General features: G+C 42.6%; 5 protein-coding genes and 1 long non-coding RNA gene across 6 annotated transcripts; 2 read left to right on the forward strand and 4 right to left on the reverse strand.

Annotated features, from left to right (window-relative positions):
- Window positions 1-9,653: 9,653 nt before the first annotated feature.
- ago3a (argonaute RISC catalytic component 3a) lies at window positions 9,654-30,676 on the reverse strand. Its single transcript, XM_076106737.1, has 19 exons — window positions 30,658-30,676; window positions 22,809-22,980; window positions 22,503-22,623; window positions 22,055-22,263; window positions 21,106-21,242; window positions 17,446-17,580; window positions 17,155-17,242; window positions 16,420-16,567; window positions 16,087-16,206; window positions 14,648-14,770; window positions 13,616-13,749; window positions 12,949-13,133; window positions 12,672-12,831; window positions 12,359-12,449; window positions 12,069-12,263; window positions 11,629-11,763; window positions 10,963-11,064; window positions 9,947-10,146; window positions 9,654-9,762 (listed from the first exon to the last, which is right to left on the reverse strand). The coding sequence occupies exons 1-19, from the start codon at window positions 30,674-30,676 to the stop codon at window positions 9,654-9,656; spliced, it is 2,583 nt and encodes an 860-aa protein (XP_075962852.1).
- Window positions 30,677-31,889: 1,213 nt separating this feature from the next.
- ago1 (argonaute RISC component 1) lies at window positions 31,890-47,809 on the reverse strand. Its single transcript, XM_076106831.1, has 19 exons — window positions 47,667-47,809; window positions 44,747-44,933; window positions 42,485-42,605; window positions 41,536-41,717; window positions 40,879-41,015; window positions 40,427-40,561; window positions 40,088-40,175; window positions 39,049-39,196; window positions 38,802-38,921; window positions 38,588-38,710; window positions 38,351-38,484; window positions 37,859-38,043; window positions 37,559-37,718; window positions 37,296-37,386; window positions 35,536-35,730; window positions 35,223-35,357; window positions 35,034-35,135; window positions 34,700-34,899; window positions 31,890-34,559 (listed from the first exon to the last, which is right to left on the reverse strand). Exons 1-19 carry the CDS (start codon window positions 47,689-47,691, stop codon window positions 34,451-34,453), a joined length of 2,577 nt encoding a protein of 858 aa, XP_075962946.1. The 5' UTR covers window positions 47,692-47,809; the 3' UTR covers window positions 31,890-34,450.
- A 2,086-nt stretch (window positions 47,810-49,895) lies between these two features.
- On the reverse strand, window positions 49,896-54,362 carry LOC142965609 (uncharacterized). The gene is made up of 2 exons (XR_012957713.1): window positions 50,338-54,362; window positions 49,896-50,014 (listed from the first exon to the last, which is right to left on the reverse strand). It is a non-coding gene; the product is annotated as an uncharacterized LOC142965609 (long non-coding RNA).
- dhdds (dehydrodolichyl diphosphate synthase) lies at window positions 51,068-61,237 on the forward strand. Its single transcript, XM_076106630.1, has 14 exons — window positions 51,068-51,144; window positions 51,505-51,583; window positions 52,401-52,517; window positions 52,605-52,747; window positions 53,529-53,645; window positions 53,783-53,884; window positions 53,975-54,089; window positions 55,265-55,372; window positions 55,838-57,836; window positions 59,066-59,080; window positions 59,365-59,397; window positions 59,730-59,774; window positions 60,024-60,080; window positions 60,574-61,237. Exons 2-9 carry the CDS (start codon window positions 51,521-51,523, stop codon window positions 56,078-56,080), a joined length of 1,008 nt encoding a protein of 335 aa, XP_075962745.1. The 5' UTR covers window positions 51,068-51,144; window positions 51,505-51,520; the 3' UTR covers window positions 56,081-57,836; window positions 59,066-59,080; window positions 59,365-59,397; window positions 59,730-59,774; window positions 60,024-60,080; window positions 60,574-61,237.
- A 22,371-nt stretch (window positions 61,238-83,608) lies between these two features.
- Window positions 83,609-86,818, forward strand: LOC142965684 (uncharacterized). The gene is made up of 4 exons (XM_076106736.1): window positions 83,609-83,689; window positions 85,224-85,301; window positions 85,517-85,623; window positions 86,461-86,818. Exons 1-4 carry the CDS (start codon window positions 83,609-83,611, stop codon window positions 86,816-86,818), a joined length of 624 nt encoding a protein of 207 aa, XP_075962851.1.
- Window positions 86,819-106,952: 20,134 nt separating this feature from the next.
- On the reverse strand, window positions 106,953-125,000 carry fam110d (family with sequence similarity 110 member D). Its single transcript, XM_076106845.1, has 2 exons — window positions 124,884-125,000; window positions 106,953-110,965 (listed from the first exon to the last, which is right to left on the reverse strand). The coding sequence occupies exon 2, from the start codon at window positions 110,253-110,255 to the stop codon at window positions 108,912-108,914; it is 1,344 nt and encodes a 447-aa protein (XP_075962960.1). The 5' UTR covers window positions 110,256-110,965; window positions 124,884-125,000; the 3' UTR covers window positions 106,953-108,911.
- Between the last annotated feature and the right edge of the window lie 19,179 nt (window positions 125,001-144,179).

The raw sequence follows: 144,179 nt of genomic DNA on the forward strand, positions 1-144,179 counted from the left end.
TACAAGAATTTTAAGCCTCTGGTATGATAGTTTAACATTTCCTACCTGGCAACAGTGCACTGTATACGCTACACGTCCATCACCAAATGGAAAACAGACAAAGTTAGCAACTTTTTGGTGAATATAGTGGAGGATTTACCTGCTAAAGAGCCCAATAAGTCCAGCTGGAGCAGTCCATGGACATATTGTATTTTATAATGCAGAATGCTGTGTAACCAAATCACAGAGTAGGCTAACGTATGAAGTCCTAACGCTAAAAGGAGTTTGAACATTGACTTAAATTCACCAGGTAGCCAGAAACACCAAATGAATGCTAGTGTTGCTCAGTGTCTGTAGGATGTGTAAATAGGCAACAGTTTGCAGTTTTAACAGTGACATTAAGTTTTCTGTTTACAGCTTTTTGTGGCCAAAAATCAGTTAATACTTTTCTGAAGTGTTATAATAGTGTTTCTAGGTCGTTGATTTAGATTCAGGGCTCGCGTGTTTGGTGCCAGAGCTGTACCATCGTCACTGATGTGTTTACAGCAAGAAACTGTGGCATTTAAGCCCACAGAGCGACGCCTGTTTGACTAAACAGTGGCTCTGCCTTGTTTAAATGATGTACGAATATTAACACCATCGTTTTCTGTCAGTTGGACGTCGCTGGGCACAGGGGGAGCGAGCCGTTTATGACAGTGAGGAAGTGAACATAATCAGTGTTGAGTCCCAGCCTGCAGAGCATCTGGTTTCTCACAGAGCATCTGGTTTCTCACAGAGCATCCATCTCTCCGTGTTTTTAATGATAGGAAGTATTGCTGCTCAGCAATGATCATTTGCTGTTGTTTATTATCCTCTCATTACGCTGTGCTGCACCTTAATGTGTCCCGAGCTCCTTGGAAATGCTCCTAAAGTGTTTCACAAAAGAAACAGCTTCAGTTAAGTCAATATGCAATTTTTGACAGAGCAATATTTTTGTATATTCCACAAAAATGTACACGGGACGATAGAAAACACGTGGCAACAGACACTGAACGAACTGGGATTGCTGGATTAAGCAAAATATTTTTGTTGTCATTTTCTTTTTTTGAGGAACACAGTTACTGCAAAGGAGCTGTGTAATAACTGAGGTCAGAGGTTGTACTCGGTATGTGTTGAAATATATAAATAGAGCATGTGCATAGGGGTTTTAAAAAATACCAAATACATGTTAAAGTTCGATAAAATACAGGTCTGATCCTCGAAGTATGAATTTAAGAATCAGTGTGGTAGTCGATCTATTGTTTCCATCTTGATGGGAAACCTACCGTGAAATAAGGAAAGGACCAATTTAATTTTTTTCTGATTTTTCTTGTTAACTGCACATCTAAAACAAATTTGAAGGATTTTCAATTATTTGAACAACACTATCATTCCATTTTCCTCTTAAGGCTACTTTACACATTCTGTGCTCTCTGCTCAGCTTAGTCAGGAATCTATATTCAATCTTCATGTACTAACAAGAATGCTATACGTTTAATATATTATAAAGAATCAGGTGCAACAAAGAGTCAGGAGGAAAGGGCTTTTTTTTAAAACACCAACACAGTCAAAGAGGTCTAATCAGGCATGATAAATGAAAACACCTGTGTATATTCACCATACAGAGGAAGTCCCTCTCGCTCACTACTCCTCGGGCGGGCTCCACTCCCTGCTACCCCACATATCACACCTGTAAACACTTGAGCTCGTTAGTGGAAACCACTTTGCAGAGCAGAGTGTGTCCCGTTCATGAGCAGCTGCTGACTCCTCTCCTCTGATGTGGCCTTCCACTCTTACCTCCTCTAAAATAAAGAGCTCTATATATGTGTTTTTTAAACAATATTCTTTTTGAAGTATTCCTATAACACATTTTACTCGCTTTGCAGCAATGCAACAAATATAATGAATGTCTTTATCCAAATTAAAGTCAGCAATCCAGTTGAAGTCTTTCAACCGCCAGCATCTACGCCGCAGTTTCTTCACAAATTACCTTTTCTAATTTATTTTTTTATATCCAAGCTAGTCAGTTGATTTGATGGTCGGTCCAGCCAAAAATATATTTAAGGAACTATTTGATGAATTGCCATTAAAGTTCATACAGACATTCATAGTCTGCAGATGATGAACCCTGATGATTTTGATCTCCTGACCCTTCTTCTAACACCACTATGAGGTCAATGTTACTCTAAATACCTGCTAAACTAATCCCATCAGATGTACATTGTGTTTAGTGCCAAGTAGCTAAATATGTTTATGCTAACACCATCAACTAAGCTGATGAACAAGGTAAGCATTATCGCTCTGTCACAAATCCGTACTTATCCTTAGCAGGTTTTTAGTATGCAATGAGTTCACACTAGAAAACTGACAAAGTAAAGTACACTTAAAAGCAAACAGCATGCATACAAAATACGGTTGTTTTGTAGTCATACTATTCTCCCACAATGTAATGCACATAATTAATAGAACATGTCTCGGCTGCTATCGATGGTGTTCCTAAATATATGGTCGTGTTCGGTCAGTAAGACAGCCACGGTAAAGCAAAGCATTTTATTGCAAGTATTAGTCAAAGATGCACTTCAAACTGAAGCAAAGCAACACTAAAAAGGACGACAACCTATAAGAGAGCGTTACAAAAGAAAGACATTTAAAACCGAGAGGAATAGAGCTGTTGGTACAACAGAGCCTTAGCAACATACAGAGGGACTGAGACATGGATCATCTGGTGGTGAAGGTTCACCGCTATACATCCGTTTGCTGGTGCATCACTCAGAGAGGTGTCAGAGTCCAAGACCTTTAGTTTGAAATAAGACCGACACTAGAGTGATACTGAATTAGAAAAGAAAACAAAAAAACAATCTGAACAATCAGCAGACACATAAAATGTTTTAAGTCCTTGGCCACTGTCTTCAAAACCATTAAGTGTATACAACGGCACCAGGAGCCTAATCTCTTGTGCAATATTTGGTTCAAAGTCATTATTGGAATGCTAATGGTGTGAAAACAGGTTAACCATCCGATAGCCGTGGGAGTAAACATTACAGTAAACATGGATCAAACCAAAATGATTTGGTTTAAAAAGGAGAGAGGGCTCATTTACTTTGAGACAGGATTGACAATACTCAAAAGCTCCATGTCTCCGATCCTCCAATGGGGTGAGGGGACAACCAACAAAACAAAATAAGAACAACTATCATCACAACGCAGTTCATCCTTGGTTCATTTTACAGGCACATTTCTCTGTAATCCAGCAGTCCGGCCCGGGTCAAACTGCATCTGAAAATATTGTTCTTTGGATTTGTGTATGAAAACCAAATTATCAAACGTTTTCATGTCACTCAGACTTCTTTTTTTTTATGATGTTATCCTGAGGCAGTAAGCGCTGCTCATCTGGTTCAAACAAACGCCAAGCATAGTTTCCAAATGCTGTTTGACCCCCCGGACCTGGTGTCTGTTCTGACATCAGTACAAAGAGGACAGAGCAATCGTGTTCGTACATCAGAGTTCAGTTAAGTTCTGGAGCAATGTTAGTGGTTTACATGAGAAATAAGAAGAGATGAGGATGCCGGTTGGGGGAATCGGGGCAGATCAAGTACGTAGGCTTTGTTTTCTTGGTAGGCCGCCCGACACAGGCATCGCAAAAGTCACATAGAAATCTGACGAGTATTTCAGAACACACTTAAGGCTGAGGCATGTCTTTTTTTCTCGTGGAATGAGACCTGTTGCTGCTGTGAAATGTTCTGGCACAAGAAAAAAGGCGCCAATTTAAGAGGAAAGAAGTGACGCCTGTGATAAAATTTTCTTTCCTTCCTTCCTTCCCCAGCGCATTTACATGGCTAACGTACCAATAAGCAGCTTAGGATGGGGGGGAAATAAAAATCAGCTATTGGACACTCAGGTCAGTGTGATTCAGAAATGGCTCCCTTCGTCAGAGATGTGCTGCAACATGTGGGGGTTGGCATTGGGCCGTCTCAGGTGGTACAAGCAGAGTGGAGGGTAAAGAATATCAAGGAAAGGACAAAGGAGAGTTGACCTGTAAATACCACCAGGTCGAATCCACCTCTTCCCTTTCCTCCACCTCGCACCCCCCTCCATATTGTTGTGCTTGCGTGTCTCGGAGAATAAGGCGTCAACATGGAGGGGGAGGGGCTAAAGGCCTCATCCTCCTGGCTCCGCCCCCACCATGCTGCAATATGATGCGGAGACTCCAGCCACTTGAATGCACTCTCAATAAATACACCATAAAATATTCCGCATATATATATATATTTCATATATAAAGTTAAAGACACATTTAAATAGGACAACAAAATAAAACTCGGCTCAAGAACAATTTTTCAAAATCGGATAAGTGTTAAGACAAAACAGAGAATATTTTTTTTTACAGTTATACTTATTTTGACTCTAAAATAGTTACCGTATAAGAATATCGCAATCAGGCATTACTCAAGCATTATATGTCATAATAAAAGCAATTTACAGTTTTTCTTTCATGTAGTATAACATATGCAGCATACAAGGTAAGTGAGGTGCAGTGTTTTTTGAGATCTCTTGTAATAGAAACATTTCACCCCCTGGACTGAAAAGGTACCCACAGAACTACAGACCACCCTTGTTTTTTTTTTTTTTTGTCGACGCCCTACCGGCTCAAGACGGGGACACTGCTGGGCACACATTCCCTCCATCAGGGACAAGACACATGGCAGGACATTGCACTAAGATGAAAGAACGCCGTGGGCCGCTACTAGGGCTGGGCATCGGGGCGACAACTTTAAATACTGACACTGGTTCTGTTAATTTTATCTCCATACCTGCAGTAAAATGACACCTGCATGAAAGCACACTTTACTATGCAACAGACTAAATTGTTCAAGTCATTCTTGACTTTTTCAAGAAGTTTTCTTTCTCACCTATGTCGCTTTTCTAAGTAAAATGCCCTTCAAGAAGAAAACCTTGAATTCTCAGTGCAAGAACATATTGTAAAAAAAACTCTGGACTGCTTGTCCAAGTTTGAGGTGCTTGATGTTGATGCCAAAATCTGGGAGGTGCCGATATCACGTTTTGACACCCAGCCCTAGCTGAACCAAAAGTGTCGAGTGGTAACCTCCGGAGGGACATCCAACCGACTCCACCGAGCCTCCAACAAAGTCACGAGAGCATGAGGCAGACGTTAAATGACCGACCGCTTTGTTTGGGAACACGTGTCCCCTTCGACTCGTCGTTGAGGTTCAAATCCTCTCCTCGTCCTCCTCGGGAGGAGGAAGGGGACCGGAGGGACCGCGATTGAAACCGCTTGGCTATGTGTCTGAGTGAGAGTGGCAGTCTCTAAAGTGCTGTGCTATGTTTGTCATTCGTGGGCTGAGCTGTGTCACACCACGCTAGTCAGTTATGACCCCCCACCCACCCCACCCCCCCACATTCTACTGTACCAACGACACCATTGGTCCAAGACACTAAATGCACTAGGAAGCGAAAGCTCAACCACAACCATATACTTGGCATATATAAAATTTCTATGTAGGCGTAATGTCTAAATACATGAAACACGAGTTTGCATTGCCATATCTTAAAAAAACAAACGTGTACAGTGTGTGTGTGTGTGTGTGTGTGTGTGTGTAAATGCAGCCGTTCCTGCACTGCAATGTGTTCTTGTAAAGGAGATTCTGTTTCTTTGATTTTACATTTCATCTTTCCATTTACAGCACCATCAAGAGGAAAGGCACTTTTCTCACTCCATTGCTACCTTCCACCGCAAAACGAGAGCAACCAAGATCCGGGTTATTGATCGCTTACTCGAAATGGAATACACCTTCACTTCCATTCAAAACCGGAGACATTGACCTTTTTTGGAGGCAATTTAGCTATTTTGCTCCATCAGACAGTTGTCACTTTGGATAAGACGTTTGATCTTCAGCTTCCATAAAACGACTTCCGTATTGTTTGCAATCCTAACCGAGAGCCAAAGGCCACAGCTAGCTGTAAGCTGTGTGCAGCCTTTCATTTCAATCAAGTCCAACAAGTCATTTTAATAGAGCCGAAATGACAAACGAGTCTATTACCCTGCTGTGTAACACAGATCGACCAAACAAATAATGTCTTCTTATCCCTCCGAGCGTTCACTTCCACAGGCCCCAAATGGTCTTGCTCATGTCACTTCTCCACTCGCTGATATTTGCAACGCAGAGCTGATGACATTTCACTTGTAAGCGAGGCAAACACATCTGCTATGTAAACATGTGTTTAACTGCCCTCTAGTTTATACACAGACTGAACACCCATTACCGACAGCAGCGATAGTCAGTTACAAATGGATTTGAATTCCCGCAATTAACTTCATAGACTTGTTCAACTTCCAACATAACAACAACGCAAGAAGTTATCGTTGATCCGCTTTGGTTCCGTCTAAAATCACACACACACTTGAATGAATGACAGAAGCCGCTACGTCTTACTGACCGGACACCACTGTTGTCCTTCAAGTCTAATCTTTCTCACACCTCCCAGGGGGATCGGATGGGATTGTTGGGCCGTGGAATGTAGTCCGCTAGCACAAGGGGAGTAAATGCTCGGGAGCAAAAAGGGGGAAAGAGAGCAACAATAAGATTACAGGCTTTGTCACACCACAGATTTACCGAGAGGGTAACTCGTTTGTATTTGTGAGCATGTGAAGTGGCTCGGGTACGGAGAGGAGTCTGAGGAAAGGAACCGAGGTCGCAATCCAACGCAAATCCTCCCAAGGCTTTAACGACAAAAGAATGGAGAACTACTACCCCGTGTTAGGATATGCTTTGATCACACCCTTTCCTTGAAATGGATCAACAACACTTTCAAAACCACTTCCCCATTCCGTTTCCCTCTCCCGATAAGGAGCAGACATCAGCACCAGCTGAAGAAAACCCGAGAACATTCGAGAGCAGAAAGTCTGCTCAATACATCAAAGGCTTCTTCTTCTATTCTACCGTTTGCCGTCACAATAGGGATGCAACGTCTTTACAGTACGTACTGTACTCCAAGAGGCTTTGTGTTTTCTCTCTTGAGATTCTCTCCTCTACAACAACCCTCGGACTGGACGGGCATCTACACTAAATAAAAAGGTTGACAAATAAGCATTCAACATCTTGCAGCTTTTTTTTTTGTTCCAAACATCACTAACGTCACTAGTTTCAATAACCCCACCACTGTTCACACATAAACTATACGTCATACAGTGACACAGGAACAAGTCAGTCTATTGCAATAATAAACTTTGTTATTATACCTTTTTAACCATTACTTATCATGATACATCGATTACTAAGATTAATAATTAGACTACTTTTTTTTCTGTTAGCAAAAATAAGTGGTGTGCATTACATCATTTTTAAATGTACAAATATACTTTCAATCTGGCTTTTAAAAAGGCTTTCAGACAATCATGAAGGCTCAAACCCACTGGCCCATGAAAGGCAGTCAGATGCAGCAGGAGCCTACATTATACCTCACTGTCCGAGGGAACGTCTGCCATCGTACCGTTTGCAGGTTCTCAATGCATAATCATAACTACCGAGGGGAATCCTAAATCTCCCTCAAACCACAGCAGTGGGACTTTCTCCTGTCCTTGTGTGAGTGAGGTTTACCATATTTCTTTCTACTTCCCTATCCATCTGCTCATCAAGAGTCTCTTAAAGAAGTTCAGATTCTAATTCAGATAACAATAGCACCGCACTCGTGTTCAGTCCCGAAACACAGCTTATTTTAGTGCAGATAACTTTTATACAGGATTCAGACCTAGTCCTGGACTCAGGATCTCTATTGACAGCAACAACTCATTGAAGTAAGCAGCTGATGACGAGGCTGAGTCCACGCCCATGAACCCGGCCTTTTAGGTACAAACGCACTGTAGCAGCTGGATCCATGTCTGGTGAGGAATAAGCAAAAAGACGACTCGGCCTGCTTTGCTTGAACGGCAACGGTGTAGGCAAACACGTAAATATAATGATTTTAGGATGATTTGAATGAGACGTTGAGAAGAGGCATCGGGTGAAAGTTTCTTGCTTCAAACCATCTTATGCCGTCCATTTATTGGAATATGCTTTTTGATTATTTTAACCCACTGAAATAGAATCCCAATAACGAGCTATGCAGCTTTTGACCATTTAACATTAAACTCCCACCAGGCACTTGAATACTACTTCTTTATGGCCTTTACACCCACTGTGTTACTCTGAGGAATTAAGAAAGTATGCCCGTTGATGATGAAGTATTCTCAAACCACTAAGCCGCATTAAAATCTTTCGCTTCAAGTAAAAACATGAAAATCACCAAAACCGCAGTTGCACCGTTTTTTGCCCAACATCAAGAGCAAACTCGTAAAACACGATCGATCGTCTCACGGAGGAGCAATGCATGGAAGTGCCCGAGGAGTAAACTGTTCTCCTGTCGAGGACACTCGCTGTCAAATGAAATGTCTGACTGTTCTTTTGAATCATTCAAGTCCCCTAAAATCCACTTCCCTTCGTTCAACTGATTATTGCACTAGAGGAAACCATCGACGTGATCTCTGTTTACCCACCATCTCAAACTGTGAGGGAAAGAGAGAAATGTGAGATAAAGCACTGAGGGAAATGAATGCGTGACGACGACTAAGATTAAAAAAACATAAGCTTACATGGTTCAAATGATTAATAAAAAAGTCTGAATCATAAAATGTTTCACATAATGTAGAAGAAAAATAACAAACAGAAACAAATAACAGTGTTATACTTTAAATAAAATCCATAGATGGCTGCAATTATATATATATATATATATATATATATATATATATATATATATATATATATGTCAGCCAATATAAACTGCCTGTTTATGTGTGACAGCTGACTGCTAAAGATGAATATTAACTGATCTGAAACCTTGTTAAACAATCCGTTGTTGTGACTTTAAAGGGGCATTCATACCTCGTCGCCAACAGGTGGCAGTGTGCTCAAAAGAACTTCATACAAGAGACTGGTGCTTTCTCACATAAGTGAAAAGTGACAGACAAGAGGAAAACGGAAAATATAAAAGTGGCAACTGGGAGGACCTCCGGTCCAATGAAACAACTACATAACAAAATAAATCAAACACCAACTCCAGAGTCCGACCCTTCCTTCTCTGATTCCCCGTTTGAAATACTGGGGAGAGTCAACAGAATGTAAAAGTGCTGCTGCTCAAACTGACTTGAGGTACTGTAGATGGCAAAAGGAGCAGAATACTACAAGACTGCGCCAAAGGAAGGGAAAAGTACAAACAAACAAGAAAAACAGCCACTAGGCCACAAGTAAAGGAGACAAACAGGGACGAACAGAGAGGAGGGGCAATGAAAAAGGGGCCTGATAAGGGCGAAAATAAACTAGTTGGCTGGTTAAATATTGCATAATAGTGCTGAGTTTCTCTCTCGTTTGTTTTTTAAAGCAGCGTTTTGCATCCTCAGTCCAGTGTGGGGGTGTCTCCTCCCCTCCCTCCTCTCCTCTGCACAGTGTCCGGTCCGGATTGACTAGGCATGTGGGGGGGACGGGGGGGGCGGGACTTGCACATATGAGGACTCCTTGACTGACAAGCCAGGTGTGCATGGTCGTGTCTGTGTGTTCATGTGTGTGTAAAGGGTGGCAATGGTTGGGAATGGTTGGTGTCGCTCAGGCGAAGTACATGGTCCTCAGGGTGTCGTGGTGAATCTGAACAGCTTTGGCCAGCGCCTGGGGGTCCCGACCGTTGCTCTGACCGGACACATGGCTGCCCTCGGCGCTGCAGAGCAGAGGACCAGTTATGCCAGGTGACAAATAATAATGGGACAAATTTGGCACATTATGCATAATGTAACTGCTTTTCCAAAGAATTACACTTCAGAGTTCAAGACCTTTACAACAAAAGGGTCAAAGAAAAGAGGAACCTCTTGTTCATTCTCCACCACTTGCTCTCCCTTTCTCACCTGTCATGTTCTTTGTCCACCAGATGGTAGCGGGCACGGAAGGCCACCAGGTGGGCGTAGTAGGCTGGCGCAGGGATGGAGACTGAGCGGGTGCAGCGCACGTAGGTGTGGCACAACTGGTAGGTGAGCAGCTGGAACTCGTCAGCCGTAAAACAATTGTCGTCCCACAGAACATGGTAGTGGGAGGGCCTGCTGGTGCCCTGGCAGAAGGGCATCGACACATTTGTATTATTAGATTCAGATTACAGCTTCGTCGAAGAGACTTCATAAAATCACACAACTACACTGGTTTACATGCACAAAATATTTAGTTTTTTGCAATTATTACAAAAAAGACAAGATTGCTACTTAACGGTTTACATGGCTAATGAAAATGAATATTCTATTAATATTGCTGTTTGCATGCAGCTGTGCATGCTCCGATTAACATGTTGTGTACAACGCACAGAGCTGGCCGTGTTGCAAACTGCGGTAAAAACCTTGTTTGAGACGTCTATTCCGAAAGCGCTCCATGTTGAAGACTGCTCCTAAAAGCTAATTAATATCAATATTCATATTTTTAAATCCTGAATAATTGTGGAATATTAGTGTGCATGTAAACGTAGTCACAAAGACAGAAAATGAGGGATAAAATATATCATAAACTAAACCTTTTAATTATTACTTTTTTTTTTTATTCAAACAAGCGTTCCTATAAGGATATTATTAGCACCAGGGGGGAAGTTAAAAACAAATAGGTTAGTGCCCTGTTTCCTGTGGCATAATGATGTGAATTTCAATAAGGGATGGTACTGCAGAAAATGGTTTTTGATTGTTGGCACCACTTTGTCAGCTCCTGGGGATCTATCTTCAAATGATTACAGGAAAGGGAAAAAACAAGGGGTATTTCTTCTTCTGAATCCTGTTTACCATCTCTTTGCAAGAATGCACAGCTCTGCAAAAGCAAACAGGTGAAGGACAGTGAGATGAAATCCTGCTGAAAGAGGCAGAGAAGCGTTTGTAGAGGTTGGACTGACCTGTATTCCAGCGTGACTGCAGAGGTAAAAGTCAAACTCGTAGGGATGCGTGATGTCCGTATCCACGGTGGTACCGGCAGGAATGTTTCCACTACGTCCAACCTGACATAAATAATGATCAGTTAGTCCATTAGTTCACCAGGAAAACAAAAACAACTTTAACAGAAAATGGAAGATTCAGGAAAAGAGCAGCAGAAAACAAAGCTTTTAAAGCACTAAATGACATCCGGAGGTAAAAAGTCTAATCACTGAAAAAAAGTTGATGGACCGAGTCAGGCGAAGGTTTACCAAATGCTTCCCAATCAACCAATTAAAAGCCTAATGCTCTAGAGAGCCTAATGCTCTGATCTGCTCTGAAAATAAGGTTGTTACTAGCCGAGTCTTACTCTTGGGACCTTGAGTGCCACTCCAGAGCTCTCAGGTTGCATTGGGCCCTAATGCTTTAATCGAATGTAATTACAGGGGTTAGCAGGGTGAACAGTGCAATTGACAACAAAAGGTAATTAAGGAGGCCCATTTCGAGCACTTAACGTGCTGGCACAGAGCATAAAAATAAAAGAAAGAATATGGACTAACACATAACACACTGTGCTGACTTTAATGGGCAACATTGCTGTGTCGTTCTCAAAGAGACTGAAAGTGTCTGTGCGAGCGGTGGGGACTCACTCTCTCGTTGCGGTCGGCACAGAAGAGTCGTGTGTGGTGGCGTTTTTGCACAACTATGTAGGTGATGCCTGGCTGGTACTCCTTCTCCAGGCTGATGCAGGCCTCACGGATGGCCAGCAGCTCATAATACAGCACCTAAGGAGGAATGAGGGGAAACGAATGTTAATAAAGAAAAATCTTCATACACTGTACAGTTACAGTATGTATTCCTATGTCCTTATCTATGTGTGTTACTTTAGTTTCATGGTGTCCTATCATATATGAAAGATACCTAACATTATAGATGTCATGATAATAAGAGCTACGGAGACAAAGACTACCCAAATTATGACCCTTAAAAACAAAGTAAATTCTGCCAATTGAACAGAATTTTAGGCGGTGACTGCTGTTCAATTCATGCCCCGACTCCACCCAATTGTTTTGTGAAATCAAGAGCTGACCTGTCTGAACTGGCCTTCTGAAACTCCATCCCTGTAGAAAATGATCCTGGTGGGCTTGTAGCGGGTTGACTTGTAGAACTGGATGAGCAGTTCCCGCACCATGGAGGCCAGGTCCTGGATGACCTCCTGCCTGGGCCTCTGGACTCGCACAGTGGCACAGTACCTGCTGGGGTGGGCGTCCATACTGCCTACCACCTGGAAGAGAGACGGTGTGTCAGATACAGGGGAAATCAAACACAAGTTAACAAATTCAACCAATAGGTCAGCTGTAAAATGAAGAAGGAACCTACTGCTGCGATTGAAGGCTTCTTCCCATCTCCAGCAGGTGGATGTGTAACATCCGCTCCCAAGAAAATAACTGGCTGCTGAAACACTGATGGTCTATTAATTGAGAGACATAACAAAGACAATAATTACATTGCGTTACATAACAATATACAGACAGTTTGCTTGCATGATATCCTGTTTGTGACTATAATAAGACAAACTTGAGCCCATCTGACGCAAAAATCGGAACAGTCCAAGCTACAAGCAGCCGTTTAAAAAAAGCATCACTATAGCAGAGCACTGCACCTATGTGAGGAGAAGAATAGCATGACTGACCGTTGGTGAGGCACCAGGATGTTGTTGATGCCTCCCAGCTTCACGTTGATCTTGAGGCAGAGGTTGGAGAGGGTCTGAGGGGACGTCTTCACCACGTTCTTCACCTGGACGCACTGCGTGGCCATGCCCAAGAGGGTGTCTCCCACACGCTTTACCTCAGCTATGGGTGGGTACAAAAAGTGAGCATCAAAAAAAGTGAACAGTCCCAGAGTAGTCCTTACCACCAAGCATTTCTCTGGGCTCGAATGTGATATTTATTTTAAAGCAGTTTTCTAACCATAGACAGGAGTCTTTCCCGGCAGGATGACGATGATGAGCTGCAGGCCGGCGTAGGTGTTCTTCAGGTGTCTGAACATGGGCTCCACGCTGTCCGCTCCCTGGGCGTATTTACAGAAACATGGCTGGCCCTGAATCGGCATCCCGGCATCCTTTGAGATCTTACGCAGCTGGTCTGTGAAACCCCTAAACGAGGAAGAAGCAGGAGGTGATGGTGAAGAGTCAATAGAATGGTGAAGTCAAATCAAAGCTCAGAGCTTGCCCCTCTCGCATGGAAGAAAAAACAAACACAGAAATTGAGAAACATCTGGTCAGGGACTACAGATGAAGACTATACTTTTATCTACCAGTTATTTTTCATGTGCACCAGCCTACTATGTAATGGTGAGGCTTTGCACACTGCTGAGATAAGAGATGCTACCCGTCTTTAAGTAATCCTTTGAAACAGACGTTCATAATTCATGCCAGATTACAAATTATGGAGACAAAATATATAAATAAATTGATCTCTATCATTACAGATCAATGAGACAAATTTAATAGTAATCTAACAAACTACTTTTAAACTTTCATGTAAGTGATCACTGCACACACAGTGACAAAAGAATCTCAGAAAATAACTTTTGAAGACTTTCCAGGAAAAAGAAAACATTTGCATACAACCCTACTTTAGTATTTCTTCCCGACACTGCCTCTGTGTGGCGAAGCAGGCGATGGCCCACATCTTGATCTCCACCCCGGTGTGGAACTGCTTCCCCCTCATGTCCCACACCCCGTGGCTGGGCGTGGCCACCGTGCGGTTCTGAAACAACATTGCAGTCTCACCACATGTACTCATCATTACGTGGGCAGACACTCGCATTCATACAGACCCACGTTTCAACAGGCACACACACAATTACCTTTTTTTAAATCCACAGAACACACACGCACTCTACATCCATACCAAAATGTATTAACACTCATTTTCATACATCGATTCGCACTTTGAAAAATAAAAGAAACAAGTCAGTCAAAGAAACATGCATTAGCACATTTTGCTCATTAGAGAAACATTTAACTTTCAAAAAAAATTAACAAATATAATTTCATTGCAAATGTACAGTGGTGCACTATTTGATGCAATATAGTATGTAAGATGCTATTTAGTGTGTTTAACATGCATAAAACAGTGTGCACAAAGGTGTCATAGTTCTGACTAATACACAATCCAAATGTATTATAGTACAGTAAAGGTGAACAGACAGATGTTAATCCACACTGGGGTTCAGTCTCAGTAAGTTGCTTCTTTATGCAATTTTCAGAAACCTCTTAAACCCACTTCTTTTTGAAAAAAAAAAAAAAACATTGGGAAAATTCTATACACTTAAATATCCAATCATAATGTGGGCATCTTTTTTATTATTAAAAAGAATCCTCGTCACAGAGACAAAAACCTTTCCTGTCCTGTTTGTCTCTCTCAAAAACCCATCAAATTCATAATAGAAAATGCCTTTTTTGTTTTAAAGATGGAATCAAAGTTTGCACTACTGAGACTCAACCACAAAAAAAAAGCCAAAAAGACTGACACCATGAAACACGAACAGAAGCCGGTGAGTTAGTTCCCCTTAGAGATGGGGGGGGGGGGGGGGGGGGAAGAGCGTGTCGGAGAGACTGGGCGTGATTTAAAGGAAGAGTACCATAAAGTGCTCTGTGCTCACCCTGCCGCCGTATTGCAGCATGGGGGCGGGTAGCACTCGCCCCGTCACGTGGGCCATCTCGTCGCGCACCTTGAACTGGAACTCCTGCACAAACGGGTCTGCCTCGTAGTTGGCGCTGCGCACCTGCAGAGACGTGGGGAAATTGAACACAGGGTCAGGCCACGGTAGTGAATGACAACACGAGTAAAGACCATTGCAGCACTGAAAGGTTATAATATACAGCCATGTGTCCTACTCAAGATCCCTGTACCTGCTCACTCATTGTGGCTTGTTCTGTTTAAAAGGAATAGTTTCGATTTCTTTAAGAGCAGAAGCTACATTTATAAGAGGCTGAATTTCCAATGTAGATTAAGATGACACAGTTGTGAATCCTCTGAAGACAAAGTCTATTATGCTAAGTGCTTGTGTTATTGTTTTAGATGAACCTTAAGCCCATGCTTGTAACCCTAATGACACTGGTCTATGTATGGGTATTAGTTTTCCTTCCCTCTCCTGCGGTGTTTTTGTTTTCATTTCTTTGTAGGATGTTTTATGGATGGGGAAAAATGGAATGGTAAATTGGTGACATGCCACAAAATGTCAGGTGCCAGTAATCCTAAAATGACTGCAAGCGTATCTGCTTGTTTCGTTCCTTTCCCCGTCTCTCCAGCTCTGCTATTCCGCCCACACTGCCCTGTCAGTTTCAAGCAACCGCGCATCTAAATGGAAAAACGCCACCACGGTGCCGTCTACAATGATTTCCTGTGAGCAAGTCCGCTCATTTTGCTCCCGAGTGAAGAGATAGGGGAACGTGGTTTAATAAGGTAACAGCAGATACGAAGTGTGCACTGCTAATCTGATGGTGGCCAGAGGCAGTGTACAGTCCGTCAATCTTTCCATAAACAATATGCTGCAGACACTGTAGCAGCCTCACGCGCACATTAAAGCCATTACGACTCTGGTATTTTGTTGACCGTAGGTAGGCCTGCCCTGTAATTGCCAAATGCGATGGACAAGCACACAGACATGCCTCTGTTAACGATATAAAATGAGAATCTGGGAGAGGCGATTACTAAACAGGCGATTTTATATCAAGATGAGCAGCATGGCAACCAAATGTTGACAAGCGTAGCAACGTGGCAGCGTTTTGTCTTTGGCTGCGTCCACAACCCCCTCCTTTAAAGTTACAGCCCCAACAGAGGCCTGACATTTCAATTCAAAACCTTACAGGGCACTGTAGCAATTAACAAGACGTTAAACGGCAGGTATATGATGCACAAACACGCTTTGTTTTTGTGTTCTGTGACTCATAAAATACAACACATTGGGCTGACAATTTGTACTACTTTTGCAAGTGTCTTAAATGGAATGTTTGACATCTACAGTCTAATCAACAGATGTCACTCAATATCATTTCAGTCTTCAAATGTAGCGCCAGAAGAGATGAGGATCCAGCTCACCAGCCGGCTGATCTCCTCTTGTCTGTCGGGTGCAGAGCGAGCTGTGGCTTTGATCATGGTGGAGGTCTGATTATCTGTCAGCTTCTTGATGCACCGCTGACCTGCTACAATGTTACACACCTGCGAGAGAATAAAAGAGGGAAAAGTTGAATCAATTGAGTTGCTATATTTGGCCAGCAAAGGATTGTCTGGGCCAAACTTTATTCAGCTGCCCTGCTGCTTCTTCTTCTTCATCATACAGCTGATACACACCCGGGAGCTGCCCAGTAGACCACACACACTGCAGATTCCATCATATTTGGAGTTATGTTACAGCAACTTGTTCTCTCTCACCTCCAGGGGCAGGTAGGTGTGCTTCTGCTCCTGGCCCACCTGTAGACAGGGCAAATGTGGGTACTTAAGCTGCAGGTTGTACTTCTCCCTGAAGTACTGGGCTACAGTGCGCTCTACAGTCTGACCATTTTCCAACTGTAGCGGGAACCTGCGGAGAAACACACACAAATGATTTGCCTTCGTGAAGGTTAAAATGTTACATTTTTTGGAGAGGTATTATTAAAGCTTTATGATCATAACTGAACATTATAATCTGCATGATGATAAGCTTTATTGCTACTGTTTTAACTAGGTGTGTAATGCAAGTCAACTACTATTTATAAAATCACAGCACGCATTAACAACAATCTATAAGTGTGTAGTCACTACTGTCAAACCTCACAATCACCATCTCAATATCATTCAGTGTCTTTACTCTTAGTATTCTAACATATGGACCATCCTGTGTGAGGGAAATATGGCGTATGAATCCATTTAAGGATATCACACTGCGAGGTATTGTTAAGAGTCAGGAAACACTGAAGATCAGCAGCCACACACAACGGCTACTTCATGACTAATGTTGACCGCATGGTTGTAAGATGAGTCAGCTTTCATCTGGTTTGTTTGGTGGTCAATTGGTAATCACATCATCTGTGGTGTGTGCTCCCCGCCCCCATCCCATCCCATCCCATCCCATCCACACACTCCGCCCAGAGTCTCCTGTTCCCTCGCCCGCCCCGGTGGCTGACTCACGTTTGATGGCTGGCAGGCCGACGGGTCACGTTGCAGACGCGGTACTTCCTCCGCATGGTTCCACAGTGCGTCACCTCCACCTTCAAACCTGGTGAATAACAGAAGGTGTTGGAGCGGCATTACGAATGTGTCTGTGTGTGTGTGTGTGTGTGTGTGTGTGTGAGAATGGCCGTGAGATGTGCTCTCCCTTTCTCTCTGCCCTCCTCACATAATGCATTTTGATTCATTTATTGATTTATTAACTCTTTCTCACACGCAGGCAGACTCTACAGATTACACTCCCATTGTCACCTTTGATTTCTTTGGTGAATTTGACCCGGTGCGAGTCTGTGAGAGGCCGAGGCTGCTCGTCTATGTTGTGGATGTCCAGCACTTCACACATGAACTGGATGACTGGCTGAGCCTTGTAGAAGGCGGTGGCAGACACTGCAAGACGAAGCAAGGACAAAAGTCATTATATACAGAAAATATATATATATCCAAACATTCCACTGAACAACAACAACTTGTTATCCCACTGGCTGCAGTAACATCATCGTTTTAATTGGATGGTTTGAGAATGTGCCTGAACAGAAATGTGTAACCTTCTTATTTTGTCTGTTAATGGTCACTTAGTCTGTTTAGCATTGTGCAAGACTCAGACGTAGGGGAAATTGAATGGCTGGCCTAACAACTGCTGTAACACTTTTCACCAGTTTATAACTCCTTCAGAAGCTCACATGTTCAAAACAATATCTACTTTGAAATGTTCACACAACAAACTGAAACACAGCTTCGATTAACAAAAGCAATGCATGAATACCAGCGAAGGTGTAACACAGGGATGGACTCTGTCTTTTTGAATGTGACATTATTATGAAGCTCTTATAGAGGAGCAGCCCACCATGCTAAAGAAATGTAGCAGGACCACAGGAAGTGCAGTTGATGCAGCACAAAGTCTGCGCGGAGATTCTCTGTGGTCAAACAGCCAGCAGGTTCCTTCTGTTCGGACTGTATTTTCTCTCAATAAATGGAACAACTGAAGCACTGAGGAATAAAAATATGTAACCGCACAGCAAGCCAAAAAAACATCAGAGAGAAATTAAAATCTCTGGGGGGAAAGGGGATATCAAAACACAAAGCAAGATCAAAAGAAATCCAAAAATGGACGGAGAGAGCTGAAGTGAGTGTGGTGTTGTGGTTGAGGAAGTTGCTGATGAATAATCTGGCTCAGCTGCTGTAGAAATGTAAGAAATCTGGCTCAGCTGTTCAGATGGAAGAAATCTCTCTGAGGGTGTGTTTGATGAAAGCCCTGCTAGCGCACATCCATGAGGCAGATGACTGCATTGTACACGCGCTCTGTTACACTCCAGGTTTGCATCCTTCAGCCTTTCACCAACGGCCGGAAGTGACGTCACTCCTAATCGTCCTCTCCGCGCAGTGCGATTGTTTGACAGCGTTTATGCGTCATTCTCGCAAATGTGAAATTGAAAAAGGTCTCGTTTCTCTAACGTTTGCTAAATGTGCTTTTGATCAGCCGTGATAGCGAACGTGGGAAGCGGTGTTTGTTCATGCACATGTATTCAAATGGCTTAATGGTTTGCTTTGTCAGTACACAATGCCATATATATATATATATATATATATATACACAAGAGTAAGAAAACAAATGCTTTGCAAACACTTGGGGTTGTAGTTCGTAGTTGGAGAGACCACACGAGACTTGAGCTGACCAATGGATATCGAAGGGTGAGAGGGCGGGAAAATGAGACAAAGAGAGAATGAGAGGGAAAAGATTCAAATAGAGACAGAGGCTTCAAAGACTTGAAGCAAAACAAAAGGCGTCTCAAGGAAATGCTCCACACAGCTACCCTCCTGACCCAGGCACCACCCACCAGTCTCCCTCACACACACACACACACACACACACACACAAGCCGCCCCCCCATCTCCACAGCAACCGACTAGTCATGTTCCCATCCGACCAAAAGCCCACCTCCCTCCAAGTTCCTCTCGCTCTCTTGTCAGCAGAGACTTGGTCTCCAACAACCTCCTGCAGTGTGCATATGGCAAAAACACATTCTCCATCCCTGACACTATATCTTCCACAAATAATAACAGATTAAAACTGTAGCTCACTATTCCAAGTCACCAAACAAAGTGTGTCTACTGACAATAGGCCAGTGATAAAGCCAATTGTCGAAAACTGCATCTTGAACTTCAATTCCATTTGTTTCCCAAAAAGTGGTTCTCAGCCAGAAGAAGTGGCTCAATTCTGATAAATCGGTCCACAACTAAATGAAGTGTGATGTCAGAGAAGGAGCAATGCCATCACCACGTAAAGCTTAAGTCCTTCAACAGCCTTTACAAGTAATGCAAGCAGCAAGTAGTCTTCAGTTTGATTTGAAAATAACCAAATTAGAAAGATAAATGTGGCAATTCCTCTCTCAAGCCTATCAGGGATGCAAACACGTGTACGGGGAAAAACAAGAGAGCAACCCAGAGAGAAGTCTTTGCTGTAAAAGCCCACATTCGGTGGCCTCTGGCACATTCTGATGCCATTACTTCATCATAATACTGATCTTAATTATTGCATATCTTAATACGTCTGGCTGGTATTCCTACCGGATTGTAAACATGTAGTGAATCATTGTAAAGGGTTTTAGCACACAATCTGTAAAAAGCTTTAAATATTTAAAAACACGCCTAATCCTACCTTTGTAATTAAGAATCATTAGACTTTATTTTTTATTTATTGACACTATCGCTGCAAGTTTTATCATGACAAGCCACAATAATGGATGATGTAATGTTTTACTAGAGACATAAATGCACTCTTAATCAACAGACATAAACAAGGATGTTTTAAGGAGTGTTTTATTCCCATGTCTTGCTTATGTACTAGTATGAAATTAAATTATCTAAGTGGCTGCCACAGGTGTTTTCCTGTAGTAGCCTATCTAATGAGGATGCCCCCTGTCTGTGCAATCAATGCAATTCATTATGTGTTTGTCATCAATTAATTTAATTTGCAAACATTTGTCAAACACTGACGACAACTCAGCAGGGACACAACCTCTCAGAGTGAGCTGGCGGGACAGATAGAGACGCAGCTCTCCATCGTCATGCTCGCATTGTTTTGAAGCGGAGGCTAGTGGTCCGGCCACTCGGCGCTCAGACTGAGCCGCGCAGTGCAGGAAGAGAGCGTTTTGTCACAGACAAACTTCCTAGCATTTGCTGCTGTTTCAGCCACGGTCCATCAAGAAGACTACAGTAAACAACCACGTAACCCATAATGCAGTTCACTCATATGAGCGTGACAGAAATACACTGTAGGCTTCATTGGGGAGATTAGTCTGTCTCCCTTCAGATCCAGACACACACAAGTCGCCCAAATGGCCGTGAAAAAGCCAAAAAGCAAGTTGTTTGCATCCTTAAAAAATGATTGGGTTCCGTGGCAAAGCCCTTCAGTCTGCCCAATGATGAAAAAGCCCCGAGAGTATCCTGCTCCAAATAGCTTTCTAATGAGCGTGATATTGTTAGATTTATGTTAAATACAGCTATTAAATGTCCTCAAACATAACATCACTGAAAGTAAATCAATCATGCACAAATCTCTAAATATAGCATGTATCATGGAGGCTCCATGTCCCTCTCATCCATCCGTTTAATTATTAAAATCTCATTTCCCCTGCGGTGAAAGGGGAGCAGAGAAAACAATTTCTGTGTGACTGAGAAGACATCTTCTTTACAAACAAAGATTGAATTACATAGAAAGTAGTGTGAATGTTGAACGTATTTCAATATTTTTGAAATATGAACAGCTGCATTAGCAAGTAGTCAATAAAAACAGCTTTCGTATCAACAGTGTGTGTGTGTGTGTGAGAGAGTGTGTGTGTGTGTGTGTGCCATATCGAAGCCCTGAAGTGTGGTCAAAACCAGATAAAAGGCAAAGTGGAATTTGGTTCTCACCATCAATGTTGAGCATCATCTTCCACATGGCAGGGCGCACAGATTGATGGAAACCGAACCAAACCTCCCTCCCACCTCCCAGGGGATGGTCATAGCCCTCTGGAGCCGAGAAGAAGGATCGACCCACCGGAGTGTACCTAGAAAAGTAGCAATTAGGAGAAAAAGAACAACGAGATTAAAGGAATGAAAGATGATGGAAAGGTCAAGACATTCAAGGGACAAGATGAAAATGAGGAGAACATGGGGCAAGTAGGATAGGGCGGATGAAAGGAGACAGGAAATGTAAGATTAGTTCAAACATCCTGAATTGTGAATATTATGTCAATATGCGTTTAAACAGTGTCACTGAAACTACATCAGTGGGGCCCATCCACCTCTTATTACTCGGCCCAGGAGACACGTTAATAATCTTATACTGGCTGCATTTTTCCCGGTGAATCGTGGACTGACAATGTCATTGCGATGCTATAACGGGCCCCCGGTGGCTGGGAACAGGGCTGAATGAAAGGTGTGGATATAACCGCTTTTTAATAATGCTTTGAAAAGGATTTTCATTAAGGCGCTGGTGATATCGTGTTCCACGGAGCTCTTGCTGGGGCTTAGCGATGTGATATGGAGCAGAAGATGGTATGATGCCAAGTATGGCGCTTCGTGAGAGCCCGTATAAGCCGTGTTTGATTTCCGTTGGGATCAGAGTGCTGATATTGGTGCCACTATGACAAAACACATATATAGCATTTACTATGAGTATCAGAGTGATCATGTTTTACAATGTGTTCTCTACCTTTTGACTTTACGTTTGCTGACTGTAAATGAAGGTAGGGAGATTGGGGAAGGATAGAAGGGATGTTTCCTTGACTTGATTTTACCTAATAATACAACAACATAGTCTATTTAGGCCACCAGCTGTCATTAAAAGAGTGAACCGAGGAAAACCCCAGCAGCTCACTTCATGGAGGGCAGGTGTCGCAGCACCACATCCACTGCGTGCACCGGGTTGGTGCTGATGGGCTTGTCCAGCTCCAGGGGCTCAGGTACGCTGCGGCCAGTCAGCACCTCGTGGAGCATGTGCCAGCTGACCAGGGACACGAACTTGATGGAAACTTTGAAGGGGCGATCTTTCCCTCCCTCGCCCGGTAGAGTGACATCCAGGTCCACCTGAAGGCGAGACGGGACAGAGGAGGTTAGATCGAGGCAGAGTGAAGTGTGGGTTCTTAAGATGACGTGCATTTATGTTTGCATGTGTGAGACACTGCGGGTATGTTTTGGTTCAGGTAAATGGCGAGCTGTTGAGAGTGTGTGTCTGTATGCACACTAGATATCACACACTGTTTACATTCAGGCTGTGCTGAAGAGGCATGTTTGTGTGTTTTTATGTCTTTTTTTCCCCCACTCACCCCTGCAGGTGCCACAGGTAGTGGGTTGGCTGTGTACAGGCTCCTCTTTCCATCATAGACTGGCCTGCGATCCCCAAAGATGGTCACCTTAAAGTGTTGTACCATTGAGTCGACCACCTCCCTGCACAACACACACACACAAAGTGAGTTTCAGTCATAAGATCACAGATTCAACACAAACTATCTAATGTATCCATCAACAGACTGTGAAACCCTGCGTATTCACTCACTGCTCTATATTAATATTACTGTGTCTGAGAGGTGTAGAAGAAGATTGACAGACGCTATTCAGAGGGTCCAGCCTACCTGTTGACTCGCCGGGGGCACTTGTCAGGCTTGATGTCCACCTCGTAGAGGTAGACGTCCATCTTGGGGATGTCCACCTGGAAGCAGTTGGCCAGCAGCTTGATGGGCTTCCCCATGGTGCCATAGCCGGGCCGCCGAGGCATGGAGAACAGGGACTGGGCCCCAACGGCTCCTGAGAGGAGGACCAATGAAAGGAAAAGTTAGTGTTGATCTGACTCGGGTCATTCAGATGTGCTAAATATATGCACAGTGAGAGGGTCAGGTTATATGTAAAGCTCACTAAAACGCGTGTATATTACACATAGATCAACGCATTTACCACACACACACACACACACACACACAGCATCTGACTCAGGAGGTACATTGTCAGATGAAGCAGTTTTGAAGGCAATAATATAAATGTATGATGCCATAATGTTTGCAATGAGGCAATATGTCAGTTATGCCTTTCAAATAATACAACAAACACAATCACTGTCACATTTTAAAAAACACCAGGGCTGAATGATGTGACTTCAGACGTCAGAAAGGAAGCAACATCAGCGGCCCTCTGAGGCGACAGATGTGGAAACGACTCGCATTTCCGATGATGTAACCTCTAATATTGTGTACGCTATTTTCCTGATATTTCTTTCATGATATTTTTACTATTTTAGGACCAGCAGGCACAAATCGATGCATAATGATGAACCTGGAAAATACATCACTACACATTTGCTCTGGTAATACAATAGAGCAAATGAATGAGTATTAACTGTGTAGAGCTGCTCACAACAGAACATGTGTTTGACAGTTTAAAAAATACACACACACACTCTCACAAAGTCCGTGAGATGTCTTAGACATGAGTCCCTTTGATCTGGAGACCGAGTTCTGTTCAACTGGATGTGTCTCACTCATGTCCGTGCTATTTCTGGGTCTGCTGAAGCTTGCCTTCCACATCACACATGACAAAACAAATGGCTTCGCTGAAGTGCCAATGATGATTTTATCGTATACGTTGCTTTTGTTATGCAATAGCCATCTTCACACACAAACTCAGATGAGACTTATCCATTAGCCTGACAAATGTTACTTTGTGTTTGACCCCCCTCCCACACAGCCTTTTTTTCCCTCCAGTTTTATACATCCGTCTCCACAGCCGTAAGCCTGGCATTCTCTAGTTTTTTTTCAAAACACTGCCCCGAATGTGTCATTGATAAATGAGAGTCATGGTTGAGTGTGATTCATCGCCGATTTGACTCACAGGCTCACATGTGTGGGTGATTTTGGGGTTGAGGGCCCTGCTGAGGGGGAAGTTCATAAAAACCCGCCCCACAACAGTACAGAAACCTTCTGTAAGGCAACAGCAGACAACATGAGCAACCGTTTGTTTACAGTCAGCCTCTGGAAGTGGGTACTCTCTGCACCGCCTCTCTTTTTTCTGTTCCTCCTCTGGGGTGGACAGAGGATGAAGGCCTGGTGTTTGAAATAGCCTGGTGGGATAAAATGATTAACAGAAGAGCGGAAAGTCTGGAATTCCTGCCGCGGCTGTCCCTCTCACACCAAACTAAGTGCACACAAACTTTTGTCATGGTAATTCCAATGGGGCCCTTGGTGAAACTTGTGAGGTAAGCCTAATTTCTCACACAAACTGACTAGCACAAAGAAGGAAGGCAAATATACTGGTAAATCTCCATTAAGGCTACAGAGATGAACGTGTCTACGACGGACTGTGATCCGTCTATTTTCAGCCACCAAAGAGCTCAAACTTCAAGAGGGTCCTCTGTTACTCAGAGCACTTTTTTTCCCTGGTGGTCCTGGTGGATTGCAGGGAGTGGCAGGAACAGTGAGTGGGCCGGGTTGGTGTTTTCCAGCTTTCATCTGCCTCTGAGAACTGGCTTCCGTTCAGCGTGAGTCACAGAGCCACCAGGGGCGGAGAACATCCTCGTGTGGAGCATCCTTGAGTCTACGCGTCTGGATTCAGTAGTGGAAGAACTACACACACATTTTTAAGTTTTGGTTTTTCATCCAGCTGCGCGCATACACACAAACAGACTCTGCCAGTTGGTTTAGTTTCAGTATAAATCAAACACACAGAGGCGTACAGAATTTAGTTTTTGCTCGATTACGCCCTAATAAAACAGATGCAAACTGCTATTATTTTTCACATTCATAGAGACAAATTATTCCTGACACAGCGCAATCTCCCAAGGCCGAACCTCCAAAAGAGTGCCCGATTGCACAGACTAACCTACCACACGGACTACCTTATCACACGGACTAACCAGTGAACACAAATGGGACCTTACCATGCTGCTGGTAGGTGACGTGTTCTAGTTGGGTATGATAAGTAGTGAAACCTCAACCACAAAGCTACACACACATCAAAGGCTTATTGGCTCTTTGTACAGTGAGTGTGAGGATTCAAGGAAACCTCCTCTTGTTGAGAGAGTGTGTGTGTGTGTGTGTGTGTGTGTGTGTGTGTGTGTGTGTGTGTGTGTGTGTGTGTGTGTGTGAGTGTGTGTGCGTGCATGAGCTTTCAGATAATTACAGGAAGGACATGCTTTAACAAACAGAAGAGGGTAGATTCAAGCGCTCTCTGTCCATCAGTATGTTCCTCATTTCCTGAGCCTGTAAACTCAGAGGGTGAGAGATGACAGAAGAAGGGCAAACTCTTCTTCACCGTGAATAAAATTAACTCCATTCGTGGATTTCAGTTAAATTGCAAAGATTGATGGTGTGGATGGAACTTGCGTCTCAAGCCTATTGCATCCTGCTGAAAGAGGAGCTTAAGGGTCCTTCCTAAACGTTGGTAGTTAACTTGAATTTATGTCCCATCCACTATACACGGTATCAAAACATCCATAAAAACTCTTCAAACTACTCCTGTGAGTCCTGCGACATAACCCACCTTCCCGCTGACCAACAGCATGTCCAATATGCTCCGGACACTCATATTTTTGCCTTTTTTTTTTTTTGCTGAACACACAATCACAGTCTGCTGCTTGTGCACTGTGCTGATTTTCTGGCAACCAGCACTTTTCGTTGGCGGATCAGTTTTACACAAGTCAACTGGTTAGGTGAAGAGTTGCTGGAGCCTTCCACGGTTTAAGCAAACCACAAACTTCTAACAAAAAGAAATATTTGTGTGCTTTTCTGACTCTTTGGCAGCTTATTAATGTTGAGTATTGGAATGTTCCTGAATTTGTCAAATTGACCCAAGTGCTGCTCTGGTACAATTGTGCATTTAACACCAACACTTACTATTAAGTTTGATTCTCTTCTCTAAGATTTACTCACTTTATTCGTCATATTAGGACCTAAATATCAAATTTCACATGCTAATCTATGGAACGCACTGCCAGTAACATTAACTAAAGTTGTGTTACTGGTTTCTTTGCATCAATGGAGAATGTGTGGCGAGCACAAGGCTTGACTTTAATTCATTGTAAACAAAGCCGAGTGACACTATTCAGTGAGTTGAGGCACCACAATTGTGCACATGGAGTAAATAAATATCATACAACACACCAATAAGTGTGCTGCCTTTCTTAGCATACGAGTTCTTTGCAGAAACATTGAAGAAACGTGAACTCGTTCCACTCTGCGGCTTTGCGAAACACAACACAGTCGCCCTGTACCCAGTGGGCCGGGAGCCAGAAACACTGGACAGTGAGCAGCGAGGCTGACATCCAGTGCCTGAGAAGCCTGCTCAGCCACAACCCCCAGGACACAAACGTCCACGCTGCTAACGAGTGCACATGTCCTCACATGTACCGGCCCCCACACACACATACAATACAGTTGTTGTGTTTCTAATCCAGAGAGGCCCTGAACTGTAGGAACAGGCACAATGGCGTCTAGTCACGGCAGGCAGGGCCGAGGAACACGTGCACAGACGCACACAGAAAGACCGACGGCTGGCGAGGAAGGATGGACGCGCGTCACACGCCGCCAGGCTCCTCCCTCCTGTTCCCCTCGTCCACCTCAGGAGTGTTTCACCTGGCACCCGTGGGAGTCGATGTCACTCTCTGCCGCATGTAAAACCAGCAGGCAGCCACAGGCTGACAGGCTGACGAGGGCCTGGTCAATCACAACAACGCGGGGAAATGTTGAAATCACCCTCAGGACGAACCTGAAGCTGAGTGATGGCGCGTGTGAGAGGGAGAGTGTGTGTGTGTGAGAGTGAGAGAGTGTGTGTGTGTGTGTGTGACTGTGAGTGAAAATGAAGAGGCGGAATGAGAGTACATGACAGAGAGACATGGGTGGGGGGATTTTGAGGGGGTTAAGAATCGACTGTAGTGAGACGCTGGTCTGACTCAATGATATTATAGAACGCCCAACAGTCTTACGGGTAGGACACACACACACACACACACACACACACACACACACACACACACACACACACACACACACACACACACACACACACACACACACACACACACACACACACACACACACACACACACACACACACACACACACACACACACACAGAGATTCTACTCAGGCAGGTTAAATGGAGCCTTCTGTCCACAGTCTTGCTATAGTCCTGCCTGAGTGGAAAAGCGGACGCGGGGCCAGGGCTTGTTGATTTGGGCGGGAGGACCGCTTCGTCACTCTGAGAGTTTACATGCAGTCTAATAAAATAATTACAACCAAAACAAAATAATACTGCTGCAATAAGAATTTATTTGTAGATGTTTTGAGGTCTCTGCTGCCGACACTGCAAGTCCCCACCCTGATAGATAATGGAGGTAACTTATGCTCATGACATTGAGAATGAGCATCGAAACATCTTTCCAGACGCAATGCTCAAGTCTCCGTGGACAGTCGTCACCCCGGGCTGCATACAGTTTTCATCGGGACTATTTTGCACATAAGAAATTGTCCCAAAATTTGTTCATTTGGATTGTTCAGCTGATCTTTCAAAGTTTTTACAGATTGTTTATTATATGCATGTATGAAAAGGCTCTACTATCTGATTGGAGGAGAGACAAACACAGAGCTGTGTGAAGCCACTTCTTCTTTGGCTTAAGTGTTTGGAATAATGACGAGGTATTTTAAATATCTCTCTCTCTGATTAACAGGCTAACTTATGTCTGCCCCTGACAATACACACAGACTTCCACGTCCAAGTCCCTCTCTTCCTGTCCAGAACCTCCCCCTAAAATGAGCCCCTTGCAGTTCCCCTAAAAAACAGATCTCAGGAGGAGGAGGAGGAAAAGGAGTGTGGTCTGGCTGCTCTGGCGTCTAATCTCTGTGACACATCACCACCTCCTCCTCCTCCTCCTCCACACACACTGCATCCCTTGACTTTCCCCTCTGTCTACTCAGACCACTATGTCAGCCAGAGTTAGTCTACCACACCAGCACATGATTAAGAGTTTTACAGGGAACCTGAGAAATTCCTCCGATGTATTCCACACAGGGCCACAGGATTCACAATACAGTAAAATACATCATTTAAAAAAAGGCTTTTAGAAAGCAAATTTGAAGCAGGTACTTGTTGGTATTTACTGTGTTCCAACTCCTCTAAAGATGCTGAGGGGAAATTAAACGTGTTCTTCCTATTTAAGGAGCAGAGGTTACCGGCAACCCGTTACTTTACCTTCCCAAAACAGGGATTCTCTTATAAATTAAGAAATATATACGATTAAATACTTGAAAGAACACTGCGTTTTGAATATCACTGACAGCATCAGTTACCTGTATTGAAGTAACCAACATTTACAATCGTAATACAATAAAGAAGCTGGATATTTATGATGATTAGTTGGAATGGCATTTCCTTTTCTTCAGCACAATAAATCTCTCTTTAATAGAACGAGCCTGAAGAGCAACGGCAGACTGAATTCTCCATAGAAACCTGCAACAATTATGACAATGGTTCGCCTGATGGCGGGCTGGGGTTGAGGATGGGGGTCGTCCATTGTCAGTGGGCTGCTTGAATGAACCGAGTGTTATGGGGAGAGACTGCAAATCAAGTGCCGAGCCCTCCCTCAGAGTGGACCCCACTGTCTGCACAAAACCCACAGAGAACAAGGCGACAAGGAGAATGACAGGGAGGACAGCGTCTCCCACTGAGGCCCAGAGGAGGAAATAAAAGGCAGTAACCAAAGGACGGGAGGCGGGGTGGCGGTAACCGTCTGTGAATCAAAAAAAAAAAAAAAAAGAGCGGGAAACCCGGGAGTGTGAGAAAGACGAAGGAGGGGGGGGAGGAAGGACATGAGCAAGACATCAGCGGGACAAACAAACAGAAAGGGAGCTAATTTGTGCACTGCTACACTATTCATCTCTCCATTTTAAAAAGGTTGTGTTTAACCACGAGGACTCCACTAACATCAATATCAAGTGACAAGCGGTTTGTAGGCATACCGAAGGGTTAGCACATCAGAACGGATTTGATTTGCTTCGGGCTCGAAAGCCTTGCACTCATTATGTCCCTCGTGCTAAGCTCTCCAGAGCTTCATGCGCTTTTGCTCCGACTACTACCGAGGAGAAGACGGACTGTCGTTTTCTACGCGGGCTGTGCAATCAATTTGCATTTTCTCACGCTACTCCCCAGGCCGCTGACTGACTGACTGACTGATGGAGGGCCCCCTTTTAAACCATTCACCCAGGCATTGGGCTCACTGGTTGGCCTGTGGTGGTTTCTGATATGTGATTGTAAACCAACACACACACACACACACACACACACACACACACACACACACACACACACACACACACACACACACACAGAATTATACAGCCAAACATGACTGACAACCTGACTCTATTAATGCACTAATGTCTTTCCCGAAGAGAAAGCATCGACCACTCTCTTTAATACATGTAATGTAAGACGACAAGAATTGTAATGGCATCAACGCTGATTGAGGATCTCAAGAGTTATGGTGGAAGAAGACACAACTCAAGTAAACATAGAACTATCATAAAACTAAAATACTGTAGCTATAGGAGTAAAATTAAAGTATTTGGTTTAACCTACATCATATTACTGAACAGTTGCAACCAACAGTGCGTTTTAGTCTGTTTTGCTTCACTGTAGACCTACAGTGAAGCACCTGTGCTTGGTTACTGGGGGGGGGGGGGAAAGCACCTTGTGTTCCCTATATGCTACAGATACTGGGATGTGAACAGTGAGGAGCAGAGACGTTAATGAGACAGCAGGCTGCAGAGAGGGATCTCCTCTGACTGCTGTATCATGCATCACCGGCTGATGAAGAATACCTGCCAGTCAGTCTACGGTCACATAAGAGGAAAGCTTCCGTTACAGCAGACAAAGCCGGGGCGGTTCGGACTGTTAAACTGCCACTGTGGCCCAAGACAGGAGCAGTATACCGGGCCGTGGAGTAGAGGTTTACAATGTTAAAATCACCTGGACTAGACAGGAATCTGCAAGGTTACATGAGGTTCTGCACTATTACGAATAACGCCATGAAATACCGTAATAGTGTGGGAGTCTTCCTGATAATGCAGGGGAATACCAGGCCTAATCACAGCACCTGTGTACTGCAGCCCACACACACCTGCAAATGACTTTACAGTGAGTGAGACAGAAAGCCAACTCATCAGTCCCCCTGGGGAATGACTTATAGATTCATTTAGATATTTGACTTTTGAGTTAACATAAGTTTAAGTCAGTCTTGCAGGACTGTAAAGAGTCACTAAGGTTACTTCAATTGTGACTCATGTTTAGGCAAAATAAAACAGCTTCAAGCTTCCCTCCAGGGCTGTCAAGCACCAGCTGGAAACGAACCTCCATCATGCCGGTGTTCTAATCTCACTATAGCGAAACCAATTTTTCTGTAACAACAACTTTGTGAGGAGACGTCACGGATCAATTTACCTGTAGTTCCGATTTCCATTCATGAGGTCTCTGTCCGGGATCGCTCCCCGGATCACTGCAGTCAAACGGTCGGGACTCTTTCCTCCGGTTCAATCCTCCGAGTGTCTCCTTCGGCAGTGCGCCGCTGAATGGCCCGAGTGTCTCCTGGTTCTCTCTGCTAGCTCCTCTCTCTCTCTCTCTCTCTCCCGCAGACTGTCACAAAAAAAAAAAAAGGGGGCCCCACACTAGCGTCCGCACACGGTCAACGTGTCCAATAGGGGTTTCACTGCCACGGAGAAAAGCTTACTGGTTTGCTCAAAACCTCCTGGTTAGCCAAGTTAGCTCGCTAGCCTATAGGCTCAGCGAAGTGGCTGTCAGAGTGAGCTGTCAGGACATCATCATAGCGGGGGTCACCGAGTCCAAACGAATCCCCAACCGAAGGATGAACCAGAGACTACACGGATCCGTGTCTACTGCACAGCGAGCATCGGGGCTTCAGTGATGAGCTAAATGGCTATCTCTGGCTGTTTGATAGTTGGATAATTCTGGCAGGCGATGGATACTTTGATCGCGTTTAAAAACAGCCGTTGACACGGCCCCGTTCACCCAAGCACCATATCTCATCGGCGGCGTCTTCTGTAGTTTGTATCCCCGGTACCCAGAAAAAAAATAAGACGCTGTCAACACCGGGCTAGTGTCCGCCGGTAAGTGTCCCGGTTTTCTGTCTGGTTTGACAGATCAACTCTGCGGAGCTAAATATGGTGAAGTTGGGTTTCTGACACCGACAGGAGGAGGTGGGCTCTGTGTCGCCAGACGTCAGAAGAACCAACTCCGCCTTCATCCAGATGTAACCCTGTGTTTACAATACTGTGGATACATTAGTGGAGACAATATGTATGTTTTTAATACATCACACTCTATGAATTATTGCATTACTGCTCCCAGTAGACAACGCAACACTAAACATCTGTGCAGTATAAATACACTGTTATTGTGGATTTTTTACTATGTCTCTTGTTTGCACTATGCTGCTGTAATCCTGTACATTTCCCCACTGCTGGACTAATAAAGGATGATCTTATTTTTTTTATTAAAACCAACAGTTTAGGGCTACATCTCTGTTGTAATGTAAAAATGTGCAAGTTCCATTTTCTGTTCTGACTTGATTACTACTTATTGAGATGTAGATTTAATTCAAATCCAAGCAAATATAGTATAAAGTTAGAGAAGTAAGAGAAAAAAAACAACAGGAGTAATAAAAAACAATTTTATTTTCTTTAAAAAATAACCCGCCCCAACAGAGTTCCCATACTATCACATACAGAGCCAAAATAATATGCTTCCATGTCCTTTCATTCAAATCTATGTGGGAAGTGCTATGACAAGGACTTGTTCTTGATCAGTGGCTTCAATATTGCTTAGTCAGACAGTGAGGCTGTGTGGAGGGGAGTGGACTCTCCGGTATCCACATGATGCATTTACCAGGGTGACTGCCATGTCGTCTCCCTCCTTTGCAAGGTGCTTTGTGGCTTCAGTGAGTGAAGAACTGCATCTGAGTTTCAGTGATATTGGGGAAATGCCCCAAGACTGATTTCTCTTCTCTTTTTCTTCTTTAAAGCACAGAACGAGGGGTAAAACACCGGCCCCAACTGTGAAAGGCCTGGCAACTGGTGAGCCAAAATACATAACGGGTTAATATTATATATATATACAAATCACCTTGGACACAATGACGAATCAGTAAAACGGTGTACAAAGGCATTTTGATTATGCACGTTAATAAACATGATTAAAAAAAAAAATCAAACTCCTCTGATCTCTTATCTTTTGATCCCTTTCAGCTCAAAGGGGCTCTGATCGTCAGACGAGATTTGAGGCGCTTAAAGGGCAACTGAGGTGGAATTCTGAGACCGTCTCCACAGTGCCCTCTTGTGGATACACTCCGACACTAGTCACAATATTCATAATTATAATAATGACAAAGGAAGAAGCAGTCTTTAGAACCATTACACAATTGAGGCAAAACGTCTGACAGGCAGTGGCGAGCGCAAGGCTCCTACCGCTAAGGAAACCATAATAAGGTGGCTCAGAATATCCAGTCATAAAAAATAATTACATGCATTTTTTTTTTTTCCTCCATAAATCCAGAAAGTGACTAGATGTAAAAGGCAGGGCATATTAGGTAGTAGTAATAGTGGCCCACCCTGTCCAAAGTAGCAATCCCCTATCTGTGCCGCCCATGCACACAGAGCACCAATGGGTATTGGCTAACACAAGCTAGGGGATTGGGGCAGGGGATGCTGCAGGTGTCTGATGTTCAAAGTGAGGATAGACGGTAAGGATAGAAGGTGACCATGGGAAGAGTGACGAGTGATCGGTTTGGCTTGGAGGGATGTAAAGGGGACAAGTGCATTTGAAGAGGTTGGTCTCTACATGCTACGAAAGAGACGGAGAGGGCAGCTATGCGTGTGCTTCTGCTATTCAGGCTATGAGTTGTAAATGCCTGCAGAGGGAAGAGCTTTGTGTTCAGTAAAAATGGGCATAGGTGTGTGTGTGTGTGTAGGTATGCAAGGAAGTACGCGTGTGACAATTTAGAGTGCACTGTGTGGTGTCACCTCCACTGATACGTGTTGGAATGTGCAGAATGATCGGAGCAAGGTCAATCGCTGAGTGAGAGTTCAGCTTTGCAGCACTTAAGTGATCACAGACGTTACATTTGCCTGCATTCAAATCTACAGAGGAGTGTTGACCTCACCTATTGCCTTAGTTACCTATTTGTTCAGAAAGCTATGCATCTTACTATTTTGAGGTAAAAAAAAAAATCAATAAGTAAATAAAAAAAATTGAAAAAGTGCCTCGTAAATACTAAAAGAACAACGCATACAGAAATGAAAGATTATCTTCCTGTTTAAGTGCCCCTTTTCCATTGGTTGGTTAATAATGCTGGTTTAGGTGCATGGGGTGCAAGTATATTTGATAAAACTCTATGCAAATGGTCCCTCTATTGTTCTGGTAAGCTTGCCTCTATAGGCTAAATCTCTAAAGGGACTGGCCAACCGGCACGGAGAGTGCGGCAGGACTTCTCTGCAGTATCTACGATATGCTACGCCTGCTCTTTCTGTCTCCGCTAACACAAAGACCAGAGGGCTAGCCTCACATGTTCTAACAAACGCTCACGTGCAGGACTGGTGGCACCTACATGCTAACGCTAAGTGCTAATGTACCATACCTCGGACTCCTCAAGGCAGTTTAAAAAAAATAATAATAACATTATTATTAAAAAACATTAAAAACATGAATGTACTTCATAACAACGATAAAATGATACATGTAGGTGTGCGTGTCTCTGGAGGATCCCCATGCTAAGGGAGTTGGAACACTGGTAAAGAGGCAGCATCCTGGTGGCAGTTCAAAAAGTTTTTTGTGATTCTTTTTTTTTCCGCCTGTTTTCCTCCCGTCCGTATTGCATACTCACATACACAGGAGTGTGAAGGTAGCGTACATTACAATTACATAATAATACCCACGTTTAAAAATTCAACATAAAAAAAGAGCAATAGTCCTAAAAAAAGACAATAATAATAATATTCATAACCATTTTGAGTGCATGAGGCTGTAGAGTCTGCCTGTGTTTTACAGGTGAGGGGCCTTATGTTGGTTGGATTTGGGTGAATGACTGGCAGGTCTGTGGAGTATGTCTGGTGGGCAGTCATTTGGAATAAGGGAATGGGGATGAGGTGGTGGTGGTGGGCTGTGTGCCCACTCAGGTAGAAATGAGGTGGGAGGGGTCGATGGTGGTGATGGTTGGTGTGGCTCAGGCGAAGTACATGGTACTCAGGGTGTCGTGGTGAATCTGAACAGCTTTAGCCAGCGCCTGAGGGTCCCGACCGTTGCTCTGACCAGACACATGGCTGCCCTCTCCACTGCAGAGAGATGACAGGGAGGGGAGATCAGCGACACTTCATATGTGATCATATATTTGTGATAGCGTAAGTAAATATGTTTTAAATATTTCAATGAAAATGCGGCGTCACAAGCAATTTTCTTTCACAACCACACTAACCTGTCATGTTCTTTGTCCACCAGATGGTAGCGGGCACGGAAGGCCACAAGACGGGCGTAGTAGGCTGGCGCAGGGATGGAGACTGAGCGGGTGCAGCGCACGTACGTGTGGCACAACTGGTAAGTCAGAATCTGCAACTCATCAGCCGTGAAACGATTGTCATCCCATAAGACGTAGTAGTGAGACGGCCGGCTGGTACCCTGGAGACAGAGGGACGGCAATAAAAATGAGATGAAACACAAAGATACGTCTGTGTAATAGTACCGGGGTTAGAGGCCTTCATCTATTCAGGGATTCTAAAAACACCGAAACATCTTTCCTCTGTCAATATTACCTGTATGCCTGCGTGGCTGCACAGGTAGAAGTCAAACTCAAAGGGATGAGTGATGCTGGTGTCCACTGTAGTCCCTGCAGGAATATTCCCACTCTTCCCAATCTATCACAAAAAAAACACACATGATCATTATTAAACATATCAAAACAAGTAACTGTGAAAAGAGAAGAATTATTAAAAATGTGTTACCCTTTCAGACTTGTCAGCACAGAAGAGGCGTGTGTGGTGGCGTTTCTGCACCACGATGTAGGTGATGCCCGGCTGATAGTCTTTCTCCAGCTTGATGCACGCATCTCTGATGGCCAGGAGCTCGTAGTGGAGAATCTGCACACCACAACATTCTTTATTAGCACCGACTATGATATAATCTATTTTATAGAAAAATGCACCTTGCAAAAAACTAATTAGGTTACAAGGAATACGCCACTTTCACATATTTAGGACAATGCAATAGATTCTAGTATATGAGTCATCAGTTTCAACTACCGTGGTGTCATATTACCTGTGGCAACTGTCCCTCGGGAACTCCATCTCTGTAGAAAATGATCCTGGTGGGCTTGAACCGGGTCGACTTGTAGAACTGAATTAACAGTTCCCGCACCATGTACGACAAATCTTCGATGATCTCCTGCCTGGGCCTCTGGACTCGCACTGTGGCACAGTATCTGCTGGGATGAGCATCCATACTGCCTACCACCTGGAAGAGACCGGAGGGAGGAAGTGACACAGTTGAACAGGGCACTTAGTGGGCTTAGTGATTTGGATTCCCGCTGGTGACACATACATTGCTTTCCATCAAATGTAGGACAGAGAAACAAAGACAATCATGTTAGTTAGACGACACCTCAATCTGCTTTCACCACTCACTTGTCCCAATGTGTGTATCTGTGCGTTGGCGTCCCCTAGAGGCCGCCACTGGGAAGTGTGGGAGGCTCTTCATCAGCCTTTTAGTGTTCTTCCCTCATATTCTTCCCACTGCACTACAATCATCATTTTTTTTTTACCAGTTTTCTCCACAGTCAGGAGGAACAAGATGAGACCCTCTCTCTCTCCTCTCCGTGTGTGACTCCAGCGTTTGTCATAATTGCTAGGCAACAACCACAGCCAACCACAGCCGAGCAGGGGGGGGGGGCTGACGTCATTTCCTTTTGGAATGTGAGTCAGAGATGAGCCAGTTTTTTCCCTTCATCCCTCCCTGACCCCTCGCTGACTGCCTTCTGTTTTTGTTTTTTTTGCGTTCAGCCTCATATATTGTGTATCCGAGCAATAACGAAACGTCAGACTCAGGACATGGACTTTCAAAGCACGGCTTTTCTTCAGGCTTAATTGCTTGTTAAGTGTTATGAGCTGCCTGAGGGTGCTTATACTTATTAAAGCTATAAAGTAGGGCTTTAATTAATGATGTTTTAATGAAAATGCCAAATGAATTACAAATGCCCATCCAAAGCTACCAGAGCTCAAGGTGATGATGATCCATCGATCAAACACTCAAAAATCATCATCGCATTTCCCCATTTATATTGTGCAATCATGCTACCGTAACAGTCAAGTTGATAATAAATACTCACGTATGAGCTGATTGTAATGACACTGGTCTCTAGTGTTTTGATTGACTTGTTGTCTGTGTTAAAGATCCAAAAGGTGTTAAAGCTCTTCTGCCTCAAACATACTATTTATGGCTGCAGGATTCTTCTTTTACAGCATCGCTGTCACACAGCGCCACTGTCACCAAGCAACCACGACCATGCGTTTGCTTTTCTATGACATCTTGAGGTAATTTGCATAATCTCGTTGTTTTTTTATTTGCCAATAAAAAGGAGTGCCCCTGCCAACTTAGCATCAGCACTGCCATCAGAGAAGCCACACTACACTGTGGCAATTCTTAAAAATGATTTAGATCTCTTTCCCTTTATATCACTATATACTTACAAATAGATTTGACAAAATTTTTTTTGGCTTTGATCAAATCCCTGTTGGCAATGATCCATCGTTCTTAAAAGGCAACTATTCACCAGATATAGTTCCACTGTTAGCCGTCTGAATGTTGGAGCGACACTAACACAATGGCTCATGCTGCTGTTCCTCTTATAATGGCCACTACTCTACCTAAATAACACCTGAATGTATTGAAGGCCACACATGACTTTTACATGCATGCCCCGATCATGTGTGACATGCAATGTTTGCACACTCCCTTTTTCCTGAGCTTGTGTTCAAGGACGACTGGTGTTGTTTAATAAAGGTGTCATTTGTGAGACTTACAGCAGTAATGGAGGGCTTCTTGCCATCTCCAGCAGGGGGGTGCGTGACGTCTGCTCCCAGGAAGATAACCGGCTGCTGAAACACTGCTGACCTGAGAATGTAAATGGGGGAGGAGGAGATGCAAATTACACTTGCTCATAAATGCATCTTAGGTGCAAACACCTGTTTATATATGTGACACAACTATTATTTAAATTCTCACCGTGGTCCTCCTGCCATAAATGTGTACAACTAATTCAAAAGCAGCCCGAACAAAAGCTCACCGTTGGTGAGGCACCAGGATGTTGTTGATGCCTCCCAGCTTCACGTTGATCTTGAGGCAGAGGTTGGAGAGGGTCTGAGGGGACGTCTTCACCACGTTCTTCACCTGGACGCACTGCGTGGCCATGCCCAAGAGGGTGTCTCCCACACGCTTTACCTCGGCTAAAGGGGACAGTTTGGAAACGGCACATGAAGAACACCATGACGCTAAAGGTAACATCGTGTCAAGTTTGACTCTTGAAGCTGTCTTGATGTCCCTTGATGATGTATATTCAAGAAAAAGAAAAAGTACCATAGCTTACCATAGACAGGAGTCTTTCCCGGCAGGATGACGATGATGAGCTGCAGGCCGGCGTAGGTGTTCTTCAGGTGTCTGAACATGGGCTCCACGCTGTCCGCTCCCTGGGCGTATTTACAGAAACATGGCTGGCCCTGAATCGGCATCCCGGCATCCTTTGAGATCTTACGCAGCTGGTCTGTGAAGTTCCTGAAGAGAAAACCAGAGTAGTTGAGACAAAGTTCAGCAAGCTAAGGCTTTTCATACTTTACTGTTGCCTTGCACTGCATCTCTGCCCTGGCATCAGGAAATAGTATCAATGATATTATTAAAAAAATGAATCGCTGTGTTTGAGATACCAAATGTAGGTCAAATATGGCGTTGTGGATGCAAATTTCTTTCTCTCGCTAGCAGCTAAATTAAAAGAATCTAATGACTTACCACTATTAAATGCTAAACAGCCAAAGAATCATGAGGGGATTTTTAATTCCCACTGTTACCACTCATTAGTACTTACTTGAGCACCTCTTCTCTGCACTGCTTCTGGGGGGCAAAGCAGGCAATGGCCCACACTTTGATCTCGATGCCGTTATAGAACTGCTTCCCCCTCATGTCCCACACTCCCTGGTTGGGGGTTGCTATGGCACGGTTCTGTGGAAGAGAGGACCGGAGGAGTTTGGAGTGTCCCTACTTCCGTACACTCCCATCATAACATCAAAAACTGATTTTATTTAAAATAATAAAAGTGTATTACCCGTCCTCCATACTGCAGGATAGGGGCTGGGAGCACCCTGCCCGTCACCTCAGCCATGTCATCTTTCACCTTGATCCCAAACTCCTGGATGTACGGGTCCAGGTTGAAGTTAGCGTTCTTCATCTGTGACGAGAGAAAAAACATCATACGTTCCCATACACTGTCGTTACATCCGCTGTGAGGCCTCCCCCCACCAGTTGTCTCTACTACTCACCAGCCTGGTGATCTCCTCTTGTCTGTCGGGTGCAGAGCGAGCTGTGGCTTTGATCATGGTGGAGGTCTGATTATCTGTCAGCTTCTTGATGCACCGCTGACCTGCTACAATGTTACACACCTGGAACAATTAAATCCAGAGTCATTGGGGTGTAAATATTGGTTGTTCACATGAATCGCATTAATCCTGGATGCATCTCAAACTAGTTTTTAAGTCGGTGTACATGGTGTCGTTAGTCCTTCCTCACCTCCAGAGGCAGGTAGGTGTGCTTCTGCTCCTGCCCCACCTGTAGACAGGGTAGGTGGGGGTATTTTAGCTGCAGGTTGTACTTCTGCTTGAAGTACTGGGCCACTGTACATTCTACTGTCTGCCCACTTTCGAGCTGGAGGGGAAACCTGGTTGACAAGACAAGAAACATACGTAACTATGGTGTGAGCTGGTAAAAAGGAGGAGGAAGTTGCCTTTGCTGTAACGATAAACAGAAGATTTCGAGTGGATCCACCCCTGTGTGGTCATGAGTGTGTGGCGCATCAATGACAAATGTCACGGTCATTGCAATGCGTCACTGGCTTGATGTTAAAATGTTAAGACTTTAAGTCGCTGTGTTGTTAAGACTTTAAGTCGCTCACTCAGTTGGCAGTAAACAATTATTTCTCTTTGTTTTCATTTTATAACCAAATTTATTGTATTGTAATATAATTACAGCACTAAAAATAAATAATTTTGGATAAAATACTGATAAATACTTTTTTTTATAAAGAGGAACCTTTCCAATGCAAAAACTTCCCGGGGGATTAAGAACCTTTTGAGGAAATCAGGAGCGTTGCCTGCGTCGGCAGGGACTAGAGATTAATATAGTTCCTCTAGGAGAGTTCCAGGTGGAAAGAAAGAGCCAACAAATGAGTCAGATGACGAGAGACAGAGGGAGAGGCTGTTGTGAGGACCAGTGAGGGACGGAGTGAACAAGAGAGACGCCACTTAAGCAAAAATAAATAACCATAAAACAGTGTGGGCGTCAACTGTGGAGACAGCCGTTCAGTATTCTTCTCCACCTCTGCATTTCTCCTTTTCATTCACTCATTCATGCAAACATCAGAATCAGGCAACTGTAACTACAGAGAACAGGAGGACTCTGTGCTGTCGTTTCCACAATCCGTCACGGTTCTAATTTGCCTTATCCTCATGGTTCCTCAGATGCAGGGGAAATCCTAATAACGTAGATGTACGCATAAAGATAAACAATGGGTGCATTTGACAATTAAATTCAATGACGTCTGCGTCCTCACGTTTGGTGGCTGGCAGGTCGTCGGGTGACATTGCATACACGATACTTCCTCTTCATTTGGCCACAGTGAGTCACCTCCACCTTCAGGCCTGGTCATCCCAACAATGAGGGGTGTAGACAGGCAAAACACAGACACAGAAGGACAGACATGATAATTAGAAGCAAAGTAATTAAAAGAGCTTAAAAGGAAAATGTTGCTTGTTACATGTGGCAGTAATTTATAAGGTCTAGTAACATTTTTGAAATGCAGGTAAAAATAATCTTCAGACAGAGACGCGAAGGTGTTGAGGGCTCATCATGCTGTGTTTAGGCGGCACTTTCACACTTTCCAGTAACCCACCTTTAATCTCCTTGGTGAAGCGGACCCTTTGCGAGTCCGTGAGAGTCTTGGGCTGCTCGTCGATATTGCGGATGTCCAAAACTTCACACATGAACTCGATTACAGGCTGGGCTTTGTAGAAGGCCGTGGCCGACACTAGGGGGAGACAGAGCGCAGCAATAAGTCCACACAGGTCAGAGAAGAGCAACTTCACAAAAGGTTGACGGATGCCCGCAACTTTTGTTACGCCCTCACGTCACCATTTTAGGTATTTATCAGAGCCAAAATAATGTTACAATCAGCCAATAGAAGCCTGTATTTATATCATAATTATAAATCAAATAATGATTGGTGATTCAAATCCTCCTTGGTACCAGATTACTTTTATTTTCACCATTTCTGACTGTCTGACGGTTTCTGCCCAGTCATGCAATGTCAGTAAAAAAAATGAGATCAGTCACTTGGTGACTCACCGTCAATGTTGAGCATCATCTTCCACATGGCGGGGCGCACAGACTGGTGGAAGCCAAACCAGACTTCCCTCCCCCCACCCAGTGGGTGGTAGTATCCTTCAGGTGGGGAGAAAAATGAGCGGCCCACTGGAGTGTACCTAATTGGAGGAGGTGGGGAGGGAGGAGAAAATGACGAATGTGCAAAAAAGACTTATTTCAAAGCATGACCTCAGCATGAGTTCATATCCAGTAATGTTTTCATCTCATGCAGGAGGTTTCACAATAAGTCAACAATAAACCTGAATGGAAAAACACTAAAATAGGAGTTACAAAGAAAAGTGTCGTGTTGATCTGAAACAGACAAAACACGGGGAAACATTACCACTTAACTTCTCACAAGCTTGAAGAGTTATCGTTATACCCCTGCTCCGCATTGTTCAGTGGATACATTCACACAGGTCTCGGCTAACAACCTTTGTTTAGTGACTCTGACCCCTGGAGCTATGACGGTCTGATGTTATGCGAGTGGAACAGTCCAGTTATTTTGCCAACAAGGTAAAAACATTACTTCCCAATCTGCTTTTAAGATGTACATGAATATAACTTTAATTTGACAGGAGTCGGGGTGTTGCCGTATGTATGTATGAGTGTTTGTGTCTGTGGGTAACAGTGGTGTACCTCATAGAGGCCAGGTGGCGCATGGCCACATCCAGGGCTTGGACCGAGTCGAGGGGGACCTGCAGCCGACCGCTGACCAGAGTCTCCTGCAGCAGGCGCCATGACACTTTGGCCAGCCAACGGATGGACACCTTGAAGATTCGATCTTTGCCCTCACCTGGGATGGTTACCTCAAAATCCACCTGGAGAAATAGAGGACAGGAAAGACAGAAACGGAGAGGGGAGGTAAAGAACAAGGCTGAAGGAGGAGAACAACAACCAGAAATTGAATGAAGATGAACTATAAGCAAGAAAGAGATCATTATCAAGCTGTGCAGTATGCTGGAAACTCTATTTCATGCAAGATTCCTTATTCAAGAAGGCATTTCACACTAAAGAGGGTGGTTCAAAAGCCACCAAGCCAAGAGTTGGATGAGAAAATCAATACAACGTTCAAGTGTGTAAATATGAAGCTACAGCCAGCCGCTTAGCAGTAAGACTGGAAACTGGGAGATGCAGCTAGTGCTGCTTTAAGGTCTATTTGACTCTAAATGGACCATCATTTACCAAATGAACATCATGCTGCATTGAAAAAGACTTGATACTAGCGATTGAGACCATAAACTCATGTTTGCCATGTTTACTGAGGTAATAAATCAAGTGAGAAGTCATTTTCTCATTGACTTGCATACAATCTGATTTGTTTTTGCAACCGGAGGAGTCCAAAACTAGACAGTTAGTGTTCCATAAAACAGATTGTTGTGAATACTGGGACAGACATTTGTGCTTTACAGGAGATAAATAGCCCCTTTCTATTCAGTGTTTTTCATACAACCCTTCCTCCCCTGGAGAAACAGTGTAACTCCTGTTCAAACGGGGCTTAAGATCGACTATTGATCCCCGAGGACAAATGAGGTGGTGACGATAGCAACGTGTAACGACGTAAAGCAAAGCAACTTCAAACATCTACCTTCTCACTCCCGATTGGAAGCGCTAGCACCGTGTAGATGTTCTTCTTGCCGTCATACACTGGCTTCCTGTCGCCAAAGAGCTGGGGCTTGAAGTGTTGCACCATGTATTCCACCACCTCCCTGTAGGACGCGAGACACACACACACACACACACACACACAGTATGGGGTTAACGTGCGGCAAAAAGCAAGAAAGAGACTCCGCTCTGCCAATTAAAACCATCGCCTGATCAGGTGTGGGGGGGGGGGACAGTTCTAAAGATGATAGAAAATTGACCAAGCAGGATGCAGCTGTTGGGTGCAATATCTCATGGTCACAGGGGGAGAGGCCAGGACAAAAAGAATGAGGGTGTGGGCAGGGGCCCACTTTTCAATGCACGGTGCCTTGGCCTTCATAGAAGTGTGTGTGTGTGTGTGTGTGTGTGTGTGTGTGGAGGGGGGGGGGGAAGAGTTGTTGAGGAGTTGTTCTCAATAGAAAAAGGTCAAAGGGCTTGACCTTTGCACGCCTTCTTAGAACCTTTGTCTCCAACCAGTGAAACCAGAAGAGACCCTCTCTGAGTGTTAGAGCAGGTGTATCAACACGTGCAACTTTCTTCCTTAGAATTCCAGGGATTCTGAGCAAACTACTGTTCAGTAACCGAGTATTTGTAATCGATTTGTTTCCATTTCTGTTCACATCCTTGATAATTGGGAGGACAGCAAAGCTCAAGGAGTCTCCAAGAGAGCTCTCATCTTTCTGCTTAACAACAAAATTACCTATTTAATCAAAGAGAAAATGCAATATGAGGCCGTATGAAGTCAGGGCTGTTTAAATACAGATAAACACATAATGTCAAGTTATTCTTTTCAGTTTTTGGGGGAAATAATTAATTGGTCTGGAGGAAATACGCAAAAACATATTTTTTTGTCATTAAAGTCTAAAACAAACTTGTTGACAATAACGGCTACCGTACATTTGTAAACTAGCATCTTGCTTCTAATAGCCAGATGCAATTTTTGATCAGTAATAAAACCCACAGACCATCTATCAGGGCTTCCTAGATTGATTCTAATCTCACAATTTTACAGCCCATCTTTCTAAATGATTATTGACGAGTCTCCAAAGGGCCGAGGCTGTTAGTCGGCAGCACTGGGACAGTAAACCTGAGAGTTCATAGATTGGATTGGGCTAGTGCCAAGACACATACATCATATTCCTGCTTCTAGCCTGTCCCTGATACCAGACACACAACTCCACACAAAAGACACACACACACACACACACGTCGTATCTTGTTGACAGCCACTTGTAGTGTGACACTACAATTATAGTCTAAAGCAGAGAGAGCTGAGGAAATGGGAAATTGGCATTCATGCCTTTATGAAGAGGTACATATTCTTGGATCAAACATGATGATAGATATGTATTGTGTGGCGTGCAGACGGACAGAATATTCGCCCCTGGATTTTATAATTGTACCTTTAAATACGAATGTTTGTTGCAACTGTGTCTTGTTTATATTCTGTTAAGGGGGCCATTAAAAACTGTCTAGGAATTAATGGTTTCATGAAAAAACATATACTGAGATTGCGAGCATGTAGCAAGTAGCATAGTTTGCCTGAATACTTCGAGAGTGAACCGACCAGAAGAATATCCTAAGAACCCGTCTCAAATCAGTGACTGTTTTTACACCAGCCAAGGTGAAAGAGTCCGTGAAGTGAGCCCCACCCTTGACTCCACCATCTGTCCAGTCCGGTGACTCGGACACAGCTACTGCAGGCCTACTGCTTAATATGAAGTGAAACCCATGCATACTTAGGTGTTTTATTTTAGCCTGATCCTGCACAGATGGATGGACTTTTTTTAGTTAGGAAAATACGTTTCATTGCCTGAAAATATTAAAAGAAGGTCACATGGTTCAGATTTTTTTGCCCCTGATTTGAGTCATTTATGACAAAATATTCTGGTTTATACCACATTTCAAACTAATTTCTTTACCTGCATAACAGAGATGCATGGTGCAAACATAATGCACATTAAAGCTAGTAAGACCAACCTATGTAAGGCAGGGGTGGCCAAATGTTTTTGATTGTGGGCCATATTCAAAAGAAATATAAGCCAAACGATAGTAAACGTTAGTAAACGCATAATTTTTAACCAGTTACACTGCAAGAATGCATACATTGTTGCCACAATTGAATAAATAACCACTTCTGATACATGACAACAGACAAGTACTGATCACACTGTGACCAGATGAAGGGGTAGCACCGTCCTGTTACCTGTTGACTCTCCGCGGGCACTTGTCGGGCTTAATGTCCACCTCGTAGTGATAGACGTCAATCTTTGGGATCTCCACCTCGAAGTAGTTGGCCAGCAGCTTGATGGGCTTGCCCACGGTACCCATGCCTGGCCGGCGGGGGGCATGGAACACCTGCTGCAGGGGTGGGGGGAAGTCCCCCATGGGCACTGGAGAGACAAGGAGACAGGGAGCCATCGATGAGGACGGGTGACAGAGGGGAGGCGGTTTAGAGGCAGGTAGGAATGAGGAGGCAAAGCAATGGCAAGAACAAGAAAGGGAACAAGTGAAAGCAGAGGAAGGCTCTGGGAGCGGATTTCGGCATTCTCCACTCTTATTTTCAACATTTTATAGACCAACCAGCATTTCATTGGCAGAGGAAGTAACAAGTAGCCCGCCGCATCCACTGATCAGTGACCATCATGTCAGGAGGTCTTAAAAGGGTCCAGGACTAGGTGCTAGATGTGAGGCTAGCTGTGTGACTCCTGCCTGAGAGGGGCCCAGTGCCTTAACCTCTGGGTCCCCAGAGAACAGCCCTCCTCCACCACAACAAAGACCCCAGCTGCCCTGCTCCTCTGTCTCACACACACACACACACACACACACACACACACACGGGTGTACGGAATAGAGGGAGCGCCCTTGCTACGGTGAACACACACACACACACACCCTCATACACACAAACACAGGGGGCCCCCTCTACATTCCCAGCCTCACCATGGAGACACCACGGCAACACAGCATTGTCATGGATATCAGGGGACCTCTGTCTGTGTGTGTGTGTGTGTGTGTGTGTGTGTGTGTGTGTGTGTATGGCTGTTGGAGGAGATGGGAGGAGGCAGGGTGCCGCTGTGGTCGTAGTGAAGAGACCTTGGCCTTTCTGGTCACTACATTGTGTATCCCAAACGGGAAAAGCCCTGCTTGAAATAGCTGCGATGGAAATCCTCGTACCACTCAATCATAAGCTCACTGAGCTTTTTGGAAAATGCCAAACTAACAGGAAGAGTAACATCAGCCATGAAACACAGAAAGATGGCTCTGCTTCATGTGTGTCTACGTGTAAAAATCACACAAATCGGACAAACACCACAAACCCAGACGCCAGACATGTGTTGACCTCCATGTGCAGGAGAGCATGTATGTGTGTGTGTGTGTGTGTGTGTGCGTGTGTGTCTCGGGTGAGTTGTGATCGCCGCGCACTCACACAATGACGCACACTTCGCCCTCGTGCCAGTGAAGGCAGATGGTGGGAAGCGGAGCCAGCGCTTTCACACATCCCAAGACAATAGCGGGCTTTTCCCGGGGCGGCAAGACTTAAAGCAGAGCTTCGGTGCTGCATCACGACATGAAGACACAACTCACAACTTTCTGTCTACGGTGACGTAACAAGCAAGTAAAACCAGGTCACATGGGGAAAGGACTACTATCAAGGGAAACATGTACATGTTTTACCCCCTTTAATTTGGTTAATTTAGTGATCCTTTTGGTGACATCTGGAGGACGACGTCTTCAAGCATTCAGGACTAGACATTAAAAAAATTGTAATGATTCACGTCGCAAAAGAAACGAGGCTGTACAATCTCAAAACAGGGAGCAGTGGTGACCCCTTCCCTCATCAGGAGATCACGACCAAGTGCATGAATGAGGAGGAACAGACAATTATGCTTCAATTGTTTTGGGCCAAACAGTTTTGGCTCCCTGAATAATTGGCTGTTGACCACGAGCTAAACATGGCAATCAGCTCTATCTTGGAAAATAGCACGTTGAATAATCACACTTCAAAACACAAAAGCAGACTTTGAGATGAGGGGCCCCTCCCCCAATCCTAAAAAATAAAAACAAGCCTATTCAACTGAATTCCATGCTCAGTGTCATGGATTGACAACGTAATTTCAATCTCTTGTAAAGACGCCATCCAAATGATGCAGTTAACAATGCATAACAATCTATGAGCTCACCATCTCCTTTAAAAAACAATAGACAGCATTCAAGTTATAAACCCTGCCTTTCAAAAGTACAAGACAGACTCAAGGCGGGATTGTAAGTGCTAGGGTTCAAGATTTTCCGTGATAGCTGGACTTTAGACCTGGGCATGAAGACAAACACTACCTTGTGTTTCAATTGGCTGCTTCCACACCTCAGCCATCCAAGACAACTGCCAAATAAAGACCAGCACTGCCCCTGATCAGCACATCTGAAGCACATAAAGCATGCAGACCGAAACCCCACAGATAACTGCAATGCACACTGCACATGCTTCTCAGTCTTTCCCAAGTCTAAAAAAAGAAAGAGCTTCTGTGAACTCTGACAGCAGATGCACGGATATCACAATTGAGGATTATTTTTGGTTCAACACATATAAATAATTCATGCGTCTCTGCAGATGTTTAAACCTGTGTCCCTGATGTGTGTGTAATGTACACAGATGTTTAACACTCTTCGGAAGAACCTGAACAGTGTGAGCATCCATAACCATGTCAGTGAAAAGGGAGGCTGTGTGGGGAGTTCTGGGTGCAGCCAGCTGCTGCTGCTGCTGCTGTGGTGGTGCTTGAAGGCGGGCTTCACCTCATCCCTCCTCACCCTAGATTCCCACGACCTCCCCTGGCCCCGCGCATGGCTGAGGACATTGTCAGCGCTCCCTCAAAAGGCTCGTGTACAGCTATAAATCTGGATAAATAATAACGTTGTCTACAAAGTGGTGTGCATGCAGACTACAAGGGAGCCCTCCATCCTCCATCTCCATCTCCATCTCCCTCTGTAACGATGCAACAGACGTTGTTCTCACCAAGCTCCCCTTTTTTTCCTCAGTTGCAGTCTATGTATTTGCAGCAGCCATAACTCAGGTATGCGGACTGATAACATTTTTTTTATTAAACACTAAGTACAAAAAATAGACCTACCAGCGCCAGACGGTCCCGGCTCCATCCCATTCACTTAGCTGCGCGGGTACAAGCTAGCTTGTCCGGGTACTATGGCCAAAACCCGCCGGCCCCTTCAGGCTGGAAGCGTCTCAGACTTCCAGCCCCCTCCTCTCGGCGTGTAGTCTTCTCTCGGTGCACCCCCCTATCACAGCCCCCCCCCCCCCCCCAGACCCGCAGAGGAGTTGATAGGCTAACAGCAGATAGCGGCCCGTTGCTTGTCTGCCCGTTGACCCTGGAGGCAGTTAACTGGAGAGCTCGAGGGCGATGCTGTCTTCTTCTTCTTCGGACCTCTCTTCCTCCGCGGGGCCGTGATTTGGCCCGAGTTGTTCCGCGGCGTTGTGATTCTCTTGTCAGTCTGTTGTGCTCCTGCTCACCGTTCAAGCAGGATTCTCCAGCAGAACAAAAAAAGGGCCAGCCCCTCACACACAGCCCCCCCCCCCCCGAAAAAAATCTGAAACTTCTTCTTTGCCATTTAGAAAGTGCAAAGGAACTGTTGATGAACTTGCTGTCACACCCCGGGGGTTGAAGGAGGAACTACACTGCAGATATGCAAATGTGGCCAGATGGACTTTCATAAATTTAACCAGAATAAATCTGAAATTATATTATTTGGACCACAGCACTGAACCTCCCTTCTAACATATTCTACTTTTTTATTTATCGATTGAGCAATTATTTCAGTATTCATTCATAATGTAATTGATTTCATTATTTCAAATGTTTGTATACAATCTTGAACACGTTGGGTCCCTATATAATGTTTGTTCGTTAATACGTACACTTTGAGTTTGTCTGCACACATTATTCATACATCCACCTAAACCTTATGGTGTGAAACCCATCTTAGTATTTAAAAAGAAGGCTAACTAAGTGGGGTATAATATAATACGGCAGTGGTGGAAAGTATACTCAGGTACTGTATAAGTACATTTGTGACAGAAGTATTTCCATTTTACTTTTCCATTTCTTTATACTTAAACTTCACATTTCAGAAGGAAATCTTGCACATTTTTGCTGTTTACTAATTAAGAAATGACAAAAACACATATAATCACTCCATATATCTAAATATGATTTGTTGTAGATTAAACCACCCAGCAATGATGTACTAGTACATATAGTAAGTAGTAAAAATTACTACAACCCTGACGAGCTCAGAGTAAAATTCCACTTGCACATGAATGCATTATAGTGACACTAATTTTGCAATAATAAAATACGTAATCATGACCCATAACACTCCAGAACCAGCTATCAGAGCTGTATAAAGAGAGAGAGAGTCCCGTCAACGGAAGTTCTAAATTCTTCATTGTCAAGTGATTCAAAAAGACTTCAGATAGTTCCAGGAAGTACTTGGCAGGCAATTTGCATGTGTACATTTTGGTAGAAATCGGTGCAGACAGAGAGACAAAATTGAGACTTTTGCTAATTAGTAGTCAATAAAATAATCGATTTATAATATTCATATAGATCAACATATATATTTTGTCAATTTTTTGTTTTGTTTTTAATAAAATGTGCTAGTATTTTAGGATTAGTAAGTGTAACAGCTAGAGTTACCTGTCTTGTTGAAATATTTTAGGCTAGAGATCCCTTGTTGAAAGGAACTGAGTGGGATTTAGTGGCATCTAGTGGTGAGGTTGCAGATTACAAGCAACAACATACCGCTCCTTTCCCTCCAATTCCAAGCTGTTGGCCCTCTGGTAGTGATATCGTTAGATTTTATTACTATAAGGAGCTACTCTTATCGATACTCTGTTATTTTTCATGACTAAATAATTGCTTTAACAAACCCAGATATAATTTTTAAAGCAAATAAATTCAGAATAGAATTAAAAGTTATTTATAATTTATATATAACTAAATATTGTTTCCAGAGCAGCAACAGTAATGTTTAAAAGAGCAAAGTCACTATCAATAATAACGAACACAGACATCAGATATATTTACAAGGACAAACTTGTAAACTTAGACTGCAGACAGACAGCCATTGTTTTAGCTTGTTAGTAAAAAAAATAAAAAGCTTTTGTGTCCAAACATGACATGGGTTGCTTTCATTTACATGATCGTGCTTATTCAACAGATGCATTGTTAAAGTAATGACTTTTTACTCATGAATGTTAAGTTAAGTTATGATTACAACAGCAAAAAATGATGCAAGGTAATCGTGCATTTGCAGTTTTTAACAAAAAAAGACCATACAATTGCGATGATTAAATATGTTTTATTTCTTTTGTTTTTAAAAGTAACAACGCAAGGCTTGGAAAAGTCATGGTGTTGAGACTCAGGGTGCAGGGTCAGGGTGCTGGTGTTGTCACCATTAAATACTGAAAGAGAGAGACAGGGAAATGAAGTGTGGTCTTTGTTCCCACACATTAAGTTATGGAACGTCATTGTGATCATCAATAGTGTTTCCATCACTAGTTTATCATCAGCACACATCAGTGCTCCTCCCACAGTAACATTTGTCCTTCTAACCCTACAGTACTTCTGACATGCAGCATCACCGCAGTATGATTAGCTATAATGATGATATATATAACATATTCATTATTACTTATTTAATTACTATAAATGATGTGATTCCTTATGTCATACGGCAATATAATACACATTTAGCATGTTTCCTTATTGCTATCTTAAAACATACCTTGTTATGTTTTCAATCTCATTAAGGTGAACTCAGCACTCCTGACCTGCAGCATTACTGATGCTATTCAAACACAGCATTTGCACGTTTCCACAAATAAAGGCCACACCATTGGGATGATTAATATTGGTTTCTTTTTTTATTTTTATATCAGTGAGTTGCAGGTGCTCTCCACCCACTGCAAGACCCAGGGTGTGATGGGAAACGCCTGGGTGTCCCTGATCTAAGAGCTGATTGGCTCTTAGTTTTGACAACAAACACCACGTTTTGTAGAAAATCCTAATTTTCTCTGTAATTGTAATCACTACATTGTTGGCTATTAGTTCTCATGTTGTGCAAAGAAGGTTTAATCTAAAACACCTCTTGTGTGGTTGATAATAATACAACTTATTTGTATAGCACTTATCAAAACGAGTAGCAACGATTTTTTACAAGGCAGACATAAACAGAATAAAGGATAGAATACAATGCTAGATACACCCACATTTCCACATCAATATATACTTACAAGCAAATATAAATAAATCCGAATGTGGTCTGCACACCACAACTGTTGGGTTACAGTTTGGTGTACATTTATTTGAAATTTAAGTCCAATTATTTTACTTGTAACGTATATACAAATACTTGATTATATACAAATACTTGAGTATCTTTATATTGTGGTATTTCTAAAAATGAACGTTTCTTATGGACGTTAGGTTCATCCATATATTTTGAAAATCTACTAACGTCAAACCGGAAGTAGTCGCTGCGCGGATACGTCACTTTACTCCAATGCGGAAGAGGTCGTCATCGTTAAAAGCTGTGAGTTGGAAGCTCTCTGAAATGTGATACAATTACAGTTATTTTGTAGAGTAGAACATCGTCTGGTTCCATAGTGTGAATGAACGAAGCGGTTTCCGTAAAGCGTGTGTGTTTACCGGACCACGCGGGACTCGGTTTTGGGCTTTTATGGCCTCACAGCAGTTCAGTTCACTGCATGTCTCGTGAGCCAGAATATATCAATGACTGGCTGCATGAAACATTTCAGAAATGACACATTAGTAAAACGTTATTTTGGCCATATAAACATCAACTGCGTCATTGTTTTTGACTAGTGAATGGTGGGTTATAATGTTGACATTCATAACCATTTAAAAAATAATTTAAATCACCTATTTTTAGACTTGAAAGCCCGAACATGTCGTGGATAAGAGAGGGGGAATTAAACCTGCTTGAGAAGATTTCAGCCAATATCCTGAAGGTAAGCCTAATGTTGTGTATTCTTGTGTACTTCTTTGTATGTACTTCTCGTTATCCCCCCGAAAAATAAATAAGCTTCCAAGCTGTTTGAAATAAAGACAGACTAAAGACTCACTGCACAGTATATATATATATATATATATATATATAAAAGCATGTGCCACTGTTTTCCAAATCTGAACAAACATAGCAGATACAATCTGAAACAAAATGAAAAAATGTGGCATTGTATTATTTTTTTCATTTTGATATTAATTCTTAAGGATGTGTAATTCCTGTATTTGTATCGTGCTGCAGACAGAATATTCTTCTCCATCCAGATGTTTAGAACAGTCTTTGAGGATTCTGTAAACACCTGGTTAACCTAAGTGTTGCTAACTGTCTGGGTTTTTCAAAGATCAACAGTTTTTTCTTAGTTTTGTGACTCGACTGTAATGTTTATACATAGGAGCACAAAGCCAGAGTTAACGTCTTCAAATAGCTTGTTTAGTTCGATAATACTGAAGCACCTTTCCACAGCTTTCCACTGCATCTCACAGTCACCAGCAGCTCATACGTCGTCCGCTGATAACGACTGTGAGATGCAGGTGCAAGTTTTTAAAAAGCATGCAAGTGGAGCTCACGTCATGAATGAAACTTAAACACTGTAGAAGCTTGAACCAGAGAATATTTGGCATGTTATCACAATTGTTTGCCTTTTTTCTTTCCTGTTGATTGGCAAATCATTTAAGCTCCATACGACCTTATTATTAACATTACTTTGTGTCTCTATAACCCTAATTGCTCTTGACTCCCCTGACCTGTATTGTGTCTCCCAGGCTGGACCCATGCCTAAACACGTGGCCTTCATCATGGATGGCAACCGCCGCTTTGCGCGTAAGAAAAACATGGAGCGCCAGGAAGGGCACATGCAGGGCTTCAACAAGCTGGCAGAGGTGAGCTCAAAGCCTCTCAAACACATGTCACCTAAGCATAAAACCGGTTGCTCATTTACGTGTGTCCCTTTGTCCCTTCTACACCAGACATTACGGTGGTGTAAGCACCTGAACATCCGAGAGGTTACAGTGTACGCCTTCAGCATCGAGAACTTCAAGCGCACTCAAAACGAGGTGGATGGGCTGATGGAGCTGGCCAGGCAGAAGTTTGAGAAGCTGTTGGATGAACGGTGAGTTTCATGTTCAGGAGTTTAAAAAAGCCGTTTTTTTTTTCTTCGCTGGTTGCTTTCGGGACCAGTCCCATTTTAAACATGTTATGATTCACAGCTTCCTTAAAGTTAAGTCGAGAGGAACCAAATGCAGTGACTGTTTAGTGTAGTTAAAGTAAGCTAACTGTCTTTGTAAGACTGAACCGTCGAGGTGTCAGTTTCAGTGTTTTGGCTTCAGATGGATAGTAAGTAGTCAAGTGTAACAAGAACTTTTTCAAACTCCCTGTTCAATGCTTTTATATCTGCATAGTTCAGTTATAACTGGATACGCTAACATGAGTAAGATGTACTGTGGACTGAAGGGGAAGAAAGGCTGACTTATAAATAGGAGTCTACAATATCAGTTATTTCCATGATATTGTAGCTGACACTGACTTCTCCCCTGCAACACACCAGAATATCTAGTTTACACCGTTTAGATTTGGCCTCTTATTGTTCTGTAAATGTAAAGAAAACGTATTAAAACCAATCAACAAGTAAAGGCTCGTTAATCTGCAGTTCCACAGATGACCACTAGAGGTTGACCCAAGAGTGATCGAGTCTGTTTTATTTAGTCTTGTATCGACTTGCCTTCTGTTGCTGCCTTGAATTATCTGGTTAAATAAAGGCAAATAATAATATTCAATAGTCTTGGATTGAATGTCATCTTGGATGTTTCAGCCTCGTCTAAATGGTCGTTTTGTTCTCCCTGTTTCTTTTTCTCTTGATTGTTCCACTCACCCCTCTTTACTCTCTCCTGAAGGGAGAATCTGGAGAAGCATGGCGTGTGCATCCGGGTGCTGGGCGACTTGAATATGCTGCCGCTGGACCTTCAGCAGCTTATTGCCAAAGCTGTGGTCAGCACCAAGGCGCACAATAAGTACGTGTTTTATTAATTTGTTCCTCTGCTGCTATGACACCTGTCATTAGTGGCTCACCCCGACCGCCACACTGGCCATGTGACATAAACAGATTTTGTGTATTATAAATGACCATAGATACACAAATGTTTTGCAGATGTTTCCTGAATGTGTGCTTTGCCTACACGTCGAGATATGAAATCACCAATGCGGTCAGAGAAATGGCTTGGGGAGTGGAGCAGGGCTTGATCAAAGCAAGGTGACGAACGGCAAAGACAGTTCTGCCAACACCCACAATGCAACATGGGGATCTTTTTCTAACAAGTTTGTGTTGTTCTGTGGCGCTCAGTGACGTTTCAGAGCCGCTGCTCAGTGAGTGTTTGTACAGCAATAAATCTCCCAATCCTGATTTGCTCATCCGCACTTCTGGAGAGGTGCGACTCAGCGACTTCCTTCTTTGGCAGGTGAGGAGGACAATGACTGCATGGGAAAAAACAATGATTTTTTTTATTATGATTATCATTAACTTTGAAAACACTGAAGTAAGATTGGAGATATGAATTCCAAGGCTTGGTTTAGTGTTAAGTGATCAATGCAAATGAGTAGCACTACTACTCTTCAGGCGTAGTAGCTGTAACCCCTGTTAGACAAAGCATGGTTTTAACGAAGGCTTTTAGTTTATGTAGACACAACCGTGAATATGTCTTTGATGCATACAAAAGATATCTGAAAGATATCTTTGTCAGATTAAGCCTTTACAGCAAAGCAGACAAGTCTACTTTTAGTTTTTCCATTAAGACTTTGTGGTGATCTTCAGAAAGCAGCTGGGATTTTCCATCAGAATTTGGATTATCGCAGACAAAAAAACTCTGTGGCATACACAAGTTTATGATAATTAAATGTTTTGTTCAGCAGGTTAATCTTCATGAGAACTCACTATTATGATTTGTGAAGCGTGAAGGTTAGGCTATAAACAAACTACACCACGGTCACATGAGCGCGAGTAAACACAACGAGGCTGTGAAGGGGGACTTGTCGGCGTGGTGACGTTTTAACACGTTTCAAGGCTTCAAAATTCACTAGAGGGGTATTTACTGACGCTTTATACATCGTAGAACAAAACATTAACATCTCTAAAGCCTGTGTTAACCACAGACCTCAGTCCAAACATCTAACCAAAAACCCCATTAAAAATAATAACATTGAATGTGAGACGAGGAACCAGAAGTGCAAAAATGAAAAGTAATTTTCAGGTTTTCGGACTCTTTCCTGCAGCACTCTATGTAGCAGCAGACAAAGTTGAGTTTCACCAATAAGAAATCGATTTTTAATAAAGGGTCATTTTTATTTAACAAAATCAACAATACCACGTTACGATCGTAAGAAGAGCACGCCATTTGTTTTCATGTACAATTTTGTTATGATTTATATATTCATATTTTTTTTATGCCAATTACAACAATGTGTTATCCACCATATTAGGGTTGCAATCTATGATGGACAGCATTAACCAAGTAGACTAAATGATTGGATCATAATGTCAAACACTTCACAGCTTCTCCTCTCAGACTCCTATTGATTCTCTTTATTTATATATATATTTATATATATATGTATATTTATGTCTCCCACTCTGCAGACGTCCCACTCCTGTCTAGTGTTTCAGTCGGTTCTGTGGCCCGAGTATTCGTTCTGGAACCTGTGCGAAGCCATTCTCCAATATCAATTAAATCACACATCCATTCAGGTAATGCCTGCATGAGGGACCGTCTCAGAATACAGAGGCCTTGCAGAAGACAAGGGTCATAATGTTTGTGTTTTGGGAACTTTGCCAAAAGTGTCGATTCCGCTGCGCTCCTCTTGTCACTTTTGAGACGGTAGCATCATAAAGCTGATACCCTGCTGGCTGTCTTTTAAATCAGCAGAGTTCCCAATCTCAAGAAACGCCAAATATTGCCAGCTTTATGTTTATTTACTGCAGGGTTATTGTTTTGTAAGATGTTTATATTATATCGTCCAACCACAGAATGTCACTCTCGTCACTTGTCAGTTATTCTGGCACAACACATAAATTAGAAAAATGTGATGTTGCAAAGCTGCAAAAGCTCTGATAACCGTAATACCTCGTCTCTATGACTTCAGCCTCCAGTCACATGATGTGTACTGTATCAGGATTCCTGTATACATCTACGTTGTTGTTGTTGTCTTTTAGAAAGCCAGAGACCTCCATCGAGAGCACCAGGCCTCACAGCAGCTCGAGGCGGACCGTGCCTGCGTCGCAGAGCACCTGCAGCATCGTGGGAACGGGAAGCCCGCCGACGCCCAGAGAAGACAGGAGGCCCTGCTGCACTACACCACCCGCCGGGAAGAACGGATTCAGGACTTCCTCGAAGCGCTGAAGCACAAGAGAGACTCTTTCATTCATGACTTGTGGAGCGACGCCGTCTCGGCCTAGGAAAGGCTCCGAGGAGGATGAAACCTCCCCGGTCCTCTTCCCGAAATGAAGAGTGAACAGTAACAGTAGCTGTGTTACTGGTTTGTACAAAACGAGAGGGCAGTTTTACCCCTATGGGGCTGTAAAATAATCAATATTTATGATTGAAGATCTAAAAAAGAAAGTCTAATAGGTGGAAACGTCTGGTCAAGATGTAGTTAAGTAATTGTGTAAATTGTCTGTCAACTGCATGCTATTGATTGGAAGATCTAATTACATGACTGAATGCCAGGGATCCCAAAGCAGCCGTCCAGATTAATGTAAGTCAGTGCAGTTTTGTTGAGTGTGAACTTTGATGACATAACTATATTTTGACCAGCCTCCTTTAACAGAATAAAGCGATTATTGTATGTCAGCTACGATTAAGTACAATTCCGACCTTTGTTCTTGCATACCACATGTTAATAGGCTGTCTTTGAACAGTTATTGCCTCCGTCTGGCTGTTAATACGTCGGTATGTCAAGTCTGAACTCAGTAGAGAAATATCACTTGAATCTCAGATTTCTGTTTGGTCCACGAGATTACTGAGGTCTTTCTACAGATCAACAGCCAGATCAACTGAACCTCTAGTTTCTACTTGTAGCTGCTGGAGTCAGTACTGGACCTCTCCACTGATTCACATGGTAGATGTACAGTTTTAATTGAGCAATCCATTGCGTATATTAAATCAGTCGGATTGTATATATTTGCCATTTGGTCCGAAGCAAATATTTACTTAGTAGTTGTAATGTTTTAGTACATATAAAGCTCGGTAAACTATGACTCCTTCAATTTGATCTCCTACTTATTTTAGTCCGTTTTCCCACGTCCAAACTGCAAAAACATCTTCTTAATCCACCGAGTAGAATTAGGAGTGTTAATGCCCTTCCATAGGAAATATTAATATTATCAAAACTAATATTTTCAGTGAGGCAATCCTAATGCAACTGATGTCACTTTAATCCAATGGGGTAAGAAATATTGAGGTATTTAACTTAAAAGTAGCAATACCACAGTATCAAAACATCAAAGGATGATTAGCAACAAAATGTACTTAAAAGTATCTACAGTCAAAAGTACTACAAAGCTAAATGGCCCCATTTTGGGTGTTTTATTGATGATTTATGAATAGTTAGAAAATAATTACTAATGCATAAACAAGTATGCAGCATTTTAATGTCATGGTGGAGCTAATTTAAACTACTTTATATTCTGTTGGATAGTTAACATTCACCTGTTTTGCATTGAAAAATGGGATTTGAAAGCTAATTAATATAGATTTTATTAATAGGAGAATTTTTTTACTCTGTGGCATTGCTACTTATTTGTCGGTAAAAGTACTTCTTCTACTTGGCCTACTTGTTTATGATGCAGTGCATTTTTTTTAGACTACAAACCTCAGAGCCCTTCAACACAGCGCCCCCTCGCGACACTGATCAGTATTTTCCCGGGTTGCTCCTGCCTCTTTAACAAATGGGCGGCGCTTGGACGCACGTGACGTATTTGCATCCAATGACAGACAGCGAAACACAAAACCGGTTCGAACCGGTTTCGTTCTTATATTTCAGCGTATAAACTACAAAAAACATTCGTTTGCATTATACATTCGCCATTTTACGCAGCGACTGGTCGGTTGTTGTGTGTTATCTCTGCGCGAGAGAAAAAAAAAAAAAAAAAAAACGATTCAATTTGTTGAGCTCTCTGTCCACTTCCTATCAACAACATGGGCAAATCGAAGGTAAGATGTTTTATTTTTATTGAAACTCCGTGCACTAGGTTCGTGTTAACTCGGGTCAACCGTTAGGCTGCGTTTGATATATCTGCATCAGAGGAACGTCATCATCCCCAACAAACAGTGCAGCCATGGCGGTCCGACGGGGAGAGAGACCTGGGCGGGCATCCTCCCGGTCGGCAAAAATTAAAGTTGCACTCTAGATAGTAACGTCAAATGCACCGTTATCGGTCAAACACGACTGGTACCGAACATAATGTTATTTTCACGCCCTGCGCCAAATGCTCCGACAAGTGCAGCCGTTGACATTGCGCTGTCTTGTTTTTTCCCTCTTTGGCAGCAGGTTTTTTTTGGGGGGGGGGTGATGTTGACGGTTTACAGATAACGTTCCGCGCTGAATCGTTAAATGTATAACTGTAGCTGTTGGGTCGATATGACCGCGTAAGCTCGCGACCTACTTAATCACCGATTGTTTTTTTTGTTACCAAGCAATCGAAATAGTAAGTTATAAGCACAACTTGCACATGTCAGGAAGGAGTTGGGGGAGGGGAGGTCACATTTATTTATTAATTTTTCCCTCTTGTTTTGAATCGGAAAAGTCCGACTTGCTCGTGCATGTTTGTTGAAAACGGGTTTAACGTTGAATTTAATCACATTTGGTGGAACGATATCTCGGTCGGCTGACTTTACTACAACGTTACACGTGCGCGTGTCAGTAAATTAACGAATGCATTGATGTGGACATTTTTTTTTCTCAATTAATATATTTAATAAATCAATTTTGCGTGTCGAGATTAAACACCCTGTAGCATATGGTTTTATTTAAATTATATTTGACATGAAAAAAAAATTAAAAAAAGGGTTTTCTTTCTGAAATCTCAACCTTTTTTTTAAAATTTTATTAAAAATTGTTTTGCAACCTCTGCAGGCTTTTGTGTGGCTGCGTTTCGCTACACGGCTACAGATTAGTAAAGTAGTAATCTTATCAGTTTCCCGACAGCTGTCTGTCGGCGCGCACTGATGCAAAACAAAGGAAGCTGTCAGGGCGCCAAAGCGGTGTCATAGTGACAGGACAGCCCGAATTTGAATTCAAATATGCGCGGGAAGTCCCTTGTCACGTCTTTTATGTTATGTCTGCAGAACTCCGTGATTTTAAGATTAAGTGATATTTGAGTTGTCGTGAATAATAATATTAAAATTGTAATGTTTATTTTCTTCTATTCTTTGTCTTTCAGGCTGTCCGCCCTGAGGTTTGTACACATATTTGTTGATATTATTCATAATCTATTGATGCTCTTGTTATTGCCATTGTATACAAATACTTTGTAATACATTGATAACTGAGATTTGCAGTTAATTGTTGCTTTTGAGTGTAATTTAATTGAGATTTTAGTTTTCTGTTTCTGTCATTTTGATAAGACCAGCCATCTGATGCCCTCTTTAGGGCTGTGAATAGCATGTTTAGTTAGTGTCATCATGCAAATGAGTTACATCTGCAATCGTTACTGAAGGTTTTCTTCCTCTATCTCAACAGGAAAGACGATTTTCCAAGCGGCTGGCTGCTGTGGTAAGAAACACGATTAAGCCGTTATCAAGGACTGCTATTTTGTTTTGTGATTATTCTTACTCGTTACCCACAAGTTGGTTTTCTAAAAGCAGCTTCCTCTGATTAACTTAAACTTTGAAATTTGAATCAGCATAAACTCATTGTTTGTCACAAACGTGCTTCACTCAATATCAATTCATCCTTAACCCTTTTGTAATTACAATAGTGAACAGGGGGTTATTTTTGAGAGATGGTCACAAAACTAATAATGTGCCTCGTGTCAGCATCCATTTTTATTTTTATGTTTTTCTTCTACTGTTAAATACTAAATGAAATGTCTTTTTGTTTTGCAGAACCCTCCCAGAGTGCTGGAGGTTAAGAAGAAACCTGCTGTAAAAGTATGAAACCGATAGCTAGCTGATATCAACAGAACATCTCTGTGTGCCGCATGTCACATGTGAAACTGAATCATGGCCTTCACTTCCTGGAAGGGAAACTAAATGTGGCCTAGTTCAAGGAAACAATACGGGAGAATACCTTTTTGATGAACAATTTAGATGTTTTGGTATCCTTGTTTTTCCTTCATTAATCTGAAATGTGTGATAATTGTCTAATCTGTTAGTAATCAATTTTCTTGTCATTTGTAGAAGGCAATCAAAGCAAAGAAGACCAAACTAGCTGAAAATGGGAACGCCAAGGCTGAGGTTTGTTTCTTTAATGAGAAAGATCTTACACAACATCAGTTTTCTTTTCTTTTTTGCAGGAAATTTGTGCCATTAACTAATAAATAATTAATCAGAACTATCCAAAGTATGTAAACTTATATAAAGAGTGTCGCGGGGAGCTTACAATACTCATTTGAAGGAATGATTTTAGTATTTGTAGGGTATTCAATGCATACACACAGCTGCTAGCCAACCACAAAACTTAATTTGAGAACTCAAATTACATATTTCTGTGTTGAAGTACAAGCTTGAGGGCACAAAAGTTTAAAAATAGTTCTCCTGATATTGAGGAAGTGCCGGTATCTTTGGAAGTGTGATTGTGAGCAAAAGCTGTAATTATAAACTGAAAGAAAGACACTACCAATCAAATGAGAGTTCGGGGGGGAATCAACAGCATGAAGATCACAGTGAGGAATGTGCTGCTAAACAAACGATGCTTATGAAGTATAACTTTCTTCTCTTCCGTCCCCAGGAGCCAAAGGCCGAAGCCGCTGAAGCCAAATGAATAACAGTTGATGTGCTCACTCTGTGTACTTGGTGATTGTACAGTTTTAAATTAGTATTTTTTACCAAGTTTTATATTACAAATGTCATTTATATGTTTGTTTGGGCTTGCACTTGTAACAAAAGTTTGTTGTCACATTCATATCCATTTTATATCCATTTAAAAATGATTACCGTCCATATCTCGTAGACGTGGCATTTTTAGTTTGTCTAATCCTATTTTATTTTTTTTTTTATTTTTTTTTAACTGCTGAGTAATAGATATTTTCCACCAAGTTGGAATTGGAATCTAATTTTAAACATTATGAGGCAGCTAAAGCATATTGTTAAAATTTGAGGGAAAATAGGAATTTTGCCTTTTATCTCCTTGTATTTGAATGTCAAACTAATAAGAAATTGCTTACCAAATGTTTTTGAAACACTGTACGTTGAAACAAGTTCCAATCAGTGAAAACACCACAAAAAGAATCCTGTTATTAGGTGAAAAAGATTGATGCATCCCAAAAACATGTACGACGTGAACCTGGTCATCTGATGAAAAGTCCCGTTAAGTTATGTTTCTCTCCTGACTGAAGCTTTTCTGACTTTAATGGCTGATCTAAATGTTCTTGAATAAAAATTGTCAAAATGTTTTCATGGCATTACTTTGTTGCGACATGAAAACATAAATAGGGGAAAGGGAAGTCGTTTAGGTTCCTATAGGTGCACAGTAACCCCCAAAACGAATGTCATGTTTTTAAGATAATCAACAAAGATGTTCTTATTTCTCCTCGTCCCCTCTGAGGTTTTACGTTAGAGGCTTAGTTTTTATTTTCCACCTGCTTTAATCTTAAAAAGGTTTATTCTCTACGCCTACTTGGTTTAGGGAGCTGGTTGACTTGAAATGATGAGCCTGAACGTTTCTGGACATTATAAATCCCTGATTCAGATAAAAGCTAAACGGTTCTGTAAAACTCCTAGAAATGTCCTTTGAAACGTGTAAAAACTACACGTGTGAATTAAGCAACAAACTGTATATACTGTATTCTAATTGTATGAATTTGCTGTTGCATCAGGTAGAATTCTCTCATTGTAGTTTGTCCAGGTGCTGTTAGGTAGATCATCTCAATCTATACTCCGCATGTGCCAAAAGAAGGCTCCAGTAATCCTCAACTCAAATGTGAAACAGTGGAGCGGATTTATAAAGTTGCACAAAATTGAAATATCCGTCCCGGTGTAAATATTTCAGCAGAAATCAGTATTTGAGTTGAAACTGCTTTGATGAGTTCCCCGGCTGTGGAGAAGCTCTCGGTGTCTTTGCGCCGTAGCACCAGTAGAGCGCAGCGTCACACCAAAGTCGGTCACATGTGACACGTTTTGTTTTGAGACCTTTAACCAGACGTCCAGGGTCCTGCTGCCTTTCTGGTTTCACACAGTTAGATATGGGTCAGGAAGGCTACAGGTGACCAAAGTTACAACGCAGCAAACAGCTGTTCACGATCCTTTAAGAAATCCTTAAATCTTTTGTGAAGATTACTTGAAAGCTGTTACCGGTCAAGGTCTTTTAAAACTTGAGAAATGTTTATTTTGGTGTTGATATACTTCCCATGTTATACATATTTTGTATATTAATCTGGTATTTACTTCCCCTCTTTTTGTTTAAACTGTCTGTTGTACTGTGGTTTTATTAATAAAGTTGTAAAAGATATTGTAGATTCTGTCCCTTTTCTCTTCTCCTCTAGTTGAGTATTAACCAATCATTTTCCAACTTTGGAAACGCTATTCGTTTAAAAAAACAGCTCACCGATCTCACCATAACTTCCACTCAGTAGCTGTTCTGGAGCTTTCGGTTAAACCACACGATCTTCCTCATCACACGGAGCATCGCTGGAGCGTTGTCATTTTAATAGATGTGTCAATCTCAATTTATAAACCATCAGACATAAGATAAAACATCTCATCCATCTGCTGAGGAAGATTGTGTGATTCGATCAAAAGCTCCAGAACAGCCAACGAGTGTACAGTGGATAAAAACAGTAAATGCCATGTGTACATAAGGTGACTGCAGCAGCATTCAGTTGGTTGCGGGTCATATACATTCCTAAACTACATACTGTAGAGTAAACACATACTTTAAATCAGTATAGCGGTCATGTCTCTCCACATGTGGTAAAGACTGCAGCACACACAGGTCAATTACTGTGTTGGAAACGGCAATCACGACATCACTACATTCATGCATCAGATTGATATTAAACCGACGTGTGCTTTTCGACTGTATCTGTAGGTTGAGAATGCAGTCCACTGACCCCGGCCAAGACGTGGGCCCCTGGGCACAGCCATGCAAAAAGGTCCCATCAGCTCCAAGACACACAGACTTTGTAGTTGTTTAGCCTCTTTTTCTTGCTGTTTCGTGTCCCTTCGTAGTCATTATGTGTCTCTTTGTAGTCTTTTGCAGTCGTCCCTTTTGTAGTTGTTTCATGTCTCTTTGAAGTTGGGTTGATTGTGTGATACAAAGCAAAAGCTCCAGAACCGGCACTGATTGGACAATGTGGTGGGATTGCTTTGAAGGAGTTCTCGTCCATATTGGCTGGAAATTGAGATGGATAGAAATTGTTGTTTGTTTTTTATTAAGCCAACATGGACGAGAAGTGTTGTGTTTAGGCGATCGTGTCAACTTGCTGGGCCACTTCATCTGCTGAGGAAGATGGAGTGATATGAAAGCTCCAGAACATCTACAAAACTGACCTCTTCGTAAGATTGTTTTGTTGACAAATTCATTTTTAATCTCTTCTAAAGAGCAACCAACCTTAGTCTGTTTTAATGCAATTTTCCCACACCTGCTTTACCTATTTAACATCTAAAATATCAACTTAATAAATGAACAAATGCGTTTTAGCCATTTTATTTAGGCCACATTTCCACAGTGTACACATGACATGTGCGGGTAGTCTATGTGTTGGCATTTCACGGTGTAAAAACCAAACTAAATGGACCAGCATGTCCTTAACATGACAGCAAAACATGGACGAGCCCATTTCTCCCTCACCAGCATGCGTTGTGTGTGCTGCAGGAATCAGAGTGCCACACCCCCCCCCCCCCCCGCCCATATAGGACACTGTCCCGGCTTCCTATAAAGTCTGTACATCGTGTAGGCTACATGTGGTGTTTTTCACCCAAACGCAGACTGAGCGGCCCCCCCAACCCGTCCTGAAACCCCGCTGCAGCTGCAGGTAAGCGCACTAGTCTCCAAGAAATGTAAAGCTGCAAAAAGAAAGAAGTAACCGATGAGGAGCAAAGCGTCCACAGCTGGTGTTGCGACTCGTATGGAAGAAAGAAAAGTGTCTCATTGTCTCTGTGTGGTAGTAGTTGCTCTGGGTTGTGGCTTGTTAGTTGGTTTTATTTCCTTATTAAAACTTAAATCTTTTTGGTTTTGCGGAGGTTTTATTAAAAAATAATCGTAAAAGCTGTTGTATTGAGTCAATTGTCTGCTTATGTTGAAACTCTAGAGTTTTAAAGGGCAAACACACCTAATATGAGAAGCTGCGTGTAAAACATTTGACATCCATGAATTGAATAATGGAATTAATTGACATTTTAAAAGGTAAAGTATGCATTAGTTTATTTTGGCGTGTTGTGCAGCTGACTGGGACCAAATAGTAGATGTGGTGTTTTTTTAGTTTTTCTTTTCTTTGGCAGTGTGGCTGTACATTTGGTACCAACACTGTAGTTTAAAATGACCATTAGGCATCATTTTATGTGTTGTTTGAGTCTTTAATGAAGATTTTCATGATGTGAGCTTAAAAGTCTGAAAAAAAAAAAACAATCTTTGGTTTTGTTGCTTTAATGCATCCAAAAAATGCAAAATATAGGAACTTGACTCTTGTTAAAATGATACATTTGCTTTCAGTGCGTCTGTCTGCTCAGCTCGTGTTTAAGTGAAGTCTGTTGGATGAGTCTGTTCTGTTGGGTCACTTTCCTCCTGTTGATTGGATTTACACTGGTGTGTCGGCTTAGCTGGGTGGCTTTCTAACAGTAGGTAGGCGAACAGTTTAGCCTGACGCTAATTAAGAAGCTTGAGGTTTGGCTCATTTAACTGACAAAGCTTCATTCTTCAATGTGGTGCGCTCCCAAATTCAACTTTTACTTTGTGTCAGCCATGTTGGCGTCTTCACAGCAGGGGGCCCAAAATGGAGGCCATGTCTAGAGTTTCATTGGAGCGTACACCTTGATTGGCCAATAAGGGGGGTCGGGGGGGGGGGTGTGTGTTTCCGGACGAGGAGAAAGCAAACTGTAGCCCAACCCCTCATCTCTGCTGTGTTTAAGCAAACAGGATAAACCTATTACTAAAGCAATGGGCATATAGCCAAGGTGAAACAAATAGAAACACTCCTCCTTCAGCTTTAATGTTTTGATTTTATTTTTTCTTTACATTTTTATTAATTTTCAATTTCATAGCATAAGAGATGCTTTTTCAGTTTTATAGCCTTTTGTTCAGTGCTCGTGCAGTGTATAATACACAAGTGTTTGAAATGTTACTTATTTTTATAATGGAAATAGTTTACCAAAGTTGCCAGTTCGCAAAAATGCTACCTCAGTCTCCAGCAATAAGACTTTCTGTTCAAAATAAATGAAAAACTTAACCTTAGACATTTGTTTTTTATTTTCCTTCTGCCGTCCCAAACTCTCGGTGGAAAAAGTGCCTCTTAAACCAGGGTGTGAACTGAACCTTGTACTATTATTACACTCCTTGTAGCGACAAAATATGTTCTTTACGATGATGGACTTTAAATATTTAAACTGAGAACTCAAAGGCACAAATAGGCTTCTGATCAGCAGTCGTCAGTTACAGCATTGCATCACAGGCGATGGTGCACATAGCGCAGAGAAACCATGGTAGCAGTCGTGTACATGCCATAGTCCTGAATGTGGCAGGAGCCTAGCTGATGATTGCCTGACCAGACAGTCAGGTTGATGATGATGTAATCCTTAACTGCTGTTACCCAGCAGGAGACTTTTATTTTGTCGATTGTGGTGCTGCTGTGTCGGTCTTTCCCTCTGCTGCCATCCACACTCACTGGCAGGAGATCCCCTGCTGCCAGCGGGTGGGCTGCAGAGGGACCATTAAGGGACATGGGAAGGCGGGACAAAGAGAGGAGGAAAGGAGTGCTGGTATCTCATTGGCTGTTAGGTGTTAAGTACACAATGTACCCAGTAAATGTTTATGGGCCGAGTGCAGGCTGATTGAAATCCTCCCCAGGGGCTTTTTATTATCACTCTCAGTGGGAGAGGAAGTAAATTGAATTGAGATGCCTTTGTGTTTTCATAACCTCTCCTGATGGAAATATGTTTTCTGTATCTTGCTACAAGCTTTAAACCAATTTTGTATTCCTGAAAATTCATACATTTTTTTTTTTTTATAGTTGAGGTAACTACAAAGTAGTTTTGCCAGAAAGCAGACATCAGACATTGTCCATGTGTTACTCATGCAGTTTGTCAACAGCTGGTATGTTGAAACGTGGTCACAACCCGAGTGATACACATGTGGGGGAAACGCCCTCTCGCTGTCACGGTAGTCCGCAGGTAAACCTGAATAGTTCACAAATGATTCACCTGGACTCCTGCCAAGGCACGTATAGTGAACCACTCCTAAACACTCACGCATCAACATGAATCAGCTGTAAGGATGCTCTGGAGTCACACTGGTGACATGTCTTTATTATTATAGCATATTCACTCTTAGTCTTGCACCTCCATGTAGTTGGAGAGGCAGCTTTTAAAAAAAAAAATATGGTCAAAGATATCTTGACTTTGAGTCACCAGTATGGCTCATGCTCTAAAAACGCTGGCTCCTACCACTCCCACAATGCACCTCAATAGTATCTATTATTTGACCGACCATGCCCACTTCTTTCAAACGTCTCACCGCCAGTTTGAAACGCAGGCTGTCTGCTAAAAACTTTAAGTCTCAAACCTAAACAGAAGACCGTAAAGGTGTTTATTAGGAAGTCTGCTAAAGGTATGTGTTAGAGGAACATGAGGAACTGTATGTTGTTACAGAAGAAACTCGGACGACAAAAAATACAAAACACAGCAGCCAAGTGATTTTAAATTTTGAGTTTAAAACACAGAAAGGGGAAAGCGCTTGTTGAGTGTGGATGAAACGCCATTCCCTGAGCTGTTCCTGTCTTATGGAGACCTGGTTGGCAACGAGCCTGCATCTCCATTACTGCCAATTGATCAATGGGAAATGAGCCACCGGTAATTACTGAAATCAGTTTTATTTTTCTCCTAATGTGCCTCCACACACTCAGATCTTTGACACCTAAAAACTACTTGTATGAGATTATAGTAGACTTGCTTGGACTCTTTGATTGCATCTTTTATGCTGTAAAGACCTCAAATGAGTTCAACTTGTTGTTAATGTGACTTATTTGGTTCTTGTTTGACACTGGCATTAGCAGCCCTACGTACCTCCTTGTTGATCAGATGCAAATTTTTTGTGTTTGTTCAAGGTGTGATCAAACTCCACGAAGCCCAAATATCCTGATAATGCCTTGTGATGATTTATGTCAGTTGCAGCGTGATGTTAACACTAGCTTGTCATCATGGATCGTGACTATTTGTTCAGTGAAATGGAAACAGATTATATAACACCGACAGCCACTAGAGCTATTAATACACACGGCTAAAATAAATGTTAATAAAAGAAGACTATTGTAGTCTCATGTTTCTAATCTGGACTGTCCTGAGGTCTGTGGCATTTCATTTCTGCTCCAGCTGAGATTAAATGGCCACATCAGGCTGGTTATGTAACTCTACTCTCTGACATGCGTGCTGCTTAGAAGAAGGCAGTGTTGTTCTGTTTGCGTTATTCCTATTTAACATCATATCTGACGGTTCACAAAGGGTTTTTCTAGTTTTGGGAGGAGGGTTCGTTTGGGTGAAGGTAACCCATTGAGAGTAATGCATTTCGACAGCATGTATGTGTTCTGAAAGTGGGCGTGTGCTTGAAGGCGAGCCCGCAGATCGGGTTGGGTGAGAGTGAAGCTGTATAAAAAGGTGGAGCGCGGTGCAGAAGCTCTCAGTAGTTCAAGTTCGTCGCTCTCTGGTTGGCATCTGTTAGGATTTTTCAGCGTGGTTGGGAAGTGGAGGGTCCCGCTGCTCTGTTTTGGGCTTTTTTTTTTTCGCCAATCAAAACGGCCTCTGGGAGGTGAGGAATCTCGACCAGTTTGGTCGAATAACAGCAATTTATTTTACACCAGGAGCTGCTTTGAAAGCTTGGATTGCATTTCTGTTTCTCGTGAGAGGTAACTCAAACCAGGTTGGCACATTAATGCTTCACACATGTTTCTACCTGATCCTCCTCCTCCTCGCCTTCCCTGGAGCCTTGATCACAAACGTTGTCAATCCCAGCTGAGCGTGACGTCCCTTGTTGTCTTATCACCTTTTGGAGTTTGTGTCTTTTTATAATGTACAGCCTCATCTGCTCCATCTTTAACTCTTGGGATGACTCTTTCCCATCCTTTCAACAGTAGAGAACATCCAATTTGTAAATGTTAATTCTTGCCTTCTCCCTGTACTCTTTGTTCTTGTAAGCCACGGTTGGACGGACATCCATCCCTCCATATGCTTTGGTGCTCCTACTCAACAATTGGTTGTCCAACAATCATGCAAAATGCCACTTTCTTAATCGGTTACACAGAATTGTCCATGCGTGAATGAACAAAATTGTCCTTTTTCCTTTGCATCAGTTTGGAGCGCAGCATGAATAGATGCTCTGTTGCTTTGGTGCAAGCATGACGGTTTTAATAACGGAGGGGTTTAAGGGGCATTCCGGGAGGAAATGGTGTCAAGTAGGTCGGATCTAAAATATTATATGATCACTTGTATGGTATGTTTTCTCTATATGGCGCTCCTATTGGATCAGCACATGGGAGTTTAGTGCCGTGCCTGCAGGCGAGACGTGTTCCTCCCTCTTGCATAGGTCAGATGGTTTATTTGGGAGGCAATGTTCTCTTCCTCTTTTAGCAGCAGTACTCAAAAACTCTTCTAAAAATTTGGTTAGGAAAGTAGATTGTATCTGATGCTTCTATAGAAGTTGAGTAACGACTGGATACTAGATTTACATTTATATATATATTTTTGTCCATATGTTTTAGAGACTCGACTGACTTTAACTTCTGGTGGATATTTTAGTTTCCTGGCTGTATTTCTGTCGGTATCTGTCACATTTCTGCGCAGTTAAGTGAATTCTCCGTGATTTTTTTTTTTTTTTAGTTTTTCTTTTTTTTTTTCTTTGCAGGTCTTGAGAGCCACCCCAGCTCTTCCCTCTGTTTGGTCCCACCTCTCACCACATCAACAGACATGATCATCAGACTGGGCAGGCTGACACCCGGATACTTCCGCCTCCTCCAGGTATGTGCAGATTCACCACAGTGTGTGCAGATGATGGCTGGGATATACTTTGCATAACTCTAATTTGATCGTTTCTGAGGATGAAAATGTATGACGGGTGTTTTATAATGGCACATAATCACCAAACCATCTGTCGGAGTTCAATTCTTGCTAAAGAGCTTCATTTTCACTTTTGGCAAATTGTGTTTTAGCTGTCCATCACAGTTGGTCTTTATCCTTTGCTTGTATAGACATTAACACTGGTTCTAATCTGGACTGCGTCACACAAGGGGCCCGGTGCTGTTCTGTGACCCACAATCCGCTTTCATCGCCGCTATAATTAGGGGTGACACTAATCATTGATATAAGTTTCTTTTGTTCGTCCCGCTGTCATAATCCACTCATCAGTAGCGACCCTCCATATGTCTCGCCCGCTGTGTAAAGTCTTTGTTCGCTAATTTGGAAACAAAGGCTGTCGCCCCATGTGGCTTTACATCGACTCAAAAGCTCCAACAGACCGGAGCAAAATGACTGCCTCTTACATGCGATTTGACACATTAGCGGGACAGTACAGTTTTAATGCTGAATATGTATTTTGGAGAGTCTCCTACAGTGGCGACAAAGATTTCAACGTGGTTCGACTCAAATGCAAATTTATAAATTTGTGCTTCAGGGCAAAATTTCCCCAGAAAATCAAGTTCACACAACTTCTAACCGAGCAGTCTCATCATTGCCAAGTGCTAATTTGCATTTTTTTTTTTTTTTGTATATAAGGAAAGGTAGCTGTTCAATATCCAGTACCACTTTCATGTTTTTGTACAGTTGTGCTCTACAGTAACATCTCCTTTAAAAAAACAACTGTTGAAACCACTTGGCATGGATCAAGTAGATCTGCAAAAAAAATTGTTTTAAAATTTCTGAACAACTTTTCTGTAAATATCTCCTTGATGAAGTCTTAAAAATAAAACAATAATCATAACTGTTAAAAAATTACCTTTTTCAAATGGTCTAGAAACCTGCCATTGGCTCTGAAGGCAGTCACACCAGCATTTTGATAAGGTGTGTGTGTGTGTGTGTGTGTGTGTGTGTGTGTGTGTGCTTTCTTTAAATATGGGAAGGGGTGTTGGTAGCCTGAGCTTTTCTAAAATGCTAACATTCCTATCTCACTGCTGGAGTCATAGGGGGTAAGGAGGAGCTGTACATTCAGAGACACGCATAATCAAATGTGGGCAGTCACTCTATAAAATACAAGCCGATGGATCCCAGATGCATATTTAGCTCCTTTTGTGCCCAGAACATTGTGTTCCCCTTTTGCTCAAGTCTCTCCCTTCCTGAATGTTTAATGACTTTTGCTGCTGTGGGTTTGGCCACACGGCAGAGGGCTGTGGAGCTAAAGCTGCAGATGTTTGGTCTTTAAAGAGAAGTCTCTTAGGACAAAATATTTGAATGTTTGGCCAATAAATGGCTCATTGTTTCAACTGTTGGCTGACCTCTGACCCTTGCCCTGGTTCTTTTTCTCTCTCTCTGCAGAGGCAAGTGGCCGGTGAGGTGCAGACGCAGCCACAGGACCGCGCCGTCAACCAGATAGCCATGATGCTGGCCATCATGGGCCTGAGCTTGTCCTACTACAGTGCCAGACAGATGACGGAGAAGGTCCAGGTCCAGCCTGCGCCCTGAAGAGACTTCACTACTCTGATCGTGGAGATAACGGATGAGCCAATGAGAAGTGAAGGAGGTGGAGGGGGGGGGGGGGCAGGGGGGGCCGGGGGGGGAGGGGGGGTGGGCCAGGTGCAGAGACGCAGCGACGCAGCAGTGTCATCCAGGACCGCACTTTTCTGACCTCGCAGTCATAGTTGCACTCAAGACACTGAATATCTGGGATCCCTCACACACACACACCATGTGTTTTCTGTACTCGTTGTCAGGGCTTTGTGGGGGATGGCTCACTTGGGGTTGTGGATAAGACTGCGGTTTTATGGACTGGTTTGGGTGGGTGATCAAAACCAGCTGACTGCCAACTGGGTCTGACCATTAGTCATTACAAAAGTACATGCTCGCAAGATGCCGTCTATACTGTTCTGAGCTACAAAAAGGGAGGGGGAACTCTTGAATAACTGTGAATTTTGCCGCAGCTCAACACTTGTCCAAAAGGGGTTAAATAAAAGACCAGTAATGCCTTTTTAAGGGAAAGGCTGACTGCAATTGAGATGTACCTTGTAATGAAGTGATGGCAGGCCCAGGACAGGGTTAAAGGGGATTCAAATTTAGCCCAAACCGTTTTTGTTTCAGGTTTTCTGTAATTCTTTGTTCCTTCTCGAAAGAACCTTGCAGATCCTTGTGAACACATTAAGAGCTGTATTCACAAACATACAGTATATACTTGTGAAATGTATCTGTCGGGTGTCAAAGATTCAGTGAATAGTTGCACAAAAGTGCATTTTTAAACGCTACATTAGATCTTCAAAGGGACTTAAAACTACTCATTAATTATATATTATTTTTCCTGTGATTTCACACTATTTTATCATAAATCAATGAAGTCATGTTGAGATGTGTGATTATCTTTAATAAGCACACTGGTTAAGAACCCTTCCTGCAATATCTACTACATGTTAATGCAAACGCCTAACTTTAATGAATATTGCATGGGTGTGCAGACTTTTAATCAAAATCAGCCTGTCTTGTTTTAATGATGAATTTATTATTTTACTATTTTGTAAAGATTTAATAAAGCTGTGACTATTTTGAATGAGACGCGCAGTGAGTGTTCAATGACGTAAAAACAGTCTCTGAGTTGAGTTCGAACAGTTCCTCTGTTGGCGCTGGGGGCTACAGAGCTGCAGTATTTCCTGTAACAGAGGCTCTGGGCTTCATCTGCACGCAACAGGAAGTAGTTGAGCTGATGCACACATTGTGTCTTTCAGTGAAGCAGCCTTTTTTCGCGCCTGCTAGTGTGCCATCTTCTCACGCAAGCCCAAATGTATCGTGAATTTGCAAAAATGTGGTTCTGTAATGATGGCTTGGATTGAGAGTCAGAGTAGGAAGCAATAAAGGCATGTGAGGAATGGAAGGTTTTGGGACAACATGGTCAACAAGTCTATTAGTTCCAAGGAGAACATCATGTTCTACCTTGAATGTCAAGTTTCAAAATGCAAGCAAATGGGACGTTGGGGGAGATCTGGGATTAATTTGGTTGGTTAGCTCGTAATATGACGTCTGGATGGTAAATTAAAGAACTCACTAGCAGCATTTGTCCTCTATATTAAGTGGCAGCCATTTTGAACACATGAGTATTTATGAAATATTCTTCATGTTTTTAGACTCCTATTTCCTCAGTTACACACGGTTTATAAGTGTGAGTGAACTAAAAACACTTGGTTCCCATGTTCCCCTGCAACACAGACAGGTTTGAGGCAGATTGGTGATAGCTTTCCCGCATGTCCTCTCCTTTCTCTCGCAGGGCGTGGAGTTTAGAAAGTGCGCATGCCTGTTCATGGTCTGATGTGATGCCCTGTGACAGGCTGAGGCCTCGTTGGGTGCCACGTGCCCCTCTGCCCACGCCGCAAGCCCCTCCCCATCGCCCTACCCCCTCGCACATCACTGGGCAAAAAAACCTCGCTTTGCCGTCTCAGTGATGCAAGTTAAGGACACAACCCTTAACGAAGGGCGCCCATTGGCTAACCGGTGGTGCGTCACCAACATCGGCCTGGTTCTGAGCCACAGAGACAAAGGGATGGGGATAAGGTCATTGGTGGGGAATGTGGGTGTCGAAGATCATTATTTGGGATGGAAGTGGGGGTTCCATTCCCTTTGTTTTATTTAGTTTTGATATATCTAAAGAATTGTCACAAAGGGGCATACGATTGCACTCAAAGAGTTGGCCTCAACAGTCAAAACCAAGTGAAGTTCTGCAGATGCGATGGTTTGGTAGATGCTTTTTGTAGAGATTGGTGGAATTTGGAGCTGCAGGTGCAAAAAAGACGCCAACAGGACTGAGGCTCATTCTCAGATGACTGTCACCTTTAATGTTCATAACCTCCTTGACGCGCAATTATGAGAAATATGCTCAACGTGTGTGTGTATGTGTGTGTGTGTGCACAATGAATCTGTATGTATCGTCTTTAGATATGATTTATTCTTGACAGGCTGTATAATAATGAAGCAATATGGTAAACTCCATTTGAAGCATAATAGCACTTTAGCTTTACTTTCTGTCAAACAGTATTGTACATGCCCCTTCGTGTTTGAGCCTCACAAGGCATTTCCTCCCTCCTGTGAACAAATTATATGTTTTGCTGCTGCTTTTTGTTCAATAAAGACATTAACATATATTTCCTGAATGTCATTTTATGAACTCGTGATCAGCCTACTGCTGAAAAGTCGCATGAATTAGTTCATAGTCACCATCATCATATATATTTAGGACCGGGTTAAGAAAGCTTGTGGACCAAGGCTATGAGCATTTCAGGCCATACTTTGTCAGCATTTTTTTTAATCCACAAGTTTGATTATGTCCATCTGACAAGAACATTATAGAAGCAAAAGAAAACAGAAAGGCCATTTGACATGTTAATGCTCGCTGACCAACCCACCAAGTTTCAACCACTTCTGTAGAGTTAGCGAGGGGGCTCATTTTGCCAGTTGCACCTCAAGGCCTTCACAGGCTTCTTCGTGGTTGTTTTTATTATCAGTTTTTTTGAAAAATGTTCTTGAGTATGTGCTCACTCTTGGCTGTCTCCAGAAATCTTTTTTTTTTACATTTCTAGGCCCCACAAGCTGTGTCAATTTTGAGACCCAAAAACAGAATTGCAGGAGTTGCTCACAGGATTGCGTCTAAGGGAGGGTGAAAAGAACTAGTTAGTATGACGCGTTGCTGTTTCTATATTGGGGATAACGGTGCACATTTTCAGATAGTCTCTCCTGGCTGGTATTCATAGTGTGGCACTTGGATGTTCACACGAAAAATAAAATAAATAGTTGTATGAATATACTGTTGAATGTATATGACATGATCGATGTAGAGCTGGTGCAAGGACGCACAAAACAGTATATCGGCATCATGAAGAGGCAAACATAAAGAATGTTAACCACAGTCCTGCAAATCAACGTCCCTGTTTATGTGCAGAGACCACATCGGGTCACATCTCAGCTCCCCTGGCTGAGTCAGGCTGAAGAGACGGCAACGTGCACGTGCCCGGCTGGAGCATGTGCTGGATGGAGGTTCATTCTGGAGGGTGGCCTCTGCACGGGGAGCCACTGGCGTCAAACGTGCCGACTGCAGAAAAAACACAGTGTCTCTCAGATCCCCGACAACCCCACCCTGCAGCACAATCGGCAGCATCCACTTTTATCTGTTGCTACATCAAATCATCTTTAAATATAGACTTTTACTTCGAAAAAGACCACATAATAACGAAAAATATGTTTTGTTTTTTAATCACTTTCATGGGCCACAGGACAACCTGCCATGCCCCAAAAACAAACAAGTAAAATGCAATGTGCTATATAAGTTAACCTGACAATTGTAAAGTTGTGTTTATAGGTTTGCTGTAGCTGTTAGTGCTTCAGTATCTCAGCCCTTTAAACTGCCAGGTCAGTGATGTAGGATGCCATGTTCTGTCTCCTAATCTCACTCAGATTTTTTTTCTATCTCCCTATGGCTTCCTTTTCATTAGGATTTACTGAAAAGCGGCTTATCTCTGGACTCTAAGAGCTGTTTGTTTCTCTATTCATGGGCTCAAAGTTTTTTTCCCCCCACTGGGTTTATGATTATTTTGCTTTATGACTGTTGCTAATTGATGTGGTCCATTCGGGACAAACAGAAAGTATGCAGCGATAGATATCAGACAAACCCTATAGATTTTTACACTGCGACTACTTGCCTAAATAATGTGCAGTGTGGCAAACATGGTGTCACTTATTCTATGAATATTCTGGATAAATGACTAATGACGAAACTAATGATGTTCCTGCCAGCCTCAGCTGTGTGTGGTGCTAAACATATGTTAGCAACACTCTGAACTAAGATGACTAACATGATAAACATTGTCATGTAGCATTGTCGTTGTGAGCAAGTTAGCATGCTGGTATTAGCATTTAGCTCAACCTGACAGAGCTGCTAGCATGGCTAACTCTTGTTTAAACCTATTTCTGTTGTTTCAATTAAAAAAAAAAAAAAATCTTACAACAATGTTGTCACTCAATCTAAAACCATTTGTTCATCTTTTGTCATGCCAACAGGAAACACATGGAGGAAATCATTTGCAGAACATGTTGCAAAACCGTCGTTGTTAGTTAGACCTTTCTCCACAGCACTGTGTCAGCGCTGAAGAAAGCTTAAATGGAAATCACTGAAGGAGGAAGTCGTGACTTAATAAACTACAAACATTCAGCACCGTCACGCAAGTTTGTGCCTCGCAGTGTCATGAACACATGCTAGGATATATATATATATATATATATATATATATTCAGAGCAGATGTTGAGTATTTTAACTGTTGGACGTCATCCTTCCACGCATAACATGGTAAAATCATTAAAGTCTGCTGTGAAATCAAGCAGCTTGTCAACTCCTTTTGTCTTTATTGAAGTCTGTAAATGTAAAGTTGAAGTAGTTTTCAATGTAATTCAGATTATTTGAAGAATTCACATATGTCAGCTGTTTTGAGTAAAATATTTACCTCCAACAAGTGATTAAGTGGTGGAAAAACGATCCCACTATATTGGACATTAGTCAAAACTGACCCCAGTATTTTCTGCATCCATTTATCCCTTTTTGAAATCAGTTCAGACCCGTCCTTTTGCCAATGAAAGCCTGAGAATGTTGTTTCAACACCCCACAAGGTTTTCATGGGCACATTTTTTGCTGAGCCGCTGCATGAGAAGAGCAGTAAGCTGGTGATTTCCTGTCTATACTGTCGATGGATGTTTTTAAGAATACTAGTGACTGTGGGAGCCAGAGCTGGGAATAGACAGTGGTTTGGGAATTATAGAGTCTTATTTCTGTCATGAGCAGATAGTGTTCTGCAATTATCTCCCTGGACATACTGTTATACATATAAGGTGTTTTCACGTAGTTTCAGTCACTGTTTGAGAGCTTCAGGTGTTTGCATTTATAGAGTATTTATGTGGACAAAGTGTGGGAGGTTTCTGTTACACTGCAATACTTGTTTTTATTGTCTCTCCTCTCTTTCCAGTATTCACAGACTTTTTTGCCTCATTCTCCACACCTGTGCAATACTGCTTGGTTAGAAAATGTCTTACCCAAATGTGGAGTGTTTTATTAGGAATAGATCACCTTTCCCAGCTCAATGCCATCGTACGACATTGACATATATCACTGCAAGGGTATACCTTCAGGCCATGTGACCTTCTTCTCCGCTGTAAACAGGATCTTATATAAGTTGTATCATGACAGTACTCACTTGCACCTACACAGGCACTTTCCAGTGTGTACCCGTCATCTTCAAATGACTCATTTGTCAAAACTAAAACTAACTAAAATATCTTTAATTGTATCACTACATTTTGAAGTTGCACCTTTTCATGGGAATCGCTCCGTGGTTACGACACACTGAGATACTTAAAGGCTCCTGCAAACTGTCTTCTCAATCTCTGAGATTATATCCTGAAATGTAATAGTAATTACCTGGTTATGAGTATATCATAAAAACATGCAAAAAACATTTGCTTGTCTGTTTGACAGCTGTGCATTCAGTGCGGGATTATTACTATTAGCTACCACATGGGATCAATGACAAGGGGAAGGTAATACTCACAAATTCTCTCTCTCTGCCCACATTTTTCTCAGGAGGCCGTGGAATTTGACCCAGCAATCAGCAATCATGTTCAAATAAGATACAGAATATGACTTTAGGTTACTTTGTGTCATCTTCAATAAGTTCTGGTGCTCCAAAATCCATGTAGAGACGTTCACTGATTTCCTAGAGTCACACATTGGGCTTGTAACTGCTGAGTGAGGGTAAGCAAAGATTTAGGCCCTGCACTAATGTAGTTTGTCCCTGTGTCAGCCTGTTTGCCTGCTTATACCTGCATCTTTTTGGGCTTTTATAGATGTGTTTGCATGCTAGAGTGTGGTCATAACAAATGCAAAAACAAGCTGTACCTTGGCTTACAACAAACAAATTCTTTGCATGCTGCTCGCACATGTTGCTTGTGTCAAAATGAAACACCCACTGCTGTGTTGAATACTATCTACTACACCCCCCCTTTCCTTTTCCGTCATCAACTACTGTACATGTAACTCATCCAGCACAGGATAAAGGTCCACTCACATCTGTTAGAGAACTCGAAACCCAAGACTGCTACAAATAGAATGCAGAGTTCATAGATAGCTGTAACTTTCTCATCGTCACGTCTGATCCCTCCATCCCTCGTTTCCACTGCACAGTACAACACTGCTCTACTCAACTCGTTGTGGATAGTACCAGTAGAACCACTATATTCTTGGCACCGCCTTGGACGAGGTTCCAAGCGAGCTGAGCCGATACGAGAAGGTGAAGTTAAAAACAACGCAGACCACTGATTGGTCAAAGAGAATAATCCAACAAGGGACATCCTGCACAAACCTGCCATGTTTAGATAGCCAAGCGACGGTCAATAGCATTTTATTTTTCACCCCATCCAGATTTGAAAATATGTCAACCGTCAAAACTATGTGCGACACAACACTACGCACACTACGCACACTACACCCTACAAATGACCAAGAGCAGACGTTCTTCTGTTTGGTTGCCGTTGAAAGGATCCAGCGAGTGTCGAGTTGAAGATAATGTCACGAAAATGAAATGGAGAAAAGTACGGGTACTACAAGTCGAGTTAAGTCGACTTTCACCATACAGATACAGTACATGAATTACACGGCATGGAGTGAGCTCATGTATTGACACACACATGCATGTAGACTGTATTTACAGTAAGTTCTCCCCTTCAAGGATATGGTCTGTTGTTTATGAAATGAGAATGAATATCATTTCTTTCTATGTTTATTTTGTTATGATCTCTAAAGTAGTTAATCAGCCATGTGTTCTGCTTTGATGGAAACTAAAAATCCACCTTTTAGTGTGGGTACCATGACATTTACAATCTGTGTGTATGGAGCCATGTGTTTTCATTTGAATCTTTGAATGTCTGAGTCTATCACATCTGTGTACAACATCATAGTTTTTTCTGTGAGGCTGTATGTCTGTTTTCTTCTTGGTCTTGAACTTTAAATTCCTGTGGAGCTAAACGGTGGGCCTTGGGAACAGCCTCCAGCAGCGCAGTAAAAACCTGCTTGTAACTTTTTCACAGCCGGTTTGAACAGGTTAAATCCTGAAAAGAAAAAATTCTTGCACGGGCGCACAGAGAAGCACACAACCACATACAGTGAAAACAGCTCCTGAAGTGTCCTCAGGGTACAAACTAGTGCCTATGCAACCACACACAAACTCACGTGTGAAAGCAAATTGTCCCTGTTTAGCTTTAAACTTGTGTGAACCCTGATTCTCCTCACCAAAATAACCCCACTGTGTCATTTTGCCAAAATGTCCCCACCCAGATGCAGGGACTGAACCACAACAGCAGAACTATCGCAGCATGTAGACATTGACACCACACACACGCTGCTTTCTGTTCTCGGCTAGAGCTCTGTTAATAATCCGGGAAAGACAGCAGTCCCTTTCTAATTATTATTTAGTCATTGTCCGCCGTGCCAGCAGCTCTGCGAGGCACAGTGGTGCTTTGAGCTCTATGTTCATGTCAGCAATGCTAACACACTTATATTTAGCAGGTATAATGTTTACCACGATCACCATCTTGGCTTAGCATTCTCATTAAACAGAAGGATAAATGACAAATGCCGGAGTTCAATCATCTGATGAGCACAACAGTTTTGCTTAAGCTGATTCGAACTGGCCGGAGGACTCGTCCATCCTGGTGAAAAGCTGATTTAATCATCTGTTTTAGACCCCAGTGTCTCCACTGATCACTGGAATGCTTCACTATTTACTGACAGATCGACCTTCTGTCGTGGCCTGTTTTTTTGGAGAACCTGTGTGTGAGGCCTACATATACGGCAGACTAACCAGCTGTCCGACAATCTGACCTGCATACTGAAATTCCCCCTCAACAAACTGATCAATCCACCTATAGCTGAAAGTGAGCGTCAGATCATTTAAACCTAAAAACGTTGAGTCACATTTGCCTTGTCCTTCAACACTACAGTATCTCACTCATGGTTTATTTTCTAACAGGACACACAGCAGAATAAATATAGCATTAACATAAAGTTCAGCAGGCCACTTACTCATTCAACTCATGGCTCATGTTGTGTTTGAGGACCGCCCTGTTCTTATCTTCCCATGGCTCTATCTTTACATTCAGGTCCATTTAGGGGTGGCATTCTCTCTCTCCTTCTTCTCTCTCTCTCTCTCTCTCTCTCTCTCTCTCTCTCTCTCTCTCTCTCTCAGGTCAGCAAAGACTGCCACCCTCTCCCCTCCATTGCTCACGTAGCACCCTGCTGCCTTGTGCTTGTACAAACGAGGTTGAATTGATTTGCTCCAGCCTTCTTCCCTTTTGTCTGCAGGATTAGTTTTCACTGAACCAAAATCTTCATTATTTTTGTTGGGAAGGATCTCTCGTGTGCTTTTACATTCACATGACCCACGCCTGTGATAGATAGATAATGCCGGAGATCCTCAGAAGAGGTTGTTGTTCATTTCCCTTAGGTGACTTTGAACAGGCTTGCGTGTTGGCGCTGTGTGCTTGTATGTGAATATCATACATTTGCACACTGTGTTCTGTACATTCTGTTCCATATCTCTGAAGCACAACACTGGAGCACCCCCTAGAGGTCCAAAAAGGGAGGCAAGGCTCATAACACAACACCCCCAAAAAAGGATGTATCACATGCATACGATGCACATGCATGTGTACTCAGGCACCTGCAGACATTAGCATGGACTTTGGTTCATGTTAATGGTGGGAAGGAAGTAAGTGTTTGTTAAGCTGTGTTTAAGTAAAGAAACAAAGAAGCTCTTTGGTTGTCAAATTATCCCCCAGATTATTATTATGATTATTATTAATATCACCATGTGTCAGTAACAGTCATGCATTGAGATTTATAAATTGCATCAATCACTTGCGACAAAAACCATCTCACAGTCTTCATTCCCCTCATCTGCCAGTTTACGAAGTGGCACTTTGGGGCAACAAGCAAAAAGGTTAACAACATACAATTCTTTCGTGAAACATTCAAATATAAATAGTTTATGTTAAGATAATTTTAAGACATAGACTGCTGCGAGACAAAGGTATAGACCCACATTCACAGAGGCGTTTGAACTGGAACATTTAAAACAACGACATATCTGTGCTGCATTTATTTTAAAACAGAACAGCTGACTGTGGCCTCCGTATAAACCTCTGTGAGCTTATATTCACGAGAGGGCAGTGTGGGGTGTGAGATTTAGACTGCTATCTTTGCATGTTTGATGAAATACTGAGAGCATAAAAGCTGTTTCTTCGTGGTCTTGCCATATAACATCAGCTTTAAACTTTCTTGCACACCACAGCTAGATACAACATGCACATGTTTATCTCATTGGGTGTGCCTCTCCTACCCAAAATGTCTATTTGCATGGATGGATTTCCAGATATAGGACAGACATTCAAATTTAGCAAAGGGTATGCAAGCTGCTTTCTACTAATCTTCATACTGTATTGTGTCATTTATTCTTTTTTAGTATTGAAATATCTCCCTCACTACTTAATATCAGCATAAGCAGATTGTTACATGATAATTAAGTCATGTTAATAATCACTGCACATCTGAGATTCAAGCTTTCTCATGACATCCAAAACCAGATGGTCAGCGCTGTAAAGGGCTCTTGAGCCACCTTGTGGTAATCTGACGCTACGACCTGTAACAGGTATGTTTCTCTTTGGATGATTTCCAGATGAAAAGCAAATACCAGGCAGTAATTGATAAGGAAATCCCAGTGAAAGTGAAAGTAAGAGGTAACTTGGAAGAAGGAAGAGAGAAGAGGTAATATGGAGGCTTCACTGGTACAAGGTTTTTATTTCAGTAGTGAGACTGACCCTTTCACACTCAGATCATGTCAGGGACTATTAGCAGAGATTTAAAGATAGGTTAAAATATGTTCATAAATTTTAAAAATTACATTTTCAACAATATCTATACTGAGCTTGAAGGCTCATTGTTGAAGTTGAGAACCGCAGTTTGACTGAGAAGGTCAACACTTTCAGCGACATCTGAGCTTTCATCTCAGAGGCTTGGTACGAAGGAATGTGATGACGAAGCTCACAAAATGTGACTGAAAGCTCAAGAAAGAGGAACTTGTTATTTTGTCAATTATCTATACCGACGTTTCGATCATGCACATTATTTGAATTCCAGATTCACTTGAGAAAAACATCTCATATTATGTCTGTGATTCTTTACACAAGCACTGTACTTAAGTACATTTGTACATCCTTTCATTCCTGCTACTTTTACTCCGCTACATATATTTACTTTACACATTAAAATTTTACATACTCAACAATAAAGAAAATCTTATGAAATGATGCTTTGTAGTAGATTTAACTGTCTAACTGTATATAAAGTAATTCAAACTAGCTCCACCTCCACCATCAAGTTGCTCCATACGTGTTAATGCATCAATAAAAATAATAATAATAATATCAGAATACAAAATATGCAATAATATAACACTCTGAAAGAGGCCATTCTGCAATAAGTGAGTACATTTTGTTGCTAATACTTAAACTAAAGAAAGAGATCTGAATACTACTTCCACCACTGAATAATAGACTGTGACCTTTAGTGAAAGGTGATATATATATATATATATATATATATATATATTTACATGTAATTATATGCAAATACGTATATGCACTTTAACTACACAGTGAGTAGACTTTGTCAACTATTATCTTCTTTTCTGCAAAAGTCCTGTTTGACATAATTAAACGTTTATGTGTAGGTTACTTCACTGGCACAGTCGAGATTAAAGAAGCCGTGCTGCCTCCATAAGAATCCACTGCCCTGGTGTGGTGTGTTTACTCGGGTAAATACATGGGTGTGTCTTTTCCACTCTGAAACATGAGCGGCCTAAAACAAACTGGCATGGTCTTCAAATAACAGACATCCATCAGTCTGTGTGCACAGACGTGTCGTCCATAGAACTGCATCCATAATTCAGGTTGGTTTTATGGATCTGCCCGACCGTACAGCTTCATTACCGCCCAACTTGTACGGTAAACAAAACCAGGAACAGGAGAGCTATAGGACAAGATAGCTCACATTTCTCTGATGAATCGAGATTATCCTTCAGGCTAATTTGGTTAGATTTACATAAACGTATAGCAAGTACTGCGTTCATGTCGATTCATTGCTTGAATCATTGCTGCAATAAAATAGATAATCGAGATGTATCGAGTCAGAATCGTATTTAGTAGTTTTAAGCAAATAAGCAAAACAGTGTGTATTTCTGTACTCTGCTGTGCTGTTGCGGGTGGCTGGTGAAACTCAATCAGTCATCAAAACTTTATACATCTCTCTTTATCTACGCGGCACTCACAGGCCATCTCAGGTTGCTAAGCGACCGGTCACAAAAAAAAAACCCCACCTTTGCGGTGAACCTGAAACTGATTGGTGTCCAGCTGATATGCTGCGGCAACCAATGAGAGCAGAGGAGGACGACTCGCGAGGAAGTGGCTGGTAACAGTGGGGTTGTGCGGTGAGATGGTATTAACTTGTGTAGCCATGAATAAACTGCAGGTATGAACGCGTGTGTGTCGGGAATTACAGATCAGACAACAAGTAGTTAATGCGTGTTTCTAAAAACACATTATGAAGAGTTAACACCCCACTTTAATTGGAAACTGCTCATTTTGAAGGAGGGTTGTTATCTCCAATTATGAGAAAACAACCTGCGAAAAGGAAGTGAAGCTGCTGCAGCATGAAAAAAACAAATCATCCAGATTTGAGCATGAACATGTCAATACTGTGCGTGCGTTTGTGTGTGTTTGTGTGTGTGTGTGCGTGCATATGCATCAGGGTTACATGAGCCAGTCTACCAACACTGGCTGACAATGGACCTCTGGCTCTGGGAAAGAGACCCTCTGAAATATACATGAGGAAATACACACCTGTTTCCAGGTAACCAAGGCAGGGATTCTGAACCGTGACACTGAAATTCACTGTGTGTGTGTGTGTGTGTGTGTGTGTGTGTGTGTGTGTGTGTGTGTGAGAGTGTGTGTGTACACACCTGCGTGGGCGCTTGCAGCACAGCTTCCTAGCTTTACCTGTTCAGACACTCTGTGGGGACGAAAGCAGCTGTCAACTCCGTTTGCTTGACGAGACCGACACTATCAGAGCGGGAGAAACAACATGAAACAGTGCGGGCCTCGGTGCTGAACTGGTCCTCTGCCCTGCTGCTGAGCTGCTGAGAACTTTTACGCATGGAAACAGGTCAAAGTCGGCCCAATTGAGACGAGCTGAGGCTGGACGCGGAGACTTGCCGGAGGGTGGACCACAGAGGCATAAAGAGGTCTTCACAGGTCTTGCCCTGCGTGTTGAGCATCTATTTGTGCAAGTATGAATCCGGTGTGGAAAGTCTATAAGAGCAAAGTGCTGAAGACTCTCAACCCTGAGTATGAGGAGGACACTCCTGAAGAGGTACACAATTTACAACTTTCTCCATCTCACTGATTCAAATGGTTGTATTAAAGTGTCAGAAAGTTGACATGGAGTCAGAGAGTCACCAGGTTTGGTTTGCTGATCGTGTTTTATTCATCACAGGGTCAGACGAGCTTGCTAGACTGTTTTGTTTTACGTGCAAAGGGAACTTTAATGCAGAAGTTAGGCCCACATACTTCCTCTTGTGTATTTTGGCTATTTTGACTGAATTATTAACTGATCGAATTGTTTCCAGTGTCAAAGGTTAAACCAGTAGCAGATGTATTAACAGCCTCAATAAAGCAGTTTGTAACTGAAGTATTTTACATCAAGGCAACATTACAAGGCATGTGATCAGTGGTGGAAAATATCTCAGTATCACATTTCATTATACAATTTTTAGGTAGTATTTCCATTTTATGTTACTTGCTATGTTACTTCTGCCCCGCTACACTATAGTACACTATATTTACATGTTACTTTTCAGATTACAATTTTATAACGATGAGATTATAAAACATTTTTGAAGATTAAACCAGTGGTCACCGATCTTTTTGGCTGGTGACCCCCTGCACACACGTTCTGCTGTAACCTTAACAGATGACTGTATAGTTGCTCAAGGTAAAAGTTAATATTTCACATAAAAAAGAGGCAATTCAAGAAAATCTGTTTTTCTTCTTTCATAAATCATCTCACAACCTCCCAGATTTATTTTGCACGCCTTCAATTGGGAACCACTGGACACCAAACTGTATATAAAGTGATTAAAAGTAGCTCCACCTCCTCCAGCTACATTAGTAACAGTAATTTTTCTCAATTAAGTGTTTCAACACAAGACTTTTACTTTTAATGGAGTATTTAACATTGTTGTACTTGTACTTTAACTTCAGTCTCTGACTCCACTTCTTCTTCTACTACCATTGCTTTACACGGCCTCATTGCGACACCTGTACTCCATCCAAGGTTTGGTACCAACGGAAGAGACACAGTGTTGCGTTTACCCGGATCTCTGGAGGACCCAGAAACTCGATCCTGCACGGGAGCTGAACAAACGGATTAGTTGGCATTCCACCGTCTGACTGACATGGGCGGGGGGGCTCAGGGTGTACTCAGACCAGCCAGCCGACAGCTTCAAACAGTGGTCTGTCGCAATGCCAGGGCATCTACAGGGACGACAGGGAACACTGTGTGTGTTTGGAGAGATAGTTTCCATTTGGAGGGATGTGCAGAGTGCTATTTGAGTCGACATTACTCCATGCGCACTTGTGAAATATGACACAGCTAAAGTGTATCGCCATGATCTCAAAACATACACTGGTGTGGAAATACTATTTAAAAGTGGTCTCTGCCTTCTACATTTGTGATGAACATTTCTTGATGTGCGCTTTTAGGTCTTGTTCTGGGTTTTCTACAGGTTGTAGTATCCACATTTTGCACTAGATGGTGCACAAATCCTGTGCATCTGTATTCGCATCAGGACGTTGCTGCGTGGACAGGTACATCCATTTTGTCTTGTATTTTCTGCCGTTTGCAGGTCACAGAGGTGGAGAATGATGTGAGTCCCGTGCAGGAGGACGAGGGGCCCAACGCTGTATCCCAGCTGGCCAAGAAAGTAAGTAAACAAATACAGTTTAGAATCATATAGGCCTAACTGTTAAATGTATTACACATCCTCAGTGTTGTGTCAGTAAAGAGGAATATCATAATAAGTGGATGTAAAATCATTAAAGTATCAGAAGACCATTGTTCGACTGATCCTCTGAAACCACCTAAATGTATACCCACTTTGACCTTTGACCCCACCTGTGTGGTTGGTTGTGTGTCCAGATGCAGGGGGCCGGGACTAAAAGCTGGAACAGACTATCATCTCTCTTCAACAAAGAAGATGAACACCAGCTTCTAGAGGAGACTGAGAGCCCGCCAGTCCCCGACCAGTGAGTTGAAATCTTTCTCTTTTGTTGACATCTGTCCTCTTTCTCCCCGGACGGATGTCATTCTCGCACCTTGTACCATCTGTGGGGTTTGTGTCGGTGAAACAGGGCTGGTTTGTTGGGTATTTTTATAGTTTCTTGTAGCCTACTTAGCTCACTGACAAACTGAATGACAAAAAAGGAAATTATAACAAAATCTAACTAAAACTATGAATGTAAGCTTTGATTAGATGCAACCCTGGGCTAAATTTGGTTAGAACATCAAAGTTTTACAGACTTCTAGGTTTACTTTTTCCTGAACAGCATTTACTGTAAATTACTGCATTTAAAGCAGTAGTTTTGGAAAATATCCGATTATTTTCTCTCCTGCCATCAGTTAAACGAGAAGATAGTTACCAGTCTCTGTCCCCTAAATATAAAGCTGCAGTCAGGTTAGCTTAGCTTAGCATAAAGACTGGAAACAGGGGGGAAGTGCTAGCCTGGCAGTCCAAAAGTAACAAAATCCAACCACCAGCACCTCTAAATCTCACCGATTTTGCTACTTTGGACAAAACCAGGCTAGCTGTTTCCCCCAGTTTGCAGTCTTCATGCTAAGCTAAGCTAACTGGGCTCTGGCTGTATCTTCTTGCGGACAACTAACTCACCAAAAGAAAGTGCATAAGTGTATTTCCCCAAAAGTCAATCTGCAGTAAACCTTATTTTTGACCAATTTATCTTTGTTTTTTTCTGTATCAGCCATTATAATGAGTAGAAAACTAGAATAAAATGTAAAATCAGAAAACATTTAGTTGACAATGTTGATTGTGTGTTTCACCCCACTACTTTTATCTTAATCCTCAGTCCACTTGCAATAAAGCCGGAGGAGCCTCCTCGTCCCACTAAGCGCACAGCAATCTGGGACAGCTTTGCGGCCAACTGGGCTGCCAAGAAGCAGACGGAAGCTGCAGCTGCTGCTGCTGCTGCTGCAGCAAACGAGGCAGCAGCGGGTCAGGGTGAGGAGGGGGTGACAGAGGCCGGAGGGGAGGAGAGCCAGGGTGGGCAGATCCCTCAGGAAGAGGAGAGTGAAGGAGGAGGAGGACGGAGCAGCAACAACAGCTTCTCCAAATACGTCGCTCTGGGAGGAGGGAGCGAGGACACGTCCTTCAAGTGGAACTTTGTCACCAGCAAGCTGGCAGAGCTGAAGACAAAGAGCAACTAGTAGCTGCTCGTGATGAAGGAATCTGGAGAGTATAAACAATATGATGAAGAGGTTGGGTGAAGGAAGTTTATGGAGGAGGCTATATTAAACACAGGATGTCCTGTAACTGAACTGTACAGCTAGTGTAGAAGTCCCCTTTTATCTGAATCTAAATGTCCTTTTACAGCCACGTCACAACAAACAAAAAAAAGTTATAATAAAGCAGGTTTTAAACCTTTACTTTACCCTTTTTTAGGCCCACATACTCCCACCACACAAATAGAGAACAGATTAGAAATATGTTTTGTATTTAATCTTTAAAAGAAAGGACGAATTATAATATGACCTGAAGATACTCTGGAATATACTAATAGATACTTCTACGATACTTTTACAGTATAACATGAGTTTACTCCACAACAGGGGGCTTCTACAATTACTTGTACTGAAAGAGAGTTACGCTAATTGATGAAATTCTTTATTACTTACAGATGAGGTGGGTGTACGACACATAGCTGCCTGCAGAGCTAACATTTGTCTCTTTCCCAGCTCGAGATGCAGCTGCTGACAGTGTAACATGTGATCATTAAGGTTCAGGTAAATACAACTGATGTATCCGCTGTTGAATCTGTTACATAGGCTGCACAATACAGCCCTTTCTTGGGGTTGCATGGTGATATCTTCTTTCCCAAAGTGCCTTAAACCACAAAAAGGGCCCTTCCTACCTGTCAGCAAACTTGATCTAATCTATAGTTTAGGAAAAACTGGATTAAGAGATTAAAGGCAGTAATAACTGGATTAGTTGAGGATTATCTCACTTAACCTGCGCAGAGGGCAGAGGATTTCAGTGTAGAGATTTGGCAGAGCGATGTGATTATTACATAATATTAGCATTTGTAAACCACCTTTTCTCTCCTCGGACATCAGGGAGGGCAAATGTGCTGCACAATTATATGACGTGTGTGAAATGTGAATGTGTGTGTGTGTGTGTGTGGTGAGATAATGTCAGGTGCACTGACTTGATGACTTAACTGACTTTCATTTTCTGATTGTGACTGAGGCTGTGCAAAGCGTGCGTTTTTAACATTCTTACTGTTGTGACATGAAAGAACATGGCATTTAAATATTATTTTATCTCAGATTTAGTGTTTTTGTCTTGTATGTTTTAATCTGTTGTTTTGTTTTTCTGGTATGCTATAATAAAAGACTACTGCACTAAAGGTTCTGACAAAGCATGAATAAGTAAATGTAATTTTCTGTGTTTCTTCTTCCTTTTGTCACTTTACTCTAGTTTATTTTTCGAAGAAGACGAGCTGAAACAGGCCTAAAAAGCAAAGGGAAAAAAGCAGTATTAAGAATTATGACTGCTAATGTTCACTCTACAACAACAACAATAGTGACACAGTCACTGCATTTTAAAGGTTTCATTGTAAAATGTTTGCTTTTCTCCTTGACATATTTTAAAACCGTTTATTTCTTCAAAAGCGTAACTCTTGTTTTCAAAAGGCCTTTAAATGCGTATCATGAGTCACAAATCGCATGATGAGTAAACAGTGGATCATATTACTTTCTAATTATTGGTTTGGGGTCTTTCATATTTTTTCCAACAATAGGACATAAAAAAATATTTGAAATAAATAATATCAGAAAAATAAACAGTTGCATGTAACGCACTCCATATTTTCAGTTTTTTTCTTTTTCTTTTGTCACAAGCCTCTGATGGACAGAGAGGTTTCACCTGTGCTGATTGACGCGTCAGGCTCTGAAGGAGGACAGGTGGAGGGGAGCGAGAAACCAGCTTCCTGCAAACACAAAGTCATTTTGTGTTGTTTTAGAGCTTAGTTGGTTTTAGTTTGAGTTTGAGGTTCTTGGTTCACGCAAAACAAGGGTTTTGTTTCGTGTTAGTTTTGAGGGGTAAAGTCCTTTCCTTTGCTTTGGTCTGTGCCTCCATTTGCCTTTTTTTCTGAGGTGTCTCTTTAATCCAAAATTTAAATGTGACAAAATCAACAGAAAATCCAGAGCATGATTTAAATCTGCGTTCAGTCCAATGCTCCTCTAACCAGCAGGGGGCTCCCATTACCTTCTGAATGTAAAACATGCGTCTGCTCTATTTTCTATCTTGTTATACTGCCTGTCTCTCCATCACATACCGACTAAAGCCATCCTTTATGATCGAGCCAACAATATGATCATATGCTCTGTCAATAATACACTGATCTCTCTTTTCCTTCACCTCCTTTATTTCCTTTTGTTCCCTGATCTACACCCATTTCCTCTCCTACTGTGCCATGTTTCCTCAGATACAACACTGTTTCCTTTTCAATTTAGGGGCCTTTGTTGAAATTTCCATTTTAAATTTGACAGTACGCCCAAATAAAGGACAAAGATTACGTGAGCAAATGCACCCAAAGCTCGGGTTCATGTTCTTCTTCTTTTTTTTAGCTGACCTGCCTCCATTATTTCCATGTGCTTCCAGTGTCAGTCAGATTTCAGGGCTGTCATCGTGTATCCTGTGAGCCTCAGTAGTTACGTCCAGACTTCCACAGTTGTCAGTCTCAGTTTGACTCAGAACAGATCTCCCCCTATTCACAACTGTTGTTAGATATATTTATGTAACTCACCCAGTTTCTGTCTCAGAGACCATACAACAAGCCCAGGAGGTGAATCTATTCCACAAAAGCTGATTTTAATCATGAGAGTGGCTTGTTTGGGTGAAGGCTGATGCATGCTGCTGACTATTTGATGCTTGTGTGCAGTTCTTAGGCCCATGTCGAAGTTTTATTACACCAACTCTCAGTGGAAATGGGGTGTGTGGAGCATGAAAGCATCAACAGAAGCGTTATGGTTGTCAGTTGTCAGGGGGAGACTGGTGGATGGGAAGTCTGTCGTGTCTTTAAAAGCAACTTCTCAGATGCTGTACTTGTACTATAGGTTTTTGTGGTAAATTGTAAATAGAAAGTAAACAGGTGTCATAGGAGTATGATAACCCGGAGATCTCCTTTAAAAACTTAGAACTCAAAATTCTCTGTGATTTCATAACTACGAGCACCCGTTTCATTTCCCAATACAGTCATTTAATTCATAGAAATATCACTTTGTACACCTTTTAAAGAGCAGCTTATACAATTATTGCTTTTGTGCCACAATTACAAAACAGAATATAAAGTTTGATCTCAAGTGTCAATAAATGCCAGTTTTCTGCATGGAGATTAACATTCATATTTTATGGTTATGATCAGGGTGCCTAATAATAACTTCTAACTGTTTCACATTGATCAACTGTGACAAAGTAAATGTTGCATAGCCTAGTCTTCAAAGAGCATTTTAAAAAACACTTAACTGGGGTCATATTTTTTGTAGTGTGCTCCCTCATTAAAGGGCCACTAATACAGGTGTTTTCACTTAACCTGCCTGATTAGACCTCATCTCAGGACTCTGTGAAGCTGTGCTTGATCAGCGTCTAAGTCAAGGTGCAGTCAGACTGAAATGTACTCGTGCGGTGTGGTCAACAGCACCGGAGACAGGAACCTGCAGGAGCTAGCATAGCAGGCTAACAGCAGCAGTCCACAAAGTTATAAATAACAGTGTTTTATCAGGGCGTTGTTTCTAGAAGATACCAACAAAACAACCAAGGTGTTTTAAATGGCCAAGAAAGTCAGCCGACCCCAGTTCAACTGAGCGTGTATATCACCTGCTGAACGAAAGGGAAAGGTTCCTCAAAACAAGCAGGATATAAAGATGGTAGTGCTACAGAACTACCAGAGCAGTTTGACACCAAATATTAAGAGTTTTCTACGATATTCTGAGTATTAATATAGCAAACAACTATTTGCTATGTAAAGATATAGTGAAGTAATGTCTGACGGAAATTTTCTCGCTCGGTGTGGCCAACGTGATCTCACCGAAATATGTGAAATGACCCACGGCCTCTTAACAGCGCATTACTTTAGGTTTAGGCAACACAACTAACATTAAATATAAGCAATCAAACCACTTAGGAAAAACGACATGGTAAGATAAATAAAATGTGTAAACACTTCATGATCGTCCCCAACGTCACTTCACAATAACTCAACAAGACTTTAGGACACAAAAACCGGTATTAAACACCAGTCTCCTGGTTGAAAGTCTTGTGTGTGCGCCACCATCAGTCCTTAATACATCCAACTCTCTCATGCTCACACACTACCCCAGACGTGTCAGCTATCATTTGTCTTTTCAAACAGTATGTCACCCTGTCTCACTGATCCAGTGGCCTTTGCCATTTGGCTCACTTTTGGCTCTCAGTGTAGCACAAACACCCCCCCCCCCCCCCCCCCCTCCTACACGGAAAAAAGACTCACAGTACTTTCTTTTTTTTCTTTCCGCTGATGAACAAGGATGACTAAACCTCTTCGCACCTTGCCCTGGGCTCTCTGTTCCACACACTGTAATTACTTCAAACAAAAGCAGCCAACAACGCCGCGTGAGCCTGAGTCTAATTGTTGCACATAGCCCACAATGCTTTTCTTTCACTCTGCTTGCTCAGATGGATAGGAGATGGTAAATAGAAGATAACAAGTTTAATCTGTTGGTGTCCATAATTGTCTTTTGTGGTGGGATTGCCTTTGTAATAATGATTATATATGGCAATACATCAATCGTGGCAACAGGTTAAAGCTACGAAGGCGTAGTGGCTCTGATTAGAGCTTTTAAAGCTTTTTCAAGCTAAGTGCATAACTTTAGACAAGCTAAATACACAAGAAAATTAAAATTAGATTTGTATTATACATAGATGCTTTCTGAGGGAAATTTGGTTATCCACAAAACTCATTTCTTTGTTACTGAAATAAAGAAAGAGAAAACCTTCACATGAGGTCAGCGGGACCATTTTAGAGACATAGTGCAGAATGGTGAATTTGGGTCAAACTACCATGTGATTATGCTGTAAGTTGAAGTGATATTTCCAGCGTCTGTCCCTTTGTGACTCCTCTTGGCTAACTCGAGTCGTAAGTCATGCAGCCAAAGTGACCGGCCAGGTTTTGGGAAAGTTTGTCTTCAAGATTACAGCTCAAGCTCTTGCAGTTTGGCCCTGAGGTCTTTTTGTGTGAAATCTGAGATCAGAAGTGCAGTCGGTGAGAAGATTTACAGGTGAAGTTATGGAAAACTGCAAAGGTGATGTTAAAGATAACTTCAAACGTCACACACATTTATTACATAAACGCCCTCACAGACAGCCAGACATGTCTGGTAGCACTCAGGTGTGACGACTGCGTCTCAACAGACAAGGTGAGTCACACACTTGCGGGTGCAGAGACGTACACACAAACACGCTGTCTGAGGATTTTCTGAAACTTACCTACAACTGCCACACCTGCTTGAAGCATGAATGTGGCAACTAGTCTGTGGTATGCGCAGACACACACACACAAACATATAAAATCTAAGAAAAAAGTCTAGCGAAGGACTGTAATGTCATTGTGTTGTCTCCCCTGCAGCACATTAGATTTGACATTAAATGTCTATGGCGGTGCAAAGAGCTGACTTTTAAAGAGGTAAGCCCTTTTTAGACTCCCAAGGAGTTCTGTTCCTAACCGGCCAAGTAAGTTATCTGACCTCTGTCCAACTGAACATGTATTTCACCTGCCGAAGACAGGTACTGATACACTGGGAATTTGATTTACCTTAAAAAAAACTTTAGCCACTGAGTTACAGACGTCTCTTTCCCAGTGTAAGTCTTTTTCGGCCCAATAACATCACGTGACAAACCCAGAAGTTGGAATTCCTCCGTTCGACCACTATGTAAAATTCACTTCAGAGCCTCGGAGCCTGGCGCTCTTCCTGGGGGCTTGAGTAATAAACCAACAAGGACAAGGTAGAAAAGGACTGCTGGCTAAGATGTATAAACTCTTACAAAAACTGCCTTTTCAAATGTTTTATGAGGAAATAAATGTGTTCAGTGTCAATTAGAGTCTATTTGTTTTGGTGAGTAGCAGTGAACGTGACAAACTCCACAGGGCTGCTTTAACGCGGCCCCCTGGACTAACCGTGCGATAGTATTATCTCTTATTTGATTTTTATTCAAATATTTAGCTCAACATCATTAACAGTGCTACATGCATCCTTTTAAAGCAAAATGTGTTTGTGGTGTAAACCATCATTTGTAGTAGATTTAATTTGACCACACATTATGAAACACCAATGGAGGCTGCTAATCTCTTCTCTAATAGTTGTTCTTGTTTACAGTAAATAAACTAATGTCCCAAAAGTAACATGGTCGTATTAGACTGACTGGACGTGTCAGAACTACAGTTGCTGCACAAAGGTCATATTTCCCGGCGGAGGAGTGTGAGAGATTAGCGGTAACTTTGCACCAGACGACACTCTGATCATTTTATCAGCCAGAAGCAGGAGGTACCCCAAACAAACATGGAGCCAAAGCAGTCGTCAGTGTTAATCTCCAGTGTTTGCAGTGTGTCTGCAGAGATAAGGAGGCAGCTTGATTTATTTTTTATTTTTTTTCAAAGTAAGTTCACTCTCTACTCTTATGACCTCTGTCTTGCAGCCTGTTACCTTGTTAATCCTCAAGAGATAACGTGCGGCTCCCTGTTCGAAGTGTGGTTTGGTTTTGGTTTGATTTAATGAAATGGTTGTCACTTAATGCTAAGAAACGGAAGGATTAATCCTCAAAACTGTTCATATTTTGAAGTTCCGGAGCTTAAAATGGTCATAACGACAACATAGAATGATGCTTAATGAGTCATTTTGAAGAGAAAATCTTATGAAACTCACACAAAATATGAATAAAATCAATCTTTTTTTTCTCTTTTTAAAAAGAAGAGTGATGGTGTTATTTAATTGGCATGGCTCTGTAGTGACTCTGAAAGGTTTTACGGTGTTTTAGTGGAGAATGGAGGCAGGGAGGTGAATTATTCAAAGACCCACAATCCTCAGTCCCTCGCCTCGAGTTAAGGAGGTTCTCACAGGACGTTCCATCGCTCTAATCTGCATGCTCAATCTCAGTTTTGTAATCTCGTGGCTCTTTAGCAACGGATTTGGGACCCCCTTTGAAAAAGAAAACCTGCCTCCTATACCCCCCCCCCCCCCCCCCCCCCATATATTTCCCAGCAGAGGGGTCATCTCTCTGCTAAGCCACCCCCTCTGGACACACCGCAACCCACCAAAAACACAAATACACACACACACACAGGCACAGGCACGCAAACACAAAAACACACACACACACCCTGCCACCCATCATCAATCTACATCTCTGTTGAAATCTGATCACCCATCTCCACATGTAGGTCTGTCTCTGTCTGCTCTAAATAGATTGATTTTTCTTCAGCTTTTGACGCTCTAACAAGAGCTCAGGGCTTAACGGATTGTCCCATGACCACAAGTCAATACATTTTCAGTCCACAAGTGATTTTTTTTACTCAGTTCATGTTAGTATATGTTGGTTGTATTGATCATTTCCACATAACTGGGGCGACCTACCAAGAGCGGCGCTGAGAGCTGTAGAACATGAGCCTTGGTATTTCCATGCATGACATAGAAAATATAACTGAGCAGCTGAGATGTTTCTGACTCCGAAATTATAGTTTGTGGAGTTATTTTTAAGGGAGCGATATGCCGGAGGGTTACAGTCCTTCATCAATCATACTGCTTCCCAAAGCTGGGCTCTCAGGCTGCTGCTGAGGGTGTCTTGGTCACTATAATAAAAGTGCTTGCGTGTGTGTGAAATCTTTATCTTGTATATTTGGGTATTGTGGTTGCTGGAATGCTAATCGATTCTTTAGCCTTCCACACGATCTCTGTCAGGCTCAAGTTACTGTTGCTACAGCTGTTAAGGGTCGTTGTTCTTTGCTTTTTCTCCCGACCTGCAGCTACAGCCTCTAAGCCTAACACACACACACACACACACACACACACACACACACACACACACACACACACACACACACACACACATAAACACACACATAGACACGTAGAGCTCACCGTGAGAACTGACCGACTCCAGCAAGACATTGAGAAGCTATTCAGAAAATGTATCTGAATTTGAGGATGATGGAGATAAGAACTCCCGTCTCATGTACTGTATTATTATCATGTACTGTATAAAGTGTATGAAGAATCTCTGTGATCCAGTAAGGTGTCACAGTACTAGAAGTAGAAGTACTAAGTCAAAGATAACCGGGTTTGCTCTTTATGTCTATGGTTGTTCGTCGGTTTGTCGATGGATGTGATATCCCAGGAACGGGAGGGAATTTCTTCAAATTTGGCACAAACTTCCACCTGGACTCAGGGATGATCTGATTCGATTTTGGAGTTCAAAGGTCAAGGTCACATCAGCCTTAAGGCATTTCTTCAAAATTGGCACAAAGATTTTGGTGGTCAAAAGTCACTGTGACTTCACAAAACACGCTTTTGGCCATAGCTCAAGAATTCTAATGCTAATTAGGGCAATTTCACATAAATGTCAAATAGGATAAAATTATGTTAAAATTAAGTGGTGAAGTTTTGGAGAGACGTGGATGTAAACTGCGATATGATGTGTTGGAGGAGACATACACGTGTGCTTAAAACAACGTGATTGTCCAACAGCAAACTATTCAATAATAAAGCAGAGATTTACACGCAGAGGTGTTAAAGGAATAGTTTGACATTTTGGGAAAACAATCTTCTTATCTAACTTCTGGAAATATAAACAACGTATTTTCCAAAATGTCAACTATGCCTTTGAGGGTTTAAACGTTTCTCTCAAGCTCCCTTTTTTTATTCTTCACGCGACGACTTCTGTCACTTTTCTTGTGTATAAATGTGTATTTTTTAATTCAGGTTATATAAAGAAAAAGAACGTTATAAAGAAGGATATTTGCAGGGTTTTTCCACCGTACAGCCCCCATACTCCACAGACTGATCATGCATCCATGCCCAGCCAATCGAGCCTGCAGGAACCAGTGGCCCGTAACATAACTAGCCAAGTCGGAAATTACTCATTGATGCACAGCTGGAGACCTCGCTGGCCCTGTTTCTCATCATGTATGATCAGTGCAGGTATGGAGACGTGCAGGGTTGGAGCGTAACAGGGTAGACATCTATTCACAGCTATACAAGCTCAAATGGCTCGCCTTACACCCTTCTCTTCCTCCTCTCCTGCAGGAGCCATGCACACCCCCATCGAGCCTGTCATCACGATGTCATTAAAGCCCCTCCGTCTCTCCTTCGGCAGGTCGTTCTTTCGCTTTTCCTTCCCAACACAAATTCCTCCCTTCCTCTGCACGCTGCTTCTCTTAGGAGTCGTCGTGCTTCTGTTCATCTCTATTTCTGACATGGGAATCTGCGGTGTCACAGCCTGTCTGGCCGTAGAGGAGGTGGGGTGAGGGGACGCGGCGGAGTGGACGGTGTCACTTGATAAGGAGTTGATGGAGGCCGTCAGGAGGTATAGAGCTATTGTGGGACAAGGCTATTGTGGGGAGTTGGCATTTATGAGGACTTGTTTGTGTGGACGTAAAACAACTACATGATGTATGCGTTTGAAATGAATGTTAAAACTGACTTAAAAGTGATCATGCACAAGTCATACACCGCGCAGAGGAGTGAACGTCTGGTGGTGGGAGGTGGGACCAAAGTAAATAAGTGAAATAAAAACAGGAAATATTTCTACTGAATTATTCTTATAACTCAGAACTTTAGCTTGGATTTAGTTATAATTCTTTCAGTCAAACAATCAGTCAAATGCAGCCATCTTGCATTTGGTCTAAGGCTCAAATATTTCTAATTGTCATTGTATAATTCAGTATTGCACAGTAAGGAGTAGTTGTAGCCCCCTCCACGCAACACACACAGAAAATGCATGAACAAATATTCAACATATTTAAATTTGAACAGAACATAAATAGGAAAATATGAAATGAAATGGAACAAACTATATAAACATAGCACTAAAGGAAGCAAACTAAAAAGTAAACAAAATGTGTACAGTTACAACTATACATACATACAAAAAAAGATATACAATATGTGTAATATATCATATTTTGTTGTGTTATAGCTCCTCATCACAGCTGTCTGGCCTGTCTGCGCAGATGGTGAAAACCTTTTGGAGACTCATGGGAGATTACAGCGGCCCTAATCCTTTCATTCATCTCTGGAAATCTTGAATGGAGTGACTAATTGTTCCTTTGGAGGACCTCAGCACCTGTGTGAGTGACGCACTAATTGGCAAATTAGATGCCTGGATCAGTCACGCTTCAAATCCGTTGAGGAGACAACACCGTCACAGTCGCCAGGGTTTGGGTGTCAGATAAAGGCAGGGCATCGGGTTTTGGACAATTCAATTGAGATTCAGCTGTGGCCTTCACTCACGCAGTTTGAAGATGTTACAGAGCTTCATGTGTCACCTGGGGCACGTTAAAGCAAAATGCTTTAAGGAGTGATGAAAAGGTTTATTCTTTTTCTTTTGTGTGATTTATTTTGTGTGATTTCTTCTGCTTGTTTCAGTTAAAGTTGAACATCACAGCCAAAGTGTGATTTTTGACCACACTGTGATTCACACCACTGTTAATGACTAAAGTTTGCTTCAGTGCTCAAAAAAATAAAACAGCACTTGGATCACAGCTCATCCAGGAATAGATCTACTGCGCAAGGCTGCAGAGTTTGCTTTAACCTCTCAGCTTCTCTGCCTACAGTGAATAAGTCATCACCAAAATGGAAACTTGTCTTTACATAACTCAAATATTCTGCAGTATGTTACGTCATGGAGCTGCATTCCTCCCTGGACTTTGCACAGTTATTCAGGATCTTGGCAATAAGGAGCTCATGCTGATGGACTGAAGACTGTAATTAGAGGAAACAGACTGTATTAGACCACATTAGGCTTCACTGGGTCAACAGGCAGTTCACATGTCATTTGCTGACCGATAATTTGTTTTCAAGTGTCTTATCTGTCGGTTGTGATCAGCATTGTGGGTAGTTACCTTCGGATATGATTACTTCAGTGAGTTTATTCTTGCATTTAATATTCCTCGCTTATTGTCCTCTTAAACAATGCGGTAGATTGTTGTCATTTTTCTAAAATGTAAAGCAAAGATATTGCTTTGCTTTTACATCAAGAGAATCTTCTTTGTAACATTTTACATCAGTGTTTTTATAAAGGGCAGTGGATGTGCAAGATGCTATTCTTATATTTGTTTTTCCACTTTCACTGCTTTCAATAAGAAATACTTAAGGTACTGATACTGCAAGAGAAAAAAAGTAAGTCATAAAAAGTGATGTGTTTAGATATTTAAGTGCAAATAACCAATCAAACAAATGAGACAGAATTATGGTTATGGTGGGAAGAGTTAGTTAAAATCAAGGATTGAAAAACAAGCAAAAAACACTAAAAACTAACACTGCTTGACAGCTGTTCTCCTGTACGATGCAATTAGACCCCACAGAGGATAATATGTCAGGTGGGGATCCTCTGTGGTTTTTTTTTTGGGCTGTCATTGGCCGAATCCTCAAGGGAGGTCCTGCCCAGCATGGCGCCGTGGTGATGGGCCTTCCCTCTCCCTTGGCAACCAGACTGGGGTTAAATTAGGAAAGGCTAACCTCAGAACTGTGGCAGGGACGAGGGCGAGGTCAGACGTTCCCGTCTGCTTTGATGATGGCGGAGGTTGGAGAGAGCAGCAGACAGACGCTCTTCATCAGGAGCCTGACGCGCCCTTAGAGGACGGATCAAGTGCTGATGGTTCCTATACTGTTGTGTGCACGTGGAGATCAAGCTAATTCATGCAGCACCCTTCATTTTCGTGTGTCCATGTGCAAACGGTTTGCAACATTTGTTTCCCTAACGTCTCCACTCCACAGCTTGAACCCCGGCTCTGTGAGAATGCATGGGGTAGTAAATTGCCCCCTGCATTAACAGTTTATACTACGCATGTAGCCATCATGAGCATATTTAGGATCTTTCACATGTTCTGGTTTTAAAACCAATCAGCTAGAAACATTAAAAAGTCAGCGAGAGACTTTTTACAGCCAAGCTACGGAGTTAGCGTATAGCTGATAAAGTCATGTTGTCATTTCAGAAGACTTAATCAACAGTTGCCGGCCAGAAATGAGAAACTTTCTTTTGTTTACTTCTGTGTGAAATATAAGATCTGTTGTTTGAAGAATGACTAAGTATGACTACTGGGATTTGCCTTTGTTAGAATTGTAAACTGCTCGTGTGCCATATGAGAACCAAAAGCTTGACAAGCGTGACTGGAGTAACAAAGGGGAGTGGGGTTGAGCTAACGGTCACCTGGAGAGACGTAAAGAGCAGACAGTGATTTACTCTCCACTCCCGTCTTCTGGTGTCTGCCCCTGCTCAGGCTGCAGAGCTTCTCTCTCTGCAGCCTGAAGGTTTCAGTCTGAGCCTGGACTCAGTCGGTCTACGCTGTAGCTGAGCTCAAAATGTGTGCTGTAAAAAAAATGTTTTGGCATAAAAATGGCATGAAATATGTCCAGCATTACCTGATTTGAAGTTTTCCAAAATAGAGCAGTTCAACATTTGTGGACATATTTGTGTTTTGTAAAAACATACTTTTTTTGGGCTCTGTAACTCCGCAAATGCATTCAAACTGCGTTGTGAGAGTTGTAGGATTGAGTGTTTTTGGAACCTGACCCATTGGGATTGTACCAGCACCTGTTGAAGTGAAGTATACCTGCATATATTATAACAAATGATTGCCGCTTCCTCTGAAATCCATGCAAAAAAATTGATATTGTTGACCCGAAGATAACTGCGTGGTTTGAGGATTTCACCGTCACTGAAGGCTTGTGTGAGGAGGAGGAGGTGCTGAGGGAGAAGTTGCGGATGATTTGATTTTTTAAACATACATTTTCCCAAACTAATTTTTACTGGCTGTGGAACACATCAAAGCTACCATCTAAAAAGGAAAAAAGGCCTGTCATTGGTTGCACCCAGGCCACATTGTGAACATATGGTCCCCTGGAGACGCTTTTACCCTGTTTGGTGAAAACATCAAGACCTGAGAGTGAAAGAGAGTAAACGAAAACCATAGGGGTGCAATAAAGTGACTAATAAAGAGACTGTATCGAGGTGTTATGAACTCTGTGCCCTCGCGGGAGTCGAGTATCGGCACCGGAGAAGTGTAGATGAATGTTTTCATGGATACAGTCGGGGAACCAGGGCCAGCTGTCGACCTGATGTTTTCTTGTTCCCACATGACTGGGAATATAGATCTGACTATGTGATTAAGCTGCTTTCTCACTACCCAGTGGCCTAAAATGCTTTCACAGTGAAGACCACACTGGAGAATGTTGCTGTAAAAGATAAATGATGGATTTGGATACAAAATGGATTGAAATTATAATAATTTTCAATGCAATACTTTGACAAGAGTGGAAAACACTCATTTTTGTAAATCTGCACACACCCATGTTTTGGGACTGTCTTAGGGTGGCATGTCGGGGCGGTAATAATAGAGTCTGTCTGCACTGTAACAGCAAGTTCACAAGTTTGATTTGCCCATCAACAGCTGTTCGGTCATCAAGTCTTGCACGACTCCTGCCTGCTCACACAGCTATCAGGCGGTGTTTGCATCGTAATGCACCACATGCATGCACGTTAACGGATACTTTGTAGGGAACATATTATAAATTGGATTAAAGTAACATTTGTATTGTTTTATGTGGAATCAAGATTTTAGAAAGTCACCCCACAATCAAACTGGGTCGTTGTTGAAGATACTGAACTCTCTTTAAATGAATTACAGTAATGACTGGTGGGACACCAGAGCACTTCAGATCAAATTAGATGTTGCGCAATCCTGCAGCTAAAATACTGGTTTGCAACCAAAAGAAAGTTGACTTTGATCGCTGCTTGCCGCCCTGTTCAACCAACATCATCATCAAACTGGCCAAAGATGTCATGTGGCTGACTGTGGATTTTTGATTTTGCTCCATAGTTTTATTATAAACCTGTTTACTGCTTGTTATGAGGAGCATCTGCTCTCAAAGAGACTTTCAAACTTCTCCAGCTAGCGTGGGTGAATTTGAATTAATAAACCTGTAACCACTAAGAACATGCTGGTATTCAAGTTGCCATTTTTGGCAGCATGAAAAACATTTGTTTTGTTGTTTACTGCCAAAAGTTTATTCCTTTAGTCTTTTGAATAGTGACTAGCTTGTATTTTGTTTTAGCAGAAAACTGGCAATGTACATCATAAAACAGGAGATAACGGTGTGCAAATCTATTATGTATCTCTCTAACTTCTATAACATCCTTCAAAGCACAACTAAAACCATCCACCACAAAATCTTCTCTAATTTGTTTGTTGAATTCTTCTCATTCTTCTCACCAGATGCGAAGGAGTAAGTTGGGCGTTACACCAACACCAAATATCGGTTAAATATACTCTGCAGTGAAAATATTCCTCTCTGTCAGAGCAACATGTGCAGTAAACCCTGCTAATCTGCACTCCTAGCAGGTGAAAACAAACACGGAGGGATATTTGCTGCTCGTATTTGGCCCGGTGCTGCTGAACTCTCGACCACACAGCCTGAAACCCAAACTATCCAAAACACTGGACTTGTCACAACAAAGGAAATGAATTTCTCTCTTTCCCGCCAAAACAAATAAAAGTGTCCCGTTAGCTTGCTATACAATAGTGGCTGCCCAAAATATGGTAATGATTTTTTATGTTCACAATAAGGAAGAGCACTGACATGTTTAGCATCACAGCTGGGAGACAGGACATTGTGTTCAGACAAGAAGAAGAATATCAAGAAATCATATTGCAGTAAAATAGTTCTACTCTGTTTGATTATTCTTACTCTAGAAACCTCATTTGGGTTCAAATATAATATCTAATATATCAAATCTGACATTACTGCTGCAGGCAAACATACTGCTCTTTGGTTAATGGTTTTAAGTTATGCACATTTTAACACATGTTTCTGAGTAGCTGTATAGTTAATATAGTATTCACATTTTTGAAGAACTGAAATGTATTTCCAGACAATAAATCGCTTTTCTGGTTCAAACGTCGGTGAGAGATTCAGAGTCACAACAACTTATCTCAGATATAGAATATGTCGTGTTTTATTTTCAATATGTAATCATGTTTTGGTCGTTAGGTCAAGACACAGACAGATTATTAAAACCAAAGATAGGTGAGCAAGAGGAGAACACATTCAAACAAAGAAGGTACATGATTTAGAATTTTCAGCTACCTGAAGAGAAAAAGACTATTTCTGACAGTCTAATCTATTTCTTTGAATATTTTCTGGGAGAAAGAAAGTTCCAGAAAGAGACAATTATTCAGTTTTTCTGCTGACAAGTAATGAAGCCTGTCAGAGAGTAGCTGGCTGTTAGCAACTGGAAGTATCGTAGGAGATAGCTTTGTGTTTCACTGTCAATCAGGGTGGAAAACTACGGGAATAAAAGCCCAGTCTCTGTATTCATACCAACGTAGATTCCTGCACGAGGCAGCAATGGTTAAAGTAAACTATTTAACTATAACACCTAAACCAGGAAGCTGTCAATAGCTGGAATACTCCCCGAATGACAACTGTTCAACATTCAGTTTCGGTTCAGCCCAACTGCAGTCGATCCTTGCCCTTGTTCTACATTGAGGGGTCAACTGACCTCACGAAGAAGAAAACACGTACAACTCTTGTCTCCTCTTTGTGTAAGTTTCAGTTGGGGCTGAACCCGAGCCCCTCCGGCAGTCCTGCCGTTGTTCTGCTGTAGTCTTTCCTGACTTCTGACGGATATTTGAAGAGGGTCCGTGGCTCCTGGTCAGGTTTCCCACAGGCCCAAGGCTCAGCACAGGCCCGACCCCCCCCCCCCCCGGGAAGCAGAGGTCGCGCATGAGAGAAGGGGGAATGAAAAGGGCCACTCCTCCTGATTTATGACCCGGCGCAGCCATTGGATACCTCCAGCTCAGGGATGGTTTTTGTTACGGAGGTGGAGGTACACCAAAGCAGATTCCCCCAGCACCTCCTGCCAACGTTGGTTTAAGATTTCAGACATTTAGAGGGGGGAGCTCGGCATTTCAGAGTCAAAAGGGGCAGTAGCTGAAACTGCTTTGTGGTGTGTCCGGACAATAAGCAGGTACAATCTTTTTCTGTTGACTGATTCTCTACCCAGATGTTAGCCAGCTGTTGGATTTTGGAACACCGTTACATAACTGATACGTCTGCTGCTGTTTTGGATCATTCCAGTCATTCTTTGGACTCACTCGTGAGGATTTTATTTTGGTGTCTCGGTCGTGAGTCTGCGACTGTATCAAATCAAACTGTGGGCTCACGTTCTGGTGCCCTCTTCCACTCTTGATTCATAACTCAAGTTCCAAATCTATACATACTAGGGCTGTCATTTAAAATTTTGAAAAATGCAAAATCGACATGGTTATTTTTTCGGTTTCTTCTGAACGCAACACATGTAGCTTTATGCAGAAGTTAGTCGTAGCACGGTTGGTTTTCTTCACTCTTGTGCCGACAGACATGAATCAAACAAGGACTTTTTGAATGAAGCTTTAACTTAAAGGCAAATTATGAAGGACTTACTGTTCGTGAACACAACATTCAAAGTTGTGCCCTCACTCGCAGCATCACATACGGCAGCGAAAGTGAAAGCCAACCCTAGATTCTTTCTTTTTTTTGGAACGAGCTTTGACCTCTTGACGTTTCGCCTTGTTTTTTTTTGCGTTTTTTCGGCACAGTGTCTGGCATTGTGGTAGCTTTCTTGTGTACGCATACTTGCGCATGCGTTGGGGCTTTACACCCGACACCCGGAAAACGTCCCAAACACAGTAAAATAATCAGAAAATAAGTAAATACACATAGAGGGCACAGTCTGTGCAGATACAGACACCGCCACACACTTCTAGTGGGTCATAAGTGATGATTAAGAGGGATTATTTCTGCACAGTATACCTTTAACAAAGGGAAAACAAATGTTCTATACTTATTTGCCCTCTGCACCATTCTTACATTTTTCCAGCTCTGAGTTAGTCAAGTTTCTCTTTTGTATTGCAACGTGCCCGTCAACGGCACATCCAAAAATCCAGCTAATTTATAAGGCAAACTGATATCTTTGAGGATAATTCAGTCTCCCAGTGTTTGGGGACTACATGCTAAAAACTGGGACACAGCTCTCTCGTCCTCACCACTAACTTCATTTCCAGACCACCACTGCTTCTACAACGTCCCCATGCTTGTAGCATTTTGATGTATCTAGTACATCACTGATGGAAATGTGCCTTGGCAACAGCTGCTAATTGGCTTATCGTGTTTTATTCTTGTACAGGCAGATCATACAGACCTTTGTGCTAGTTTTGTGTGTTCAGCCTCTCTCTCCCTGAGTCATGAACCCAGCTTCTCTCAAGCGTAGACATCCACAGTCTGCTGAAGCTGCTGGCACAGAAGAACTAGGCCAGATTTGACACACTTCACAACCCAGGCTAACCCTGACACACATTACTGCTTCTCAGAGCTCAGAGGAAGAAAAATGCTACAAATGCATCACAGTTTGAGGCCACTCGGACACAAAGTGATAATATTTGACCAGAGTTGTTGTCAAACAGCTGGAATGGAGGTTCTTAGCCCAGAAGAAGCGCATTGTATGTCTGCCTATGCGTGACACTGAAAAAGTCTTGTTGTGACAGTTGCTAGAAGCGTTGAAGACCACAGTGAGGTTAACACTCCAGGCATGAAGGGAATCGCATTTTCATTTGTTGCCCTATAAGTCTGTTATACATTTGTGGCAGTAAGGAAACAAAATGGCAGTTTAACTTCTTAACATTTGTGGATTATTATACATTTGCAAAGTTTCAAGAGATGCTTGATTCGGGTAAAACTCCAAACCAGTTTATGATGTCATAATTGGGTCAGAACTTTACTGGACAGGATTTGCTAGTGGGCAAAAGTGTAAACCAGGAGGTGTTTGGACCCCCTGTGGTGATTGTTTTATGTGAGTGGAAAACCACATCAGCAGCATGAAAGCCTGGAGTGGTGGAGGATCGCTGCCAGTTCAGCATCCACTTTGCAAACCTGGCATTATCTGCGAGCACGGCAAAACTCTCGAACAGGTACATATCTTCAATTTGCCACAAAAAAACACTTAACCAAACTAAACCACGTCAACCCTGTAAGAATAGAATCTGAATTGTCCTCTGCTCTACCAGTTGTTGTCGATTTATTTCCAGGAAGACTGAGAAAGAAAGGCCAAACCCAAAACATGACCATATGTTTAAACCTTGTCCTATGAACCCAAAACAGGATGTCACAGCAGGACCTCCGGTCAGAGTAACTGACATAGACACAGGCACATAGGAGGGCTATTGTTTTCTTCTGCTTTGGGAAAGACAGAAAGAGGGAAAGGGAAGTGTGGTTAAGGGATGGAGAAATTGGATGTGCGTGTTTATGTTTGTAGTTACACTGAAGTGTTGCTGTGAGAGACTTAAGGACTTTAGAGTTATCTGAAGAAACATACCAGCTCACAAAACTTTGTTCAGTGTCTGCAAAACAGAGCCCTGGGAATGTGTCAGACGATTGTATCCTTAAATGTCCTCAAACCATGTTGGGCCTCTTTAAAGGGAAAGTACTTCCTAAAATTGAAATCGTATTTTGTTTTCTTTGTGAATTTGAGGTCTCTATTAAAGCTGAAACGTCATCTTCTGACAAACCTTGTAACTGCTCCATGGACAGTGAATAATGAATCAACTTCCAGCCGGACAGCACACAAGGTGATTTTATTGTGATGTGGAGACCTTTTGTATTTCACATTATGCAATACCTTCATGTAATAATAAAGCTCATTATGATAGCTTAAAGTAACAGTTTTGACATAATGGGAAGTTTGCTTGTTTGCTTTCTTTATCACAGCTGAGAGGATTGATACCAACGGTAAATACCAAGCTGGACTAAAGGCACCTGTAAGGTCATCTCTACAAAAATGACAATAAGAGTTATGTGCCGGACAATTTCTTGGCTGGGACCAGCAGCCTACAATTTCCAGAACTTTTCATTGGTTGCCTCCATGGCAGTAAAAGTCAAATCGCCATTTTTACACTTGGAGACACTTTGGCAAACCAGATATAACGTGTTACTTAGTGCCCTTTAAAGGTGCTGTGGGTTTTGAAACCTTCATCCAGTGTTTTGTTTTCAGCTAACCGGCTGATGGCTGTAGTTATCTGTCATACACGAGAGTGGTATCAATCTTGTCTCTCAGCTATAAAGCATTTTAAGAATAAAGCTAGAGTCAGCGATTAGCCTAGCTTAGCAGCAGTACTGGAAATAGCTAGCCTGGCTCTCCAAAGTATAGAAATCTGCCTTTCAGCACCTCTAAAACTCACTAATTAACGAAATATAGCTTGTTTGATTCATCTGTACACAAACAGAAATCTAAATATGACAAGTTGTGTTTTTTTATGGGGAATTGTGTGCTGTAACTATTTCTTGGTGAACAGAGGCATCACTGGTAGGTTCGCTGTTTTCCCTGCTTCCAGTCTTCATGCTAAGCTAAGCTAAGCTAATAGCCTATGGCTCTAGCTCAAAACTTGATGGACAGATGTGAGAATGGCATCGATCTTCTAATTGAACCGTCGACACGAGAGTGATCACGCATAGTTCCCAAAATGACAATAAATGGACCAACTCCAAAAAATGTCATCTGATATTTTCACTTCAGCATTAAAGCTCGTGACAGGGGAGACCTGTGCACATAAAAAAAACAAAAAAAAACCTCTAGATTTCCTTCCCCTTGAGACTTGAATACATTGTGAACTGGTGCGTGCAGAAACAAAAGCTGAGTCAGCAGGTCTAAGAAGGAGAGAAGAGACAAAGGCAGAGTGTCAGGAAGAGTCTACAGGCAGGGTGGAGGTCGGCTCTCGGACGGCGTAGACATAGCATCAGGCCACACAGAGGCCTTCTTGTCTATAAACACAACCTGTTGCAACTCACTCAAGAGCATACCATGCAGGGAATGCTAAAAGGATTAGCGCGTAGCCACTTGAGATAATGTGAAGAATGAGACGTGATGTGGTGGAGGGAGGCCACAGAGAGTCAAGGATGAGACAGCGTCACAACACTGACTCAGTCAACCATTACCCTCTAAGAAGATTAAAGAACAACAGCCACAGCTTTTTCTTCATGTTTTTTTATATTGACTGCTTGTAATATGAATTCATTATTTCTTAAATATTCACAGGATTTCTTAAGTATCATTTATGCAGGGACACTTATTTTGACTAATTGGTACACAGTAATTGGTTTATTAATACAGATTTTTCCTTTTTTTTTAATCACCCAAAAACACAAGAAAGACCACAAAGAAATCACCTTCACACACATATTTCATTCTTTGTGTTTATTTGCTGTGTACATCATACACAAACCTCTTTGGAATAAAAACTAAATCTCTCATATATATATATATATATATATATATATATATATATATATATCAAATAAAAAAAAGAGATTCAGAATTTCACGGAGCCACTTTGTAAACATGCAACCAAATGGTTTTCAACAGGGAGATATTAAAAACAAAAACATTTGAAGGGATTTCAGGAGTGTGCCATGCTGACGAATACAGAAAAGATATCATATCAAAGCTGCAAGTACTGTAATTGTGTTAATTTATCACATGTAGAAATAAATCGTGCCCTTGAGTTCAGTAGTTCTCACCCCGGAACGCCTCTCAGTCTAACCTCCGCATACCTCGGCAGACCCCCAGTTCATATTTCAGTGGCATCCTTTCATGGAGATAAAGTGAGAATCACTGAAGGATGGATGAAGTGAGGTAGGATCCGTGGTTATCAGAGAAAGGAGGCTTCAGCCTCCCCTTGCTTGTTTTGATGGGGAACGGCTGACTGAGTCAGCTGGGAAAGTTCAACGTCTGCAAACTGACAGATGGTAAAAGTGACATCCTAAAAACATTTCGCTGCAAAGGGTTTGACAACTTGAGCTCTCTTATTTTTGGAGGTGAATATATAATTGTTGTAACTTCTTTTGTGACTTTTAAGTCCTCGCTGTGCTCGTATTTGCTTGTAAATGTCTGTTTTTTCTCTGACAGGAATCTTTCTCTGTTGCTGAGCTTGCAACCATATAGCTTACACAGCTATGAGCACTGAACAGGCATGAAGCATTAGCTGTGGTAATCAATGACTGTGTCACAAGTGATTATTGGACAGTGTATATACTGTGTGAACCCTCCTTGGGGTTTAGAAAATGAGATCAAAATGACTGGCCACACATGGCCCCTTGTCTTCCACGAAGCAGAAGCTCCTTTGAATCCAGCTCAGTGTTTAATTAACGTTATATGAGATGAAGCTCCCGTAAAGAGTTCAAGCCATATGTCTATCTTTCATTTCCTCTCTCTCTGTCCAGTTCAGTGCATTAACAACCCCACAGGGGTGCCTCGCATGTTTGTTCCAACGCCTGCGTTTAAGGAGTAAAAAAAGAAAAAAAAGGCAACACACAAACTAAACTGGGACAGATCCTGATGAGGTACTCATGGTTCACTTCACACTCACACAACAGTTTTCCAGTTTAGAAAAAAATAACATAGCTTAGTGGTTTTCCATTTTAATTTAGTCATTAAGGGAAAGTGTTGGTGTCAAGCGCACTAACTGTGCCCACTGTGTCATGACGAACATACACTTATGTGCCTTGTAGAGGGTCACAGGGACTGATTTCAGAAATGGAGTGGACAACAACGTCTACTCAACACACAGTCACACACACACATGCACACATAATAAAACATTATCCTGGGGGAAATGGTTCCATTCATCAGTAAGGTCTGTCTATACACCCACACAATAGATCTATAAATACAATATATCAATTTGAACAGGAGATAACTAGAAGCAGTTGTTGTCCTCTCATTTGAAGAAACAGTCTCTTTGGAGTTGGGGAGAGCAAGCGACAAAAGGTCATCATGTGCCATGGAGTGCTAACCCTACGTGCAGTGATAGGCGTCTGAAACAAACCCTAAGTTGTCAGAGAAATTTGTTTCAAATTTAAAGAAAAATCATATTTTGCTGCTTTGACTTGCATTGCTGCTCCAAAAATAGAAACAAAATTCTTCCTTCTGCACTCCACGGCACATGGTTTCTTTGTCCTTAGATTAAACAGTTGACTCTTTGGGTCCCTCTCGAGCAGCGTTCTTACACCCGTAAAGCCACTTGATGACGCGAGCGTTCCTCTCAATGATCGAGACGCCAGTGGGAGGCTGATCGGCCAGCTCCTCCTGAAACAGCCCGTCTCCTGAGTGCTGGGAGAACTCGCTGGGCTCCGAGCAGCCGTCACCGGCGACACTGCGGAGGGCCAATGAGAGTGTGTCTATGGAGCTGGCACCCGAGAGGAAATTTGTTCGACCCAGACGCTCTACCATGTCCACGTCCAGACCGCAGAAGTCAAAGAAATGCTCCTGCTCCGACAACGCTACTGAGCAGCGCAGATGCAGGTCTGACTTCGAGCGCCGCAACTCCCCAAACTGTCTTCTGGGTGCTGGTGGGGGTGACGCCCGCTTCCACGGGTCATTCTCATCATCGTGGTTATTTGAGTGGCTGCCATTGGTGATACCATCACCGGTACCATTTGTAAATCCGTTCTTAGTCCGTTCAAGCGTAGAGCTAAACCCAGGGCTGGGGATAGACCCTGGGCTGCGTTCTGGATCAGTTTTACTGGACCTTCTGCTTCCTGGTCCTCCATTCGTAGTGTCTTTCTCATTGGTCCAAGACATGCGGGAGTCTCCATCCCGTGAAGGCGCTTTCTCTTCACCGATCACCATCTTCTGGATTCTGCCTTCACTTCCGCTTCCCTTCTCCCTCATGGAGCCCTGGAAGAGGCGGCGGACAAAACTGTAGCCCCTCACTTCCGTGTTATTGTTGTCCCCCACCGCTGCACCGTTGGGACTCTTGCACTCTTTCTTCTGTCTGTAGATGACGAGGGAGTCCGGCCTCAACATGCGTTTGCCTGTGCTTCTCCTGAGTACAGGGGCGCTGTGCGGCGCTACCAAGGAGTTGATGCCAGGAGTCCTGGGGTTGGGAGGCAGTACATTGTTCACATTGCTCCTGTTATGCGCCTCAACGTCCACAGAGGTCTGTCTGTTCTCCTTCCTGGAGTCATCATTTTCATTCTCATCTCTTGAGGTGAACGAGCCAGAGAGTGTAGAGAAGGGGGTGTTGGATGAAAGCCGCGGGGTAAAACGAGGCGTCAGACTCCCGGGGATGGATATAGCTCGCCGTGGCTGCGGTGGAGGGGTAGCACATGGCACCAGCACAGGCTCCTGTTTGGTGTTGATCACTTGCTGGCTCTTAACATATTTGGCTTTGTCCGCCTCAAGCCTCTCCACAGCGCTGATGGAGCGGCCGTGGCCTCCACCGTCTATCTGCCTGCGCAGGTAGTCTGGACCCTTGTTGAGGAGCCTCAGAGGAGAGGGGGATCCAGCTGGCGTTAGGGGCTTCATGTTGATTTACTGAGCTGGGAAAGACATCAAAACTGCAGCCCTCAAATGACCGACAGCCTCTGGTGTCCCCCAGAGAGCAGTTGTTGGCAGTTTGCAAAAGTTTCTGAGGGACGAAACCTGCTCTCTTTCCTGTTCAAACAGCTCTTGAATCTTCTTTGAGGAGTATTAGATACGTAGCAATTCAGGAGACCACAGAGTCCAAGTTTGTTGTAACCTTTTCTATAGATAGCTTGCAGTCTCTTTTCTGGGCAATTTCAGAGCCCAGACAAATTGATATCTCTATCCAGTATTTACACAGGCATTTGGATAGTCAGGCAGGGCACAGGGAAGTCCTTTTTTTGTCAGCCAAGAGCCCTCCCAAATGAGACGCTCCCTGCCCACACCGCAGCAGAAATAGCAGGCAGGGTGCACTTTGAAAGAGTTACTTTTTCCTCCCCCACTTTTTCTTCTTCTCTCCTTCTCTCTCCCAACAACACCCTTCACTGTTGATCTTTTCAGTGACGGCTGCCTGGAGAAATTAGATATAATGGCCTTAAATATTTGCTTTGTGCAGGTTGTCTGAGGGACGCCGGGTCAAGACTTTTATTGTTTGCCGCCCGTCGTGGTTGAGGTGACCTGAGGGTGGCCGGCACCGAGGCACTTGGTTCGCTGATGGACAGATGGGGCAGATGCAGATCTCGTCCTTGTCCTCACCTCACCTGCGGGGACCCCTGGGAGACACAGATAGAGAAAGAGTGGGTTTTAGTTGGAAGTGTTATTCTCCAGGGCAAAGCCACAAAAACCAGATGGCAGGAAGGACGGTGGTCCCTATAGCTCAGCTCAGATTCTGCTTATTTAAAGCTGGAGGGAGTTACTTGTCTGGAGCAGACTGCAATACAGAGCTGACATGTGTAAGCATTTGATGACCTTACATATTAAATACTCTAAGCACACTACTATTAGAATTTAACACTAGTCAATGAGTACATATTTAAGGGTTCAACTACAGGCTACATTGACATGTTGCAGCTGAACCAGAAACATTTTAGAAGTGAGACAAAATGTGTTTTTCCTTTGTGACCGAACATAATATCAGCAATTCCTTAAATGTGAACATAGATATCCCATATATGAATTAACAAGCACATGTGGGTAATGTTTCCTATGCATGTATTTCTTTAACTTTTGTCTGGTTTGTGTCTGTCCTCCTGCAGTTTTGTCTGTTGTCCAGACGTTCTTGCAACATCCTGTAAGTGTGGGATGAAAGATGAATGGATGCAACAATGTCTGATGTCCATCCACATGATGTGCCTGTTTTCTGCTCAGGAAATACTGCATTGTTATTTTCTTTCATGGGCAGATTAGGCCAAGACAAATGGCAGCAAGTACAACATCCTGTAATTCGGATCACTGAGAAAAACTGGCGGATTTTATTTTGACATCAAAATCAATGTTATATATTTATATTTTTTCCCCCCATATCAAAGCACTGCTACAAGCACCAGTTTTGCTGTCTGTCACTGCCACGACATGAACACACCAGGACATGTGACTTAAGCAAAATAACAATGACAGCTTTAAAATTTTAAACAAACATCTCAACTGAAATGGAGACTGAGGTTGTTCTCATTTAAACAGTTTTAATTAAACCATTACACTTCTGAAGCAATAACTCTTGTCACAGTCAAACAGCTTGTTCTTCAAATCAACAAGACACTCAAAAAAGTTACACGACGCTTTAAACCGAACACAGATAAGGCATGACTCGGTGAAACGGGCTGCCTCATTTTGCGTTGATGATGTGTTCTGTGAAGAAAGACGTTTCATATCTTTTAAGTTTTCGTACTATGTGAGTATTCGGGAGGGGGGGAAGGAGGCTGCACGTCTCTATAATGGGAAAGGCTGCACCCGAGGAGTATTTATAGCATGAAAACAACCAAGCTAAATGATCGTGTGTCTATGTATGTGTGCATGTATGTGCATGTGGTCATGGGTATATTTGTGAATCTGCTCTAGTTTTGCACCTGAGCCTACAAGCTGTGTGTGTATGTGTGTGTGTGTGTGTGTGTGTGTGTGTGTGTGTGTGTGTCAGCACGAGGCAATAAGAGGCTTCCCTGAAAATGAAAGAGGGCCATACGCATTCTTTCATCCTGTACCTTTTTCATGTCGACAAAAAAAGAAGCTTGCCGCTTGCAAAACAGGAAGATAAAGAACTTGCCTCTTAAACTTGAAGCTGTTATGTATAGATACACCCAGAGGCACAAGTGGAGCCTGTTTTTCATTCACTTCCCTTCAAAATGTATAAAGAGTCCATCTGGAGAGATACGTGCTCTGTGTTTCTGTGCTAGACGACAGGAGGCTGTTGTGCTTATTGTTCGGTCAGGTCTGCCTCAAGTGTTATCAAATGCTATTTTAACTTTTCCTTCACATGGGGGAAAACAATGAACAACCTTCTTTGGCAGGAAAAGGGATATATGTCTCATCATTTAAGGCAAACCATATGACTCAGCTGATAGTGGTAAACACTTAACCCTCGGTTTTCCATCTTGTATTTATAAAGCATTTGTGATTAGATAGTAAAAATAATAGTGTGACATGCAACTAAGGTCATGAGCTACGAAGCTGAGGATAAAGTTAGAAACCAAAGTCACCAAAATCAAACCTGCAAAATCAGCAAATTACCAGCAGTTTGTTGATGGACATTCATTTATGAAATATATTGATCAAAATAATGTTCCACATTAGAAGAGTGCTCTTTTATTTCTTTTATTTGGCTTACAAAATAGCTACAATTAAAAAAACATTTATTTCACTAGGCGATTCCTAAAATGTACATTTTTCTCCAGGGTTCAGCTTGACGTTTAGTACTCTATAGTCTATTCCTACTAAATGCTTAACTACTATTGATACATTAGACGGTGACATTTCACACTCACGTAACTCTACCTGGTTCAGTCTGCTCACCCCTCACACAGGAGCTCGAGCCTGTCAAATGGCACGCCACTATAAATTCACTGAGGAAGAGGGGGGGGGGCAACGGCCATAGTTGTTTTTTTTCCAGATGTCGGTCTGTCAGAGCTCGGGAAAGTCAACCATTGTTTGGGTAGAGTTCCGGGAAAAATCTCAACAGGTGTGGAAGGAAAAGAAAGGGCATGACACAAGTAAAAAGGGTAGAAAATGAGGAGGAAGTGGGAAGAGAGGTTACGGTTTGTTGCTGGGGTTTGGGTATTTATTAGACACCTTTCTTCCGGAACAATCTGTTCCCCATCTGTGTTTAAAATGGATAAGGGCGCAGGTTAATGCTATTGAAGCATTAAAGGGGGGATTATCACCACAGGAGCCTAGACAAAGTCATTAATCCCGATGGTGGCTTTCCATTGCAGGGGGATGGGGGTAAAGCATGCAAAATGATATGAACACAGCAACTAATCCAAACGCTCATAACCTTGAAATCCACAACAAAGAGAACAATATTTTCCAGCTTCCAATGTTTTTTTCCTCGGCTCTACTCTTCACGATAGTGTGCATTCATAGAATCTGACACTACGAGCTTGACGGAAACCAGCCGCTTTCAGAGGTTATCTCTTGCTCCGAGTGCTATCGCGGACATCATATGACTAAATCTGAGACAGCTGTTTGGGACACAATGTCTCAACCAGAAATTAGACGACGACTCTGCAGTCTTTTCAACAAAAAAAATCAATAAAATGTTCAAACAAAAATGGAACATCAGGGAGAAGAAATGCGCGTAGTACATTTGACCACACACACACACACACGGAGTGAACCAGTGACTCAAGTGGGATTAGCTGGAGAACAATAGCCACCATTAGAGCCAGATTAGCACCTTCTGCTGTGATCTCAAGGTTTGTGAAAATCTTTCTCTTGGTGCGTGACCTCCTTTGCCTCTCACTGTAGGTTGTCATTAACCTCCACCCCCCCCTCCCCAACCGACCTTCTACTTCATAATGCAATCTAGCCTTGTGTCTTTCATTCCCGCTGAACTCTCCTGCTCTCCTTCCCACTCTTCGTCTCTCTACATCTCCTGTATATGCCAAAGGGCCTCCTTACCCTCTTATTTTCCTCCCTACTCCATCACCCTCTTCCTGCCTCTCTCCTGCTCTATTTACTGTGTGCTCCCTGCATCTAAGTGCAAGCTTCAAAAGCTTTTGCCAAAACAAGATGTTTTATTTATAAGAATTGATGTTAGTTAAGTAAAATTTTCATGTGGAACAGTAATCCGAGGGGTTGCAAGATATATCTGATTTCTAAACAAAATAGGTCAGAAGAAGGGAAAACATTTATTTTCTGAAGTTATTTCTTGAGAAATGCTGGAGAGTTTTACCTCTTCTGGACTCTGAAATAAGTGAAATTCCTATTGTATTAAAGCAACCCGTGACGGGGGCCAGAAGAAGACATTGCTTGCCTCTGAAGGGTCATAGACCAAAGAGTTTGGGAACCAGTCGTCCAGAGTCCAAAGGAAACATCCTCTGTCATACACAAAAAAATCGCTAGCTACAAAACAAAACTGATGTGGGCACTATGTCGTCATCAGTTGACTTCTCTTTTCCTTCTAAAGCTGTTAATTCAGCAAAATGTACACATTTAAACGCTACAAAGAGAAGTTGGGCAAATTTCTGCATGAATTGGCAAGCTTCTCCAAGTGTCAGTCTCAGAAAGTTACAGCCCCCACCCCACCCCAAAATACATGGGAGCAGAAGGTTTCAGATGCTGTTCAACTATTCAGTAAGCACTCTGGTCCATTGCAACTAAATATGTATTACACAGCTCTATGTGAGCCTAATCACAGGTCGCTCTAGGCCAGTTTATGGCTACACAATACACAGGTTTTACAACATGACCAAGAGGATAGTTAATGTTAGTCTAAGTCAGGGGTCGGCAACCTGCGGCTCTTTAGCCTCTCTGTTGCGGCTCCCTGAGGTCCCCAACTGGCGCACCGGATCCGGACCCAGGAACTAAAAACCGATGGATAATTCGGAATTATACATATTGGGCACCGAGTTTAAACTTTAACCGGCGCTTCTTATTCAGCCGTTACGGCACTTGTTAGGCGGTGCAGGAAACACACCGACCAATGCATTGCATCACGTGATGCAGCTCAGCCAATCAAATATGGGAATTCTGACAAGTTTCCTGACTCAAGCGAGGTTTACACACACACACACACACACGGGGCTGAGACGAGGAAATAGAAAGAAGAGCAGGGAAATTGCGCTAATCGAAGAAGTTATCTCACATGATGTTCTCCAAAAAGAGAAACGTGTTCAGAGAGAATATAATTTATAAGCAAGAACGAACAGAATCTTATATGTTAATTATTCACACAGGCAGTTAAATCCTCTACCCCTGTCAAGAGTCTTTCCCTGCAGGTGACTAATCATGATTTTCAGACACCCGCCCTCTGTAAACTATCAATGGATATATCCAAAAAAAGAAAAGTCACGGAGGAAAATGGAGAGTTTAACTCTGCGTGGACGTCTTCATTTGCTTTCACTGCCAACGATGCTGGCTTACCTCAATGCTTCCAGAACATACACACAGCAAGTGCTGAAAAGTGTCACGCTGGAGATGAGCGAAAAAGAGCGATTTCTCAGCTGCTGCAGCAAACTCTCCTCTTCATAAGAGTTTGATATTGTTATATCAGGTAAAATTGCAAAAAAACGTCAATAATTGTCTTTATTCTTGTTCTATATTTTCATAAATACAACAAACTATAGTTTTTGTATATATAATATAACTATATATACAACTTTATAAGCTGTGATATCAAATAGCTTTTGCGGCTCCAGACGAATTTTATTTGGTGGAAAATAGAGCAAAATGGCTCTTTGGATAGAAAAGGTTGTCGACCCCGGGACTAAGTGGATGAACATACAAGGAAACAAATCTCATTCTGAAAGTGATTTATGGGACGTGCGGTCAGTGCAAACGATAACGACGGAATCCAAACATTAACCAGCTCGTTAAAAGTGCAACCGCTGTCTTACACCTTCCATCTCTCTGTTGTTTAATACAACTCCTCTCTGTCTGTCTGTCTGCCCTCTATCTTCCTTCCCCGCCTCCCCCGTGTCCTCCCTGTGAAGCGGATGGCCCGGCCTGCAGGGGAGGCTTAGCCAGGCGCCCCCATGCAGCTAAAGAGGAACCAGATGTTTTGTGTCGTGCCACATCAAGATGCTCCGCTGCCCTGACAGAGACCTGTCATGTCAATTTTCCTTTTAATCAACAGCATTGTTTGGACTACTTTCATTTGACCCCTTCAGAACACAAAGCGGGTTATGTTTACGTTTTGCTATCGATTTTACTGTCACGTACAAATATTTGATGGAGGAAAAAAAAGAAAGAACTAAACACCTCAACAAAAATCCAGGAAGTGGCTGTTTACCCCACAGAGAAGAATAACTTCATCCGGGCTCGCTGGGCGTATCCAAAGAAAACCATCTGGCCTCGGATTAGAAGGTTAAAGGAAGTTTGCGTGTGAATTATGCATTCGGTGAGGTAAACACGAGATACGAGGTTAATAAATTCACATGGGCCACCTTTGAAGCTCCTTGGAATGAATGCAGCACACTTACCTGTCAAATAAATCCTGGGACAGATAAGAGACATCTGCTGCCGCCAAGGAACCAACTGGCCATCTCTAACGCCTTTACTCTCCTTCTCTGTCCCTTTCTTTGTACCAACATCTGGCAGCACTCTTCAGGATGACACAGACTAACGATCATCACTAAGGGACTGAAATGTTCAAACGTTAACCAAAGCTCTTCATGTCATGATGAAGCATCTGTGCACATCGATTCTCTGCAGTGTGAATATAAAGCGCCTGCCTGGGCCAGTAATGAGCCACGACTCATGAGTCTGTCCGGTTGGGTCATTAACCAACACTACAAACCTCAAGAAGTCTGTGATGGGGCAGGACAAAGAAAAGGAGGTGTCTTCTTCTATTATCCATACCGGTCTTCCTTTGCATTATTAATGGCCCAACAACAATAGTCCTCCTGTAGGTCTACAGATAAGTCTTGACCTGGTTGCTCTGCCTCATTAGTCAGGGAGGGAAAGGGACAAATAACAACATGGTGGCAGTAAAATGTAAGAGATGGAGCCACGGGACAGACACTGTCCCCTCAAAGACAAAGCCTGGTAGCCAGTTGTAAATCCTGTCACCATTGTGAGGCCGTGAGCGCCGTTAACCGCTTGATCTACGGTTAGAGGCTACCTTGGGGATGGCTAGGCCACCTGGGACGACTTAAGGGACCTCCGACCTGAATAGGCCTCCTCTCAAACAGTAAAATGTGACAAGATGGGGTCTTAACTCACTGCTGCAGCTCTTTTGTCATTCAAAGCAAATCATCGCAGAGACAGCTGAGCTCTGGAGGAACAAAACAAAGAGGCCTGGGCAGACTTTAAGATGACAGTGATAAGACACGTGCCATGCTGGGTGCATGCATGAGTCCATGTCAATATTAAAGGTGACGGTCAAAAGTGAAAACACAGAAGTCAGCGAAAGCAAGTTGCTCGCGATAACCAAAAACCTTTCAATTTAACAGCTAATTAGCCAGTAAACTAAGTAAGTCACGCCAATTGGCTAAGCTGGCTAATTACTAGCTAATAAGCTTATTAGCTTGTTGGTAAATTTAGCCGGAACTCGTTAAGGAAATTATCATTTTGGCCTCTGTGTTGAAACTAAATTTTAAAAAAGTATAGGTATAATTCACATTCTACTCAAATAACTTAGAAAACATAATTTTAAACAGATAATTAGCTTGTAAATCAGATAATTATTAGCCAACTGGCATGTCGGCTAATAATCGATAACGAAAACACTTGCTAGTGACTATATTCCACTTATCTGAGGTAATAATTAAAACAATGAGATTTCAATGCTTTAACGCGTGACGACCTGTAAGAGACGTTATACTGTAAGTCTGGCCTTTACAGGAACTGTTACACCCATGCAGTGCTAACACAGATAACGTCTGCTGAGATAACGTGTTCACACGTATTCTTACTTTTATCAACAGACTGTGTAAGTTCCCTTTTCCTCTCTGCTAAGAGTGCCGGTGCTGTTGATAATTAAACAGCTCTGACCTATAAAGTTTTATGAGTCACTGAGTGTTTACTTTTTCAGCTACAGTTTTTCAAGCAAATATAACTGTACTCAAGCTTTGCCTTTGAAAGTCAGCCCAACATTTGACTGGAAGATTTACCTTAAATTCAGTTTCAAATGACGAGAATAACGAGAGACTAAACTATCATTAGAATGCAATTCCAATTCCAGCCCCAATTTTGACATAAGTGACCCAAAAGTCTCTCAGATGATCTCGACACCAGGTGCACTGTGCTAGGAAACCTTATAATCCACACAGAGACACGTGAACCTGCCTCCCCGTCCAGGAATGTTAAGCCCAGCTGCAATACCTCACTTCTGATGAGTGAACTATTGTCGGTTGAACTTGTGCACTCAGAAGGAGATGACGTCAACCTGGATCCTCGTATAAGAACTGTACAGAAAATATATTATTATTAAAGCCAAGGATCCAGAAAGACAATGGATTAATTGTATTTGTCTTTAATAAGGACAACTGTCTCTACACTCATCTGTGGGGCATGGATCAATTAAACAATCAAAAAATGTGTCCTAAAATAGCAGCTCATTTATTTCAAAGAAAGCCACTCAATCAGAGAATTCGTCAAAAAGGTTTCAGGTGCTCATATTGAATGCACATTAGTGTCTCTTCTGATTGAGCCTGCCTGACTACCCACACACAAAAAATGATGCAAAAAAAATCATACAGCTTACTATGGTACTACTATAATCACTGTAGACAAAGAAGAAGATAACAGAAGATAATACTAGTGCAACTATTTGAGTTTTTCATCTAACTCGATGACCTGATTTGTCTAAATCTTGGGTCGAGGCCAGCCAAAGTGTGCAGTGTGTCATATGGATGTTTGTGTGGGAGAAGACAGTAAGAGAGAGTTTGAATACCAAGTGTCCAGATCTGGGCTACATCAAGTAAACGTCCCACAGCTCTGGACAGCGTTGTTTTGTAAATTATGACCACCGCTGTTGCTCCCTTCACATGCCAGCCTGGCTTATGTGACCAGAAGCAGCCTACTGTGTGTGTGTGTGTGTGTGTGTGTGTGTGTGTGTGTGTGTGTGTGTGCAGCACAGCCCTGGACTGGGAATGCACTTTGCAACTCAGGGTAACACAGATCTCCCCTAAAAAAGCCTGTCCTGAGGCTGTTTTTACAGCGCGGTGCATAGACAGAATTCTGGGCACATCCCTCAATCTCCCAGGGTCTTAAATTATGAAGGCCTGCTCCCACACTGTGCACCCTCATTAAGCTCTCAGCTGGGGAGAATGCTCTGAAAGACAGCACTGTCTGGCCAGCTGCCAGATGTTTTATTTCACCAAGTCGGCACATTTTTCACTCTGCCAGGCATATACGTCTGCTTCCACAAAGTGATAGAAGACGCTTCAGTGGATGGCGGCCGTTAAACCCGCAAAGAGCAACTAAAATGTCAAAACATGGTAAGTGGTGTTAAATCATACACCTGTGTACCTGCAGTGAAACCTTGTCCCAACAAAAAGCCTCACAACACTGTGATGGATGAACATATCCAGGGTGGGATCCACTACTTCTAGGTTTTGGTTTAAGATTGAGGACGTTGAACGAAACACCAGAGAGGTGATTTTGGTGATGCTCAGTACTCAATGAAGAACTCCCACAGCGAACAAAAAGAAGGAAAATGAGCGTAACATCTGTGTAACCCCACCCTCTTTTCACGCAGACACACCAGGTTGTCAAAAGGACATTCACACACCATTTGCAGAATTACTCCAAACACATGTTGCTGATGTTAGCAGTAAAAGGTTAGCGCCGACTTGTGAGGACCCGTGCCAGCGCTTGTTTGGGGTTGGTTAGAGCTTAAAGCTGCTCCAGCTGTGCTGTGTCCCCAAATACTAGGTCGTCTGTGACTGTAGTGTCAACCCCCCCCCCCCCCCACCCCCACCCCCACACACACCACTCTCCACCACTTAAAATGTGCCAGTATCAATTTGCTTTCCGCACAGCTGAACAGTTTGATCAGGTTCATTTAGTACAACTCCAGTTGAAATAATGATTCACTGACACGTGTTATTCATATACTGCTTATTGGATAAACATCATCCAATCCTGTTTTTTTGAGGCACAACATTTAATTAAAAGTGTTTTTCAATTTTTTTTGCTAGCTCGCTTTAAAGTTAATTAAAAAGGCCCTGAAAACTTGGTTGCAAAGCTTCAGTATTTATCTAGAACAGCAGATATCACTGACTAAATAATTAACTCTCAAAATTGAACAGTCAAAAAACTCATCAGGAATGTGTAGGTTTGATTTGACAGTGCTAAAATCATAGCAAACAACCCCACAACTCTCACTTTGATTCAACTGTTCCTGAAACCTGATTGGTGCAGAAACGTAAATAAGTGAGTCTGTCCTCTTTCTGCCAGTGAGAAAAGCAAGGACACGTGCAGAAATCTCTTGTGTAAAATAACAAAAACATTGGCCAAAATAGTTTATGGTTATGCCCCATCACTCTTAAAAAGCTGATTCAGTTAGTACATCCAACATTAATCTCTTGCAACCTTTCCAAAACAAACCCTCAAACAAGCATAACAACTTTCCGACTACAAGAAAAGAATAACAGAAAATCACCCACACAAAGACCCTCGACCGAGCTTTTTCCTCGCTGCCATCTACGCTTAGCTGTTAACCTCCCCTGAACCTGCCAGCTGTCCTCTCTCATTACCGATCGAGCGACCTGCTTCTCGGCAAACAGCCCCCCGAGTGCCACGGAAAGGAGACCCCCGCCGTTCGTGCCTTCTCCTCCTCCTCCTCCTCGCCTCCCTCGCCTCCTGTCAGAATCAGAAAACATCTGGAGGAGCCGGAAGAGTTTTGCGGGGCCGCGTCGACGATCCCGCTCCCGTGTCGGAGAGCGACTGTCCGGGCCTGTGTCATGTTCCTCGCGGTTGAGCGGACATGCAGCGCGGCACGGTTGAGTGTGATGGGATGTGGCAGAGCGACAGAGGCGCCGGTCGGACTGTGAACAATTACGGGGATGTGAGAGCGGCGGAGAGAAGGGCTGCTCTCACAGCTGTCACCCACACACAGGGGACTGTCAGGAGATGGAGATCTGTCAGATCATGTCTCATGATTTCGTTGCCCACAATGAATTATAGATTGAGTTATGAGCCCCATGGAGATGCGAGTGATGTAAGAGCAGACTTCAGGCCCGCAGAGAATGACAAAACTTATTATGGTAATGATCAAATCAGCTCCAGAGTTGGATGCAAACATTTGGTGCAAGTCTTAATTTCTGCCGGCACGCTAAAGCGTATTCAAAGACCTTTCTCGAGAGCGCAGCATCATAAATCTTTCAAGAGATAAGCCAACAAGTAGAGGTTTCATGCCAAAAAGCTACATCTATTTTGATAAATATGTCCCTGCTCATCAAATTATCACTTCAATGAACATGATTTCACACTCGGTTGTTTACAAAACAGGAGAAATACTAGCTTGGTACGTACAGCAGATGGTGGGTTTTTACCTTCTCAGCCAGCAATCCTTTATAAGAGTGGGTATCACTTTATCACGGGGTACCTGCCTGAATAAGTTGTTTTGCTGCTGGATGTAACTGAGAACTGTGACTATTTTTGACAAGTTCTTCCTCTTTTTTAAACAGTTCCTCCTGAAAACTGTCAGCGAGGAGGTTCCCAGAGACAGACTCAATGGCCCAAACAAGGAGCAATAAAGCTAAATTATAAGCCTGGTGGCTTGTGTGTGTGTGTGTGTGTGTGTGTGTGAGAGAGCGTTTGAAGTCTCACACTGTTGTGAACCTCAAATTTCTAAAACCAGCTGCTGTTCAGCGACACACACACACACACACTAATGCAGTGCCAGGGGGAAGATGATGTCATTAACAGGGTACGTTTTCTTCTCTAATTAGAAACTCGAGCCTCCCGCCATAACTTGGGGAACTTTTCATCTAACCATGCAACAAAACGGGGATTAAACGGAACAAAATGTTTGACATCATTCTTAAAATGTGACGTTTTCAGGGCTGCGCTCCGCAGGAAAACGAAACCGTGCCTTGAATGTGACTGTGGTACAGCTGGACTGTGAGTGATAAGAAACACATGAGTGGCCCATTGTGAGCTAAAACCATGAAATATCTCGCAGCTTCCGCTCGCCCTCCGCAGCCAGCACTGATGTGGCCCCAACCGATCAGATTATACACTCGTAGAGACTCGAAAAAACATTGTTGTTTTCAGGGGAGAAAATTGGAAAATGAAAGTCTAAGTGGAATCCTTGTGTGCTATTATGTCCCATAAGATATTCCCGTCTTTGACCTGTGCTAGATCATGCGGACGTCAGTGTCGTGGTGGCTCCTTGGCTTCTGTTCGGACGCCTATACGGTGTATTGAGCGTGTGAACATTCATGAGTATGGTTTAGAGATGAGTACCAACACCATCCTCATCCATATCACCACTGCTGCTGTGAGCCGAGCGGGACGGGAAAAGACCTAAATTACATTTCATTTAGTCACGTTAATGATGTCAGGCTTCCTGTCAACGCCGCAGACGGAGACTGCAGCGATCAGCTCTGCGCCCCCGGGCCCTCTGCTCTGTAACGGCAGGAAGTATTCTCGTCCGCTCCGCTGGGATCAGCATCAAACACAGACGAGGCCGTATTACAGCTGGAAAATTAGCGCACTGCCACATGAATCGCGGGAGGAAAAAAGAAGGGACTGTTTACGATATAGGCCCCAGACAGTAATTTTGCAGGTATAGGAATTCAGTCGGAGAGATGTTTGTTTCCTGCGTTCAAACACGTGCAACGTGTTGGATGTAGGCGTTTATGATCTGTGACTCATTGTAGCTCTCGGGCAGGGATGCAAACCAAGTCAGATTGGTGGGTTTAAACTGTCAAGAAAAACAAAAGTTGAATCATGGAACGGTAGCGAGAGATAATGGGCCTGAATCTAGCTTCTAGTAAATTCATTATACGCACTTGTCATGCATAACAAGTGCCTTGAGGGTGATCACACCCAAAACTGCAAGACAGTAATCTTATATAAGTTTATCTCTTCAGTCAACATGGACTCCTTAAAGTGCTCAAAAGATGGAAGTCTGAGCTGTTTTATCAGTTAGTTGAAGTAGGACCCCCCCCCCCCCCCCCCCCCCCTCTGGAAAGTAACAATAAGGCTTCATAACCGCACCATCATGTCCATGATCTGCATCAAAAAGCATGAATTAAACCTGCGCACGGGCCAAACCAAAGCGTGCTCACCTACGAATCTCAGGGTGAATGTGTTTACAGGACATGTGTGGTCTGTTTAGTCTAGCTCCAAGTTGTTTACGCTCCTCACCCCCACACCGATCAAACCACTGCATGAAACACATCAGCGGAGAGTTAGAGGGTGGGGGTGGGGGGGGTGGGAGGGGTAGAGGCGGGTCAAGGTGGAGTTGACCCCGAGGGCACGCGATTGTCTCCTTGGAGGAGGAAGTCTTCACAGTCTTTTCGGTTTTGAGAGTTGCATAATGGCCCCTCAGGTCCCCAACTTACTTTTGTTCTTTTGAAAGCTCTCAGGTAACACCGTCTTATGAGGCTTTATAATGTTTTCATTCGTACGACCGGCTGCAAAACGAGACATGCATATGTCACAAACGAACTGATTGGTAGGAAAATGCTTAATTTAATTTCAGCACTACGAAACCTCTCTTCTCTGATTAGTCGACTGGAAGCCAGAGCCTCGCCGTTCCCCTGATTTCATCCAGATGTAAATATTTTGTGTGGAGCAGACTTAAGATGGGATAAACCTGCTGCCCCAGGTTATCTGCTTTAACCAGCCTCTCCATACCACGCTGCTATTACTGCTGCTGGACTTCAAGGCTGAGTTAAACCAGGGAGCCCACATATAACTTTACATGGCAGATGATAAATTGCTGCATTTGTCAACTTCTCACAAAAAAAAAAAAAAATCCATCCATAAACCTGGAGTATTGTTTATGGATCATCCAGCTACAAAGAAAGTCTGACATCCATCACAGACATGCTGCCAAGCAGAATTTGCCTTATAGGGCATCGGCCATAAACACACCATAAAGATCTCAGGCGTGACTCTTAAGAAGACAAACTGTAAGTAAACCTGTAAACTTTGAAAGGGCAGACACGTGGACTATGTCTTAGGGGGAGAGCTGTATCCACTTTAGGATTTAACTTGTATTAATTCAGAGTAATATAGGTATGTTAAGCCAAGCAGACTATAATAAAGTCTAGTTATCCCCAGTGAGTGCCACACTCAATGCCACAGCATTATGATGTCATTTTATTTAGCGTTTCAGCTGTTCACTTCGCATATGGTTCATTCAATGCGCGAGCAATCCGTGCCAATCTTTCGCTCGTGCAAAAGTGTAAAACAGTGCTGCCACATTATGAGAGCAGAATCACAGCGACCACAGATCCGATGAATCAATTCCTACCCGAATCCACCCTGATCGATACCCGGAAAACTTCCCAAAATGCATGTCTCGACTCACACGTCCGCTTATAACGGAAAAACGAGAGCCAGCTCCTCGCTCACCTTGTCTGCTCAGTTTATCCACTCCTTCGGATCCCGTAAAGGTGGCGGAGATCCTCGCTCTTCTGTGACAGACGGAGCTTCAGCGCGCTCAGCTCTGCGCTCTGCGGGGACTGTTGGCACACTGATAGACCGCTGCACGGCAGCAGCCGATAAAGAGGGAGTCCCTACAGCGGGGGGGGGGGGGGGGGGGGGGGCAGGTATGAGGCTGTTGCGTGTAAACTGACTCCTGTGCAGGGAGCATGCAGGGAGCTGAGTGGAGTGGGGGGGGGGGGGGGCAGGACTGGAGACTCCAGTGTCAAATGTGCCATCACAATAAGTCATTTGGCTTCATAAACATTATTCTAGTGTCAGTAGTATTGGTGGAAGTTTAATCAAGTCAACTTGTATCTTATCTTGAATTATGTGATGGAAGTAGCTGAGGCAGTAGTTATTTCTAAAAGAGCATATTTTTTAGAGTCCTACTTAAAGCTGGGGTTGGTAATCTTCTTCAAATTTTTTTTTTTGATATTCTTGTTAAAATTCTCACAGCATTTCATTCGGCCCGAATGTTCCACAAGCTAACAGCCATGTTGGTTGTTCACGTACATTATGATATGTTTACGGTCATAATGGTAATTTCTGGGGAGGGGCTTTAAAGTTGAGCCTAAAAGGACGGGTTGTCAGTGTTGCCGTCTTGACGAATTTCTTGCTACATTTAGCACGTTTTGGAGCTGGTGCTGCTTTCATTGGAAAAGAGATGGCAACACTGGGCTGTTTTTTTGCGGTTGGATCATTTATTTAATCTAGCATTCTCGTGCTTCATTTCTCAAAATTACCAACCCTGCCTTTAATAAGTTATTAATTAATGGGCAGGAAGGACAAATCCATGAGTTTTATATCATTTAATTCATAAGAATTATTTTTTTCTTTTAGATTAGTAGCCCTACTTGTGTTTTACATTTGTTTTTGCACTAATCTTGTAGCCTGTACTGTTGTTGTCAAGGTTCTACCACTTATTTTCTGGAAATAACTGGAGAAAACCTGAAGCAAAGTTGTTTATTAACAACTTGTTAACTTATAAAGTCTTTATAAAGTGTGGGGTGGGGGTAGACTACCAAAAAGTTTACTTCCACTAAAACCTGTTCACGACTAAGAGTCTACGACCAAATTCTAGCTGCTTTGTGAGGCTGAACTGAGCTAAATGCTAATGTAAGCATGCTAATGTTAACATGCTAACGGTTATCAGGTAATATGTTTATATTGTTCACCATATATTAGCTTGGTGTATTAACATGGGAACATAATTGTTAATCGCCACCCAAAGACAAAGTGCAACTTTTACGGATGTTTCGTCATAAACCAAAGTATAACTAAAATTTATTTTATTTTAGAATGAATGACTAAATCGTTAGTTACCCACTAAGCTGTTTGAAAATAGCTTCCCTCGTGCTGATTGGTTATACTATCCTACTTGTTCACTCATGTCAATCCAGCATTTAGTTGATTGATTGATTGATTGTGCTTTTATCAGGATTGTTCTCCAGTTGTTGAGTCAGGAACCTTAACAGTGCACTTTACACATCTTAGCGGACTTTTAGCTTTTAATAGCCTCACAATTAGCACATGATCTGAGCAGCTTTATCCCCTTTTATGTTATTAACTGTCATCTGTGATGCAGTTAGAATAAAATAATACCAGAAGATGTTCCTTATGTGTGAACCATGAAGCTGGGAAAGCTTTACATTCACTTTACTTATTTTAATGTAATTCTTTCATTTGTGGTCCTCTGCTAATTATTTGTCATATAGCTGTGGGCAATACATGATGAAGTTACAAAATGCTGATGTCCTCAATACTTGAATAAAATCTAAGAATAATCAGCAGACTTTGCAGCTACGTGCTGCTCGTTCGCAGCGACCATCCTCTCTTCTTCTGTGTTTTCTCTGCCCCCCCCTTGTCATAAAACACAGCTCACCAGCTCAAAGAGGTCAGGAGAGGGGGGGGAGAGAGTGAAAGAGAGATAAAGGAGTGATCCACACATTTCACACACACCTGTTTCTCATTCTCAAGCCCCTCACTCTTGACAGGGTCGACGGGCTACACTGGCAAAACAGGCAAAACTGAGGTGACTCTCTCTCTCTGTCGCTCATGGGAAAAGTGTTAAACTGATAGGAAAGTGCGTAAATGTGCAGTTTAAAAATAGCAAGCACGCTCAGCAAAGCCTTGAGAGAATAGAGGTTTAAAAAAAGAGATCAACACACTCTTGTATTATTAGAGGTATGGCATTTCTTAAAATAGAAGTTCCTCTTTCTGCAGTCACGCTACATTTGGGGCACCTCCAGACTGGAGCCGTGGCTGTGCTCTGCCACATCTGGGCACACTAACACGATCTGCGGATCCCGTTCCATGATCTCTGCCCTCGCACCCACGCCTCAAGGAAGCCACACTTCCTGCTGAGCGCTGTGCGCGAGGTGGCGAGCGACCTCAACCTTGTTTGACGTCATCTTTTTGCCCCCCAGGAGGGCACTTCCTGCTGCTATGTGGTTGCGGATGGCCGACGTAGCAGGTGGCTAATTCCTAGCATGATTCCTGGTGCCAGTCAGCTGTTTAAGACCCTGTTAACTCGGGGGCGATAATCCTGTAAAAGCTGTGAAAGATCACGCACAGAGAGGGCGAGGGAGACAACCAGGGTCCAAAAGGATCTGAAATGTTTCAACTGTGAGAGATCAGACTGGTAGTAGTTGCTTGTGTGCTCTAGGTTTGTGAGGACCAATTTGGGTTTTAGATCTTGAGAGTGAATACATTTTGAGTGGTCCATGCTTAATGAACGGGCTGTTTGAGAGGGTCACTATTTCATAGAAAAATAGTTCCAGAGAAAACTGTTCAGAGTTCAGAAATTTGTGATTGTTTGAATCAGAAACAGGCCTTGGAAAATTGCAGAAATGTCCTGACTCTCAGACTCAATGTGGTTTTCACAGAAATGGAAGAACAAGAGCACACACACACACACACACACACACACACACACACACACACACACACAAACATACACACACAAGCTTGAGGATTAATGACACTTCAAAGGAAGGAAGCCGCACCGTGGCCAGCTTCCTGCCCCTTCCCATCTTGGACCATTTGCTGGCATCTCTGTAGCTGACGACGGCCTTGTGAGCCATGTGGTGGCTATTTGGAGCCACAGAGGTAATCGTCTGTTGCAGCGCTTTGTCTTCCGTATAGGTTAAGTTCAACAATAAGCGGCCTGGGGCACCTGAAGCCAGTTGTGGTCTTGCTCAAACTTGATGGAGCCCATTTGTTTTGGACTGACAGATATTTCTCGGGTTTGATTGTGAACGCAGTGAAAAGAGGAGGGTTGTGGCGTAATTATTTTCTTTCTTTTTTTCTGTTGACCAATTTGTGATGTCCCAGGCAGGAGGAGGTCAGGTAGAACTTTGACCTTACAAGGACTCTTAAAGATGCACTAATCAATATGTTCGTATTAACAATGGATCATATCACCCAACTCTGAAGTGTACTACCATCATTCAGCTCATTGTCCCATCCCAGCACCAAATGGCAGATAGAAACAGTTATAGACACAGTGGAGCATTTAGCAGATAAAGAGCCAGATAGTTCCTTCAGGAGATGGAGACCAACAACAGAGCTAAATGAAGAGTGACTGTCAAGCGTTAATTCATCAGGTGGCCAGCAACATGACTCCAAATGATACCAGTGATACTTGTTTTAATGGTAGGGAAGGATTATGGTTTTAGTTAGATATTGATAAAGTCAACCTTAAACCTATATTTACATTTAAACAATATGTTTACCAAGCCTTCTCTAACCTAAATAGAGTGCTTTGAGTTGCATTAAGTGTCCTACAAAACTTTTTTGCTAATAGAAGTACAGTATACGAACATCATTTCTAGGAGACAGCTTTGACTTTTCTGCAGTCATTTCATCTTAAATATCTTGAGCAGTGACCGTTTTCTCTCCCCCTCCTCTCATCCCTGTGAGTGTAGTGACTTAAGGCCCAGACCTGGTGGTTGACCTCAACATGCTCGCACCGGTGTGTCCTCTTTTGTTTATCTTGCCCTCTGTGCTGACCTTTACCCCTCTCCCCACCACACTCCTGCCAGTTACGACGCCTTTTGTATGGCGTTTGCATCTGGTGGAGGAACAGCATGCCCCTGCATTGTTTAGTTTTAGTGCTCACAATCTCACAGAAAGAAAGGGAGGAAGATGTTCGCAAAAAAATAAAAGTCCTGAATATGTCAGAATTGTTGACCCGGTGCCACAGTCGTTTGTATGAAGAATTGTTTTGTTTGAGCTCCAACATGCAGCGGCTCTGATTGACGTCTGGGTTGCAGCCGAGGTGTGATGTGCTGCGTTTTGGATCGGATCCATGATCTGACATGTGTCTGGGCAGCTCACAGCACTTATTGTCTACTGGAGAAGTGTACGAGAAGAATGTCAGGAATGCAGTGTGTGTAATATTTCCTCATATTAAAGATCAATATTTGTCTAAGGACTGAGAGAAGCAGCTATCTCGTCATGTAGGGAGACATTCTCTGGGTATTTCCACTTGTCTCAGGGACTCACTGCCGTGGGCAGAACATCTTTGCTGTGGTGAAACAATACCAGACGGTGAAGGGCCTCAGCAGAGAAGGAGCTGGACCTTATGAAATGCGCTCTAAGTCAGACTTAGGGGTCCGTCAGCCAAAAGGTCTTCACGTAAACAGCCCAGGCCAACACATTCAGGCTTTCTGTGAAAACAAACACTGGAAAGTAGAGGATTAGTTTTAGTATGTGGGTCGGTGTCTGTCAGCTGGATGGCCGGAGAGGTTGTCATGTCTAGATGGCAGCTCTGCCACCTGCAATAATATTGAACACTGTAAAAGTTTGTTGGAATAATACAAAACTGAGAACGTGATTTTGGGATAAAAGCCCTTATATGTTGTCTCATTAAAGTCCTGATAATAAAGTGATACTTCACCCAAAATCAACATTTGACTATCAAATACTCTCCTCATGTTAGCTTGAAAGTCATGTGAGGGTGTTTTTTTTAAACTTTTGAAATACTGTTATGCCCCGTAATGGAGGATGAATGTCAAAGTCAAAGTCAGCGCTTTACTGGAAGCAAGACAGACTTCAAAGGTCTTTTATAACAGAAGGAAAACCTGCCCATGCACTCCAACAGAATCTGTCAAACAGCTGGCACAGAGCAGATGTGGATCTCCATCCGGGCTAATCGCCTCCGTACAACCTTCCTCTCAAGACACAGCAGCTCAAGCCTATAAACCTGGGCCTATTAGTATCATTATGGAGCGCTCCACATCTTAAACAGGCCACTTCTGCCTCAACTGTACCCCTACAGCAGAGGGACCAGTTGAATTCAAAATGGTTTCCACATGCCTGGTGATGTATGGCTCCTGGAGGCTGGCTAATGAGCTACACCAACCATTAAAGAGATGGTTAGCAGATTGGGCCTCAGTCCCACTGTTAGCGAACAAGCTAAACAAAGCCTCATCTAAGGAGAGTCATGCTCCAACAACTTTTTTCCTGTTGAAATTCACCCTCGGATGAAGCCGACTGAAAGAGGATGTTGTCCGTCCGATAGTTCTCTCTGATGTATCCTCGTCCCCTGCAGGAAGACAGGAGCCTCATCACCTGTGCTGTGGCAGAGGTGTTGAGCAGGGTAAGTGTCCCTGTGACAGGCCTTATTGTCCCCTCAGGGATGGAGGTTCGGCCTTCCTTTGTGCATGTCCCTCAACAGGAGACACACTCCTTTTACCGTGCAGGGGTCCCAGCATGCATGGGTTCACGTTTCCCTAATTTAGCGGCTCTGCTTTTTGAACGGCGGGGTGGTCGGATGTGGACAAACTGATGCTTGTGAACACCTATGTTGCCCAAAACATGAGACTAAGTGGACATATGTTGTAGCGGCGCGAGGCTTGGTGACGTGGCGCAGATTGCTCGTCTCTTGTTTGTTCCTGATTAGCTTCACACGAGTGCGTCTTTCATGAAGTTGATTTAATCTTTAACAGATCGTTTGGAGCAGAAGTCTGCATACTCAAATGTTTTTTTTGGTTTCAAAGATAGCAAGCAAGCAGTATGATATAATTTGAACCGTGTGGCGTAGTTAAACCAAGTTCAAATTTTAATCAACGGGGGCTTGCAACTGTTTGGATCGGCCATGTGTTCACCAAACAGTGCTCCAGTTAATGAGGGTTGGAGTGCAGCAGCTTGCTGCCAGGCCATGCAGGCTTCACACCCATGTGCCAAAAGTGTTTGTTGCCTTTTTTGACGAGGACAGTGACAAGCAACCAGCATCTGTGCCAAGATGTGAGCTGTAAATCAACCAGTGTCCAAATGCCCATGAAACCACAAGTCATGGATCAAAGCAGATATGAAGCTCTTTCATTTCCTACTCTTCTAGTTGGTGGGGCTTGATTTGAAACGACAGACATTTCTCAAACACATCATCTGAATTCACAACTTTTTATGATGTTATTTCTATTGGAAGAAAGTCTGTTCGTCTCTAATGAGATTGCCGCCCCGGGGGGAACTAATTTACAGTCGCCTGAAACGACGGCAAATGTTTCATGTTAACTTGTTCGGCTCCAGCACGTGGGTACTTTTCATAATGTGTCCCAGTAGGGCATCTGACAGCTCTGTGCGCAACCTTGCAAGAGCTCACAGCGCTCGCGGATCTTTGATTCTGCTGTTTGGCAAATGTCACTGGCAGTTTGTGCGCTCCCATGTTTCATGGCTGTCAGTCACAGAGGTGGTCTTTGCTTTTAACCCCGTGGAGGTTCAAAGGGAATGGATTTTCCCAGTGCCATCAGCCTTAATCAAAATCACATTGGCTGCAGCTATTGGCCCTTGGTGAAACTTGGAGGCTTATCCAGAATTTAACTTTGATTAGCTTGCGTCCTGGGATTGAGTTGCCCACCATCCTCTGCTCTTTGATCTGCAAGAGCTCTTGCAGGAAGCTTCACTACCCCCTAACGAGCAGTTGGTGGACCAGTCCAAGCTTCCCTGAGGGGTTCCCGCAGAAGACTGACCCACAGTGTGAGCACCAGATTGGCAGACACACAGTCTGGCTCCAGCCATGGATAACCTCAGGGTACTCTCATGCCTAATGTCACATGGTCATTAAATCAAGGAGCCTCCATTAAAATGGACACAACTGCTTTTGACGCCAGTGTCTGACACACTGACACCCTCTATCTGACCATTACAGGGATCACTGCCCAGTGTGCAGTTGTTGACATAAAGGGGAAGTTTGACAATGCTCGAGGGCAGTGGTAAATCTGCAAAACACTCAGCTTGACCAGAGGCTTAATTGTGTAGCGTATCGTTTAAAATATGCAGTGATTCCAGGCTAGGAAGCGACCACGGTGCTTCCAGGTGCCCTGTTTTGCTCATTGAGTTGATTCAGGGTCTAACACAAACACAAAGTTAAGAGTTTGATTCCTGCTGGGAGTAAAAATTCATGCATTCGTTAAATTGTTGAGGTTCTAAAAATATCAGTATTTTTTCCGATACCCAGCAGTCCGTACTGCTCATCTGTAAAGCATCCTTCAGACGTTCCCGGGGGTCAAACAGTTCGGGTTAGGCCTTGGTTGGAGACCTGAGACCTTTATGCTCTCAAAACAGTGTCAAATGGACCCTGACCTCAATCTCTGCCTTTTGCCTCAGACCTCCCACTCACTGCTTGTTTTCAGAGGTCACGAGTCCGCTTTGGTCAGTATCTTCTGTCATTTTGTGCAGGAGCTTTGCCCTATAATTGGCTCACAAAGGATCCTCTTTTTCTTGTGTCATACCTCTTCCTGCTGAAACGATTGCACCGTGTACAATATGAGATGTGAATATGTATTTCAGACAACAGGTTGCACGTTTTGTTTGACAGAGTCATATCTCACTGGTTTTCCTTCGCGCCTCATCTCATCCATCTTAACGTTGATTTGTTGTGCTGTAAAGTGGAAAAAGGCACTCAAGCCCACGCACTTTAAAAAAGACAGACACGGCTGTAAAAGTTTCTAGTAGGTAAGTATCACCATGTTTACAGATAGTGCTACAAGATTACTGTTCTGATATCACTAATTAGAGATTAGCTACGGTAAAAACAACGCCATCGTAACAAATCTCTTTGTCCTCTTGTTATTCTTAAACCGTCTTCTGCACCTTTTATCAGCTGGAGGTTTCCGGGGACAAGGCAGTAACAGCAAAGATGCTATAAACAGGAAACAGAGACCCTCTCTGGTTTCGTTGCTCATTGCTCCCAGGAAGAGACAGCCCCGCTTCAGTGAGTGACACAAACCAGAACACACACAGACACACACACACACACACAAAGTCCTCAGCATCTATCAGGTATCAGGCTTTATTTACCTACTTGACACCTTAATCCTCCACTTGTCGACGCAGTGAGTGGAAATTTACCTCCAGTTTTACAGTGGCTGCCCCGAGAACATTGATCCTGTCTGAAAAAGTCCAGCAATTCATAATCCTATTTGAAGGAGACGGACATGGATGTGAGACATACTTACTGTAGGTCATGACTCTTTGCAGTGATCAGAATTCAGAGACATCTCGTAAAAGAGAGGAACATTTAGTGGAATACTGGTGATTCATGAATGTGGAACATAATGCAGTTTGTTATTACTTCACTTCCTTGTTAACTTTAGGTTGTCGGAGTCATGTTGTCTTTTGATTCTCTGGATCTGATATCATGGTGGAAGGACAATTAACAATACCTATGAATCAGTGGGAAACATTGTCTTGATTTGAGGTTATTTTAAGTCCAAACTGTTGGGAAACCCCATGGAAATTAGCCTCCCATATGCAGAAAACACTCCTCGTATGATTAATTGACTTTGGAAAGTTAACTTTCCATTGGATGATAGCGAATGGCAGATTGAATGCCTTTTCGCTATCAGGAGGAATTTGTCTCTCTAACAAACCTTGCCTCTTCAGCTTCTATCACTTGGACAAACACACACCCACATACAGAAGAGGATCATCAGAGTGGGAGTCCGACCTGACTGACTTGCAGCTGTGTCAGCAGGAGTTGGAAACATCCAGGAGAAAAAAACAAAAAACACAAAAGAGAGCGACGGAGGGAGAGGGATGAAAGGAGATAAGAGGAGTGGAAAGGAAATGCAAGTGTTTATGTTGGCCCGCCTCTTCCTTCAGGCCCTGGAGATTTACTTGATGTGTGTGTAAATATGGGTTTGTATGTTGTGTCTGTGTGTTGGTACATGACTGAATGTACCTGCATCGTGTTTTTAAGTTAACGAGTCAGTGTTTGCAGGTCGGTGCTAATAGCCCTGATAATGCTGAATGATGAAGTGGTTCTCACTGACAGACCGCTGTGGGCTGATGTGAGCAGGACTGTCAGCCATCCGTAAACTGTATAATGATGACTCATAACTCTTCTGATTGAGTCTGACTATGGCACTGTTTGCTCTTTCTATTAGTCCCTTTTTCTACATTTCTGTGGGGAATGAGCGACAGCTAGGCTAACATAAAATAACTGTAGTTTTAGATGGACTCCAGGGATATTCAAGCTGCTATACAAAGTCTCTTTCTCTCTAGAGCTTGATGAGTCTGGTTATTATAGGTTATAGTTTTAATCAGCCTTTATACACAGCCAAAACATATTCTAATAGTGTAAGGTCACGCTATGCATAAACACAGAACCATCTTTCCATCTTGCCCATTTGCAATTTCTACAAGTTTATTCAAACAAGATGGACACTTCCTCACAAAATAAAAGACAGGCAGAGTTACTTTATGCAATTCTACTTTTAACAGGAAGCAAGAACAAACATGGAGCTGCAGATGGCTGGGTGATCCAGACAATATGGTCTGCAGCACAGTCCTAGACCCAGTCACAACTACATTTTTAGCCACAATATGTAAAATACTACTCCAATAATCTTAAAACGTTCTCACATCAAGGATTCTTTTTGCAGCTGCCATGTAGGAAATCAAATTATGGAATAGCTCTAACTGCAGCCGACCAAAGATCTGACATGCTAGAAATTGGCAGAAATTCAGTCAGATTCTAAAATTGGTGTGGGGCAGAGAATTCTGTTTTGAAAATGGGAATAATTGTACAAAATGTACTTTGCATAAAACTCTATACCCTTTAGGAGACCGGAAAGGATGCACTGAGCCAGAGATGAAAGAAGCCACCTATGCTGCATTTAGTACTAAGAATAAAGTTGAGGTAGCTTGCTGGGAAAATAAGTTGATTGTCTCACTTCCTCACATGAATGTGCCCCACATTGGTTGAAAAAGTCATAGCAATCTTGTTGACCCAATAATAAAACAGTGGATTTGTTTGGCTTGTGCCTTTCTGAAGCTACCAATAATCAAGATAATCAAGTGTCAGATCACAAAATATAAATATAAATTGCACTGTGGTCTACTTTAGGTTAAAGTCACATGGTGGGAGGATGAAATTGGAAAAAAATGCTTCTACATGGACTCCCTTATTTTCACTTGAGAGGTGTGGCTCATCAATAATTGTGCATCTGATGGAGGCTGTGATAGAATGAGGCTCTTATTACACACAGACTGAGTAACATGGGCAGTGACTCCAGAACAACAAGTGTCCGCGAATAAACTCTGGAGGGCGTAATTGAAAACGTATCATTGAATACAGAAGGTCAAAATTAACATTTTCACAGAGTTGATGTGAGGAACTCACACGGAGCTGCAGCCTGTTGTAAAAAAGTTTACTGAAATTATCTGGAGAACTTTGCTGCTTTGAGTCAGTGTTGGACAGGTGAGTGAGTTTCCAGGTTTTTTCTCCAGATAAGTCAGTAAACCTGCTTTTTGTAACAGGACATTAGAGTTGGGTTGAAAGGTAAAAACCCATGCATAAATATTCATGAACATATTATGACAACTGTTACTTTATTAACTTTTACTGGAACAATTTCGATTCATCCAGTGACCTATAGTGGTGCAACACAACTTAGTTGGTGGTTGTAGTTTGTTTCTGTTTAGTCTTCTTTACATTTCCCATGATGCAACTGGTTCTACTGTTAATACTATTTATCAAGCGTACTCATATCACACTGTTCACACTGTATATATATATAAGTAAATCCATATCTACCCTGTACAGTTTGTCCTATATATCACGCACAGTACACATCTACATTACTTTGCACTTTACTGCTGTTTGCACTTCTAGTTGGGAGCTAAACTGTGTTTTGTTGCCTCTGTTCTTATATTCTTATGAAGTTGAATCTAATCAAATTTTTTAATCAAAGTTTTTGATCTTCCACAGGGCCCTGCATGTATTATCCAAGTACTAAACAGCATTTTTAGTTGGCATTTGAATGTGCATGTATAATATGCTGCTATATTAGCCAAAGGGCCTGACCCTAAATTAGTCCCTATAAATAAATAATAGGGTCGAGAGCTTCAATGTTGGCCAGAGCTCAGCAAACGCATGCTGTATTCAGTATGCAGTGTTCTTGAATTGGAGACTAGCTGAGCTTTATAGGGACATGAGGCACAGACACGCGTATATTTTCTGTCTCTCTCTCTCTTTTACATAATACAAACATAGGCCCATTAAAATGTTATGGCTTGGGTTATATGTATGTGTTGACGCATGCAAAAATGCAGTGAAATTATCACATACGAGCCCCACTCCACCCAAGAACACACACCACATCACACAGTCCCCTTCGCTCTCTTCAATATTTAGGGACTGCGGTTCTAGTTCTACCCCAAACCAACACCATGACATGTTTCTTTGTTTCTCTGCCCCCCCCCCCCCCCCCAGCCCCCACCACCTTTTCCTTGTGATCGCTGACGTGCACAAACTCAACAATCGCTCACTTTTTTCTCCTCTGACAAAACCAGTACAATTGTTATTTGTTTCTGTCGTCTTCCTTTGCTGTTGTTGATGTGGCTGCTGTGGACCAAAGACTCGAGACAATGGCTCATTCAGAAGAAGCCCCTGTGTGAGTGTATCTTCTTGTAACAGACGTAGACGATGTGGTCAAGACAAAAGAAGGGTTCCTCTGTTGCTGCAGCGGCGATTGAATACATCTGGATGACCTCTTTCAAAGGCTCTCTTCTAAACTCCAATCGTTTTTTGGTGAATCTTCTCAGAGCACGCCTTCTCACACACAAATATAGCACCTTAATCATCTGCGTTAATCACCTACTTTCCCAGTCGAGATTGAGTCAGCTTTACAGTACTCCAGTCACAAACCGGTTTCTCCTACCTTTAGGCTAACGTGTCCTCCATTTTGCACCAGACTGAACGTTCCTGTCAACATTGCTGTTTTCCAAACAGACTTGTGTAGTAGATGACATCTTCTTTTGGAATCCATCAGTGGGCAGGGCTGATTACAGAGCAGTGTTTGTCTATTGTATTGTTCCCTTGGTTGCCAACACGTCTGGCTTTCCAGCGGGCATTGTTAGTGGCTGTGACTCAAATGAACACTCAACACAGCGTTGTTTTAAAAAGCATTACCGTATGTGAGCGTCACACTTTACGATGCCTGTTGTGGTTAATGGTTAAATCTAACAGACTTTGGGCTTTGTACTCGTGTTTCGTGGCTTTTTTTGTTTTGCCAGATGTGCAGCATCTATCTTTTTGTATTTCAGAGTTGGTGAACTCTCTTTTTCTGCACCCTACTATGAGGTAGAATGTAGCCTATAATGTAGGTATTTAACGCTGACATATTCATTATGAAGAAGCTAGCTTTGAGTCTTTATTCCCTCCTCATTCACTTGTTTCTGAGTCTGAATATCTTGCACTGACGTTGGTTTTTCCTTCAGGAATTCTTAACATCTTGCTGATTTTTTATATGCAGATCCTTATCCCTACTCTGTAATGTCCAGCCCAGCCCATGACTGCATGCTCCCACCCTTCTTCACTCTAAACACACAGGGCTTTGTGGTTTTGGTTTTGGTCCAGAATGCAACTCTGTGGCCAGCCGCTACTTAGGAAGGCTGAATGAAATGGGAGCTCAGTTTCCCTTTCCTCACAGTAGCACCTATAACATGTCATCACATTTACACAGACAGACAGACACACGTCTGCAAACTGTGGCTCACACTCAACCATGGGAAACTCTTTGTAAAATACACTGAGCAAGAGTCTGGTCCAGAGTTATCAGGTCAACCGAGGAAGAGGCTCGGTGGGGCCTTCCCCCAGAATGACGGTTCAGAGGTGGGCTAGAGCTCCACAGAGCCTGAGGGGTGGGTACTGGGAGACCGCTCCAGCGCTCTAATGCAATATTCAAATCCAGCCTGTGTCTGATGCAGCAGCGTGCCCCGCTGCTGTAAAGCTGTCCTGTCTCATCACCGTCCACGCTGAGTCATGCTCCCCACGCCCCCGCTGCCCCCACAGCCTCTTGACATTCTCTGTGGCGCTCGAGGGCCGCGGGGGTGAACACATGCGGGAACACGGGCAACACACACGCATGGACGCATGTGCTTTAAGATGAACGTAGGCCAGCAAGCATGCCCTTCATGCACCTACACACGTGCGTGCAGACACATGAACACATACTGTGTGCTTCAAGCTGAACTCTTTAATTATAACAACATAAATTAGTGTAAACACACATAGCCTGTATGACCCACTTTGATGTGCAATTATGGATTAATATACATTGTATATGGTCCCCATTGCAGTATAGTTACAATGCACGTCATGCACAACTCCCACCTGTAGAGTCTTTTTGCTAGTGGTGGAGAGTAACTAAGTATTTACTCAAGCGCTGTACTTAAGTACAGTTTTGAGGTTCTCCTTGTACTTTACTTCCATTTTATTTACTGTAAACTGAAACTTTACACTATTCAAAGAGAAATATTGTTCTTATTACACCCCTATATTTATCTGACAGCTTATCAAGATTTTACAAACAATAAATATGACACATTGAATAAAAATCAAGCTATAAAGGTAGTTTAAACAGCTCCACCTCGGCCAGTACAGTGTTAAAGTTAGAACTGTAGGTTTGTCCACCACAGAGCGCTGACGATTAAGATTATTTTTCCACAACTGTAAAAAGGTTTATGATGATGTTTAAGTATTATCTGCCCTTATATATATATATATATATATATATATATATATATATATATATATATATATATATATATATATATATATATATATATATATATATATATATATATATATATATCGGCTTTTCTGCAATGAAATCACCATGACTGCTGTTTACTGAGTTACAGTGCATCAGGTTTTCAGAGCCCTCCTCCTTGCAGCCTTCTCATCTGAAATGAGTATGCGTTAATGCTCTGTGGCTACTCCCACAGAATTACTGCTCAGGAAGCATAATTCAGATGTACAGTATGGTGGACGGAGATACGGCGAGAGCCAGGAAGGATGTGGCCTCTCCTGCGCTGTGCTGGCTCGCTCTTCCTGCCACTGTACCCTATACTGTACGTTCACAGGCAAGGTTACGCTTCACATTCTCTCTGACTCATAAAACAAGTCATTGCATTGTAACAGTGAGTCTATAAACCAGTCGATGGCATGCTCCAATAGGTCCCATAGCTCACTTCAGTACAAACGTGCCATCTCCCAGAAATAGTGCCCTGCATATTTTATGAGGACTTTTATTTTTGTCTTTCCTGAGCTGAAAATGGGGTGAAGACAGAGTCATGTGGTTCTTTCTCTGCGACGGGCTGCTCCCTTTATAGACTCGATGGTCAGCATATCTTTCTCATGTGGTTTCACTACGAGGCACACTGGAAGTGAACGCTGGAATTGACTCGTCACCCTGAGCTGATGCAGTGGCAGCAGTTATGGGACTAAAACTGAGAACTGCTGGACTGATTAAAGAGGTTGACAGAGCGTGGTGACATATTTAGCAAAGAAAATGACAGTTTACTTAAGCGGAGCAGTGTTTAGAGAGAAACGTACGGCATTGTGACACATGTGACAGTTTTTGCGTGGGTAAGACACACAGTTCTCATCACTATGGAAATAACAGCTTCCCTGCCCAATCAGAAAGCATCTTGTGTTGGAAAGGAGGAAAACAAAACACGGCTGGGAACAGACTGAAGCAAAGGCATGACGCTACTGTTTAAAGGAATACTTCAGCCCCAAAACGACTATTTGTATATCAGTTACCCACCTCGTGTTACTTTGAATTCAAGAAGAAAGCTTTGTTTTTCTTGCATCCCTCCACGGTGAACGGAGAATCCGAAAACGGAGAAAGTCTCGATGAATTGAATTTAACGGGGGCCGTGTTGAACGAAAGCAAAACTATGTCAAAACATCTGTTTACAAACTCTCACACATCAATTTTCGCTTAAACCTTAAAATACTTCCATATAAACAGATTGACGCTTACGCAGGAGCACAACATGTTCGGACTCGCATGGACAAGTAGCTTGTTTTAGCTTGTTTTAGCCTGTTTTAGCCTGTTTTGGCAACCTTACAGAGCTTCTTCCTGATTAGTCATTAAAGGAATAAAAATCTAAATAATAACACAACATCGCACATTGCACACTTTAACATATTTTGCATAATGTGTGCATGTGGGTATTTTCCCAAGTGGACAAAGTACAACTGGGGCGTGATTGTTTACACACCTTAAAAAATCAGTTTGACAAATCATTTTATACTCCTAAGAAAGTTTCATAGTGCATTCTTTTTTCAAACCAATTATAGCTAATAAAAAAACATACTGTAATTAGATAAACTAAAAATATACCCATATAACCCAATAGAGTACACAGCCTTTCTGCATCCATAAGCTAAATATAGCTAAAGATATTTTGTTTCTGAATTGAGAGCTACCACATTATAACATCCGACTATTAGTGTCTTTATTCAGTTTCACTCCTCACAAACTCCCTCAAACAGTCAGCTCTGTGTGTGGACATAATTGTACAGTGAAAACAAGTGCAGAGACCAAATGACGGGTTATTCCGTTTAATAATACACGGAAGAGGAATTTCTTGTGGTGGTAAATTATACATGAAAACTGTGGTGGTGAAGTACAGAGCCGCCATGTCAAGGTACATGCTGGAACATCTCCTCCTGGCTGGCTGCACCTCGCCGAGAGGATGATTTGTGTTCACGCTGGTGCATTGTGAGAGGTTGAGTCAGAACACTGTTAAAACGCCAACAGCTTTTGCGAGTGGCGTAATGTTTGTGTGTGTGTGTGTGTGTGTGTGTGTGTGTTTGTGGGTGGAGTGTGGATCTGTGAAGTGTGAGGACAGATAACGCCCGGTATGTGCATGTGTTTGGATAAGAGACAGAGAATTTATGCTCCTTTTACGCTGTATGTTCATATTTCTCCGCCTGTAGACGTACTGATATATGGCTCATATCCCAGCTGGCCTTGGCCGGTGCAGCCTGAGGTAAGCCAATCACTGTCTCCCTCTCATCCTCGGCCTTGTGGTTGAAGTCATAACTCTAGCAGATGTTCTCCAACAAACATCACTTGGGGATTAATAGGGCCCTCTACAGGGCGTAACACAAAGTTGCTGAGTGAAGTAATTAGTGACCTCTGAGACATCCAGTGTGCTCTAAATTTTGCAGATAAAATATTCATTGGCAACATGTGAGATATACCTCTCAAGTGCTCAATCTCTGCTGAATACAATGTCATGTGTGTATACAGTGGAATACCTCCGAGCAAATTGTAACGCCTGCTTTGAAGTTGAAAGTGTCCCCTCCCTTCACCCCCGTCTCCTCTATTCTGGGTGGTGCCAGATGTGACCTGGGCAGAATCGCTGAGCGAGCGCACCTTTCATGGTAATGAGGTAAGAGTTATGGTTCGCCCCGGTGCCAAAAGGTCTGCCTGGAACACAAAGAGAAGAACACCTTGGCAACCTCGACCTGACAGCACAGAGCAGAGTCTGGCTCAGCTGCACTTAACGCACTTTTATTAAAGCAGTGTGTGAGGGAAAACAACATGTGACGTTACATTTTGGGATAAGGCCTCACGGCTCCCATCTGAATTTGATTTACGTCGCTCAGATATTATGTGCATCTTTGCTCAGGGATTTAAGCGTGTCCTCGCTCAAGGAGCTGAAGTCATTTCTTTATTAAACCACAACGATAGACAATAAAGGCTTTTTCATACAGTGGCGTATTTGGTTCTGGTCCTGCCTAAGACTGTCTCTGGGCCCTGTTGACAGGCATACTTGTGAGTTCAAACTCAGTTGCAACGTAATCTTCTGAATCCAAAACCTCATTTTGACAATTTCCCAGGTTTTTTTTCTTTACTTTTTAACCTACATGTTTCCTTAGTGAATATGTAAATAGAGTTTGTAGTGTAATTTTATATTTCCAGACAGATGGCACCACCTTCAGGCAGATAGTTGTACGTGCACATGTTTCAACAATTGCAAGCAATGGCATGTGGTTGACTTTGGGAGGTGGTGCTGCATCATCGTGAGACAGCTTGAGTGAGTCAGAGTTTTCCTTCAGGTAAAAATATCTTCTGCATTCAGGTAGGTGGCACTAGTAGGAGAAAGCATTATATCCAATAAATGAATCTCATGCTGCAGTGGAGAGACTGTGGGTGTCACAAATTAAGCAGAGAAATGTCATGGCATCAACCACATTCATTTGGTTGGTTTTGTAACTTCCTTATCTGATTGCAAAATTGCAAACTGTTTTCCTCATCCGGCAATTTCAAAATGCATGTCTCCACCTTTGTCTTGCAGTTTGAGCCGAGCACAGAAAGAAACTTCGATTAAAGAGAAGAATCAGGGCAAAACGACCCAGCCCACATTTCATAGTGACACAAAGAGCAGCATTCTCCACCAATTTAGCATTGCACTCACAATGAGACGGTTTAGAAAGTGATCAGAATCAATGCGGCCAAAACCAACGATATTTCTAATTACACACGTCCTTCTTCCCTGTCAAAACCTGGCACTTACATTACCCACAATGCAGCTTGTTGTAATGGCCTCAAGCCGCAAACCTCAAGCACGGATGAGGAGCTCAGAGGTCTGGTTAACTCACTTCTTCCTACCTCCACACGCCCAGATTGTTTTCATTTTCAAACGGTAATAGTACGTGTATGTGTGAAATCGTTAAAGTTCCCATATATGACTCATATGACATTCTGCACAAAATATATATACAAATATATATATATTTTTTCCAAATAATTTAACATATTCTCTCTTGCAAGTAAGATATTTGACTGCACTGTTCTGCACACACACATTTCAGGTGAAGAAAAGACCTCCTCCTGTCGTGTCATTTCTCCATGCTCTAATTAATGACAACTCTTGCTAATTTGATAACGATTGCCTACGGCATGCTGTCAGCTACACTGAGTGCGTTTCACGGGTCATGTCGATTCTGAGCGGCCACCAGATTACACCAGAGACATTATGTGGATCCCCGTCTGACCCTTAGCGTACCATGGCCACATGGCCATAATTATGAAAATATCCCTTTGCCTAAGATGATGGAAATTATACCCTAGAGACACCAGTGGTCTGCGGGAGCTATTGTGTACGTACTAAGCATGATGTGATCTGACATTGGTTAGAGCAATGATATTTGCAATGGCTGAGAGGAAATGGGGGTTGAAGAGGTTTGCAGTGATGTGATGAGAGAGAGATGCATTCTTAGAAATGAAGGTGTTGGAGATATTTATTTGATGTTAGTATTTAGTTATTTAATTCATGTATTGTTTAATAATTCTTGCCTTATTTAGGTTCGATTTTTTGATGTATTAAGATAGCTTTTTCTTTTGATAGATATATTTTATTGGTTTGTTTGTTTATGAATTGGGTAACACTGTGGCCACCTGCGGTTATATATAGGACTAGGCAGGTACAGGACCAGCATGCACCGGGGTGGGCCTATGTTTTTTTTTACCAGAACAGGAAGGGCAGCGATAGGAGTTCCTTTGTTCTTTGGTTTGTTTGTTTGCTTGTTTTGTTTTGTTAAATAAATCATGAGAAACACGGATTGTTTTTGATTTTTCGAACAAATGGCCACTACAAAAGGTGCTAATTAGAACCGAGTTCTTCAGTTTGTTTTTTTAAAGGTTCCACCTGGAATCTTTTCGGGGGGTTCTACCTATAGCCCAATATGAAAGGCTACAACTAAAACCACCTGAGAAAAGTTCCACTCAGAATCTTCTGTGAAGGTTCTATCCAGAACGTATACACTTTCCAAGAGTGCTAATGTAAACCCACCCAGGGATTTTACCGAAAACCCTTTTATATTCCATGGGTTCCATCTAGAACGCACCCAGGAGGTTCAACTGAGGATACTTTTGTTTTCCAAGATCTTTATCTAAGTCATTTAAAGGCCAA

The sequence above is a fragment of the Anarhichas minor genome, unplaced genomic scaffold, assembly GCF_050575085.1.
Source record: "Anarhichas minor isolate MPS153535 unplaced genomic scaffold, ASM5057508v1 ptg000035l, whole genome shotgun sequence".
Taxonomy (NCBI): Eukaryota; Metazoa; Chordata; class Actinopteri; order Perciformes; family Anarhichadidae; genus Anarhichas; species Anarhichas minor.

Coding starts and splice junctions, on each gene's coding strand:
- ago3a (XM_076106737.1), bottom strand. Junction 16,568..17,154: donor CGGCCTGCCAGCCATCAAAC/GTGAGTCAGCCA, acceptor GTTTCTCCGCAG/GTTCCCGCTACAGTTGGAAA. Junction 11,764..12,068: donor CAGAAGGCCAGTTCAGACAG/GTCAGCTCTTGA, acceptor ATTCCTCCTTAG/GTGCTGTATTATGAGCTGCT.
- LOC142965684 (XM_076106736.1), top strand. CDS start 83,609: ATGAATCCGGTGTGGAAAGTCTATAAGAGCAAAGTGCTGAAGACTCTC. Junction 85,302..85,516: donor TATCCCAGCTGGCCAAGAAA/GTAAGTAAACAA, acceptor TTGTGTGTCCAG/ATGCAGGGGGCCGGGACTAA. Junction 85,624..86,460: donor AGCCCGCCAGTCCCCGACCA/GTGAGTTGAAAT, acceptor CTTAATCCTCAG/TCCACTTGCAATAAAGCCGG.
- dhdds (XM_076106630.1), top strand. CDS start 51,521: ATGTCGTGGATAAGAGAGGGGGAATTAAACCTGCTTGAGAAGATTTCA. Junction 52,518..52,604: donor GCTTCAACAAGCTGGCAGAG/GTGAGCTCAAAG, acceptor CTTCTACACCAG/ACATTACGGTGGTGTAAGCA. Junction 55,373..55,837: donor TAAATCACACATCCATTCAG/GTAATGCCTGCA, acceptor GTTGTCTTTTAG/AAAGCCAGAGACCTCCATCG.
- ago1 (XM_076106831.1), bottom strand. CDS start 47,691: ATGGAGCCGGGACCGTCTGGCGCTG. Junction 40,176..40,426: donor CTTCACCAAGGAGATTAAAG/GTGGGTTACTGG, acceptor TGGGATGACCAG/GCCTGAAGGTGGAGGTGACT. Junction 39,197..40,087: donor CGACCTGCCAGCCACCAAAC/GTGAGGACGCAG, acceptor CTTGTCAACCAG/GTTTCCCCTCCAGCTCGAAA.
- fam110d (XM_076106845.1), bottom strand. CDS start 110,255: ATGAAGCCCCTAACGCCAGCTGGATCCCCCTCTCCTCTGAGGCTCCTC.